This window comes from Rhineura floridana, chromosome 7 (assembly GCF_030035675.1).
Source record: "Rhineura floridana isolate rRhiFlo1 chromosome 7, rRhiFlo1.hap2, whole genome shotgun sequence".
NCBI lineage: Eukaryota > Metazoa > Chordata > Lepidosauria > Squamata > Rhineuridae > Rhineura > Rhineura floridana.
Window position 1 is genome coordinate 44,486,285 of NC_084486.1, and position 128,109 is coordinate 44,614,393.

The window sequence follows — 128,109 nt, forward strand, 5'->3', positions numbered from 1 at the left end:
ATGCCATTTATTTTCATGCAACAGGAAGAGCCAGTGCACAAAGTTAGTGTTTCATTTTGTTGGAAGATTCAGGAAAGACAAAAGGAAGTACTTCTTTACTCAGCACATAGTTAAACTATGGAATTTGCTCCCACAAGATGCAGTAATGGCCACCAGCTTGGATGGCTTCAAAAGATTAGACAAATTCATGGAGGACAGGGCTATCAATGGCTACTAGCCATGATGGCTGTGCTCTGCCACCCTAGTCAGAGGCAGCATGCTTCTGAAAACCAGTTGCCGGAAGCCTCAGGACGGGAGAGTGTTCTTGCACTCGGGTCCTGCTTGCGGGCTTCCCCCAGGCACCTGATTGGCCACTGTGAGAACAGGATGCTGGACTAGATGGGCCACTGGCCTGATCCACCAGGCTCTTCTTATGTTCTTATGCCACAGTAGCTCCCACTATTGAGGAGAAAGGTTCTGACTGATGCAGCTCCAGTTATCTATGTGGAGATGAAGTGGCATAAGAAGAGGAAGTGGTCAAACGAAAGACAAAGAAACCACATAAATACAGGAGCCAGACAGAAATGCCCAGTGAAGATTTCCTGATGCGTATGATAGAATGATCTACTCAATTTAGACCAATTTTAACATCCAGGACCCACTTTTAACAAGACAGGGGATTTAGCATGGTTTTTGTTTCCTTTTACCATGTACCCCCATTTTTCTTCCTCTTTCATCTTTCTCTTTTTCACACATTCTCATTATCCAGAGAGGGAGAATGAATTGGATTGGATTCCTGCATTGCGCGGGGGTGGTGGTGGACTTGATGGCCTTATAGGCCTCTTCCAACTCTACTATTCTATGATTCTATGAAGGAAGGAAGGAAGGAATGCAAAGGTGGTTGGGAGCATGACTCACCAGCAGAAGATATGCTGTGTAGAAGGGAATCTCAGGAAAAGCTAGAATTACACAGATGACATTTAACATTATGAAGAGACTATTTGTTTAAAAGCCTTTTATTTTCCTTCACCATTATTGTTTTACAATACAAATTTCACCTTGTTGAACACACAAAAAAACCCTACAGATAAACTCTGTTTCACGTAAAATACAGAATGAATATATATATTTATATAGATATATATATATATGCTTCTTCATTCTTAAAAAACTATTTTGTTCTGCACATTGGCAAGTATAGGATAGAATACTTCCCCCAAACACAATATGTATGGCAGGACTGAAATTTTAGAGTTACATGCAGTTTCTGCACAATTCTGTTTTAAAGAAATCAATTGTTTTTCCAACAATATTTTCATTCAGGGATGAGACATTGTTTATAGTTTGTCTTTTGATTTGCTGATCATTTGGAAAAAAAGTATAAAAAGGAATCCATGGCTGTTTTCTTGCTATAGTTAAAATCCATGTATGGAGTAGACAATAAAATAATTTAAGAAGCACATTTCAGTCTAACCTGCCCACAATGTGTGAAGACTTGGTCATCATATTTGATTTCTCCTCCAGTTCAGTCATTTGAACATTGCAAGCAGATTTCCAATTTAATTTAGATATAAAATCAAAATTTAGTAATGTGTACAATACATATATTTGTTTAATGGAATACTTTATTTTAAATTAAAACTTTTAAAGACTGCCTACTGACCATACTATCAAGACAAGAAAGGCACTAGAAACAGACAAATCTCTCTCCCAAGAAGTTTTTTTTTTAATTTTACCTCTTTTCTCTGACATGTAAAAATCTTTTTAGATTCTATTTTTTTACTCATATCATTTTGAAAAATAAAGTTAGGAAATACTTAGAAAATCACTTTACAACATAATAATTTTTTGCACTTTTTGACACTGTCACTGCAGATTTACAAAATCAAAGTTTACCAAACCTTTCTGTGTCTATCATTAGTAGCTTCAGTGAAACAGGTAGAAAGATTCCTGTATATTATCCCAGTCAGGTATTTAGAAACCTTCATATAGACATTTGCTAGAAAATGGCTTACAGCCCAATCTTTGGGGCAAGAGATATGAAAATTATGTTTTCCCAAGAAAATAATACGCTTTATTCCCAGACGAGACTGGAAAGACCAGAACTTATGATATAAAAGCCTTTTTTGTTTATGCTGCTGCATCATATACAAAGAAACATGGTGATGAACAATGCAAATCCAAAATCTATTAACAAGAAATGTGTACAGTGCATGATAATTTATGGTTTCTTTATTGTTGTCCATCGCAGATCCTTTGGAGAGAGAAAAAGATCACAGTGCTTACCAGGTAAGAGAGTAGATTATAGTCAAGGTAACAGTTAAAAGTTAGAGGAAAGGGAACCCAATTTTTATGGCATCTCTTATTGGGGAGTTCTTAGCACTTTGGACAGTTCTCTTGCTATCTCTTTTTTTTTGTAGCTGTTATGTGTCATTCACAAGTCTGCTGAATTTAGGTTGTCTAACCATATGCAGTGCTTGCCAGGAAAACGGCCAATGATAAGAGCGTGGAACAATGCCTCGAACATTCTTTTCAAAGTACTGGAAGGGTCTATACCACCATACCTGTGCAAGAAGGTTAGTGTGTGAAGCTTCTTTTAGCACCTGCAAAATATAATATTTACAAAGTCTCAAGAAAGGAAAACCTACACAGAGTTATGTATTTAGTTCAGACTGAAACTTATATAAACAGCCGCATTATAACTTTTTCTCAGGAAGAGAGAGAGAGCTGGCATGCTGAGATACAGAGCAAGTTAACAATGTTTAAGTCACACAGAAAGAGACTTTAAACCTATCTGATTACCTTTGCAGTCCCTATTAGGGCATCTAATCTCACACAGAACCTCTAAGGAAGGCGTATCAGTACTCTCCACACAAGCACAATTATTCAGAACAAATGTATTAACATCTGTACCATATGTTGCTGCCCTGGGCTCCTTCTGGGAGGAAGTGTGATACGTATGTACGTACATACATACGTACATACATACATACATTTAATCAATCAATCAATCAAGTTACCAGAATATGGTAACCTTATGGAATGGAACTATGTAATTTTTTTAGCTCATGTGATTTCTCCTAACAGGAATTACTGCCAGGGAATTAATAATGGACTAGTCATTTCTCCAAGTCATGTATGTTTCTGGTTAACAAAAACAAGTCCAAACTACACACTTCAAAGTAATTATGACATATATTTTAATGCCAGCTCTTAAAAAAATAGTATGAAAACCTTACACCTTTGAAAAAGTCTTCAATCTTTTTCACATTCCTTAAACAACAGATATAAGAAATGAATGCACAAGAGGTGGGGAGGGAGAGAGATCCATTTCTATAATTAACATTACAATGTGTTGGAATGGATCAGCCTAAGTTACTGGGGGCGGAGGCAACAGAGAAGACAAGAGACTCACTTGTTGATTGGCCATTGTGTGATACCACCAGAAAAGTCTTGTAGTGATGTAGTAAGCCACCACCACATCCACAGTGTAGTGGTCATGAGCCAAGAGAATACAGAACATCCCCACTATGCTAAGAGCCCAACATATCCAATGGTACCACCAGAGTCGCCGAGGTGAATCTGAAAAACACAAGACCTAATGCTTCAATGCCATACATATAGTACATTCTTCTTCACAGAAAGAATTGAACACAGTATCACAAGCTGAAAATCTTCAAATGGGAAAATCCCAGGATTATGTGAAATGGGGAGAGAATAATAATGATCTCAAAGATATCTACTGCCTTGAAACAACTTTCCTGGCTGTCACTGCCCCTGCAAAAACTCTAATCAATAAATATTTCAGGGAACAGTGCAGCCATTCAAGTGAGATCTCAACTTAAACATAAATTTCTTGTCTATAATTTATCTGATTTTTTTTAAAAAAAGCTTCAGGACTAGCAAAATGAAACACCAATCAGGATCACACTGCATATTAAACTGCAGGCATATGTAATGCATGTCTAACAATTCCTTCTCCGTAGCAAGGCATTCTCAGAGCAGCAGTAGTAGCAAAGGGGCAGAAGAGGAGAGTATTTAACATTTCTCATACTGCTTGCCTTTCCTGAAAAACTCTTCCTTCCCAAGCTGCTCCCCTCTGTAAATTGTTCCAGATGTATGATTCTGAGGTAAACAGTTTTGGAACAGTGGAAAGGTAAAAGCAGCTTGATGAAGTGAAGATTCAGGTGAAAAACAAGCGGCAGGAGAAAGATTAAGGACTCACTTCCCTGCCCCATTCTCCACTGCAAAGCATCCCGTATTAATGGGCTGCAATGTAATTTGCAATTAAAACATAAAAGCAAAAAAGTGAAAAAAATGAAATTAATTAGTATATTCTCACTCAAATTGGTGTATATGATAAATGAAAAAGGGGAATTTGTCAAGAATTGCCAAATTCATTATTGCTGATAACATTTAGTCTGCAATAGCCCACTTTCCAATGCAATAATGAACTAAATGAAATGCCAGCCGTGGCAGTTCATTATAACAAGCAAGTTAGGCACAGCAACAATTGGATTGTTAAATATCCCATCCCCCATTTGAACAGATTGATTTTTGTTATTGTATTGCTGAGATACATGTCGATCTCTAAATTCTGGCCTGGGACGTTGCTTTAGATATGTCCTCTCATTCAGTGGCTGCCTTCTCTCTGCGCATACACTCTAAAATGATTGAGCTATTATAATTAAAGATATATTGCTTATAACCATAGCTCATCCCAACATAAAACAGGCAAGATGGGCATTATATAACGAATGAAATGAAAAACAAAATAAAATCAATTAAGGATTAATCAATATCCTTAATTAAAACATGGCAGTAGAGTTGCTAGGTCCATCTCAACAAGTTACAGACCTAAAATTAAGATTCTATTATACCAGCTTCCAGTTTAATAAATAGCTGTTAACCACAACAAAGAAAACAAACCAAAAACATCAAAATAATTGAGATCATCAAGCTTCTCCAGAAATTACAAGTAATACAGGTATTTAATTGATGTTTCAACTCAGCAACTGGTTTACAACTGCCAATACTGAAGCTACGTAGAATAGAATTAATCATGACAAAAAGGAACCAAAGCCTTAGGCTGGAGTCTTACTCCAGTTTCTCCAATATTCTTCCAATTTCAGGTACTCCAGTATTAAATTGGTTTTCCTATTAATCTTGGATGCAGATCAGAAGTGATCGAGCCAGTCACACCAAGTCAGTATAATTATATTAGCATTCAAATGTGATGTTTAGTCAAACTTTTCTTCAGCAACAATTTTCCTTGGAAAATACATTAACATGAACTACATAAACACAGACTACAACCCCATCCCAGCAAACAAATATTATGAAGATGAAACGTGCCCTTTATTTTTCCCTATGAGTGGTACATGATAAAGTGTTCGTGTCACTAGTTTTGCTAAAAAAAATGGGTAAAAATGCAAGAGTGCAGGATGGGGGGATACAATGTATGGAGATCAGACAGAAGGGCTAAAATATATTTCATTCCCACTGTAATGTTCTTATTAAGATCAAAGAAAGCCTGTTATTCTTCATTAAAGGTTTCTCTGTTTACTTTAATTGTTGGATAATTATATCCCTTGAACCTTTTAGCAAAAATACCAAGGTACAAAGCACTAAGAGAATATTTTACATTGTGTTCTCATATTAACTTGCATACAGTTTTAGTCTGGTACTGAAAAGTCAAACTTACACTCTTTGATAAATAAGTATGTAAGTGTTAACATAACTGTGTGGCCGCTGTACAAGTAGTCACCGCACATATCATGTGCTCCTGTGATAGACAACCCGCCTCCAGCAAGCAGCTTCATTATCCTCCTCATGTGCAATTCCCAGTCTCCGAAAAGCTGGTGGAAAGGGGAGGGGGGGAAAGGAGCACATTATTTCATACTGAGATGCATACCATTTAGAAATCTTATAAAAGAAAAGTGAATTGATACTCAAAATATGACAACATAAAGCATAAATTTTATTAGGTATTAAGATTCCATACTACTTAAAGCATCATAGAAGTCAATTAATAAATACATTTTACTTAAAAAAAGAAGAAATTATCCTAAGTAAACCTCTACCATAGGAAGGTTTAATGCACTGTGCAATCACATGAGCTAAAGATAATTGACAGGAGCCTACAGGCTGTCAGCAGCTCACCTCTAATGCCCATGCCTGTGAAAATATTTAACATTAAAAGCCCTGTTTTCTCCACCCTTGCTGGTGGGTTGTATGGCTCATGACGTTCAGTTATATCCATTATTGTGGAGAAAATTTGTTCTAGTGCAAGCCTTGTAAATAGGCTGTCTGTTTTCTCTCAGTAACTATAAAGACATGATTGAGAATGGTTTACAAGCACTGGCAACACATTGTGGAATGGTCAGGAAAGATGTAGAACACCCCTAGAAGAACAGCTGCTCTATCTTCTATCTAGCACTTGCCTTCTATAATATACAAGTGTTGGAACTTGGACAAGAAGCCAATAGCAACCATGTGCGAGATGTTCCCTACAAGTACCATGATGTCATTGTTATTTCACCCAAGCAGTAATTAAACTTGTCAAAGTATAATATCCAGTTGAGCCCTGCGGGCATGAACACTCTATGTCGGGGGCCAAGTCAGTTAAACATGAAGCTCCCACTGCCTCTTACAACTTACTGCAAATGTGTGGATGGGGTGGCACCAAACATGAGCTTCAGATAAGGCAGCATCTTGGATTCCCCTCACTCCAACCTTAGTTCTACAAAGATGGTTCACCTTGGAAGATACATGGATCCAATGGGTTTCCAGAGCAGTCTGAAGGAAGTGTACATTGAAGACTATTTTGGCATCTAACAAACATCCACACAGCCACTGGAATAATAACATCCAATGGTATGGGATGCTTAAGAGGTCCTCTCTCTCTCCCCCAGGAGTTGGGAAACCCATGGTTCTCCAGCAGTTGTTGGACTCCAATTAGACCTAGCAGCATAATCAATTGTCAAGGATGATGGAAGTTGTAGTCCAACAGTAAGTGTAGGGTCACTTCTTATGTTGTTCAGAAAAAATGGAAATTTTACTCACCGTGAATTTCTATTTGTAGATAGTGCTGGAGGACATTCCTCAGTAGGGATGACTCCTCCTACTGGTCGTGACAGGCAGGGTCTCTAAGCTTCTTTGTAGCCTCTCCTGTGGGAGGAGTCGTCCCTCTCTCCAGACCGAACTGACAGAGCCAGGAACCCTCCTCAGGCCCCATATCCACATCTTCCCAGACGTCCCTAGAGTGGAAGCCTATACCAGGAGAAGCTGAAGAAAAGCGACAGACCAACACGGAACCAACGTGCTGGAAGACAAGTCACACATGAAGAGAAACACACAATACTAAACAACGTGTGCAAATGTAAGGCGCTGGCAGAAGCCCCAACTCCCCCACTCCCCCTCCCGCTCCAGAAGGTTGAAGCAGAGGAATGAGAGGTGGGTGGAATGTCCTCCAGCACTATCTACAAATAGAAATTCATGGTGAGTAAAATTTCCATTTTTGCTAGATAGTGCTGGAGGACATTCCTCAGTAGGGATATGACAGAGCAGTGTACTAGGACTCCGGGTGGGATTCCTCTAGCTAGGAGGCAACACCTTCTGGAGCACCTTCCTGCCAAATGCAGCATCAGCTGATGACAATGAGTCCATTTTATAGTGCCTGATAAAAGTGTGTGGAGAAGCCCATGTAGCCGCCCTACAGATATCCATTATGGGGAACCCCCCCTAAACGCTGCTGAAGCCGCTGCCCCCCTAATTGAGTGTGCTGTGGTACCCAATGGAGGTTCCCTACCCAGAGCTTCATATGCATGTGCTATAGCCGCTCTGAGCCAGCGTGAGATAGAGTAGGTTGTTACCTTACACCCCTTTGATTTCCCAGAGAAGGCCGCAAAGAGGGCCTCAGACCTCCTGAACTCTAAGGTACGATCCAGGTAGAAACGAAGAGCCCTCCTCACATCAAGTGAGTGCCACCTACGTTCCTGGGCACAGGAGGGAGCGGGGCAGAATGGAGAACCACTTTCTGCGACCTATGGAAAACAGAATTGATTTTAGGTAGGAATGCCGGGTCTGGTCGGAGGACCACCTTGTCCTGGTGGAACACGTACAGTTGAGGGTCCAAAGATAATGCCCCCAACTTGGAAACTCTGCGGGCCGATGTAATGGAAACCAGAAAAACTGTTTTGAATGTCAAGAGGTTCAGAGAGCAGGTAGCCATCGGTTCAAATGGCAGTCCTGTCAACGCCGTCAGCACCCAGGTAAGGTTCCAGTTTGGAAACCTGTGAATCATTGATGGGGAAACCAGCATCACCCCTCTTAAAAAAAAAAACATTTAAGGAATGGGTTGGAGGAAAGCGGGGGCCCCCCCAGGCATAACAAAATGCTACTAAGAGCTGCAGCTTGTCTCTTGATTGTGGTCGCGCTCAGACCCTTATCTAGGCCCGACTGGAGGAACCCTAGGGGACCCCTGATGTCTCGAGACCAAGGTTCCACTGTATTTGCAGAGCACCAGGACAAGAAAACCTTCCACGTGGACGAGTAATCCCGGTTCGTGAACTGTCTACGCGAGGCCAGTAGCGTGTCAAGCACTTTCCCCTTAAAGCCCTTACCGCTCAACCACAACCGCTCAGTCTCCAAGCTGTTAGCCGGAACAGCTCTGGTCGAGGATGGCAGACTGGTCCCTGAATCAGAAGATCTGTTTGAGAGGGTACCTGCCAGGGTGTCTTGACTGACATGTTCAGTAGGTCCTGAAACCAGGGACGTCAAGGCCAATGGGGTGTCACTATAATAAATTCCGCCTTCAAGGTCCAAACCCGCTGGATCGTGCGTTGTATCAGCCCAAACGGAGGAAAGGCGTACAGGAGGCCTTGTGGCCACGGTGTGACTAGTGCTTTTGTGCCCTGAGCCTGGTGACACTGATTTCTTGTGAAGAACCTGTCTAGCTGTGTGTTTGCGGGTGTGGCAAAGAGATCCACTACTGGTTCTCCCCACCTGCGCACCACCTGTTGGAAAACTTCTGGGTTCAGTTGCCATTCTGCCTCCTTGATGGCTGTCCTGCTGAGCCAGTCGGCTACAAAGTTGTTTGTGCCCGCCAGGTGTTCGGCCTTCAGAGAGGCAAGATGCCTCTACGTCCATTTGAACAGGCGCTCCGCCTCGAGCATTAGGCCCTTCAATCTCGTGCCCCCTTGTCTGTGGACATAAGATTTCGCCGATGAGTTGTCGGTGCGTATGAGATGCTTCCCCTTGATCTCTGGGGCGAAGACCTGTAGCCCCAGTCTGATGGCCCGTAACTCCAGTATATTTATATTGAGCTCCGCCTCCATTGCAGACCATGTCCCCAGGGCTACACTGTGGTCCAGGTGAGCCCCCCATCCATACAAGCTCGCATCTGAGCTCATGATTATGCGTGGAGGATCTTCCAGGCTGACTCCGTGGGCCAACCTCTGAGGTTCCAGCCACCACCGGAGCTCTGTCCGTACTGTTGGAGGCACGGAGACCGAGCGTCTGTGTCGTAGGAGAATTGCCTCCTGGTAGGGCAGAAGGATCTGTTGTAGAGCTCTTGAGTGAAACTGGGCCCACTGAACTAGGTCGTATGCTGACACCATGGACCCCAAAAGCCGAGTCAGGTCCAATGCTGGTGCAGCAACTGCTTCCTGAAGCAACAGCTGAAGTCTCAAAGCCCTATCTTCGGTGAGCCTCATGCGGAAAAGTTGCATGTCCAGGATCGCCCGCAAGAGCGGAATAGTTTGGGATGGGGTCAGCATGCTTTGCTCCAAGTTCACTATGAAGCCCAGCCCTTGGAGCCATGATACAGTGAGATGGGTACCTGTGTGTGACTGGTCCCAGGATGGTGCTCTCACCAAGATGTCATCCAGATAGGGATGCACGCATATCCCCATTGTTCTGAGATGTGCCACCAGAACCCCCAGTACCTTGGTGAAAACCCTTGGTGCTGAGGAAAGGCCGAACGGCAAGGCCCTGTACTGGAAGTGTCTGTTGTTGTCTGCAGATTGGAATGTGTAGATATGCCTCGGAGAGGTCCACAGAGGTCAGCCATTCCTTTTGTCGACTAAGAAAAAAAAACTGAATATACCCCTGAGTTCCTCTCTGAGGGAACTACTGGCTCTATTGCCCGGATGTTCAGCAGGTGCTGGATAGCTTCCAGGTAGCGCAGGTGCTTCTCCGGCCTTCGAGACCTTGGGGTGGGTCGAAACCGGTTGTGTGGAATGTGAAGAAACTCTATAGCATATCCCATGGACACCATGTCCAGCACCCATTTGTCTGAGGTGATGCCTCTCCAGCAGGGGGCAAACTCTAGAAGCCTTGCTCCCGCTCCGCGAGAGGCCTCTGGCAACCGCCAGTCAGGAGGAGGAGCCCTTTTGGACTCCCTTCTGGTTCCTCCCTGAGGAGAATGGGGTGCCTCCCAGTTTAGAGGAGGAAGCGTGTCCACCCCCTTTGTCTTGTCTGCCCCAGCGAAGCCTGTTGGAATGCTGACTGTGAAATCTAGAGAGCTGTTTTGAGGAACAAAAAAACTGGTTCTGCCTGCCCTTCCGTTCCTCTCTTCTGGCCATAGGGAGTGCTTTCTTCTTGTCCCTAGTTTCCACCAGGTGGGCCTCTAGAGGCTCCCCAAACAGCTTAGAACCTGAAAAAGGTAGGGCAGTGAGGCGGGTCTGTGACTCTGAGTCCACAGGCCACTGCCTGAGCCAAATGTTACGCCATGCCACAGTGGAGGCAGCCATAGAGCGTGCTGCAAACTGTAGGGCATCCATGGATGCGTCGGATGACAGGGCCAAGGCATACGCCATTTTCTTTAACCCATCCTTTACAAATTTTGGGACATCGTCCCATGCCCCAAACTCTTCAGCCCACATAAAAACCGCTCTGGAGAAAACTGAGGAAGTGGCTGCGGCTCTGAAGCCTACTGCATCTGCCTCAAAGCTCCTGCGAAGAGCCCCTTCGACTCGCTTGTCGCACTGGTCCTTAGGCCCCCCCCTCCCCTTCTGTTGGGATCACTGCAGAGCTAGCAAGAGCAGCAATAGGCGGGTCCACTGTGGGAAAATGCAGTCTTGCCATGATCCTGTCGGCAAAGACGTAATGTTTCTTTGCCCACTTGGCAGGTGGCTTTGGTTTGCATGGTGATGACCATTCAGCATCCCACACGTCATCAAACGCCTGGGGAAAGGGAACTGAAACCTGCTTAGTGTCCATGGAGGAGAAGGCCTTTTTTGCACCTGCCGAGGCTGACTGAGTGGGTGCATCGCCTCCCGCCTCAGCCTCTGGCAGTTGTAGCACTCTGCGGGCCTTGGAAAGGAGCGGCTGAAAAACCTCTGGAGCAAAGAGTCTGGGTTGCATCTGGGTGACTTCTATTTCCTCACCCGAAAGCTCCCCCTCTTCCCTGTCCTGCTCAAGTAGTTCTTCAGAATCTGATAGTACCACCTGTGGCACAGGAGCCTGCCTGGGCGACTGTGCCTGTGCCTGCCGATCCCGAACCATTGAGGATGAGGGACCTGCATGAGTCTGTGGGGAGGAACGCCTTGCTACCCCCCCAACGCGCTATGACTCAGGTGCTCCTTGTCACCCCTTTGTGCATCCTTAGCTGGCTCACTGTGTAAAATGTAGGAGGGTGGGGGCGAGCCCCCCTGCCTCATGTCTTGATTGGAAAGGGAAGAGGACCTGGAGTGGCTGTCTCTTAAAGATGAGCTGCCATGCCTGTCCTCCCTGCTGGAGCCTGTGGAGTAGGATAAGCGCCTCCGCTTTCCCCTGTGGGGATGCTTCCTCAAATGTTTGCGCTTCTTACTTTTACGTGCGTGTGTGAGAGAGCCACTGACTTCAGAAGCAATGAGCTCTTTAACCCAGGTCATAAATTTGGGAAACAGAGTGGGGGGGGAAAACATCCATACCTTCATCTAGGAGATTCATCCCCCCGCTGTCTACGCTCTGGGACGGAGAGAAGACTGATTGCTGTGAGTCCTCTAGGTCCCTTGCTTCCCCCACGTGGCAGGGCTCTTGGCGGGAAGGCGGAGAGGAAGTGGGTGAGGCCATAATATGGCGGCCTTGACTCCCTGACGCTGAGGGGAAAGCGCGGGAATCACTTTACAGGCGAGCCGCGTTAGCGGGCGCCGCTCAACCCCCTGCTGAGACATTCTCCCATGACGAGGCAAGCCTTTGGTGAAGGGGGGGGAGCCAGGAGCCGCGATCCCGCTGAAAGCGAGGGTTGCAGAAACGCGGCTCCGCGGAGCGAGGCGACAGACTCCTGTCTGGGAGGCTGCTGCTCTGCTGGTATGCTGCAGCTAGCCGCGCTCCGCCCTTCTTCGGCCTCCTTTCCGACGCCTGTGAACCCAGCCGGGTTCAGCCTAGCCTCACAAACCCCAGCCCCACGGAGTGAAGGTAGGGAAGGAGAAGGAAACAGGCAGGGAGGAATAAAACCAACGTAAGGAGAGGAGAAAATTAGCATAAGAAAAAACGCTAAGAGGAAGAATCAGAAAGCAAAAGAAAGAAGCTCTAATAGATAGGAGAGATTAACTCTAGACCTTCACTGACCGCAGGCAGGGCCGGTCTGGAGAGAGGGACGACTCCTCCCACAGGAGAGGCTACAAAGAAGCTTAGAGACCCTGCCTGTCACAACCAGTAGGAGGAGTCATCCCTACTGAGGAATGTCCTCCAGCACTATCTAGCAAATGCATTTTATTGGAAGTATAATGCATTTTATTGGAAGTTGTAATTGCTGCTTTTTGTAAATTGTATTGTTTTTATTGGTGTATTTTTATATTTGTGTTTTTTTGTAAGCCGCCTTGAGGGCCTTTTGGCCAAAAGGCGGGGTAGAAATAAACAACAACAACAACAACAATAATTTTAAAATGGGAACGTTGAGATTGCTAAGAAAACAAGTGGCAAAAGATTTACAAAAATCTGACTGCTCATGGCACATAGATTGTGTGAGAAAACATTATGTAGTGACAATGACAGTGAAGAATATTATTCTTCATTCTTATTGTGTCTACCCACAATCATGCCGTGAAGATTTTGGGTGATGAGTAGAACTGTTGAGGCTGCTCCTCAAACAGTAAAACAAGCTGCGACATGTTTGTGAGAAACTTTCCAGATGACATTGTTTGCAGCTGTAGAATCTTAGATGTCACTGTTAGAACAGAGTTTACCATGTGAGATGCCAATAACAACTTCCTATCATGTTTGCTTGTAAAACCAACTAACTTGGATCCTAAGTCGATATTCTACGAGAGCATCCTGTCAGTGCAAGTATTTCTGCATGTGCAATGTGACTTTCCCCCTCCTCTCCCTGTGCACACCTCCCCAAATCTACTCCAGAGGATTGGGAAACCCCTAGAACAGATTTAGGGATGCATGGGGGAGGAGAGGGAAGTTCCATTGTGCAAGCAGAAATTCTTGTGCTCATAGAACATGCTCCTTAGTGCTGCTACTTTGAATTCCACCCCTTGTCTGCCCTGCTTGTTGAAAATCGCAAGGTAGGTGTCCCCAGTGCTCTACTGCATGATATAAAAGTAACAACTCCTCCTGAAGATGGTAGTCACAAACAATCCTATCAAGTTCTAGCCAGTCTTTCACATTCACATTTTAGGGAAGGTGACTTAGAAGGTTGCAACAACTCAACTCCTGATCTTCCTGAATGACATAAGCATTTTTGAGCCTCTCTTATTTATTTTTGTTCCGGTTCATTGATATACTGCTTAATCATCAAAATGTCTAAGAAGTTTACATAAAATATACATTAAAATTACCTATAAACTCAGATGTTAACATAAGAGTTTTAAAAATATACACAATATAAATAATACTATGTATTAAAATACATGTCAAATTTGCATGTCTGGGTATGCTTGCTTAAACAAGGAAGAGCTTTTAACAAGCACCAAAAACAGTACAGCAAAGGTACTTGCCTAATATCAGTGGTTATCAAAGTTAGGTGCTGCTGCACTGAAGGATCAATTCCTTTCAAGTGCAGAACAAACATTATGTGGCCCTTCTAAAAGTGCCAGTTCTACATTTCTTGTCTAGATTCTGGCCTGAGCATGGGGTAGATACTATAGCAGATACTATAGCCCAACTATAGCAGCCCTTGCGTCTGTATATAAACAGAAGGAAAATAACCCCATTCAGCTTCTGTCAGCAGCCTTCCACGTGTATCTGGTAGACACCGATGGTATCACTGTAAGTTGGTTGTAGTAATTTCTAAAAGCCATGTTCAAAATGTGCCAATGGGGAACTTTCTAACTACATCTTAGAAACTGACATGCCATACAGCTCTGTAGTGATGAACCCATTAATACTCGTGGTCAAGTTTTGACAATAGTGCTAACCACCTATTAGGAAGGCTGGTGGGGATGTGGGACTGACTCCAGTACGATAATCATATGAATGCTTTCAAACTGAAAGCCAAGAGAACACCCTCCCTTTCAGATCATCCAAGAAAGGTAGTACACTAGAGATATTGAACTAAATTCTGACAGAACTTATCCATAAGCTAACACTAAAGTTTGAGCAACAAGTGATACTGATTAGATGGGAAAGAATTTTTGCCAATTCTTCTTGGCAAGCAGTTCGTAAGTCACTCTGATTAAAGTTTTCCAAATGCTGGATAATCTTTGGGAAAATAAGAGCAAGATGTCAAATAATGATATTGCAAAGAAAAAAGTTACCTTTGGAGAACAGTTGAAATGCATGCCAGGTACTGGGAGTGTAGTTACATACATTGTAATACACCGATACAGGTACAGTGTGCCAACTATACAAAAAAATCTTCTGATAATAATAGACCTGGAGGGGAAAAGTGGGTAAATTATGTGCCACTTGAAGTGTTTCAGGATTTTAAACATTTCAAGATAAAATGAGTGTGGTGCTTTAGATGTCATTTATATGCTCTAGGACAATACACAATCCATATTCATTTAAGTAATAAAATATTCATTTAAAACAAATAGAAGCTTTTATTCCCACTTAATGGAAGCAGAACAGACCCAGAAAAAACAAGATGACAATGTCAGCAGCAATCCAAGGAAGAGAATGCCAAGAATGTATATATTATAGGAGCAGGCTATTGAACATAGGCTGCAATCTGGGTAAAAGGTGGGTAATAAATCATATTACTATATTTCAAAATCTGCCTCTCACTCAAGACTGAGATCTCCAAGACACTCCAACAGGGTCCCTGAATAAATGCCTTTACTACCCTCTCCCCAAGAAATGAGTGGCTGTCATTTGTTCCTTTGGGGAGAGGTGAAGTGCACTGAAAGTCTAGTATGACAACAATCCTGCAGAGGGTGAGAGAGGCTTCTATTACACTGTGAAGGAGCTTCTCCAATACATAAATGGGAGCCATTTTTTTCTATGGGAGAAAGAGGCTGGGGAAAAATTCAGCAAGACTGATGACATGGGAACACCTATCATCTCAACTGTTCCCCATTTACAGAGCCTTGACTTCTTTTACATAAGTCAACAGAAGGCATTCATGGGAGAATGTATCTTGCCATATTAATGGACATCCCTCTTATTCTGTATAGGAAAATGTACCCTATTTTAAGTGCAGCCAGCCAATTAAGTGCTATACCTTCATTTTAGGCCTCTATGCTAAGCTAGTTTGAAAGTTCAAACATAAACAAATATGACCAATTAAATGCCATTTAATCCAGTTTTTTAACATTTGGACATAGTGACTACTTCACATAAGTTTTCTTTACAGCTGTATACAACAGAATTTTAGCTTAAGCACGTTTGCACTGATAGCCAAGTGTTGCTATAGGCAATGACCCTAAAATTCCTAACCATCAGTACATTAAAACCTGTGGAGAATGCTAAAATATTTTTATCTCTTGGGAACTGAAAATAATGATCCGAGAACATATATGCACATGCGTGCACACACAATATAATGCGTAAAAGCTATAATGTAGATAATAATTAACAAGACCCAAAAGGGCATGGGGTTTAGTTTAGGCTAGTTTTCCTTGAAGTGCAAACATACACTTCATCACCACTGCCATATCTCAAACCACTTTTGCAAGCCTTTCCCCTCCCCAAGTTTTAAAGGGTCCTGCCATGAGATATGGGGAGCTGCTGCCCAAAAAGCTTCATTAGATGCATGGAACTACACCCAGTTCTTTGGATCAATGCCATAATGTGAAATATAATGGGGATCTTTCCCTCATAAAACACTGACACATTTTGAAAACCAAACTAAAAATAACACTTCAGGTGTGAAGTTATATTAGGCTAAGAATGTGGCCTCTAGGACCATAAGTTGCTAATGTTTTCAGAAACAATTTATGATGCAGCAAGAAGTTAAAGATACTGAAACTCACTTTCTGTTACCTGAACTACCTAGGCCTTCTTTCAATGGTGCTGTGCCAGTGAAAGAGGCACTTTTCCAAGGTAAGGAAAAGTGCCCAATTTTGGCAGAGGACAGGCTGCCCATTATAAGCTGCTTCATGGGTCAGATATGGCCCATGGGCTGAGGATTTACCATTCCAACTTTAGGGGCTCCAGTGGATGAGGGCACAAATGATTTAGCTGCATTAGCAGCCCATGTTCTCTCCCCTGCTGTAGGCTGAAACATTTACTAAGGTCCCAGGACATGTTTTGAGGGCACATGCTGAAGCAAAGTAGGCCCAAGTCTGATCGTTATGGGATGATGGGATACTGCAAGTGAATTCCATGCATACTGCCTTGAATGCCATGGAAAGGATATAAATGAAATAAATAAAAAAGCCCCTAATGTAGAGGACAGCAATACAGCCAGTATGGAGAAGCTTCAGCATCCTGAGAAAGTAGTGGGCACTACCAGTGCAAGTGAGCAGCGTAGAGGTGGTAGGAAACCTCCTTTTAAATAACTATCTGGAAGCCAGGTTTCAATCTTGGTACAAAGATTCTGAAAAAAAATTCACACATATATTTCATATAAATTCTGTTATTGCCTTTGACCAGTAATTTACAAGTCCCTCCACTAAATTTTATTATTTATTTATTTAACAAAATTTATATACCCCTTGACTGTAAAAAAACAACTCCTCTAAAACCTTTAAGAAGCAGAATCATTTCAAAAAGAAATCAGCACACCAAAAATGAAATTATCCTATAAAAATGAAATTAATTTAGAATCCAGTACTGAATAAAACGTTATCAAGATATACATGTACTTACTTGTATTTTAAGAGCAACCACTGAATTAGCCAGAGTCCTACAAGGATCAACCCATTAATTTCACAGATAGAAAAGGCCCATTGCACTCGGCTAAAGTGATCCAAAAAAGCATCTGGTAGGGGTGGCTCCACCTCCTTGGGAGGCACTCGTTCATGGACAACTGAGATTGTCACTGTTGTACAGACTAAACAGCAAAGTACATAAAGGAAAGCCAGAAGTGTCTTCCCCCACTCCATGGGATACTGAGAACGCTCCGGCTCTGGCATGGGGATTTTAACCATTTCCTTCCTGTAACCATTTGGCATTCCATTTGGTTTGGTTTTGCTGCTGAAGCCGTTTTCATTGGTGGTGGCCTCTGTGCTGATGATCAAATAGCCATTGGCATGCCCATTTTTGTGTGCCTCAATGTGGTGCTCCATTTTTAAATTCTCTATCATGTCCAGTAGTCGCTGGCCATTGTCTGAAGAGACACGTGACAAAGGGGGCTTCGCAAAATCCTCCTTCGTTAGATTCACCAAGTCCTGCCCAGTGAAATTTTTCAAAGGCTCACAATATTCTGGCACAGCATCCAACAACCAATCTGCCACCTGTTTGCGTGACCAGAGCGCAACTTCTTTCATTTCCTCAGAACAGCTGCATGCAGTCTTAAAAATCACTTTTAAACAGGGCAGTTGTCACTCTTTTTGCGTAACAGGAAGCCCCTCAGGAAGCTTGCTCATCCTGTCTATAAGATTAGCTCATCCTGTCTATAAGATTAGCAGAAACCAGTCTTGTAGGTCAACGCAGAACAGCTTTACATCACCTTCAAATATCGACATGTGGCTTGTAAAACAAACGTTCACTTCATTTTGCATTTGCCTTTCTAAAGTTAAGGGAGAGAAAGAGAAATGCAGTTAGAACGTTATTATTTTATTGCCATAAAATACCAATTTCTACGAGCAGTGCCCCCAATTCTGACAATATTTGCTTTAATACAATCAGATGTATATTGTTTATTAATTATTTGTACTTATAGCCTGCCCTTCACCAAATAGTCCCAGGGCAGGTTCAAAAAGTATCATAATCAAAACAACTAAAACAAGTACAAATTACATTAAAGACTACAAAAATTAAAAAACAGCACAGAACAGCAATTCAGCAGGATAGAAAACACCCATTCAAAGAAAGGCCTGGGTAAAAGCATACACAGATACAAGAGGAGGTCATTCCACAATTTGGATCCTATCCTTACTTGTGCAAGCAAATAAATAATCACTGCTAATGATTATCTGGACTATTCCTAACACTCTGAATCAAGGTTGGCCCCAGAAAAAGATGACATCTCTCATTCAATGTACAGAAGCTGACCAGACTGGCAGCTGAATCTGACTTTGACACTGGCAGTGTCCCCCAATGCATCCCACAGCATCCCCCACTGCATTTGAGGGCAGCAGGCTAGTTTAGGGGATACAGGAAGGCCACACAGCAAAACAAAAAAGTGACTAAAGGAAAAATTACACCATGTGACCGAAGGTGAGGAAGTCTGCCCTAAGGCTTTTTCATTGGTGCAATCTCAATGCACCACAGCAAGTGCAGGAATTCCACCTGTGATGTGTTAAAAGTACATGAGCAGATAAAGCTGTCATTTGGATCAATTTATTTGGAGACTTGCAAAGTCAGAAAAGCATCACTCTGTTCTATTGCAAAGATGGGTTGAGCTCACAGAAATGCTAATAGTTGACAACCTGGAGAATTGAAATGGACTGTCTTCAAGTCGATTCCGACTTATGGCAACCCTATGAATAGGGTTTTCATGGTAAGTGGTTTTCAGAGGTGGTTTACCATTACCTCCCTCTGAGGCTGAGAGGCAGTGACTGGCCCAAGGTCACTCAGTGAGCTTCATGGCTGTGTGGAGATTCGAACCTTGGTCTCCCAGGCAGTAGTCCAACACTCTAACCACTAGAGAACATGTAACAGAATGCTGCCTTGGGCTGCAATTCCTAAGCATACTTTGCTTTATAGTGAATTCCACAAAGATCAAAAGGACACATTTTCCAGTAAAGGTGCTTAGGATTAAAATGCAAGGCACATTCACTCTCCTTTAAGTCAAAGAAGAGAACAAAACAAGTGACAAGTCTATAGTCATACTATCGGAGAAGAAAAACATCTGGAAGCACGTGGACAGTGCATGATGAAAGCTCAGATAGCCCACAGTTGCTGAACAGGGTCTTCCAATACCACTAACTATTAACAGACACAAAGACACTGGGACAGTGTACACACCATACATTTAAAGCACATGACTTCCCCCAAAGAATCCTGTGAACTGTAGTTTATCCCTCACAGAGCTACCATTTCCAGCACCCTTAACGGTTTCCCAGGATTCTTTGGAGCTATTCATGTGCTTTTAATGTTCCTAAAATGTATGGTGTGTATATAGCTACACACACAACTTTCTATCCTCTCCGTGGCCCCCATGCATAAGGCCACATAATCAGCTCTGTGTACGAAGTGAGGCTTCTAAGCATCAAGTTTCCCTAAACAGCTCCGAAAACTGCAAGAAAAAAAACCCTCAGGGGATCCTCAAATTCTGTGGCAGAATAAGGAGTTATAGCTGAGGGGGGAGTTGGAATACCCCAGTGTGTGCACATCTTAGTTCATTAATGGAGTCCTTTAGACTGTCGCTGTTTGAAAAAAAATCGGCTTCTTTATTTAGTCTTATGTTGGTTATTTTTTCTTTTAAAACATCTTGCTAAATGAAAAACAATGACATTTGGATAAACAATGTATTGCCAAAGTATTATCTAAAACATTGTCTTCAGAGGAGATCCAAGAAGAGAAAGGATTACTCAAGGCTGATTTGCTGGCAGAGGAATAGTTTGATAGTTTTCAAGTTTTCAGCAGAGATCTCTGCCTATTAATTGCCTGGGCAATCCAAGTAGGTGAAAGGTAGGGTTGACCAGTAAGACATCAGATGAGTGCTTTCCATTTCCTCCCCACCAATTTTTCAACCTATTGCAAAGCAGGAATGAACATTTTATTTAATTATTAAAACAGAGGCTGCAGAAGCAACACTGTCTCTCTAGTTTTCCAAAAAGTGTTTGGAGAAAAAATAAATAAGTCTTTTCAGAAACTGACTGGATGGAAATGAATGGAGTTCTATAAGAGCACAGTTATAGAGAATCAGGACAGAGTATTACTCAACTTATTGTTTAAAACTTAACAGAGATTCAGGTAATTTTCAATGCTACATAAAAACAAATGAAAATAGACGCAATGAGAAGTACACATGTCTAACCAAGGAGATGTACAAAATCGAAGGCAGCAGTACTTCATAAAATGTTTAAGTATACTCTCCGGTCCCACTGCGAACATTAAAGCGGTGTATGCCCATACAGTATGCTGAAGCAGCTTGAACACAGCCAAGAGCTAATAGCGGTGACTACATTTGTGAAAAAGGCATTTAAGTGTTTGCCTGGCTTGCCACACAGCCTTTGGCCTAATAAAACAATGTGGAGTTAATTCCTAGACAAATAAAGCTGATTTTGGATGTTGGGATGAGGAACAAAATCAGTACACAGTGTTCTTTTTCGCCCTGGAGGAAAAGCAGATGGTACATATAAAGAGATAATAACCGGAAGAAGTTTATGGAATGAACTCCCAAAAATGGTAATTGGTTCAACAGGATTCCAGGACATTTGATCAGATCAGAGCTAGCGGTAGCATTTCCAAGTTTGTTATTTTCTTGTGGGTCAACAAGGAGCACAAAAATCTTCAAAGATTTAGGCTGCAATCCAATACACACTTACCTGGGAGTAAATTCAACTGAAACCAACGGAGTTTACATCTGAGTAGACATGTATTGGATTGCACTGTTAGACTTTATGGTTTATTTATTTTATATATTATTTTATTTACATCCCGCGCTTCCTCCCAGGGCGGCAAACAAAAGCACTAAAAACACTTTATTTTATTACTGCTGTTTGCTAGTGGATCTACTAGGAAAAGCTCTTGTTTTTAGAGAGTTCATCTTTTGTTTGCTTTGGCTGTCCAATAATACTTTAGAATTGTTGGAAGAGTCCACAGTAACTGAAAGCATTGCAAGGCTGCCAGTGCCAAAATGGACAGCACAGAGGGCACACTGTTCAGAAGAACAAATTTTGTCATCCCAAATCAAAAATACTTCTCTAATGGGCCCTTCTTAAATGAAGCATTGTCCATACTTCCATGTTCACAGCAACATAATACTGCAAGAAAACTGAAGTTCTTGAACTTCAAATAGTTAACTCTCAACAAAGCTATGCAAAGAGATGCTGGAAAGTTAGTTTTCAAAACTCCTGAGTTGTCGTGAGGTATGTGTGAAGAAAGGTTCTTTGAATATTGAACCATCACATGAAAAGGGGGGAAGGTGTTGACAATAAGATGTTAAGAAGCATTCCCCCCACCTCTTCCTAAAAAAAAGTTTTATTTTTTATTCCTCACTTATCTTCCTTAAGATAAGCACCCACATAAATATTTAAATGAGAACTAACTGTCTGCATGGGTAGGTGGGATGCAGAAATGAAAGGGCATAAGCTGCCACTATTCTAAGCAGTGACTCATAAAACTTTGAAACCAGCACTGGTTATGGCAACAAGAAGCCCAGAAATGAAGGACACAGCATTAAAAGCGAAGACTGGGGACAGAAGGTCCAAAAAAGTATATAATGTATCATAAAAACATTACACAATTGCCAACAGTGCTTATTGTTTGCTAAATTCTTCTTCTAAGACACTTTGCTATTAGAATTCAATGATTGCCTCTTTCTTCCCCTTCACACTCAAGCGCACACAGTGCAACACTGAAGATTTAACAACCCTATTTTGTTTATCAACATGAGAGTTTTGAGATTTAGAACACGGAAATACTTACACATTCCAAAACAACAGTGTTAATAACTAGCATGGGCCACAAGATTTTTACTTGTATCTGTACCTTTTGGAATCAGCCTGATATGTTTCAGGGCCGTTCTCGGTCTTTCCAAGCCAACATGTTATTCAGGATCAAATTACATTTGTTAAAAATGGCAGCTCCCACCAACCCATCCACCTCAATTCACAATAAATGAGGAATTTAAAAATGGCTGTAATTTATTTTCCTTTTCACAGAAGTGGATGGACTTTGCAGGCACAGCAGCCCTCCAGGGTGGGTTAAGCTTGCCAAACTTTAGGTAGATGCATCAGGGGGCTTTCATGTAGGGCACCTTTAAGGTTTGATTGTTTTAAACAAAGAAAAGGCTATAGCTTTTTCATTTTCTGCCAGAATTGGATGCAGTTTTTAGGCACAGGCACCCCTTCTGAGAGGATGAAGATTGCCAAATTTCAGAATGATTTATTTGCAGTGATTATCATTTCAAAGACAGACTTTACCACTTTGGGGTGAGTACAAGAGTAATCATGGGTGGTGGGAAAGAGCATGAATCCTCAGGAAAGACTGGGGTGGGGGAAATGTCACACACACAGAGTAGGGACTCTGTTACCCCAAGGGTCATTGGTGTGGGGAGAGCAGAAGCTCCCCCCATTGATAATTGAGGATGCAGCGGAGATTCTACCACTGATTTGCATAGAGGAAGGCACAGATCCATGTGAAAAACATAGTTTTTCATTCCACTTCCCAACTATTGTGATTGGAGTGCCCTGGGGAAATGATTCACTGTGACTAAAAGCTAGACCTGTCAAAATAAAAGGCCATTCTACCTTTCCATCCCCTCTCTCCTCTCACTTTGACCCAGGGCCTGCAGGAAGAGAATATCGCCGCCCCGGGAAGGAGAGTCTGCTGCTGCTGTTGCTGTGGGATCACCATCTCCACCACCCTTCCCTGTGGGACTTCTGCCTGGCAGACCTGCATCCTGCAGGACCAGGCCCCAGGTACCCAGCCAGCTGGGACTGATTGCTACCACCTGTCCCTCTTTGGAGGGATACATAAGCCGGCTGGCTGGGGTGGCCTGGGAGACCCAGGGCCTGCAGGAAGAGAACATCGCCGCCCCGGGAAGGAGAGTCTGCTGCTGCTGTTGTGGGATCACCACCTCCACCACCCTTCCCTGTGGGACTTCTGCCTGGCAGACCTGCATCCTGCAGGACCAGGCCCCAGGTACCCAGCCAGCTGGGACTGATTGCTACCACCTGTCCCTCTTTGGAGGGATACATAAGCCGGCTGGCTGGGGTGGCCTGGGAGACCCAGGGCCTGCAGGAAGAGAATATCGCCACCCCGGGAAGGAGAGTCTGCTGCTGCTGTTGCTGTGGGATCACCATCTCCACCACCCTTCCCTGTGGGACTTCTGCCTGGCAGACCTGCATCCTGCAGGACCAGGCCCCAGGTACCCAGCCAGCTGGGACTGACTGCTACCACCTGTTCCTCTTTGGAGGGATACATAAGCCGGCTGGCTGGGGTGGCGTGGGAGACCCAGGGCCTGCAGGAAGAGAACATCGCCGCCCCGGGAAGGAGAGTCTGCTGCTGCTGCTGTGGGATCACCACCTCCACCACCCTTCCCTGTGGGACTTCTGCCTGGCAGACCTGCATCCTGCAGGACCAGGCCCCAGGTACCCAGCCAGCTGGGACTGATTGCTACCACCTGTCCCTCTTTGGAGGGATACATAAGCCGGCTGGCTGGGGTGGCCTGGGAGACCCAGGGCCTGCAGGAAGAGAATATCGCCGCCCCGGGAAGGAGAGTCTGCTGCTGCTGTTGCTGTGGGATCACCATCTCCACCACCCTTCCCTGTGGGACTTCTGCCTGGCAGACCTGCATCCTGCAGGACCAGGCCCCAGGTACCCAGCCAGCTGGGACTGATTGCTACCACCTGTCCCTCTTTGGAGGGATACATAAGCCGGCTGGCTGGGGTGGCCTGGGAGACCCAGGGCCTGCAGGAAGAGAATATCGCCGCCCCGGGAAGGAGAGTCTGCTGCTGCTGTTGCTGTGGGATCACCATCTCCACCACCCTTCCCTGTGGGACTTCTGCCTGGCAGACCTGCATCCTGCAGGACCAGGCCCCAGGTACCCAGCCAGCTGGGACTGATTGCTACCACCTGTCCCTCTTTGGAGGGATACATAAGCCGGCTGGCTGGGGTGGCCTGGGAGACCCAGGGCCTGCAGGAAGAGAATATCGCCACCCCGGGAAGGAGAGTCTGCTGCTGCTGTTGCTGTGGGATCACCATCTCCACCACCCTTCCCTGTGGGACTTCTGCCTGGCAGACCTGCATCCTGCAGGACCAGGCCCCAGGTACCCAGCCAGCTGGGACTGACTGCTACCACCTGTCCCTCTTTGGAGGGATACATAAGCCGGCTGGCTGGGGTGGCGTGGGAGACCCAGGGCCTGCAGGAAGAGAACATCGCCGCCCCGGGAAGGAGAGTCTGCTGCTGCTGCTGTGGGATCACCACCTCCACCACCCTTCCCTGTGGGACTTCTGCCTGGCAGACCTGCATCCTGCAGGACCAGGCCCCAGGTACCCAGCCAGCTGGGACTGATTGCTACCACCTGTCCCTCTTTGGAGGGATACATAAGCCGGCTGGCTGGGGTGGCCTGGGAGACCCAGGGCCTGCAGGAAGAGAATATCGCCGCCCCGGGAAGGAGAGTCTGCTGCTGCTGTTGCTGTGGGATCACCATCTCCACCACCCTTCCCTGTGGGACTTCTGCCTGGCAGACCTGCATCCTGCAGGACCAGGCCCCAGGTACCCAGCCAGCTGGGACTGATTGCTACCACCTGTCCCTCTTTGGAGGGATACATAAGCCGGCTGGCTGGGGTGGCCTGGGAGACCCAGGGCCTGCAGGAAGAGAATATCGCCGCCCCGGGAAGGAGAGTCTGCTGCTGCTGTTGCTGTGGGATCACCATCTCCACCACCCTTCCCTGTGGGACTTCTGCCTGGCAGACCTGCATCCTGCAGGACCAGGCCCCAGGTACCCAGCCAGCTGGGACTGATTGCTACCACCTGTCCCTCTTTGGAGGGATACATAAGCCGGCTGGCTGGGGTGGCCTGGGAGACCCAGGGCCTGCAGGAAGAGAATATCGCCACCCCGGGAAGGAGAGTCTGCTGCTGCTGTTGCTGTGGGATCACCATCTCCACCACCCTTCCCTGTGGGACTTCTGCCTGGCAGACCTGCATCCTGCAGGACCAGGCCCCAGGTACCCAGCCAGCTGGGACTGACTGCTACCACCTGTCCCTCTTTGGAGGGATACATAAGCCGGCTGGCTGGGGTGGCGTGGGAGACCCAGGGCCTGCAGGAAGAGAACATCGCCGCCCCGGGAAGGAGAGTCTGCTGCTGCTGCTGTGGGATCACCACCTCCACCACCCTTCCCTGTGGGACTTCTGCCTGGCAGACCTGCATCCTGCAGGACCAGGCCCCAGGTACCCAGCCAGCTGGGACTGATTGCTACCACCTGTCCCTCTTTGGAGGGATACATAAGCCGGCTGGCTGGGGTGGCGTGGGAGACCCAGGGCCTGCAGGAAGAGAACATCGCCGCCCCGGGAAGGAGAGTCTGCTGCTGCTGCTGTGGGATCACCACCTCCACCACCCTTCCCTGTGGGACTTCTGCCTGGCAGACCTGCATCCTGCAGGACCAGGCCCCAGGTACCCAGCCAGCTGGGACTGATTGCTACCACCTGTCCCTCTTTGGAGGGATACATAAGCCGGCTGGCTGGGGTGGCCTGGGAGACCCAGGGCCTGCAGGAAGAGAATATCGCCACCCCGGGAAGGAGAGTCTGCTGCTGCTGTTGCTGTGGGATCACCATCTCCACCACCCTTCCCTGTGGGACTTCTGCCTGGCAGACCTGCATCCTGCAGGACCAGGCCCCAGGTACCCAGCCAGCTGGGACTGACTGCTACCACCTGTCCCTCTTTGGAGGGATACATAAGCCGGCTGGCTGGGGTGGCGTGGGAGACCCAGGGCCTGCAGGAAGAGAACATCGCCGCCCCGGGAAGGAGAGTCTGCTGCTGCTGCTGTGGGATCACCACCTCCACCACCCTTCCCTGTGGGACTTCTGCCTGGCAGACCTGCATCCTGCAGGACCAGGCCCCAGGTACCCAGCCAGCTGGGACTGATTGCTACCACCTGTCCCTCTTTGGAGGGATACATAAGCCGGCTGGCTGGGGTGGCGTGGGAGACCCAGGGCCTGCAGGAAGAGAACATCGCCGCCCCGGGAAGGAGAGTCTGCTGCTGCTGCTGTGGGATCACCACCTCCACCACCCTTCCCTGTGGGACTTCTGCCTGGCAGACCTGCATCCTGCAGGACCAGGCCCCAGGTACCCAGCCAGCTGGGACTGATTGCTACCACCTGTCCCTCTTTGGAGGGATACATAAGCCGGCTGGCTGGGGTGGCCTGGGTGTTTGTTTGTTTTTTGTTTGTTTTTTGTGTGCTGCTTTTTTTTTTTTTTGTGGGATTAAGGAGGATTAATTTTATGATGTTTTAATTGGAAATTGGTTTTAAATTGTTTAGGACTGTGGTTTGTTTTTGTATATGTATATTATGTATAGCTTTTTGTTATTGTAAGTCGCCTAGAGTGTCCACTAACCTGGACAGATAGGCAACCAATAAATAAAATATTATTATTATTATTATTATTATTATTATTTCCCAGTCAACTTGGTTTCATTTCTCATGAGAGGGGGAAAACACATCTGCACATTTTTGGACAGCCAAACCACACAGCCACTCAAAAGCTTAGGGAATCCCTGATATACCTCAAGATGCCTTGTTAATGGTATGACCCAAATTAGAAATGTGAGAACTTTCCCTGATTCACCTCTTAATTTGGAGTACATATAGAGCAGATTCACACCCCTGGTGATAACTGGTGGTAGCAAAGCAACTAAAGCACTGGCTGATTATGGCTTGAACTTCCAAGCAGTCTACTTGTCAGATCTATTAAGTGAATTAAAAATATTTAATTACCCCAACCAAAGCAGGCAACTGACCAATTATCCGAACCGGGGAATCACCAACCCACAGTGCCTCCCCTGCTAGGATTCAGACTCAGTTTATTGGCCCTCATCCAGCCCACCACCATGTCCAGGCACTGGTCCAGGGCTTGCACGGCCTCTCCAGATTAAGATGTTACAGAGAAATAGAGCTGGGTATCATCAGTGTACTGTTGACACCTCACCCCAAATCTCCTGATGACCTCTCCCAAGGGCTTCATATAGGTGTTAAACACCATGGGGGACAAGATGGTACCCTGCAGCATCCCACAGCACAACTGCCAAGGGGCCAAAAGACAATCACACAGTACTATTCTCTGAAAACAACCTTGGAGATAGGATCGGAACCACTCTAAAACAGTGCCTCCAATACCCATCTCACCAAGTTGGCCCAGAAGGATACCATGGTTAATGGTATCAAAAGCCGCTGAGAGATCAAATAAGAATAACAGGGTCGCACTACCCCTGTCCTTCTCCAGATAAAGGCAACCAAGGCCTATTCAGTCCCATAACCAGGCCTGAACCCAGATTGGAATGTGTCAAGATAATCTGTTTCATCCAAGAGTACCTGCAATTGCTGTGCCACAACAAATTAACTGTATTTTGATTTCCAGACAGGTACTTATGTTAGTCTGTTGCAACAAAAACCGCAAATTGTGGAATCAAACAACAGACATTATTATTGTGGCACAGGATTTCATGGACTTGATCCCATTTGATAGGATTCAGCTGTTTTGGCATGTTAAGAGCTACTTTCCTTTTAGTGATCTCAATTACACTCTGAAGGGGCACAGGCAAAATACGACAAAGGACATTTTTTTTATAATGTGTAGAAGAGATAAGAAGCAAGTCTAGGAGGCAGAGAATGATGGCAGAAGAGCTATTCCTGGTGATTTGCAAGGACACGGATTCAGACTTGCACTGAACCATTCTTGGATTACAACAACATAGCAATCTGCTATTTCAGGAAAAAAATAACTCTAGAACCAGCATAAGCAGAGCCAACTGGAGACATTTAAGCAAGAAGGGCAGTGAGAATGGCCAGAAACAGTCTGACCCCATGGCTAACAAAAACACTAAGAAGCGGGACTGAAGGGCAGAGCAATCCAACTCAGGGGAAACCAATAGAAGGGGTGCCAGCAGAGGAGGAGCCGGTGGAAAGCTCCGCAGCATCCATTTGCCATTTGGGAGCCACCGGGCTGGCAGAACGTCGGCTCAGCCAGGAGTTGCACACATAAACACGAAAAAAAAGCTGGCTCTCATGAATAGCCCTACTGGTGAGTAAGCAACTCTTTAGACTTCCATCGTAATTATTTTCTTAGACTGACATTTTCCTTGGCGTAATTTTGGTCTAGATCAGGACCCACAAAAGCTCTCCAAACAGGAGTTGTGGTGTAATTCCTCCCCTCAACGCCTCCTCCAACACCCCCCCAGAACACCCCTTCCGCTGGGCTGGGCTTCCCTGGTGGACCCCTGGCTGAGTCGGCAGGGTCCCAGCTCTGCCATGGCTGAGCCAGGGCAAGGGACTTCTGTTGGCAGAGCCAAGACCTTGCCGGATCAGCTGGGGATCCGCCACATCCAATTCCCCTAAGCCACGTGTAAATACAAGTTGGATTGTACCCTTAAATACATTCTGGGCAAAAATTAGAACAGAAATGCTTCTCAATTTTAACCCTTATCCTAGGTAGGAAAGTGGGTCTTCGATGTTCCATAATATGCTCTTCTTCTTCTCTTCCCCGCCACCCCCGCAAAGCTTTGGTTTGAAGGGAGAAGCCACCATATACAGACTAAATAGCCAGGTGAAAATGTTAACAAATTATGAGCACTGAAACTAATTTCTCCAAAAATCAATAGACAAAACGTTCATATACCAAATAGACTGAAGTCATATTGATGAAAAGCTTGATCAACTCAGAGACCACTACCAGAAAATAAGGGCCCAAAATTAATGCATCCATGAATTTATTTAAAACACAGATAAACTATGTTACTAATACCCAATTTCTCAAGCTAAGGAAACTATTCACCCAATTATAACCAGCAACAACCACAATCCAGAGTGAAAACAGAAAGAAATGAATCTAGAAATAAGTCATGGAAGAAATAAGACTGCAAGGACAGTGACAAACCAAGACCAATGCAAATAGCAAAAACATTGAGAATTCGTTTTAGATACCTGTGAACAAGCACTCAGATCCAATCCATCTCTCCTAATAAACAACATAAGTTATCCAGATCTTTCAAATACACTGGGTAAGATCAAAACCAAACAAAGGCCACATTCACACTACATATTTATTCCACTATTATTCCACTTTAAACAGTCATGGCTTCCCCCAAAGAATCCTGGGAAGTGTAGTCTGTGAAGGATGTTGAGACCTGTTAGAAGATTCCTATTCTCCTCACAGAATTACAATTCTCATTGTGGTTTAACAGTCATTTCCTCATCCCAGAGGACTCTGGGAATTGTAGCTCTGTGAGGGGAATAAGGATCTCCTAACAATTCTCCAATGAAATAAGCATTCATTAATCAATAAGAAACCAATATTAATGTGCTTGCTTGATGCAACCAGCAATAACCGCACTATTGTTGCAATTGTGATATTTATATAAAATGGTTTAAATGTAATAACATGACAATATAAAATGATTCAGAAGCAACAAAATGGCTTTGCACCTTGAAATGCCACTGTAGAAATAATGCATTACACAGGCTAAGCTACTGTGTTGCCTGGTTTACATATTTTTTGCTGCCTCTATTGCGTCTGCAGAGTGCTGTCCCAGGAGGTTGTTCCAAGTGGTCCGAAGCCTGGTCGGTCCAGTTGCACAGGAACCTATGGAACATTCAAAAGCCTCCTGTGACACATTTGTAAAACACTTTGTCGATAAAATCGAGCGCCTGAAGGACAAGATTCTGTACGTCGTGGTTACAAGTAGTGGTCCAGAGGCAGCCAGCTGCAGTCCGGTCTGCTGGGATCGGTTTCACCCTCTTCTCTCTGATGACGTGGACCCTTGCCCGCCATGGCACGTTATGAGCTGTAAAGCGGAACTGGGCAAAGGAATTAAGGCAATGGTAAATGCGTCCTTGGAGGAGGGTGCAATGCCATTAGCCCTCAAGGAGGCAATAATAAGACCTATTCTGAAAAAGTCCTCCTTGGATCCCCAAGATTTAAACAACTTTCGCCCAGTTTCCAATTTACCGTTTTTGGGCAAGGTGATTGAGCGTGTGGTGGCTGCAAAGTTACAGACACACTTGGAGGAAGCAGATTATTTAGATCCTTTCCAGTTGGGCTTCAGGACTGGATACAGAACTGAAACAGCCTTGGTCGCTCTGGTGGATGATATGAGGAGGGCGTTGGATAGGGGAGAACACACTTTCCTCGTCCTCCTGGATCTCTCAGCGGCTTTCGATACCGTTGACCACAGTATCCTGTTAAGTCGGCTGGAGGGGTTGGGAATAGGAGGCACTGTTTTACGGTGGTTCCGTTCCTATCTCTCCAGCAGATACCAACGGGTAGCGTTGGGGGATGAGGTTTCAGACCCTTGGCCCCTCAACTGCAGCGTGCCACAGGGCTCTATCCTCTCCCCCATGCTATTCAACATTTATATGAAACTGCTGGGAGCCATCATCAGGAGTTTTGGGCTGCAGTGTCACCAATATGCGGATGACACGCAGCTCTATCTCTCATTTAAATCCTCACCAGAGTTGGCTGTGGATACCTTGTCCAATTGCCTGGAGTCTGTAAGTGGATGGATGGGAGAGAACAGGCTGAAGTTAAACCCCGACAAGACCGAGGTGTTACTAGTGGGGGATAAAAGAAGGCTGGGAAATTTTGACCTGGTACTTAATGGGGTGAAATTACCCCTGAAAGACCAGGTCCGCAGCCTAGGGGTCATTTTGGACTCCCAGCTGTCTATGGAGGCTCAGGTTTCTGCAGTGAGCCGGGCAGCTTGGTACCAACTTCATCTGGTACAAAGGCTGCGTCCCTAACTTCCTCTACACCTGCTCCCACGAGTGATACATGCCCTGGTCTCCTCTCGATTAGACTATTGTAATGCGCTCTACGTGGGGTTACCCCTGAAGACGGTCCGGAAATTACAACTGGTACAGAATGCGACGGCACGCTTAATAAAGCAGAGCCATCACCGGGACCACGTTACCCCAGTGTTGATGGAGTTACACTGGTTGTCAGTTGTGTACCGGGCCCAATTCAAGGTGTTGGTACTAACCTTTAAAACCCTATACGGTTCCGGCCCAGTCTATCTGAAGGAACGCCTCCAGTATCACCAAATATGCCGCCAAACAAGATCAGCCTCACAAGACCTTCTCTCGGTCCCACCGGTGAAAACAGCTAGACTGGTGCGGACCAGAGAGAGGGCCTTTTCGATTGTGGCCCCCACCCTCTGGAACTTGCTTCCTTTTGACCTTCGTCACGCCTCCTCCCTGATGGCTTTTCGCCAAGCTTTAAAGACCTGGCTGTTCAGGCAGGCCTATGGGATTTCTGGGGTGGGTTAGGTTTTTATATTGTATTACTGAAGGATGGTTAGATGAATTGCTGTTAATATTGTAATTTGCTGTATGTATATGTTTTTATATTGTTTTTATATTGTGTACGTCGCCCAGAGTGTCCATTTAGGCGGACAGATGGGCGACTAATTAAATAAAATTTTATTATTTATTATTATTATTACTGCTGCAGAGACTGAGAGGAAGGGACTAGAGATGAAGTTATCCAATACTGAATTAAGAGGTGGAGTCTTAAGAGACAGAGCTTTGCTATGAGAAAAGTGAAAGAACCAGAAAGGGGAGGCTAAATACAAAATAGTAGCTGTTCCCATCTCATGAGAGGCACAGGTGGATGAAATTGGGGGTGAGTAGACAGCAAGAATCCAAAAGATAGGAAGTTTGAAATTTGAGGCACCATATTTTTGTATCATAAGCAGCTTAATTTCTTCACCACAACTTAAGGATGCACCTCCATAGATAGGCAAAGGGGATTGTGGTGAAGTACAGTTGCAGAATTGCAGCTATACATCAGGATTACTTTGCCCACTCCTTTGGAAGTCCTTCTACTTTCCTCTCCCCAATAAAGATCAGGCAGTGATGGGGTAGCCAATAAGGCAAACATTGACTGAAGTCTCCAAACTGGTTTAAATTAGAAAAATCATCCCATTTTAGACAGACACTGATGAATGTCAGTTGACGAGTCCTACCTAGACCTGAAACAAAGCAACAAACATGTTTCACATGCAAGGAGACCATGGGACACCAGAGGCAGGAAAGGGGACTAGCTCAAGCTTAAGTAGAAGAAAGAAATCACCTCTCGTGGTCTGTCACAAGGGTAGAGCTTCTGAAAAAGAGTGGTATGGGAGCAACCTTCTGGAACCATCTCAAAAAGCTAAACAAATTGGGAATGCACTATGCACCCAGTTACAGGAAAAAACTCTTCCAGTACTTTGCCCTGAAAAGACAGGGCTTTTTCACAAAGGTCTAAGCTTGAACTGAAGAGTCCTTACATGATTCCAGTGACATCCTGAGTTGAGTTAAATGTCATGCCAGAGGATAAAAGGCAAGCTATAGGGGCAACGCTGCCCTTCCAATCTATTTTTTTAGTAAGATACTCTTGTTCTCAGAGTTCTCAAAAACGGAAAAAGAGGTACCGGATTTAGTTAACACAGGATGCGATTGTGTGTTGGGAACCATTTATTGACAATGGAAGATTACTGGCCAAATTGTAGGTGCATTAGATACACTTGCATTAGATATGGTACTCGATTTGGGAGTTAAGATAGGGTATAACATCCTGTGACTGGCAAGTGCTGGGGCCAGTGCTGATTCACACAATAAGGGCTTTTCCTTGGTGACCACATGATGCTCCCATTGCTCAGACCAACCAGATCACACACACAGTCTTGTAGCATGTACAGAGCTCCAGCTGAACTGTGCATTTGTGTAACAGAGGGCAGCTGGTGAATGTGTAGAAAGAATGAAAATAAATGTCCTCACTCAGAAATGAACCTATGCTAGGCCCACATCGTGCAAATCAAGTATGTGCATGCACAGAAAAGTTTGAACAGTTGAGAATGTGGACACTGGAGCAACACAAGCTTCATAGTGAGGGAGTACTGGTTGAGGCTCTCCTAGTGCAAAATTCACTCCCATTATTTTTGAAGCCCTTCCACTTCCAACATGAACTCACTAGATGGCATCAGCCTTGTCTTTTTGCTCCCCATCAAAAACTTGGGGATAAGTCAAGGCTGTCATAAGAATTACTGCGATGTTACATGTGAAGTGCTTAGAGCACTTCGGAAAAGTGCTTTATAAATGCATTTTCATAAAAAATATGTCTGCAATTCTATGAACATTAATGTTGAACTTTGTGACTTATTTCTGAACAAACTTGCACAGGATTGGGCTGCACAGCCACAATCCTATGTACACTTACTTGGGAGTAAACCCTGTTGATTTTAGTGAGATTTACCTTCAGATTAAAATGCAGAGGATCTGGCCATCAGTATTGGTCTGAACAATCTCATAAAATACTAATCTATTTCTTGCTTTGCCACCTTAATGCATATTATGGACCCTTGCAACTCTGCTCCTTTCCTTTTGCTAAACTCACTCTGAACATGAAAGGATAAAGTTGAACCATCTGACTGTTTTGTGGTTACTGAGATTTTCTTCAAACTCAGCTGCATCACCTTAATGAAGCAAACGATGGAGCCGCAAAAGTTATTTGCCATTTTACTATAACATTACCAATTTCCTTGACAGTCTATTACAATGCTAAAGCTCTAAGATTCTGAAGCATATCTCAAGAGTTTATAATACAAACAGTGAGTCACTGTAACACTAAACTGACAGCATAAACCAAAGAGGTGATTCAAGAAAACTGCAAGTATAACTAGCTTCCTACTTTTTACAACCCAATCAGAGAGCTTGGAAGTAATTCATTACAAGTAACGAATTACTTGTAATTCATTACTTTTTTGAAGAACGAGTGGGTAATTCCTTTACATTTTGATTGTAATAGAACCAGGAGTAGTTTTATTACTGTTGTGGAGTAATTGTAATGTTTCCAGCATTACTTTGGGGCATTACTTTGGGGAGGGAGCAGGGGAAGTCTTCTGCTCCTCTGATTTGTGGATGAAAATCATGTGCCTCAAACTAAGCTTCTGTGCAGCAGCGCTCTTCCCTCGAGCTCTGTGGGTAAGCAGAAAGCAACGAGGGAGGAGGTAGAGAGCAAGATGGGGGTGGGTGGAGTGGAAAAAACAATTGTTTAAAAAAATGGACAGTGGTGGAGAAGAATGAAGGGAGAAAGGAGCCGGAAGTGCGTGGGTGCGCACGTGTGTGTGTGTGTGTGTGTGTGTGTGTGTGTACGTACACACTTGGCACACAAAGTGTCCTCCACCACCCTCTCTGGCTACTGTGCTGCATTTGCACTATTTTAACTTTTTTGCATCTCAGGGGGAAATGTTTGCTTGGGTGAGTGTCCCTTAGTTGGTGGCAGGGCAGGGTCTGGGAGATGGTTAAGTGAGAGAGATTATGCTTGCTGGCTGAGGGGGTTGCACTTGATTTGACGTGCAAAGATCTGAGTAGTGGCCTCTGCCTCCCTCCCCACCTCCCTTACCAGTGGAGAGACCACCATTGCTATCTTATGGATAAAAAGAATTATTCTACAACCTCTGTATGTGCATGTTACCGGTACCCATACATTATGCTCAACATTGAAGGCCCTCCTCCAGGGAAGCTCGGAGGATGGCAACAAGGTAGAGGGCCTTCTCAGTTGTGGCCCCCAAATTATGGAATGATCTTCTTGATGAGGTGCGCCTGGCATTATCTTTTTGGCGCCAGGTCAAGACTTTCTTCTTCTCCCAGGCATTTTAGCATGTGTTTTTAAATAGTTTTTAAAAATGTGTTTTTAAATTTGTATATTTGTTTTTAATGTTTGTAATTGTTGTAAACCGCCCAAAGAGCTTCAGCTATGGCGCGGTATACAAATGCAATAAAAGAATAAATAAATAATGTTTTAGGCTATGGGTTTAATACCTGGAGTTGCATTGCAAGATCAAAACACAAAACCACAAACTCAACAAAGGGATTTAAGTAAAAACCGAAATGACATTGCCTTGATCTTCAAATACACATATGCATTACCTGATATATGTGTGTGGAGACAAAGAACAGATGAAGAATGCTGTTCTCTACTACAAACCTGAGGGCTACATGTGCTGGTAGTGTACACGTTTGTAGTAGAAGACAACATTTTCAGGGGTGGGGGCAACTTCTCAAACTGAGAAAGAAAAGTTCAATTATTCACCAACCAACAGTAGCAAAAATTATTCATATTTCATCTGTCGGCAGTCTTCCCCTATCCCCATGCCTTATCTATAAATTTCACCACAATTTTTCCCTCTCTTAACCTTTTATGTCAAATCCGTATATCAACAGCCAGACTCCATCATGTTATATAATATATGCACACACTCAATCTGTCAGCAAGTTATTATGCAGTCCTGCCCACAGTCCTTGGCATAACATTAGTGTCACTGAATGAACCCTTATGGTGAAAGAGAAGGTGGAGCCATACTGATGACACAGTGTAGCCCCCAGCAAAACAACATGCATGGGAAAAAACAGTTAAAGAATTCTGCCATGTCTTGATATTTGTGCAGTACAAGTAAATGAAACTGGCAATGTCAATTTCCCAAAAATTGTAGGGTACTATTAGCCTCCTCCCTAGTGTAGAAGTTTCTTTTTTAAAAAAATGGTAGAAGAAAATTAGCTATTCTAATTTTGTTTTCGGACAGAGAAGCTCTACAAAATTAAAGCTCTACAAAAGTAATAACCACTCTAATCACAGTTTGCAGTGCACTAGCAAGGTTTCCATTCATGCCACAGCAACAATCTAGAGATCACCAACGTCGACCACTACAGGACACTCTGAAAAGCCCCCCCCCCAAGAAAGCATTTTTTTCAATTTCCTCTTGAATTTCAAAAGCAGCTTACCACAGATTACAGAACTGGGGGCAGGGGAAGTGTTTCTGCTACAGTTGGTCACATGGTTCTCTGGACTGTGATCAGGACTTGAGCTTAGTTTTGAGAGCTTAGAATTGTTGAAATTATGTACTTTTACATAACTTGATCCTAGCCCTGAATAAATACTATCGTTATTCCCTACTCAATTGGCACTGTAGCGATTCAAAGAGTCACCATATATGTTGTGTGTTTTAAGAATAAGCTATGGGAACAGACACAAGCTGTTATTCATGAGGAAAGAGGGCGGGGGGAAATGCTGTTGGGAAAAATGAGACAAGACAAGAACTACTGCTGTTTCTAATTACATCACCATCAAAAAATTATCCTGAAGCTATTATCCTGCGGGTATCTGGGTGTGGCCTTTGAAATAGGAATGAATTCAATAAGAACACAGCACAGCCTATTTCCAACTTTAAAAAAAACAGACAAACTTTGAGACTTGGAGATTTGTCCTGGCTCTTTTCACCTTAGCATAACTTTTCATGTGAACTTGAATAGTTTTGCTCCTCACCCTCAGCCTCCATTTCCTCTAACACGTTGGTACCATAGGGCTAGAGGACAATCCTCTGTTTGAAGGGCTGTCCAATCAGGTTCAATAAAGAACCTTAGGGACCTTGAACAAGCCCATCAACAGCACCAGGAGAGCAGACTGAGCAGGCACGCCGGTCACCTGGTCTTTCTATTTATAGTAATTCTTTCTAAATTTGCATATCTATTAAAATTTGTGTATGAATTAGCACATGCACATTTTATACATATTTGTGTCCTCTTTTGATGGTGTATTCCTTCTTCTTATGGCAATGCATAAGGGACCAACCTAAAGCATCAGTTTCACTCATCACAGAGAAACAATAGCACACATGCACTCATATCTAAAAAACGTTAAATATTTTAAATCCATCTTACTGGGGTTTAGCTATAAAGACTACCTCACCTCATGAGCTAATGTTACCTAATGTTACAAAGCTCTTTAACATCACTTGAAAGAAGAAAAATTCTTGCAACGATTTACTTTTTTTTCCTGAAAGCACCTTCCATCAAGTTTATTTACCTGCTAAAGAAAAAAAATCCAGTGTTTGAGCCTTCTTCAAAACAAGAACATGATATTTAAAATGTTTTGAAAAAAGCAAATTCTATGGTTTTATCAAAACTTACATTCTAATGTTATTTTGTTTAGTGTGTTTTCTAGATGCAGCTTTTATGTGTACTGATAAAGCAGCCACCACTGAAAGTCATTTTTTACAATATTTTCAAGAAGAAATTGATAGACACAAGGCACTTGGGAGTACTAAAATTACATTTGCTAAAGTATTTGCTTTGCTAATAGAATATATGTAGCTACCATAAGTGGAGAATTCCCATCAAGAATTACTAATACTACCTAAATTATTTAGTGAATCATGGAGAAAATTAACCTCAAACAGTTGTCCACAGAGAGCAACTCATTGCTAAGGTGCTAGCCCTTTGTCTTTGAAGATGCTAAAAATACAATTGTGACATGCCATAATCCTATTATGTGGTGAATCATCAAATGACTATTGATAAGATGGTCCTAGGCAAGTATTAGGGAACTCTTGATTGGGATCCATTATACAGAGATTACAACTGACCCAGATAATGAAGACAGCTTTGTTATAGAAACTTTGATGAAAGGAGCAGTAAAAAAAAAAAGTCAATTAAACAGCCAGCACACTGAACCCTGAAACCTGCCCGCTTTTAAAATTACCTACCAGTGTAATGATATAAAAACTGCTCCAAAAAGAACAGTGGTAAGAATTGTTATTATAAAACATACAATGTGTAGAACTACAGAGACTGTTGTGTTTTAAACGTTTTTAAACTGCTTTTCATTTTAATTTTGCATACCTTCCACTGTACCTCTTGCTATTTCTAAGAATTCAAGGAACATCTGCATATATTAAAATTCAATACTGCAATCAAGATTTGTTCCTTTTGTTACTCTGTGCATGCAAAAGACACTTTGGCAGACTGACTTCAGAGTGTTAATATTTGAGAATGTTACTTCCATGCCTCTTTCACAGCCTTAATGAAAGCTTCTCCTCCCCAATACTCAGAAGAATCTACAATTTCATATAAACAGACAATATTGCATCGAAAGTCAAACAGAAAGCAGCAACACCACAAAACAAGCTCTTAAATAAAACGCTCAGCAAAAACTCACGGCTTTTCCTCTAGCTGCTTTTCTCCATATAAACTGTACAAAACTACATCAGCAGCTTTTCAGAAGAGGAGGAGGTGTGAGACCTTACTGGGAAATCCAGTTCATCTGGAGGAAGCCTGTGACTTATGTGGGAGGAACTATGTACCGTTAGAGAGAACTTTAAGCCTATCACTGTTATGAATGCTAGATTTATTTCACTCCAGCTTGCACAGATCAGAGAATGAGGATGGGCTTGCCAAGAGAATGTAGAGTTCATGGTATCTTGGGTGTGGTAGTATTCAGCTAGCTCTGTTTTCCAGAGTTTAAGAAAGACTGGCGTAATTTTAGGATTAGAACATATTGGAGGGGTTCCTCCTGAAAGTTAACACTCCCAAAAAAACGCCCCCCGAATATCTGCAGATTGGATAGTCATAACTGGAATTTTATAACTCAGCTTTAATGATCCTAAGTAAATTCATGTGGCAATGTATAATCCATTCAAATTCCTGCCTACATTTGTGTTTGCAGATGCTCAAATCGCAATTGGCCATACAGTATCATAATCAGTTACTATAAATTTTTTTTTGTTGTACAAACAATGCTAATACATTAAAAAGGCTACAAAATAACTTATCACAAAGAGTGCATTTTCAGTTGGAACTGAGATCCAACAGACTAGCTGTGAAGGAAGCAAAAAGTGCAAAGGTAAAAAGAAGTACATGTGATTTAAATAAGCAAAGCATCACCACACATGAGAATGAAAAAACTGCAGGTAAAACACATAACAAAGGTATAACTTATATCATAGAATCATAGAGTTGGAAGGGGCCTTGTAGGCCATCGAGTCCAACCCCCTGGCTCACAGCAGGAAATCCACAGCTAGAGCATCTCCTGCAGATAGCTGTCCAGCCTCTGCTTGAAGACATCCAGCGAAGGGGATCCCACCACCTCCCTAGGTAGTCGGTTCCATTGCCGAACTGCCCTTACTGTCAAGAAGTTCCTTCTAATGTCCAATCTGAATCTACGCTCCTGCAACTTAAAACCATTAGACCTAGTCCTACCCTCTAAGGCAGCAGAGAACAAATCTGTACCCTCCTCTATGTGACAGCCCTTCAGGTACTTAAAGAGTGCAATCATGTCACCCCTCAGCCTTCTCTTCACCAGACTGAACATGCCAAATTCCTTCAACCTTTCCTCATAAGACTTGTTCTCCATACTGGCTATCATCCTCGTCGCCCTCTTCTGAACCCGTTCTAACTTGTCTATATCTTTCTTAAAATGAGGCGCCCAGAACTGAACGCAGTATTCCAGATGAGGCCTGACCAATGCAGAATATAGTGGGACTATTACTTCCCTCGACCTGGAAACTATAGCTCTGTTTATGCAGCCCAAAACCGTGTTTGCCTTTTTTGCCGCAGCATCACACTGCTGGGTCATGTTCAACTTACGATCCACTACAATTCCAAGGTCCTTCTCACACGCACTACTGCTAAGCGGGTATTTCCCATCCTGTGCCCGTGCATTTTGTTTTTGTGGTCTAAATGCAGAATCCTGCATTTGTCTTTACTGAATGTCATTTTATTAATTTCAGCCCAATTTTCTAGTCTATCCAGGTCCCTTTGGATTTTATTCCTGTCTTCCATTGTGTTAGCTATCCCTCCCAGTTTCATATCATCTGCAAACTTCATAAGGCTTCCCTCCACCCCATCATCTAAGTCATTGATAAAAATGTTGAAGAGTATAGGCCCCAGGACCGAACCCTGTGGCACTCCACTCGAAACCTCCTTCCAGTCCGAAGCAGAGCCACCGACGACCACTCTTTGAGTACGGTTTTCCAACCAGTTGTGAATCCACCTGACAGTATTTCCATGTAGTCCGCATTTGACTAGTTTGTTAATCAAAAGGTCATGGGGGACTTTGTCAAACGCCTTGCTGAAATCTAGATAGATGACATCTACAGCATTTCCACCATCTACTAAGCTAGTGACCCGATCAAAAAAAGAGATGAGATTAGTTTGACAGGATTTTTTCTTGACAAACCCATGCTGACTCCTTCTAATCACAGCATTGTCATCTAGATAGTTGCCAATGGACTCTTTTATTATCTGTTCTAATATCTTTCCCGGTATTGAAGTCAGACTGACTGGCCTGTAATTCCCCGGATCTTCTTTTTTACCCTTTTTAAAGAGTGGGACGATGTTTGCCCGTCATGTGTAGTCGGAGAGAATATGGAAGCAACATCAGCTAGGCAGCAAGTAACAAACACTGGTAGAAGATCATTTAGGCTGCAATCCAGTACATGTCTACTCAGAAGTAAACTCCATTGGGTTCAATAAGAATTACTCCCAGGTAAGTGTGTACTGGATTGCAGCCTGAGTATGGTAGGAGGAGGAAGAACCCAAATTTGCAAGTCTTCAACTGCAATTCAGTGTATGTCTACTTGGAACTAAGCCGTAATGATTTAAATGAGACCCTCCCTCCGGACTGCAGTTTTACAGACCAATTATATACATTTACTCAACTGTAAATCTCATTGTGTTTAATGGAGCTTATGTCTAAGTATGCATAGGTGACTCCAGTCTTAACTGCTAAAATATAAAAATCCCATGTGTGATTTTTAAAATACTGAAAAGTTAGAGCACATATTGTAAAACACAGTGGCACAAGGACAAATGAAAGTGTAAAATTAATTCTCAAATCAACATAAGAAGCAGAAGACAAGGCGAGTATACTTGCTGAGTTTTAAGATTTCCCACACAATATTCAGTAAATGTCTGTGCATGACTAAACAGAAAGGACAGGTATTTTGTTCTAAGTGTATCTCCTGCTTCAGTGCAACTACCTTCCTATATGAACTGGTACCTACATGGCCAATGGGGAGTGTGTGTATGTGGACTGCGGACAGGACGAACGTCAAAATGATCAGCCACACTAAGAAGGGTCATGTTCTCTCCAAGAATTTATATTCCAAGAAGCGAAAGGCATTAGCTAATGCTACATGTTGTACAAACCCCTATGCACTCTCCAAACCTCGAAGCATGGAAGTACATACAAAAGCATGCCATATCTGATATAGATCTCAGTCCCAGTTATTTACAGTTCATTGGCCAGCCCAGGTGTAGCCTATGTGGTGCCCTCCAGATGTTGCTGAAATACAGCTCCCATTATCCCTGACCATTTGTCATGCTGGCTGGGGCTGATGGGAGTTGTAATCCAAAATATCTGATCATCACCATGTTGGCTTCCCAGTGGGCCAGCCAAATTCACCAAGTCTTTTGTCATTTTCATTAAGCCATGAGCTTGACATCCTTATAGTCATAATGTATTTTATTTTTTAAAATTACATCCTCCCTTCTTAGCAAAGCTTTCAGGGCTGCTAACAAGATTAAAATTTATTAGCAACTTTGCTTTAAATATCCTATTCATTCCATTCCCTTTCCATGAAAAAGGAAAAATCAGAAGCCATATCTAAACAGTCAAAAGATAATTCATTGAAGTAATCTGTATACGAGCAAACGTTTCAGCAAAATATGAAGAGTATCAGTAAATGTATGTACCCAGTGATGATATCTAAAATTCACTAATAGGCAAAAAAAACTTGCGGTTTAAGAACGTACCTATAGCCCACAGATATTTCTATCCAACTTTAAAAAGCAGGGAAATTGGGCAGCTATAGTGAATGCACCAGGGGAGCAGAAGACCTGACCTCCTCTCTGAGATATTGGACTGCCCTATAAATTTGGGGAGGAGGAAGGTAGAGGAGAGGGGAAGGAGGGAAAAAAGCAGGTCTAATCATTTGCATGCTTATTGAGTTCAATGGGATTTACTCCTATGCAATCATGGTTTTGACCTATAAAGCCTTACACGGTGTGGGACCACAGTACCTTGTGGAACGCCTCTCCCGCTATGAACCTACCCGTTCACTTCGTTCAGTATCTAAGGCCCTCCTCCAGGTACCATCTCACCAGGATGCACGGAGGATTGTTACCAGATCTAGGGCCTTTTCTGTAGTGGCCCCCGAATTGTGGAACAGCTTACCTGAAGAGATACGCCTGGCGCCTACGGTGCTTTCTTTTAGGCGCCAGGTTAAGACCTGGCTGTACTCCTAGGCTTTTTAATGTTTTTAATGTTAATGTTTATGTCTACGTTTTATTTTAATATTGTTGTTGATATATGTGATTGATTTTATTATAATATTGTATTTTTAATCTGTTTTGTACACCGCCCAGAGAGCTACTAGCTATGGGCGGTCTAAAAATGAAACAAATAAATAATAAAATAAATGGTTAGGATAGGAAAAACTGACCAAGGGGGAGGGGGGGGGGAGGGGGAAGGAATGTATTGCAGGGGGGCAAAGGAAGGGGGGGAGGGCAGGTTTGATCATTTGCATGCTTATAGAGTTCAATGGTATTTACTTCCATGCAATCATGCTTAAGATAGGTAAAACTGACCATGGGGAAGAGGATTGGGAGGAGGGAGAAGGAGGGGATTGGAAGGGGATGGGGAGGGAAGAGGCAAGAGGGAGGGGATAGGAGGGAGAAAGGAGGGTGGGTTTGATCGTTTGCATACTTTTTGAGTTCAATAGGATTTATTTCTGTGCAATCATGTTTGACTGCCTTCAATTTAATCCTGACTTATGTTGACCCTATGAATAGGGTTTTCATGGTAAACGATATTCAGAGGTGGTTTTACCAATGCCTTCTTCTGAGGCTGAGAGACAGTGACTGGCCCAAGGTCGCCCAGTGAGCTTCATGGCTGTGTGGGGATTTGAACCCTGGTGTCCCAGGTCGTAGTCCAACACTGACTTGGGTGAGGGGGAGGAGATTGGCTGTATAAATATTTTAATACACAAAGGTGGTCTCAAAAGATAGATTTTCCCTCAAAACCAGCTTTCTTCACCTACCCCACCCCACCAGAACTGGTCAGACTGGACTTTCCTTTTGGCCTACAGTCTGGTGGATCCTGGACTCAGCAGCAACAGGGGCGGGGACAGAACTTGAAGCCCTCTGCACACACATCAGGCTCTCTCCTTTTAGATCGAATACGTCTGTCCTCAGATCCCAAACCCACTGCATGTAGCAGCAACACAGCAGTATTGGGGGGGGAGTGTGCTACAACATTCACAATCTGAAGACTATATTAACTTCCTGGCACAAGGCAGGCAGCAACACATGCTGCTACAAGTTGCAACACACATACACGCCATCCAAAGTCCACCTTTTTTCCTCCTAATCTTCCTATCATTTACAGGACGGATTTCTGCTAGCATGTTGTGCAGTGTTTTAATTTCTAAAAAAAGTACTGGGGCTCAGGCTGGTGTGAAAGTAGCAACATATTTTCCTGTAAGCACTGATGCTTAATTCTGAGCATGGACAGTTTGACTGTAGTAAGAAGTGTACTCTTCACATGTTCAGAGAAACTTTGCTTCACAAATTCCAGGACATTTAACACAGATTCTAGGCAGGATACCATTGATCCATGGTTTGGGATTTGTTTATTTATTTTTGTGCCCAGGAAGCATGAATGTGTGCACGTGTGCACATAAATGCCTCAGTTCTTGAAAAACTAGAACCTGATAGGCACTGTCTGGAACAAAAGAAGAACATGGGCAATAAATTGATTGCTGGGGAGAAAGTGGGCTGAAGAGAAATAATCCACACAGCCTAGGAATAGGAAGATTGCTATGGTGTTCAACCACCCCCAACTGATGTCAACATAAAAGAGGAAAGTGGAACCTGGAGAGATGGGAACCCAAACCTGTAGGCATGAAGTGTATTTTACATATTGATTGGGAGTGAATCTTCAAAACCTTTAGCTGCAGGCAATGTACATCTTAAATCCTCCACACCTGTTCCTTGATAAACTGAGCTGGGAGAAGATGGACTCCAGATACAATGGTGAGCACAACTTTTCAAAGCTCAGGTTCATTCAAAGATATGTTTTATTGATGATGGCCAATGAGAAACTAACTTTACTTGCTCTTTTAACAACTGAAAATGCTATTGGCGAGCCTTTGTGTCTGACACTGTGCTCCAGCCTATAGGGCCAAGGCAAGAGAAGAGATCCTTTTTAACTAATGGATGAGGGTTAACATTCTAAGGTTGTCTATTGTAACATTAGTTATATTAATCATCCAGTGCTATATACAGTTCACTTTCTTGATGCGTGTAATTTTAAATGTTTAAATTTCTTAAAGTTGCTATAATCAGAGGAAGCTTGTTTTATTTTCCTGCATATAGCAGAAGTAACATTTACAGATCTGTGCATATAAAGTTATCATCTTATATGGAAAGGATAAGTCAGTCATCAAAGTTGTGAAATGGGCTAAAAATACAATTTTAAAATTAGGTATTAAAAAAATCAAATAAATGGAAGGGTGGACTATGAAGATGCTCTTTCTCTGGGATGCCCTTTGGTCTAGGATTGACCCAGCTTTTAAGAATTCTTGAAAATGCGACATGAAATGCAACATGAAAAGTAAAATGATACATATCATAATGGAATGGAGTATAATCATGATGAACTAATCATTAACCCCACTGGAAATTTTAGTTTTAAAAAGGTATCACACTAAAATTTGAAAGGAAATGCAAAGTACAAGGCAAGGAAGAGATTTAACTTCATGCACCATATCAGAAATTTGAAGTTGCCTAATAAAGATTTTACAAAGCATGATCCTTGAAAGACTACTAAATCCTTGTGCAGATAGTTTGTTAATTGAAGCCAGGCTAAAACAACAAAGCATGCGTTAAGGAGCACCAGTTTATTACTGTCATTTTTAAGCAAGGCAGAAATCTTTTTTTCTCGTTGCAGTACATTACAAATTTTCTTTTTAATTAAGAAATAGAAGTGCCTTACCCAACTGGCTCCTTGAAATCATAGTGTCACCCATCCTCTCAATTTGTTGCTGTCATGCCTTTGAATTCCCTCCAAGCAAGAAGAGCTTTTTCACTTACAGCAGGGCCCCACTCATATAGCGGGTTACGTTCCAGACCCCCGCTGTAAAGCGAAAACCACTGTAAAGTGGAACGCATTGAAGATAATGGTGCACTTCACACAAAAATGACGCAAAAATGGCATGCGACAAGCAAAAACCGCCGTAAAAGCTGAACAAGCGCCATAGGAGCAAGGCCTTTCTGCAATTGACAACCACTGTATTAGCGGGACGCTGTAAAGCGAAGAACTGTAAAGCGGGGCCCTACTGTAATTTGGTACTCTCTGACATTATTCCCATATTTCTTACATACATTTTACAATACTAGGAAATACAATTTTAATTTTGCAAACATGTGCCTCAACGCTTCTGGAAATCTCCCCCCCCCCCCCCACAATCTGAGGATATTTAAAGCATGTGAAAAGTAAAATCCTGTGTATATTTGATTGGTCACACTTTTATTCCTGGGTTCCACTTTGTCTTTCCCTATCCAAGACTTGCTTAGAATTCATAATCCAGCATTCCTGGGCCTCTGTGCTGGTTGCTGTGACAAAAAGAAGCAGGGGGGAGTAAAAACATCTGTGCCAAATTTCAACTACCTTAATAATTTGGCTTTAAAAGAGGATTAGACAAATTCATGGAGGATATTTTTCATGACCTGGATGAAGAGGTGCAAGGAATGCCTATCAAATTTGCAGAAGATACAAAATTGGCAGGGATAGCTAATACCTTTGAAGACAGAAACAAAATTCAAAGGGATCTTGATAGGCTGGAGCATTGGGCTGAAAACAAAAGAATGAAATTTAAATCACCTGGTTGGCCACTGTGAGAACAGGATGCTGGACTAGATGGGCCACTGGCCTGATCCAGCAGGCTCTTCTTATGTTCTTATGTTCTTAACAGGGATAAGTGCAAAGTTCTACAGCTAGGGAAAAGAAACAAATGCAGTTATAAGATGGGGGATACTTCACTCAGCAATACTACATGCGAGAAGGATCGTGGGATTGCTGTTGATACAAGCTGAATATGAGCCAAGAGTGTGATGTGGCTGCAAAAAAGGCAAATGCTATTTTAGGCTGAATGAACAGAAATATTGTTTCCAAATCGTGTGAAGTATTGGTTCCCCTCTATTCTGCACTGATTAGGCTTCATCTTGAGTACTGTGTCCAGTTCTGGACACCACACTTTAAGAAAGATGCAGACAAACTGGAACGAGTTCAGAAGAGGGCAACGAGGATGATCAGGGGACTGGAAACAAAGCCCTGTGAGGAGAGACTGAAAGAAATGGGCATGTTTAAACTTGAGAAGAGAAGACTGAAGGGAGATACGATAGCACTCTTCAAGTTCTTGAAAGGTTGTCACACAGAGGAGGACCAGTATCTCTTCTCAATCTTCCCAGACTGCAGGACACGCAATAACGAGCTCAAGTTATAGGAAGTCAGAGTTCAACTGAACATCAGGAAAAACTTCCTGTTAGAGCAGTAGGACAGTGGAACCAATTACCTATAGAAGTAGTGGGCTCTCCAACATTGGAGGCCTTTAAGAGGCAGCTGGACAGCTACCTGTGATGTATGCTTTAATTTGGATTTCTGCATTGAGCAGAAGGTTGGACTCAATGGCCTTATAGGCCCCTTCCAACTCTACGATTCTATGATAAGGTTATGGTGGCTATGCTCTGCCTCTACAGTTGGAGGCTATATGCTGCTGAATACCAGTTGCTAGAAACCCAGCCACAGGAGGAAAGAGTGCTTGCAGGCTTCCCATAGCCATCTGGTTGGCCATTGTGAGAACAGGATGCTGGATTAGATGGGCCATTGGCCTGATCCAGCAGGCTCTTCTTATGTTAACTGATACACCTTTTCAATGAATGAATGAGGATCAAGCTTCATTACACAGAGATCTTGAAAGGCATTGTTCAAGAACAAATCCAGCTACTTCACACGTATACAAATATAACTATATACAGTTGTTAAGAAAAATCCATTTAACTAATCAGAGCACAACATTATTTACTGAAATTATAATACTTCATTAATATATACACATACATACACACACACTTGTATCTACATACACAGAGGGGGGGGGGAGAGAGGGAGAGAGTGCACTTGTAACAGGCCACCACAAACCCTGATAAAATTCCTTGCTTGATTGCCCTGTCCCTGTTTATAAGCCAAACAAGTACATTATTTGATCCATTGAGATACAGGGCCCCAGAATGTAACAAGACCAACCTTGTACATTTTGAGAAGAATGTTGGAAGAATTTGACCTGCTTCCCAGAACAGAAACAGATGCTGTTTCATACTTAAAACAGCAGGAACAGACACACTTTTCTGCATAAGTGTGGAGTGGTGAATAGTGCACTAGATTTGGGTGTGAGAAATTCAGGTTCAGAGCTTTGCTCAGCTACATTATCTATGGAATAGCCAAGGGCAGATCACTATTCTCTCTGCCTTTTCCGTCTCATGTGAGGACAACAAGCAATCTGAGATCCTTATATCAGGTGGATATAAATGTAATAAATAATGGTTATATTTTTATTTTATTAGAGAAGCCTATGAATTTTCAGCATTGCATTCTCAATATCACACTCCGAAGCAGGCTGCAAAATACCCTTAACCTTTTCTAAAAATAAAGAAAAAGGATTTTTGTAAGCTAGATTGTGCCATGATGACCCTTTTATTCAGCCATCTTCAGTGCTTTGAAGTGAGATCAGATCAGTTCTTCTTGCATGATTGGCTACTGATAACTGTGTGGGTACACCCTGTATCTTATGGGTATGTTTTCTTTTCTACTCCCCATCCTCATGTTATTTGCACACCCTGGCTTATTTTCCTTGTTCGTCAACAGACACTAGTCCAGGGGTCCCTAGTTTGGATGCAACATGGAATTATGGCTTGATACAAGCTAGGGATCAGATGGAGGAACATTCAAACCAAACATTCTCAGCTTCATAAATCATGATTTATGATGCTAGTGATGATACCAGTTGGGTCATGGGGTTTGAAATAGTGGTACTTAGTACATAAATGTAAATAGCATTTGTAACACAAAGAACTATATCAGAAAGTTAACACAACGTCAAGACTGCAGCTAACTTGCACATTATTTTGTAAACTGCTTTGCTTAAGAAGACAAATGCTAAATTCTACTGGAGGGGACGCTGGAGGGGATTCTACTGCCTATTTTACAACAATCTCATGTAGAATTGTGAAAACTACAGAAAAGTTTTTGATTACATCCACAGTAACAAGAACAGGTGGGTCTCCTTTTTACTCTTTGATCATTTCAGCATTTTTGTGCTGTGCAGTAGTAAGAGTTAGAAGTATACATATCAGTTGGTATTCTCAGAGAAGTCTGGGGGGAAATGCCTCTGTGGCTGCATGTAGCTTCTTTCCTAAAATCAACTCTGCCTTAGCTTGCTTAGGCCAAAAGGGCGTTTCCAGAATGCTATGCTGTGTTAACAGCTCAAAACAAAAAGTCACATTTTGCAGTAATGAATCATTTGTAATACACAGAAACGGTTTCAGTTCTTCTCTGAAATGAGCAATTTCCTTTAATCATTAAAAAAAGTTTCAAGTTTGCAATTTCAGTTCCAGCATCAGTTGCCATAGTGGTAGATGAATGCCACCTTTATTATCTTACCCCAAATTTATAATGAGCACACTCTTTCAAATACACTTTCTAGAGTTGTACCGCACACACTGAGCAGGTCTCCATACAATAAATTCCAACAGATAGAGATTTCCTCTGCTCACTTTGGCAATAATAAAAGTTCTTTTTTTAAAAAATCCAGAAAGAGTTGTGAGGAGTTAAAAAATCCAGAAAGTTTCCCAAGCCAATCCAAGGCTCAGAAAAATGTACTCCTGCATCCCCGCCAGCTTTTGCCATTCCTATAACAAGCTTTCTGCCAGTTCCCCAGTTCCCCCAAAACATCTCCCCTCTTCCAATTGCTTACTTCCAAGCAGAAATGGTAGCACCCCTCTGTCACTCTGGTGTACTGCTATACAGTCCACAAATATCAACAGCCAGTGTGCCAGTGTGATGGAGATGGAGGAAGGGGACAAATGTCCTTCCTTCCCTGTATACAACAGGGGGGAGGAATGGTGAGGAGGAAATTTAATTTGAGCCTGAGAGAAATCTGAGAATTTATAAAGCTCACTTCTACTCTGAGGCCGTGTTTTTTTAGAATCCCTCAAGTTTCTTCTCCGAGACTGACTTGAAAGAACTTTGCCAGCATCTCCATCGCTTCCCTTGAACCTTGGTTGCTCAGGTGCCATCAAATCTTGCCGTTAATCAACAACCTTCCCAGCTTAACCTCCTGCAGATTTATTTATTAAATGTACATCCTGCTTTCCACTAGCATTCAAAGTCAGCTAAACAAAACTGTGTAACTGAGATATACAAATGAGTATCAAATTAATGTGATTAAAGATTTGTGCTGCTTCCAAAAGGAATGAACAACTGAGAGCTGTCCCTTTTCTACTAGCAGTTTATATGCCTATAACACCACCAGGAATTGAGGCCTTTATTGATTCGAGTGCTCCTGGAATTGAAAATGTGGTTTTCAACAGGGGCAAGGTGATAACAACACTTCGCCTAGTTCTAGGTAACAAAAGCAAATGGTTGTATTAAACCAAGTCCTACTCAAAGTAAGCCCACTGAAATTAATGAACCTTAAATTAGCCATGTTTAGTATTGCAGAACACTCTGCTAGACTGCTTGTTTTTTGTGGACCATCCCATTTCCAGTTCCAAATCAAAAACAAATTAAACGTTAACAGCATATGATCAAAGTGATCAGTGTGGGTCACAGATCTTTCAAGCTTTACCACAATGCTGAAATGAAAAACTAACTTCACTAATAGGCAGAAAACCTTGTGGTTTAAGAATGTACCTACAGTCCACAGATATTTCTATCAAAATTTAAAAAGCAGGGAAATTGGGCAGCTCTAGTGAATGCACCAGGGGAGCAGGAGACCTGACCTCCTCTCTGAGATATTGTACTGCCCGACAAATCTGTCAAAATGCAAACACAATTTGGGTTGGTCTTTCACAGTCCAATCCACTTCATGTGTAGCTTGGAAGAATTTGATAACATGTGCCTCTGAGCATATGGTGAGGGAGAGGGGCCAGGAACCTACTTTTATGGAAACTCCACTGGTAGGAGTGTGGAAGGCACTCCTGTCTCTCTCAGGGACAGACTTTGAAATACAATCATTTCTTCAATATAGCAAAAGAATGTTTCAATATGGCAAACAAAAAAATCAAATCCAAATCTTGTGGAAAAGCCCTAAACCTTTAGTCTGAGGAGCCCAACTGATAGCTGCTAAAACATGTTATGACTTATTTATATACCACTTTTTGGCCCAAAGGCCCCAAAGCAGTGAACATATTAATACAAAGGAAATATACCATAAAAGTACAATAAATCAATCAAAACCATATAAAATAGCAAAATATCCACCATCTCACTGGATATGAGTTTGTGAGTTACACTGAGGCTCTCACCACCGGTGCAACTCTCCTGCATTCTACCTTTCACTCGGAAGCCACATCCCCCCCATGCCCTGGCTGCCCTAACATCTCACTCAGTAGCAAGCCGATCTACAATCAAACACCCAAGGAGAGTACCCTCCCCATACAATGAAGGAGTGACCCAAAGGGGCAACTTCCATTTGGCATTTCCCCTTCAGAGCTGCCCCATCAAGCTGGCCTGCAGCAAAGGTACAGCAAAGTTCATGCTCTATGAGTGGGATTAGTTGGCAAAACCTTCTGGTTCCTTCAACAGGTTGCTGTTCTCCAGGTGCAGCAGAAAAAGTCTGGAGAGACTAAGGCTGTTGTCTACCTCCCAGCCAGCAATAGTCCTGTTACTACTACCTGCTTCCTCTCTGATCCAGTGGCAGCTGACTCAAGAGAGAATGAGCAATCTCTTCACCACCCAACAGATCTTTGGAAGAGGCCTGCTCCTGCTACTTGAGACACTGCTTACTGTGAAGTGATGACTGGTACAAGCAGAAATGAAGATACCATACAATTACCCTTCCTGACATAGCATATTCTACAAATCTGGATACACGGAGGTCCAACTCTTCAAATAGTTTCATATGGTATGCTGACCTCTATGAAGAAGTTACTGTTTTTCAAATATGTAAACACACTAAACTATCTCTGAGATAGTTCTCACAGCGGCCAACCAGATGCCCATGGGAAAGCAGGACATGAGCACAAGACCACTCTCACCTCCTGTGGTTTTGAGCAACTGGTATTCAGAAGCATACTGCCTCCGATTGTGGAGGCAGAGCATAGCCATCATGGTTAGTAGCCATTGATAGCCTTATCCTACATGAATTTGTCTAATCCTCTTTTAAAGCCATCCAGCTGGTAGCCATCACTGACTCCTGTGGGAGCAAAACCCGTATCTTAACTATGTGCTGCATTAAGAAGTACTTTCTTTTGTCTGTCTGGAATATACCAACATTCAGCTTTATTGGATGCACATGAGTTCTAGTATTATGAAAGGGACACAAACTTTTCTCTATCCACTTTTTACATGTCATGCAAATTTTATCAACTTCTACCATGTAACCTTTCACTCACCTTTTCTCTAAACTAAAAAGCTCCAGCTGCAACCTTTCCTCATAGGGGATTCACTCTATCCCCTTGATCATCTTGGTTGCCCTTTTCTGAACCTTTTCCAAGCTCTACAATATCCTTTTTGAGGTGAGGTGGCCAGAACGCTACACAGTATTCCAAATACGGTTGCACCATAAATTTGTATAATGGCATTATGATATGGCCAGTTTTGTTTTCAGTTTCTTTCCTTTCCTAGCATGGAATTTGCCTTTCATACACAGCTGACGCATACTGGGTCAACATCTTCACTGAGCTATTCATCACAACCCCAAGGTCCCATTCCTGGTCAGTCCACTGCCAGTTCAGACCCTATGAGTGTATAAAGTTAAGACTTTTCACCCTAACATATATAATTTTATACTTGTTTACACTGAGTTGCATTTGCCATTTTACTGCCCACTCACTCAGTTTGGAGAGGTCCTTTCGGAGATCTTCACAATCTCTTTTTTTTAACCACCATTAACAATTTAGTATCATCAGCAAACTTGGCCACTTCACTGCCTACCCCTAACTCTAGATAATTTATGAACAAGTTAAAAAAGCAGAGTTCTCAGTATTGATTCTTGGGGGCCTCCACTTTCTACATCCCTCCATTAGGAGAACTGCCCATTTATTCCTACTTTCTGCTTCTTGCAACTTAACCAATTCCTGATCCACAAGTGGACTTCTCCTCTTATTCCATGACAGCTAAGCTTACTCAGTCATCTTTGGTGAGGTACCTTGTCAAAAGCTTTTTGAAAGTCCATGTAAACTATGTCCACTGGATCACCTCTATCTATATACTTGATACTCTCAAAGAACTCTAATAGGTTAGGGAAACATTTGAGTTCTTTGAGATCTCTTATGTGGGTGCTATCCAGACCCAGCAATTTGTCAGTTTTTATTTTGTCAATAAGACCTAGAACTTCATCTCATGTTACCACTACCTGCTTAGTTCCTCAGACTACCTTCCTACAAAAGCTTGCACAGAGATCTGCCCTATGTCTTCTACTGTAAAGACAGATGCAAAGAATTCATTCAGCTTCTTTGCAATCTCCGTATCCTCCTTTAGCACACCTCTGACTCCCTTGTCATCCAAGGGTCCAGCTCCTACTACTAATGTACTTAAATAATTTTTTGTTGGTGGTCTTTATGTTTTTAGCAGTGTGTTCCTCAAATTCTTTTTTAGGATCCCTTATTGCCTGATTTCACTTCTTTTGCCCAAGTCTGTGTTCCTTTTTATTCTCCTCAGTCAGACAAGACTTCCATTTTTTGAAGGAAGCATTCTTGCCTCTAATAGCATCTTTGACTCTGCTTGTTAAACTACTCTGGCATCCTCTTGGCCTTAGTGATACCTTTCCTGATCTGTGGTATACACTCAGTTGAGCTACTAATATTGTATGTTTAAACAATTCCCAAGCATTTTGGAGTGACCTGACCCTCTTTGACTTTGGCTTTCAACTTCCTTTTTACCAGTTCCCTCATTTTGGAGAAGTTTCTGCTTTTGAAGTCAAATGAATGGCCATTTACATGTATGTTCAATTTAATAGCACTATGGTTATTGCTCCCAAATGGTTCGACAACACTTACATCTTGCACCAGGTCCTGGGTGCCACTTAAGATTAAGTCCAGGGTTGCTGTCCCTTTGATTGGTTCCATGACCAACTGTTCTAGAGAACAATAATTTAGGATATCCAGAAATGTTACATCTTTGTTATGACTGGAACGCATATGAAACCAGTCTATGTGAGGGCAGTTGAAGTAACCCATTACTATAACATTTCCTCATGTGGATGGCTCCTTGATTTTGTTCTTCATCTCAAGATCTCCCTGAGCATTTTGATCAGGGGGACGACTGCATGTCTCCAGTACTAAATTACTCTTGGGGCCTGGTATCACCACTCACAATGGTTCTGTGGAGGAGTCATCCCCTTTTGTGATTTCTAGCTTGCTGGACTCAGTGCGCTCTTTGACTTACAGAGCGACATCACTATGGCCTTCCCTGTCCTTCCTATAGAGTTTATATCCAGAGATAACAGTGTCCTACTAGTTCTCTCCATTCCATCAGGTTTCTGTTACAGACACTATATCAATGCTGTCCTCCAAGACCAAGCACTCCACCCATGTTGGCTCATAGGTTTCTAGCATTAGCATATGAACACTTGTATATAGCGTCTCATTTTAAGCTACAAATGACTAGTACAGGCTTAGGTACACAAGTCAGTCAAGTACCAACAGTTCACTTGTTTTATGAATATTCTATTTTTCTTTAAACTATCTTCAAACTTTATAATTAAAAAACTGCAGATGACATATACTATCTTAGAAGAGGTATTCCTCATTCTCTGTCACAAGAAAGGAATGTCTCTTCTAATAAGAGTGCCTGCTGCAACTCATCCATAGAAACACTGTAAATAAAGTATGCTTCCCCCACCACCACACAAATCAATTATTTTATTTATGGGCAATTTTAATCAATTAATCTATGAAGATTTCTTTAATCAGCCAAGAGCCCTACTATTTTCTTCAAAATACTATTTGAGAAGAAAGGTTTTTTAATATTAACATATAACAATTATATGATAAAAACAAACCACTGTTCTCTCTTCCTATTCACTGCTCAAAACCAAAATTATACTCCTCAATAATAAAACTTTTCATATACAGAAAATACCTTCACATTCCTTAGAACTGTGTGCTCTAGTAGCATTTTCTAAATTTAGAAGTGGTATAGAAGGTTTACAAATGCATTTTGTTTCTTTTAAGCCACAAATGACTAGCGTGGGCTTAGGTATGCAAGTCAGTCAAACAGAAATTTTGAGGACTAGTAACTTTTGTAGATTTGCAAGAGTCACATATATTAAGAACTACAAATGGGTCCTATTTTATAGAAGAGATCATTTCAGTGCGATAGCTGGAATCACAAACTCATTTTACCTGAACTGTTTCATTATTTAACATGGACTGTATACAACAAAGTAGACTCAGTGAAATCAAAGGACTTGTTCACTGATTTCAATGGGTCTACTCAAAGTATGACTTTCCAACCCCATGAGGAGTATCCAACTAACTCATTCCATCAGCATAAGGATTTTCCCTGCTGCTACAGAACTCCCCCTGCTCCCAACCCTCAGAAGCAGATTTGGGGAGAGTGCGGGGCACACATGGGGAGAAGAGGGAGGGAAGTTCCTTTGCACAAGCAGAAATCCTTGTGCTGACAGAACAAGTTAGTTGGATATTGCCCTATATATTAAATATATATTTACTATAACAATGGTGTGGATCCAAAGTGCCTTATGCTTTGAAGAGGATGGGACATGTTTCGTCCACTTCCCTCCCCCCAGGCTACATCATAAACCATTTTGGAAAGTAGCTTCTGAGAGCACAAAGGGTTGCAGCAGAAAAGCCCCAATGCACACATGGAACACCATATGGAAATATTTAGATCCAGCCTTGCTTACTGAAGCACGTCGCTGAAATAGGTTAACATTATAATGAGAATGCTGCTACCTCCACTGTTGCTGTCCACAAAAAGCAATTATATATCTGATCTTTTAGATGCTGAGTAAAATTTAGATGTATTAATTTTAAAGGAGTCTGAGTGTGCATGGTTCAATGTGCCTGCATCTATTTTGAGATTCCTATATTCTGTATCGGAGTAGCCAGCATGATGATCTCCAGATGCTGTTGATGAACACCAATTCCCATCATCCCTGACCATTAGCAATGCTGGCTCGGGGCTGATGGGAGCTGGTGTCCAACAACATCTGGAGATAATCATATTGGCTACCCTGCTTATTAACATTTCATATCTTACCTTTATACAAATAAAATGCCCGTTATTCTAATAGGTGGAACATGCCTATCTGTGTGCTCTGCTTCAATGGAAGTGCTCTCCAATGGAAGTGCTGATCATGGAATCTGGACCACCCAGTGACATTGCCCCCAAGTGCCACACTCTACATTTTCCTATAGGATCTGCAGATCAAATTCTTTGTACCTCAGAACTTTAATAGGATCCACTGAGAACTGAGTCAATCACTATCTGCATAAAGTTCAGTGGATCCGAGGAACTGAGGTGAATGGATGCATATGCCTCCAGCAGCCATACCTGGAAAAAAAAACTGACAACAGCTAAGCACAAATCCTTCTTCAGCCATAAAGCACACTGGGTGACCTGGGGTTAATCACTAATTCTCAACCTAATCTGCCTCACAGAACTGTTTTGAGGATAAAATGGAGGGAAGAGGAACTATGGATGCAGCATTGAATTTCCCAGAGGAAAAACGTGGTATAAATGTGGTAATTTTTTTTTAAAAAGGCTATGCAAATTAACAGTAACCATATATTTGATAAGCACCTTAACAAACCACTCATTATATAAATATGTCTTTTGAACATGCTATTGCTTTCATATGCAGTACACAGACAATTTTGAAACTCTGTGGCTATACAGCAAGTTTGTCAGAATAACAAGTAAATTGTTCCAATTAACATGGCTTACAATAAGTACATTCTCTTTTTTAAACAGAACAAAGGGGGAATTTATTTATTAGATTTATATCCCACCCTTTCTCCCTGTAGGACCCTAGGGCGGCAAACAAAAACACTAAAAACAGTGTAAAACATCATAAAAAGAGACTTTAAAATATATTAAAACAATTTTAGCAATTTTCCTTCTGAGATTAATCTTCTTAGCTTCAAATGTCTCTTTCTAAAAAAGAGGAGAAGTAGTAAGTCTTTAGTCCTCTGTTTAATATATCAGATAAATTGTGATTATATCTTTGGGTAAAAACCTTTAAAAATCATCGAAACCACAACAAAAATGCAATTTAGTTCCTAATTCTTGAACATGGGGTGCACAAAGGGATTATCATCATTAACCATCTCAAGCACCTAACATTTCCATGTTGTAGCTTGGCCTCCCAACCTATGTACCTGTGCAAATAAACACTCAAAAGGTGTATGCATGTTTCCTTACAGAGAGATAATCTCTCTTTAATAAGTATTTTTATTTAATTTTGTTTTCTAGATAAAAGAACAACATTACAGAGACAGTAATTATATCCCCAGTGTTTTCCCCTCTACTCTAGAGTCCCAAATATACAAGTTAACAAAGAACATTTTGCCAGAGATTGTCATGTGTGGTCGGGGGATGCAAACTTTGATTCTGATTCACATAAGAAATAAGGGCATAGGAAATTTCAATAAACTCATTATCTTCTTGTTGACTGTTTAGGGCCCCGTATTTTGTTTCTCCATTAGTGCAACACACCAGATTTGTTGTTGCCAACAATCAATACATAACTTCTCCAGTTTCTTCCAGTTACGGACAACTAACTGCTTCGCTGACTCCAGAAGAAATGTAACAAATTCCAATAGAGCTTGCTTCTGAGTAGACATGTTTTGGATTGCAACCTAAGGCTGCAATCCAATACATGTCTACTCAGAAGTAAGCTCTATTGGGTTCAATGGGTCATACTCCCAAGTAAATGTGTATTGGGTTGCAACCTAAGCATTCTTGTTCTTTATGACCAACAATTTTCCTTGCCCATTTATTCTGATGCTGAAGTACCAGATATAATTCCTCTTTAACTAGGAATAATTTACAAATTTTACTTAAGATGCATATGACACTGATTAAATAATTTGGGCTCGGTGTACCTTTGGACTTGGATGGGAAACCGCCTGGGAACCATATGTAAGCCGCCTTGGGTTTCTATCATGAAAAGAAAGGCAGAGTATAAATGTAATAAACAAACAAATAAATAAATATTACTGTGGATAATGTCTTGGAAAGTCTGCTGATAATTTCTAAAACAAACTAGCTTCCACTTTAGCCCTCTGCCATGAAAAGTGGCAAAGAAGATTCCACACACACCAATGTGCGCTAGGAAATGGTAATCGATACTGATATTATGGGAATGTTATTTTTGGTATCAGAGTACAACTGATTGCTATGTTAGGGATCAGGGAGGATTTTCCATGTTTTTCTGATCTAGTGGCTGACTCAGGCAAGAAAGGAAATGCTGACCTTTCTATGCAGCATGAAGGATTGTTACATCCATGCCTGAGTCATAGGAGAACCTGTGCATACTTATCATCCTAGCATCCAAATAAGTCACTGCTTAGTGCTAATATGACAAGCCTAATTAAGGGAAAACAAATAGTAAGATACAACTATTTTTCTGCTCAACAGCATGGGGCACCAAACAGTTATTTGACTCATCAGTACATAAAGAAGCTCCTGTCCTTGCTCATACACTGGCACCATTACAAGTCCACACCAAGGTCCACACAAAGATTCAAAAGGAATTATTGGAAAATACAGCAGAGAAAGTTTATCCACGTCTCATATTTCATGGATGCAGACAAAAGCCTGAAACTGCACATGTATTTCTCTGAGAATGTATACTGCTAACTTCTGTATTTTGGAGCAGTAGTATACCACAGCCTTTGAATGTGTAGATCATGAAAAACTATGGAATGCTTTAAAAGAAATGGGGGTGCCACAGCATCTGATTGTCTTGATGCCCAACCTATACTCTGGACAAGAGGCTACTGTAAGGACATGTATTGCCCCGGCCGTGGGCTGCTTCAAATTTAGGTTCAGTACCAAGGAATCAATGAGACAGATTCAAAGTTTACTCACAAAGGAGGCGTTTATTGAGTAATTTAGCGAGCACACAGGCATACTCAATAACATGGAACGGACTGCAAGTCCCTGCATAGACACTTGCAGTCTGAACCCCGAACTGAGCTACATGGGTGCCTTTTACAGCAAAAATCTTGGCAAGGCACAATGGTGACAGAACACATCAATAGCCACTATCTTACATCAGATCATCACATCTTGACAGGATACATGATTAATTATGCTATATCAGACTAGGCATCAAAGCTTCCCTATGCCTAATAGGCTATGGTTACCATCTCACTATCTTTGAAGTATCACAGTCTCTTGATCTAGGGTGTCAAGGCACTTGATGGATTATCCTATCTACATGACAGGACACTGTTCTTGTGTAAACAGGTCATCTTGACCTCTCTATGCCATCCTCCCTCAGCACATGAGCTACTGTTCCTTGACATGTGCAGCTCATTAGAGCTATCTAGATCAGCTTCAAGGCTACCATCCTTGAGAGTACATCAAACGGTCCTTTCCCAGCCCATTAGATAAGACACAGCTGGGTGTACTCATTGACCATTACTTGACCCAATCTCTAACAAGCTGAACTTCTTGCAGGTGCTCAAAGTTGAGAAAACATCATTATAAGCTTCCATTTGCAAATCTTAACCTCTTAAAGGCAAGTATACATATAAAAGTAGCCATACATATTCATTGCAATGATTACATGAATGCCCCATGGACTACAGGACACAATATGGAGAAACCAATTGGTTCCCCATTGGAAAGGGTGTGAGACGGGTGTATTTTATCACCCTACCTGTTTAATCTATACGCAGAACATATCATACGGAAAGTGGGATTGAACCAAGATGAAGGAGATGTGAAAATTGAAGGGAGGAATATCAATAATTTAAGATATGCAGACGATACCATACTACTAGCAGAAACCAGTAATGATTTGAAATGAATGCTGAAGAAAGTTAAAGAGGAAAGCACAAAAGCAGGACTATAGCTGAACATCAAAAAGACTAAAGTAATGACAACAGAAGATTTATGTAACTTTAAAGTTGACAATGAGGATATTGAACTTGTCAATGATTATCAATACCTCAGCACAGTCATTAACTAAAATGGAGACAATAGTCAAGAAATCAGAAGAAGGCTAGGGCTGGGGAGGGCAGCTATGAGAGAACTAGAAAAGGTCCTCAAATGCAAAGATGTATCACTGAACACTAAAGTTAGGATCATTCAGACCATGGTATTCCCAATCTCTATGTATGGATGTGAAAGTTGGACAGTGAAAAAAGCAGGTAAGAGAAAAATCAACTCATTTGAAATGTGGTGTTTGAGGAGAGCTTTGCACATACCATGGACTGCGAAAAAGACAAATAATTGTGTTTCAGAACAAATTAAACCAGAACTATCACTAGAAGCTAAAATGATGAAACTGAGGTTATCATACTTTGGATACATCATGAGAAGAAACGCTTCACTAGAAAAGACAATACTGCTGGGAAACACAGAAGGGAGTAGAAAAAGAGGAAGACCAAAAAAGAGATGGATTGATTCCATAAAGGAAGTCACAGACCTGAATTTACAAGTTCTGAACAGGTTGGCTCATGACAGATGCTTTTGGAGGTCACGTATTCATAGGGTCATCTTAAGTCGTAATCGACTTGTAGGCACATAACAACAAAGTATACCTCATACCACATGACCTCTTAGTAGCACAGGCATTAGCACTCTCCTTTTCGGTTTGAATTACACTAATAGTAATACACTAATAACCATGCCTACTCAGAACTAAATCCTATTGAATTCAATGGGACTTATTCCCAGGTAAGAAGGGTTAGTACTGCAGCCTAATTATCTGGAGCAAGGGCTCTCATATCACAAACTCAACCAACACTGAGAAGTTGTGAAGTGTTAAGACACAAACCTAATCTCTTTCAACATTCAGTATAGCAAATTCTGAAGTTTGTTATCTAGGTTTTTGAACTACTTTTGAATGTACTGTATCTTTCCCCAGTCCATTATATCATTTCCACAATCATCCTAACCCTCACTAGCTTGTTACATTTTCCAGGGTGTCTCAGCTCATATGTTCATATACCCTTCACCTTTCCAGGTAATGGGCTGCAGTCCGATACACACTTACTTAGAAGCAAATCCTACTGAATCCAGTGGAGCTTACTTCTGATTAGACATGTATTGGATTGCACTGTAAGACTGTTATCTATAATAGCCAATACCACACACACAAAAATCAGTATAGAACATGGAGCAGTATTCTGGCTATTTGTTGTGAATAAGATGGCTGAAGATCTCAGATTAGCTGACAATAATGCCATCTTTATTCTAGAATCAATGGTAATATTTTCCACTACTCCTTCCCAGCTTAGGGATTGTACAAAGAAAACTATTCTTCCTCTTTTATGCTGATCTCTGCAGCCTTAGTGCTCTGCCTAACCAGTTTAGAGATCTACCAAATCCTATTTAAAAAAGGAATCTTTGCCTCTACAGGTTTATGAAGTCTCACGTGGTCTCATACACAAGGAGCATGGGCTTCTTTTTAATACATAGTCTTTTATTATGTTATTAAGTTGCACTACTTTTTCTTCATGTGAACAAAGCAAGTTATCAGTTCACATAGCCCAGTACTGTCTCCAACACTAGGACTTGGCCAGCAATCTTTTATCTTTGACATCCTTTTAACTAGATATGTCCAGAATTACACCTGGAACCTTCTATGTCCATAAGCATATGCTCTGCCACTGAGCCATGGAAGCCTTCTTCCCTCTCTACAAGCAAAAGAAACCCTAGTGCTCTAGTAAGCGCTACTTATGGTTAAGATATTACATCCATAGGGACTCCAAAGCTATTTTGCTGCAGGTTTAAAAATGTTACATTTCACAATTCTTTGGCCTAAAAAGTAAGAACATGACTTAATAAACTCTCCTTGTCAGAGTTTGTCAACGGATTTGCTTGTTTTGCTCAGAACAGTACAAAGTGAACTTTTCATCACTGTTACAATTAGTACACTGTTTCTGTCTAATCATGCATCATTTCTGCTTTATAAGACAAGAACACTGAGCTCACATTAACAGGATATCCTCTGTATAAGAAAAAATTCAAAATATAAAGCAATTCCATGCCATTTCATAAAGTGCTGCGAGTTTCCTTTTGCTGTGATAAAACCCTATTTTAAAAATATTTACCATTTCCCCGTAATCAATAAGATGTTGCACTAGCCATGTAGTGTATTTAAATCTGTATATCAGCCAAATATATTAATTATTTGATTGCTATGTTAAATGTTACAAAGCCACCCAAAGATCAAGTCATAAAGGCCAGTAAATAGAAAAAAAGTAACGACATTTCTCTGGCACACAATTATGTCCAAATTCAAAAAAATCATCAGAGCAATGTTCACACAAAAGAATTAAAATAAATATTATGAGTGTTGGCCTGTGCTAACAGTTTTACTTCACATTATCAATTTAGGTGCCCTTGCAATACACATCTCATCTGTAATATCAACAGCTGGGAATCTTTGTAAGTGTGGTGTTGTCACATAGGGAAAGTGATCTGGTTCAAACAAAGTCAACATTTCACTGCTTAAAACATAGTCCTTCACAAAGAAATGGAAATATAGTTATACATGAAAGAATTCTCCATAGAAGATACCAGAAACAGGATTCTAAATCAAGTACAAAAGGATTGGCTGACTACATTACAGGAAGTAACAAAAACTGTCAAGTTAACAAGTGAATTGACAAGCGAATATAAAGGGATGCACAAAAGAAATTTTAAAAAAATCCATAAACCTGGGCTTTACTTGTCAAGAACAAGTCTTCATTTGGAATTCAAGACAAATATTATTTTAAAAACATAGTTTAATTACACTATTCTAACAACAGTCCTCCTCTAGGATGCACACCTTAATGTGGTGAGGGGGTTTGAGAGTGTTGAAGAAGCTGAGAACAATGCCGTCAGGAGTCTAGACCAAGAGGCTAGACTCCTAGCAGGGGCACCAAGCTGGGACACCAGACTAAGATGTATCCAAACTCAGAGGAAGGCAATGGTAAGCCACCTCTGAATACCTCTTACCATGAAAACCCTATGAACAGAGTATCCAAAATGAAACACGAGATAGTGCTGGAAGATGAGACCCCCCAGGTCAGAAGGCACTCACAGAGCTACTGGGGAAGAACAAAGGACTAGTATGAGTACTGCTGTGACTAATGATGCAGCTGGGTCAAAGCCGAAAGGAAGCCCAGAGGCTGATGTGCACAGAACTTACAAGATCTGAACGGGGTGGTTCATGACAGATGCTGTTGTAGGTCGCCGATTCATAGGGTCACCATAAGCTGTAGTCGACTTGAAGGCACATAACAACAACAAAACAACAGTAGTCAGTTAGTAGGGATTATTTTGTAATTTGTGAAACATTAAATAGCAAATGCAAATTAGATGGTTTCATTTTCAAAGACTGCCAGGGAAGTCCAACACATTCACATTTTACTTCTTAAGAGTAAACTTCTAAAAAATGATGGGACTAAGAAAAAAGGAAGTTGAGAGGGGAAAGCAAAGTGAACCCAGTCTTTCAAAAACACCTGGGGGTTATTCAAAAACACATTAATAGAATGTATACTAGAGATCAGGAAAGGCACCAAGTCCAAGAGGATTCTACAGTGGCTAACAACCAAAATCAAGAAAAGCCAAAAGGCTTCCTTTAAAAAATGCAAGTTGGTACAAATGAGAAAAAAATGGAACCTTTCATTGTTTTAGCAATGAAGTCGAATTCTTCTCACTAACCTTTGAAAATTCTAAGGGAGTGATTTTCACTGGAATTAGGGTAGGGAAAGCCTTCCTGTGCACAATGGTCCCAATTAAAATAATTCCTCCAGTACCTGGTATTAAAATTTTTAAATCCCATTACATGGTTGCTAATCACATGATTAACATGTTTGCTTGGCTTCCAATGCATGAAGTCCCAACTTTACAGATACATGATTGGATCTGAGCTTGCAGTGATTAACCAGGAAAGACACCTTTGGATTGTAGTAAGTAACTCAATGAAAATGTCAGCAACTACAAAAAAGTGAATTCCATGCTAGGGATCAAAAATAAAACTGGCAGTATCATAATGCCTTTATACCAATTTATAATGAAATCAAACTTGAAGACTGTACAGTTCTAGTTGCAACAATTCAAGAAGTATACTAGTAGAACTGGGAAAAGCTGAGAAAAGAACAAACATGATAAAGTTGTTGGAGCACCTTTTCTACAGGAAAAGGGTTTTTCATTTAGAAAAGGCGAGTTATAGTGGGACATGATCAAAATTTATAAAATTATGCATGGGTACATCTAGACAAAGTTCCCCCCCCCATCCCTCCCTCATTATACTGAGCCTATGGGCATTCAATTAATCTGAAAAGTGAGAGATTCAGATCAGAAAAAAGGACTTCGTCACACAGCACGCAAACTACAGAATTTGCTACCACAAGATGTGGTGATTGGCACTACCCTTGAGTGCTTTAAAAGGGGATTAGACACATTCGTATTTATCGATGGCTACTAGCCATAATGGCTATTTGCTACCTCCAGGATCAGAGGCAGTGTGCCTCTGGATACCACCTGCTGGGAAACAACAGCCAACCCTAGAGGGATCTAGTTGACCATCATGAGAAACAGAATACTGGACTTGATAGGCCTTTAGTTTGACCAAGCAGAGCTCTTCTTATGTTCTTAAAGTTATTATTGTTCTGTGTTAATATAAGTTTACAAGGAGGTTACCTACCATATTAAGCAAGATGGCAAATCTATGGATTCAATGTATCCGTTACATATGAAATATGATATTTCAATGCATGCATTTGTAATTGATTCCAGAGTTCTTGTTTCATACCAGTCTTTACCTTTCTTCACAAACGGTTAAAATTGTACCAATTTAACACATTTGCTACTTGCAGAATACTAACATCAGCAGTTATGCATTTGTCACTAATTATCACAGGTTATTCTTCACTCTTAGAAAATAGTACTCAAGTCTGTAAAAAACAATGTGTTAAATCCGATGTTAAATGTGTTGTTTAAATATATCCCCTGCCCATAAAAATAGCCACCTTGCCTATAGTTGCAGTCTTGTCTCCCACTTTCTGATCTTCCTTTCCTACACCATAAGATTATGTGTGTGCTTTTTGGCAACTGTGCAAGCTCACTACAATTCTTTGCAATTGATAGAAACCATCTACAATTGCTGCTTCAAGATAAGCAGCTGTGGGGGATTGCTTCTTCTCAGGAACTTGCATTTTTCATCTGAAACATTGAAGAACTCTGCATCAAACAACTACTCAAAGAAGCAGTGCACTTTTCAGTCTTCAGGTCAGCAGCTACAGGGGCTTTCACATCATTTCCTCTCCAGGGCCATCAGAACCAGCCAGTCTCTGGTCAGGCAGCAGTAACTTCTAATTGGCATCAATGCTGATCCCAGAGAACATTGTTCCATTCATTCGCAGCCACCAATCTCCACAGCAACACATAGCTATCCTGAACTCTAATTTGTGAACAATTTGATGCTCCCAGCCCTTGCTTAGGAATGCCCACAACCAAGGTTCAATACATGGATTTAGCAATTCCAAATTCCACAACACACACGCAATAGATCAGGAGTTCCCAAACTATGGTCCACAGCATGTCTGTGAAGAACAGCAGGAGCTGCTCCATCATTCTAAGACTTTGCATGTTGTTGTGAAGTGGAACTCATTTGCAGTCTTCTGCTCCCCCCCCCCCAGCAGAGCCATCCACATTCCCCTTGTCTCACTCTCTCTTCCTACTCCATTTTGGAGGTATAGATTACTGGATGTGGGAAGTCTTTATATGAAGATGGTATGGTAGCAAAGTCTTAACCCATTCCTCCAACCCTAACTGCAGTAGCCACAGAAAGCAGATAACCTGTCTCTCCCTCCTCACAACTGACATCTGTTTTAGTGGCCCTTTCTGTCTTCCAGTGTTTATGCATGCGTACCAAGCATCTGGCAGTCAGAGTCAGTCAGACAAGTGAGGGCTTGACAAACCAACACTCTTCATTTCCTAACACAATTGCTATGTTCCCCTCTTATGCCCTCCACACCTCCTTTCCTCCCCCCCATTTTGTAGCCCTCTTTAATGTACCATGGTGCATGCACACACACACACACCCCTTTGAAGAAGTTTCCTTTCCTCCTCACAGCCTGGCTCTTATTAATATGAATGGTATCATCTGCACTGAGAGACACCAGGCAATGAGAAGTAAAACCAAGGTATTTCAAGGCTGTGGACCATGGTACTTACTTGTAAGGAAGTGCCACAGAACATAGTTGGGCTTCCTTTTGGGTAAAAGTGCATTGATTAAACTTCTAAGGCTGCACTCCTATGCATATCTACCATTGATCTTGGTGGGGCTTACTTCTGAGTAAATATGTATGGGATTGGCCGCATGATTAGGACTGGAGAAAAAAAGAGACAAAACTGCAATTATGTTTGGAAGAGCAAGGGGAAATACTGACAGGTTTTAAGGGAGTTTTGAGAACAACTGAGATCACATCTGTGGAGTTCTTCGAGTATAAATCTTTTTCAACCCTTACCACCCCTTACCAAGATGATTTGCCTTTTGCAACCAATCCCACCTACACACCCAAATCCCTCAGTAAATTCCTCCCAATTCTGTTCCATATGTGCCCATCGTATTAAATAGTCGTATTGATTTTTAACAATATTTTTGTTTGTTTTATTTCTTATATATTGTATTACAGAGGTTGGAAGATTACTTTTTAAAGGAATAAATACTGTTGCATGCCCCCAAAAAGGAATAAATTACAATTACAATTCCTGAAAGGAATTGATTACTTTACTGTTACTCAAAAGTAATCACTACAATTACAGTTAAGTTACTTTTTAAAAAACTAGAGTGCCTACAAGGTGCTGGCCTTGGCTGCTGTACAACTAAGTAGCCTAAAACAACACTAAAAATAGTCACACAGAGAGAGGTAGTAGAATAATTCTTTTTATCCATAAGATACCAGTGGTGGTCTCTCTGCTGGTAAGGGAGGCAGAGAGGGAGGTAGAGACCACTACCCAGATCTTTACTCGTTAAACCATGTGCAACTCCACACATGCACACAGCTGGCCAGCATAATCTCTCTTACTCAACCACCTCCCAGACCCTGCCCTGCCACCAACTAAGGCACACCCACCCAAGCAAACATTTCCCCCTGGGGTGCAAAAAAGTTAAAACACTGCAAATTCAGCAAAGTAGCCAGGGAGCCTGGGGGAGGCCATTTTGCATGCCAAATGCCAACACACTATTAACACACACATACACATCGTTGTCTCTCACCTCCACAGTTCTTTATCTCTATTCCGCTGCTGCCTCCTTCTCTTTTATCAATGTCCTTACCCTCTGGCTCCTTTCTCCCTCCACTCCATTCTTCTCCACCACCATTTTTTTAACAATTGTTTTCTCCATTCCACCTCCTCGCCTCCTAAACACCCACACAGCACAAGGGAAGAACAAGGCTACGCAGAAGCCCAGTTTGAGGAACATGACCTTCATTTCATCCACGAATCACAGGGAGAAAAGACTTCTCCTCTCCCCCCCCCCAGTAATGCCCAAAAGTAACGCTGGAAACATTACAATTACTCCTCAAAAGTAATAAAATTACTCCTCATTCTATTACAATCAAAATTCCTCAAACAAGTAATAAATTACAAGTAATTCATTTTTTGTAACTAATTACTTCCAAGCTCTGGTATTACAATATAAATAAAAGAAGCAATTAAAACATTTAAAATACTGCATCTAGCATAGTACATTACAATTACTACAACAGGTAGAAAAATCACTGTGATCCACCAAGACTCTCAGCAGTTTTGAAGTGGCCCATGGGGGAAAAGGTTTGGGAACCACTGTAATAGATCATGCAGATACCCATTGTTTACTTGGACCAATCAACGAGGTCATTTGCAGTCTCAACCAGTACAGAATGCAACATGCTTATTGTCATAGCATATGTGTAAGTATTTGTCTATGCCCAACTGAAGTAATCCACCCACTCACTGCCTACTTTTGTTGCATGCTTAGGAAGGCTCTCTAGAGATTTAGGGTTCTCACATGTAAACTGTCAGGGCCCTTAAGTAGTCAACCATATTAACAGGTATTACATAACTGGGACAGCAGCTGGTCTAGTCAGGAAAAATTTGAACCTGTCCTATTCCATTTACCATATTACAAATATATAGCAGCTCTTATTTCAGTGGCAAGACAAGACAGCATTGCTATTCAATGCATTTCCTTTAAAACACACAGGTTTTTTTTAGCATAATTAGTTTTCATTTTTTTAAATAAAAACGCAATACTATATTACATTTTATGTGGATAATAGTTTCCTTGTTTTGAACAAAGGTGTTATGATATATCCTGGCACTAAACTATTAGGCATAACAAATGCTTTAATAAAAGAGAAAGGATTATTCTACCTATAAGGTGGTCAAGACAGGGCTGGAGGGAGAGACTGGGAACTGACAAATGGGTAGTGGAAGAGGGGGAAATCGGACAGCAAAAGAGAAACAGATAATTAGGAAAGCTAGGGAGGTTCAGGTAAGCTGATGTAATATCCAATTTTGAAATACAGTTATATAATTGGACCTCAGTGCTAGATACATCTAAAATTCAATGTGGGCAAAAGGCCAGTTTTTGTTTCTCTGGCCTCTTTTCAGCACCATCAGTGGACGTGGAAAGCTGTCAGCAGATGAGAGCATGTTTTTACTAGCCAATTTTAATTAGCATCTGCCTAAGCCTGTTTCTAACATATTTCAAAACTAAAGAGCCTTTAAGGGCATCTTTATGAATCCCCAAAGGTTATAAGAAATGTTTCAAAAAAATTTTTTTCCTTTTTGTTTTTGAGGGAAGGGCATTTTGCATTAGAAAGATTGCATGACATGTTAGCATACAGTAGGGCCCCACTTATACGGCAGGTTAGGCTCCAGACCTCCGCTGAAAAGCGGATCAGCTGTAGTGTGTGGGTCTGGAACCTAAACCGCTGATCGCGCCAGAGGAGGAGAAGATCAGCTGTAGCATGCTACAGCTGATCTTCTCCTCCTCCGGCGGGATCAGCTGTAGTGCGGGGATCTAATCGCCCCTGAGGAGGAGAAGAAGATCAGCTGGGGAGTCTGATGGCGCCAGAAGAGGAGAAGATCAGCTGGGGGGTCTGATGGCGCCAGAAGAGGAGAAGATCAGCTGTAGCTTCCCCTCCTCTGGCGAGATGAGCTGGAGCACATGTACTCAGCTTATGGCACAACAAGAGGCATGGAGGGAACCAATGAGGAGGGTGAGACTATGAGCACACTAGTCACCTATAGCAAAGCATTTCCATTGGCCACACCTGGAGGGGGAACAGGTTACTCTGCTGATCTGTTGTGAAATGTCTTAGAAGCAAATTATTTAAAAACACACTCAACCTGCTCCCACCAGGTTTAGAGTATTTTTTTTAATTTGTCATTTGTCATTAAATTTATATCCCAACCTTCCTCCCAAAAGGTGCCTCAGGCAGCAAACAACTAATGGAATACTAAAAACATCCTAAAAACAAAACATCTTTAAAAAGATCTTAAAAACAATTCCAACGTAGATGCAGACTGGGGTAAGCTCTCTACTTAAAAGTCTTGTTGAAAGAGGACGGTCTTCAGTAGGCACCAAAATTAAAACAAAGACAGCACTTGACTGCTGGAATACGACCTGGGAGACCAGGGTTCGAATACCCACACAGCCACGAAGCTCACTGGGTGACCTTGGGCCAGTCACTGCCTCTCAGCCTCAGAGGAAGGCAATGGTAAACCCCCTCTGAATATCGCTTACCATGAAAACCCTATTCATAGGGTCACCCATAAGTCAGAATCAACTTGAAGGCAGTCCATTTCCATTTTTTCAAATTCCAAAGGGTAGGTGCCACAACACTAAAGGTCGTCTTCCTATGTTGTGCAGAACAGATTTCCTGATATTATCTGCAGGAGGCCCTCACCTTCACAGTGCAGTAATCAAATTGTACGTAAGGGGTAAGACAATCTTTCAGGTATCCTGGTCCCAAGCTGTATAGAGCTTTATACACCAAAACCAGCACCTTGAACTTAGCCTTGTAGCTAATTTATCATGGCCTTTTCAGTCTGCATTGCTTAAATGTTCTCAAAAACTAGTAGACTGCACTTAGTAATTATACAGTACTTTTCCCCAGGTGTTGAAAGTACTTAACATGCATTATCTCAGTAATTCTTACAGGAGAACATGTCTTGAGATTATTGTTACCTGGTCAGTCAGATCAAAGCTACATTATTTTACTAATATATCATATCTAACATACTGGATGGTAGAAAGCCAGCCTTCATACTATATGGTACAATTTTAGACACATACATTTCTAGGCCTGTTAACTATAAATTAGAACCATGGTAAAATAAATAGGATGCTGATCTTGTACTGTGGAGCCCGAGCTCAGACAGATTCACTAAATAGTACTCAATAGCACTGTTGTGAAGATTAATGTTACATAACCCAATAATAGTTTTAAGGCAAGAAAACTCTTTAAACAAATTAACTTGAATCCATACATTTATAGCAACAAGAGCAGAGTAGGGATATAGATTTGTATATGTGTATGCACTCTAAGTGTTTACTAAAGTCTTTCTTTACTTCTTTGTCTGCATGCTCCAAAAACACAGACATTTCAAATTTGATTTTTTTTAAAAAAGGGAATCCTAATGCAAATGGGTTCCAATAATCAATTCTGTATTTGAGAAAAGAAAGAAGACAAAAATATGTGTTCACATTCTCAAGAGCAATATAAACATCCATGCAGCCACTACTAAAGTTATTAGTATTATTACACATAATTATGTTCCTGAATGGAAAGAACACTGCTAACTGCCTGCTGTCTGAAGCTAGAATTTAATAAATAGCTTAAATTATTTTACCTTGTAAATCCTTAATGACACCTTGTCTGGCACAGGAGATTTATTCTTACTGAAGGTTTGCAAGACATATCAGGTGCTATTAGGTTTCTTCCGCCTAGGCAATGGATTGTGAAAGCTGGAAGAATATTTATTTGTACTATGTCCTATCTTTAAGGTCCAAGGTAAGTTAGAACAATTTAAAAGTTAAGTTATTGGCTTCTTGTTTTCGTATTCTTAAAAGCCAGTCATTGAAAGAACTCTATTATAAAATACTGTTCCAACAGAAACTGTTTTACTTACAGAAGACACTCTCTAGTCTATTAGTAGTGACTAAACATCTTGGCTTAGATGCAAGATCCCACATTCAAATCTCCAACTCAGCCAGTGTGGTGCCTTCCAGATGTTGGACTACAACTCCCATCACTGCTGCCTACTGGCCATTCTTGTTACAGCTAACAGGAGGTGATGTCCAACAACATCTGGAAAGCACCATGTTGGCTATACCTGATCTAAACATACTACAGATTTACTTCTGAGTAGACATTAATAGGATTTCTGTAAGTCCCAATTAGTTCAATGGAACTCGCAAGTCTAGGATTACAGCCATGGGCTGGTTTTGTTTTTACTTGACTAAATAAACTGCTGTAGCTTTTATACTTAGTGAAAGCTGCCTCAGAAGTCCTTGCAAGTTTGTCAAAACTTGTCAAAAGGATGGAGAAATAGAAGGTATGGGACAGGATGGGATTGAGGCTTTGCTTATAAGCTACAATGAGTGCAAGAAGCTTAATTCATTCATTTCCCTCTGGAGTCTAGCATAAGTAAATATGTGAGCAAGTGACATTACAAAATGCTGCCTATGTTTACATTTAATGGATGTAAAACACAAACGGCATATATTAAAGTATCAGGTTCCATTGAGAAAGATCAAGGCCCTCTGCCTAATTTCATGCAGGTGGGAGAAGAAGAGACAAAGGGTGGGAAAGAGAAAACTAAAATGGACAGAGCAACTGAAAGAGACGGGAGCAAACAATCTTTAATCAATCATTTCAGACCTCTAACAAAATGATCCTCTTACTCCCAAAGTAGTCCAATAATTGGGGAGGAAGAGAAAGTGAGACAGACACCAAATGGGTGGTACCACCTACTTTTTGCAGCAGCCCCACCTACTGCTGTTTTCAGTCCTCCCCCTTACCAGACACATTACCTCCACAAGGGAACACCGCCTTCAACACATACAAAAAAGTTCCCACCCCTGGGATAAAGCATCAGTAACTACCCCACAAAGACAGACTGTGTACATAGGCTATATACTTGTTTCCAAATCATTTTTATTTTGGTATTGTAGTGTAAGAATTTTACTGTCAGTCATTCATATGGCAAAACCATATTAGGAAGTTATTAGGAGTACTAGAAAAAATAGAAAATAAATTTAAGAATAATTTTAAGAAAGTACAATTAAAGGCCTTTTAAAAAATATAAATACAGACAGGGATGTGCATGTGGCAAATCAGGGAATGTTCCTATATTGATTTACAGATGAAAGAAAACCCCATGCAATTAGCACATCTATAACTGTGCAAGTCCATTTTGAATGAACAAGAATTGCATTCAAATATCCCTTTACATATTTAATTCTGGTCACTAAAATCCAGCTCGTATATCACTGATGAACATCCAGGGGAGGCTGTAAAACAGTAATTTGTTCTACAATTATGATGCTGCCTTCAAAAAGTCTCTGCGTGTACCAGCATTGTAGAATAGCTCTCATGGTGTCAGCATGAGACCATCCTAGCCCGGCCACAGGTTACAATGAACTTTTGTAGTCCATTCTGCAACATTTGAAATATGCAGGATCCATGCAGCTTACAAGCTTTGAGTCAATCCTTCTCCATTTCAGCAAAACAATTTCTCTGTAAGAATACATAGAGAGCAATCAAAAGCACAAAGAGCTGCCAACACTTTCCATCTACTAAGACAGAAATGTGTCAGTTACAGTATCTGTTATATGTATAACAGGCTGAAAAGACAATCATTAATGTCTGACTAAATTATTCATAGCATCTTATCACAGAAAAAAAAGAAGAGCAAAGTTTGAATTCACAGGGTGCTAATCACTGCTGTTTCCAGGAGAAGAGAATGTGTTCCATTGTTAGTCTTTACGTAAGTGAAAAACTTGGCAGGAATGTTAAAGTCTCTGATGGAGAAGAGATCCAGGTCTCACAAAGATTTCTGCAGAACTATGAAGCTAACATTATTTTTTAAATGTGTATGAGGCAGAAAGCTTCTTTCCCATCTGAACAGTGTTTGGACATGTGTACTGCAAAATATTAGCATCAAGACCTGAGTATCTTTAATGACTACATTAAATTTTGTATAGACTTCTTTAACTCATAAAAGGTTAGCATCAACCCCACAAGGCAGATTGTACTGCTTGGAAGGAAGCAGATGCACTTCCTAATATCAGCCTTTACTGAACTGACTTTTTACATCTTTTGCTGTGACTGGGGATCCACACCTCCAGAGAGGACTACCAGTTGTTACAGGTGTCTGGATCAAAACATGCCAACTTTTAATATATCATTACCAACTCATTGCACAATTATTCATGCTTTGCATTATTTGCCTTTTGCTTCATCACTTCACAAGCACTATGTTACTAAGCATTAGCAATTTTATGGAGATAAGCTAAGGATCATACCAGTAATGCACATTTCCCAATGGAATCCAGTAACAAAAATCACCAGTAAATGGAAATTCTGGGCACCATAAATCTCAAAAGGCCCAGAAGTACCTACTTTGCATGCTTGAGTGTGTACTTAGCAGTACAAATTCAGTAACAAGTTGAAAGCATTGGCTGTTTTTAAAAAGCATCAAAATAATCTGACACAAAATGCAAGTGTTATGTTGTTCCCCAATTAACTTAAGTTTGGTTAAACTACATATCACTTACTTCATAATTCATAATACAGGCCTTAAGTTCCATATCTTACAGTTTTATTTCTTTAGCTTTGCAGCTTAATTACTGTTTACAAACTCCACCTGATCCCTCCCTCCCTCCCTCCCTCCCTCCCACCCACCCACCCACCCACCCACACCCACCCACCCACCCACACCCACCCACACCTTTAGTCTACCTTTCCCTGAAGCCAGGGAACATGTGTGTATGTGTATATACACAGACACACACTATTGTGTTCCAAATGTTCAGCAGCATCATGTCCAATTCATTAATAGAAAATATCACCATTTTGTATTTTGTTATTATTACACACACACACCTGAAGGGAACAATTCACATGAAATTGGCATTTTTCAAAGTGGCCATTATATATCAGCCCACATGGAGTATAGAAAGTAGCTATATTTGTTTCAGAAGACAGTGAAAGAATATCAACCATACTCAAAACTGAACTGTGAATTTGTATTTTCTCTTACAACAATTTCCCCCTCACAGAGGGAAAGTCTATATTCTACTTAGGGTCTTAGTTCAAAGCAGGAATACGGCAGGAAACATAAAGTTGATTCTTTTCAGGTGTGCGAAGTGTCATAAGAAAATATGCTGTGGCAAAGACAGAGCAGATACAGTATTCCTCAGCATCCACAAGCTACACTAATACATGAAGAAAGAACCAAGCTCTAACTTCTATAATTTAATATCTTTAGGGATTCTTGGTGTTTTTATTTTTAAACACATTATAAACAGGTAAAAGTGGGTTTCAGCTTGAACACTTTGGTGGCAGTCCAGCAACTCCAACGCATATGCATAACTCCATGTGTACAAAGGCTTCCCTGCATGCAATACTTCCTTTCAAAGAAGAAATTAGGAAATGTTGTGTATGTATGTATGCTTTTGGTTTATTTCCTTAATGTATAAAAAGGGGTTGTGCGGGGGGATTCCCCATTTAGAAAGAAGAACCTATTTAAACATTTAATATATGTTCCCAACCTGGGGGCCGAGACCCCCCAGGGGGCCGCAAAGTAATCCAGAGGGGGCCGTGAACAGTAAAGAAATGAATTATTTATTACTTTTTTTAAAAAAGTCTTCACTCTCTCTACACTGTCTGCTTTCCACTGCCACTGCAGATGACACCTCCCCCTTGCTCCAAACGAGAGGGGAGGCCTTTTGCTGAAGCGCCAGTCTTTCAGGCGCACTAAGGGCAGGCATCTGCCTATAAAATATATGGCAGATGCCAAAGGAGGCTGAGGGTGGAGCTACCAGGAAGAGGAGGGGATTACTATCACTGATTCCCGTCTCCTTGCACTGCCGCTACTGGCAAAGCCCTTACTTAGAATGAGAGGAGAGGGCTTTTTGTGAAGCAAAAAGAAGCACACCTGCAAAGAAAGGCTGCTTTCCCCCTTCCTTCTTGGCAGCCAGCCTGCCTGCCTCCCTGGGGGGAGGGGGTCACAATTTTTTTCCAGCTTATAATGGGGGTCCCGTGCTCATAAAGGTTGGGAACCACTGTATTAGATAGTCAACTAACTTATTTACATTCACTCACCCAATCAATGAACATTGTTTCTTGATTAGATTTAAATATGCTATTAAATATGCTAACTAATTATAGATGTGTCTTGCTTGAAGTTCAAAATCAGTGTTAGGTGGAAAACATGTTTATATGAAAAGGAGAAAGTGCTCTATTATCTCAGTAACAAAAAAATGTTCATGAATGGCCCAAAACATTGCTAGCAGAGATTAAGCATCCAGCACACAACAGACATTTCCTTCAGGACTTAACGGACTTACTGTGAGCAGAGAGGGAGAAGCAGAGGAGATTACTCACCACACAGGACAACTGAAGTCCCAAATGAATAGCCCCACATTATGGATCTATCCCCTGCATTGTCTAAAACAATCAAACAACAATATTGGCTATCTGTTTTGTTTTCTGGAAGCCCACATCTGCCATCTCACAATGGACTCAATGCTAAAGCAAGGTTGTAACAGTACTTAATATACTAAGCTTCTATTTTGCTATACTTTTGCACAACAAATTCTCATCTAATACATCAAATGGGGGAGGAGTAAAATTATCTTCCCCAACAAGGCAAGATCAGGAATATTATACTTGTAACATTATAAGATGAGAGCCAGTGTGTCACAGCGGTTAAGGTGTTGGACTACGACCTGGGAGACCAGGGTTTGAATCCCCACACAACCGTGAAGCTCACTGGGTGACCTTGGGCCAGTCACTGCCTCTCAGCCTCATGAACACCCTGTTCATAGGGTCGCCATAAGTCGGAATCAACTTGAAGGCAGTACATTTACATGTTAACATTATAATATACATTCTTGATATTACTGTGCCTACCATTGTTCTCGTGGAGTACACACAGCAGTCTAGATGCCTGAATGTGGTCAATGTACATTTGCCATGTCTTTTCAAGAGGACATTAACACTCCTGGCTGTTCAACAACCTCACAAGCACATGGAAACATAGAAATAAAGTTTCCAACGTTTTATAAAGCAGATAAAATTTCATTCATTCAGAAAATTCCAGGTAACAGCCACAATCTTATTGGTCATTTTAGTAAAATATGTTCCAGTATGATTATGTAACAAAACTTAGCTATCAATCCTTCTAACCTTTGTTTTGATCAGAGAAAACCCTACCATATACATGTTCATCTACTGGTTTTTCTGTGAGCATTCAACATCTTGTCCATAAGAAAAGGAAGGTTTTGCTATGTCATCGGTTCTTATCTTAAGCCAATCCTATCCTTTTTAAAAACAAGCTACAGTCTTGTTATGCCTTGGCATAGTTGCAAAACTATATAATTAGCAATATTTGCTTTTTAACAAGCATGAGGAGGCAGCAATTCAGTATGGTTTTATATTCAAGTCATACTGAGCACCATAACCAAACAGCTGATCAACAAGATCATGGGTGGAGACTGGGGAACACAGATACCACAGTGAATGCACTGCAATTGACATGAACACTCCTAAGCACCCTCTCTGGGTGCAAGGAGTCCAGAAAGCTCCTTGGTCTTCCTACAAATTCTAAGCAATGAAATGGGCTGGACAGAGACAGCAGATGGTGAATGTCTTAGATGAATATGACTGAATGCAGGCGAAAGCACATAATGGTGGCTACCATGTGGCAGTGGCGGTAGAGAGGGAAGCCGATTTCTCTGCTTCTGTTGCACCCTTGGTAAACCACTCAGCACAGTTCTGGGTGAACAGGCTGGTTAAATCCAGTCTGGGGGAAACCACGCAGAAGTGTGCTGTGATGGATTTGCACAGCACTTGGAGGACTAAGTCACTCACATTCATATTGAACTAGACACCACAAGAGGCAGGTCCTGTGGAGGTGTTTATAGCACCTTTTGATCATAGTTCACAGGATTAGTTTCAGTTATTGTAGCCTGAGAACATGGACAGGATACTTGCAGGGGTTAGGCTCTGGATAGGCTTTCATATCATATTTTAGAGGAGAAAACCTCTTCTCTCTTTCTCTTCAGGACTGTGGCACTCTAAACCAGCCTTCCCTAACCTGCTGCCCCTTCAAATGTTGTTAGCCTCCATCAGTCTTAGCCGGCCTGGGCAATGATCAGGGATGATGGGAGTTGTAGTCCAAAAACATCTAGAGGGCATCAGGTTGGGAGAAACTGTCCTAAAGTAAACCTTCAAAACATGTTTTCACACAATGTTGTAGTCTTCAGCTTCAGTGAGTTTTATTTTTGAATGAGAAGAAGCCCATGAATTGCTATTCTACTTCTGCTGTTCAAATTATTGAAGTTGTGCTTAATGTTCTCAAGCTAGCAGTCTCAAGTTGCTGTAAGTATTAAACAAAGAACCATAGTATAAAAATAGGGGTGTAATATCTGTTAATAAGCTAATTATCAGACTTCCAGAACTTGTAAATTACCTTCTGTTGGAAATGACCTAAGAAGCATATACTAACTGTGCGTAAGTGGAACAGCCATGCAAAGATATAGTTAATTAACTTTTTAGTTCAACTTGCTATGTTATGTGTGTGTGTATTATATATCTTTTCAGTCATAATAATCCTCAAACAAATGAAATATAAACTACAAATAGTTCCAGCCGATGGCTCCCATGCTGCTAGTGTTCAGAGCCTGTTCAAAGCTCCAGCCACCTAACCCTTCCATGCGCTTACCATTTCTTTTAAGAGTAGCCTCACAGGCTATAGACCATAAATGTGCTCACATACACATACCTCTCAGTATTCACTTATGCATAAATGTTCAATGTACTGCAGGCAAGAATTGCTTGGAAAACTTAACTAATTATACACGAGTGAATCCACACAGAGCAATAATCATATCAATCCCCAATCTGTTTGAAAATTTAAAATTAAAGATTCACTTCTGCAATATACAAAGGCACCCCAAACAGCATGCGGTCCTAAAACTGCACCGGCAATCAGTTTGTCTCTCTTCCCCATAGGGTTATGTCTCTTCCCTTACAAGTGTAAAAGCAGCTTGGGAGGACAATATTCAACAGGAAAACAGCCAAGGGGAAGTGGTTAACAATCTATATCATTGCCAGTTCTCAGACTACTGGCAAAAGGGCTACTATTCCATTTCTTTTCCCCCGCCCTGGTTTTTGTCACCTTTAAGACTGTCAAAACGGCAAGAGTGTCAGCTTCAGCTGGAAGAGTTAACTTGTATCATGTTCTTGTTATTTGATACCACTTATTGTTTTTTTGACAGCTAGAAGAGTTAAGTTGTATGCATGTTCTTGTTATTTGATACCACTGCTTATTATTTTTTGACTGGAATTCGCCTTGGGCTTTTAAGGAAAAGCATGATATACTTGTTTTAAATAATACATTTCTAGTGCCCATAGCCGAGAGCAAAAAAGTGTATGATTGATATTCAAGAACCAGAAGGTTAAAAGATATGTCAAGTATGCTTTGTTTCTCAGTCTCAACCAAACATTTTGGAATTAAATTAACAATTAAAAGATTCCTGGGCATCGTACCTAAATGTAAGTATCAGCTGGTAAAGGAGACTTGCCAAAATGAAAGATCTCATAAGAAACTGTTGAAGACCTGCGGCTCATGAGATGGAAAATGCAAACACATGGATACATGTTTCCTCTGAATGAAAACAACTGATGTCCTCCTCCTTCCTGTTCCTCATTACTTGAAGCTGTTGACTACAATGCAGAGCACAAATTGCTCAAATAGTTTTGGGTAATAGGGTTCTCGTTCACACCCATCTGATTTTTCCAACACTGCCAGAGTCTCTGCTGAAATGCATATGGAAGACAACGTTGTTGTATGACTAACTGTCCTACTTTTCCATTTTGCCCTTAATATCTTGGGGGAGGGAAGGGGAAATTTCTCTGTCCTGCAGAGACATTTCTGCATGTTAGCCAACTATTGCCTGGCTGTTACATTTATTTAAGTTACACAACCATATTGCACTACACAAGTCCGTTATAACTGGCAATGTTATTGCTTCAACCATTACAAACTGCTACTAGTGATGCGTGTTTTTTTTAAGAAAAGTTCTTTTTTAGACTTTCATCTACAAAAAGTATATAATTCATTATTCTGACAAATACTTCCAAAGGGCTCAAATTAAAAATCCAATTCCTGTCTCAACCTTTGCTTAACAATTTCTTTTTTTAGCTACGTAACTGGTATTCCTATTATTAACAATATAGTTCTTCTTCACCATATAACTACTGTGAATTGTATTTCTCACTGCATTTTAATGACAGAGCAATTCCGCAGCAACTAATAACTAGACTTATAATACATATTTCTCAGCATAGGCAACAATCCAATCCATGTCTTCTCAGAAATAAGCTTCATTGGGTTCAATGGGACTTACTCCTTACTCCAAGTGCTTTTACAGTGTTTTTGTTTTCCACCATGGGCAACTTCTGGGAGGATGGGTGGGACATAAATGCAATAAATAAATAAGTGTGTATCAGATTCCAGTTGCTACCAGCAAGACTAGCAAGGGGCCTTCTCTTGCCAGTAACAAGAGCCTTATAAATTTCCTTAATTTTTTCCAAATGAGTAGCCACGTTAGTCTGGTATATCCCCAAAATAATAGCTCTTGCTCTCTTTTTGCTGCACTCAGTAAAATGACTTTTCCTCATCATTCCTACCAACTTTCAAAAACTATTTAGTTAATCCCACCAGTGGGGTCTGGTACATGAAAACTAATGCTACAATTGTTAAATTTTAAGACTTAAAATTGTTAAGTTTTTTAAGTATCACAGGATTCTCTTCCTTTTCCTTCACCAAACATCTTGCCATCTTCCTATACATTTTAAGATGGTAGTTGTCTTCAGTTGTCACCTGGTTGGCCACTGTGAGAACAGGACGCTGGACTAGATGGGCCACTGGCCTGATCCAGCAGGCTCTTCTTATGTTCTTAGGAATATAATTTAAGGTATGAGAATTCCACTAAACCTGTAATTGCATTATGTTGTTCGTATTATCATCAACTAATTTCCAAAAAGCTCCTAACTCTGTTATGTTTTTGTTCTTTCTAAATAGAAAGCATGCCTGGTGTCTGCAAGAGATCTACACATTTGTTTTGTTATTTATTACATAGCATACAAGCATGGTTCTCCTCTCCCAATTTTATCCTCATAACAATCCTGTAAAATAGATTACACTGAGAGATTGTGATTGGCCCAAGGTCACCCAGCGAGCTTCATGGCTGAGTGGGAATTTGAACTCTAGTCTCCTAGGTCCTAGTCCAACACTCTAACCACTATACCACAGTGGCTCTCACAGGCTAGATATCAGTGCCAACTGTCACTGATGACACTGACAAACAAGGAATCACACACAACTTCCTGTACATCACTCTTAATTTTACCAAGTACTAAAATCCATTTGTCATTGCATAACCTGGACATTTTGCCTTGAGAAATAGTAGTGTCTCATTTCCCATTTATGTGTTCATCTGCTGAACTACCAGTAAATAAAAACAAGCAACAGATAATTTTCCGTAGCAGAGTTTTGGCTTTGAATCAAATTCCTTTCTTTTTTAGATAGTTATGACTTGATGACAGATATGGAAATCAAGGAAGTACCCATAATGAAGTGGATGCAACTAGAGTTTACTTTGTCATACATACTAAAGCAGGTGTGAGGAACCTTTGGCCCTCCAGATGTTGCTGAACTACAACTCCCATCAACCCCAGCAATCACGGCCAATGGCCAGGGATGATGGGAGCTGTAGTCCAGCAACATCTGGAGGGTCAAAGGTTCCTCATGCCTGTCTTAAAGATTGCTTTTTGTTAAGACAAGAAAGTATATTCTCCAGACACATAAAGCAATACTGTTTTATAAGCACTTGTTCTGCTACATTTTGCAATTAAGTTTCAAAGTCTTATATTGCCTCTGTTAGGAAGAAAAGTCTCTATTCAACTTATGTTATAGAGTCCAGACACTGAAAAGTGTTGACACACCTTTGAAAAGATCTGGTTTATTGTTCTGAGTTCCATGGGCTAGAGTCCAAGCATGTATCTTTGCAATTCCTTTCAGTACACAGGTGGTAGTACTGCAGAACATTTCACAACAGTTATATTCTAATCTGTATATAAATAAAATATGGCTCTTCTTTGGCAGAGCAGAAGAACCTTCAATAGTGTGGTGGGTTATTACTTGAAAGCAAAGGAAAGACTGTGCCAGAACTTTGCACAGCATGCCAAGTCAGCGGTAGGAGGTCAAAGTGCATTACAGAAAGATTGCGAGGACAAATTTACAGATCAGTCTTGAACAGAAAGTGAGATATTCTGTCTAGAAAGGCACAATACTACTGAAGCAGAAGTCTGTTGCAGATGGTTCTCAAAACTAAAAACTTGAGTTTAATACTTGAACACCTTAAAATTCAGTTTGGTTACATAGCTATCGTAACCCTTTCTAATGGCCCAATCCTAGAGACTATCATTTCAGTCTTTCCAAGACTAGATTTATTTATTTATTTTATATCCTGCCCTTTCTCCCAGTAGGAGCCGGGTAGTCATGCCAGCACACCACCACAATTGATAGCACTGAATTAGTGACAAGAGTAACCCCCCAAAACTGATGAAACAGAAGTGGGCTGTGAAGACGTGGAGCACTATGTGAACAGGCCACTGTAGAGAACTTTGCATAGCGGACACAGCCTATCTATTTTGTCAGAAACCCAAGACACATTGTGTCACATGACTGTATCATGTCACTAAGCTTGTTACCTATATTGGTAGAGATTGATCAGACAATACAACTGCACATACTTGGACAGTAAGCTCTCCCTCACATTATTTGATGAGAGCACATCATTAATCATTGCAAGAGAAAGGAATTATAGTTAAATCAGTTGGTCCATAGCTGCCTTAATACAAAATCCTCAGGCAAGAAACAAAACTGAAATTCAGTAGGGTGTTCCTGTAAACTCAAGACACTGTTCAATATCTTGCACAATCATCAGCTAACACAAGACCTTGTACAACACAGCAAGATGCATGCTTGTGCTACATCCACATTTTGCCTTCTCCTAGCTCTTGTTGCAACAGTTTTCAAAACAGCATCACTGACAGAATTTATTCCATTGGTACATCTCTGGATCCAACCCATTGTTTATAAATGGACAGAGCTTTTCCCAACTCTCTCACAATGGCTTATATCACTTCCAAGATTGCTCCTGTAATATTGGAGTTATACACTCAAGATCCAATTTTATATGGTTGCATTCTAACAGAGGTTCTTAAACATTGTGGGCAACATATCACCTGTTACATGAGACAGAAAAGTGTCAGACCACAGTAAACGAAGAAGAAGACGAAGAAGAAGACGACGAAGACGACGACGAAGACGACGAAGAAGAAGACGACGAAGACGACGACGAAGACGACGACGAAAAAGACGACGAAAAAGACGACGAAAAAGACGACGAAAAAGAAGAAGAAACTTTATTTCTACCCCGCCCTTTTTCCAATAGGACTCAGAGCAGCTTACAACTAAAAACAACACCATTAAAACATACAGAAATATACAATTAAAATAGAATTAAACTATGAGAAAAATTAAAAACCATAAAACATACGTTAAAAACAGCGGACAATTTAAAATAATAAAATCATATACTGTAGTCACCAATCCTATGACATTTAATCTTGGTCGTTCTCTATCCCAAATGCCAGTTGAAATAAAAGTCTTTACTTGTCACCGGAAAGACGGCAAGGAGGGAGCTAATCGCACCTCACTCGGAAGGGAGTTCCATAGCCTAGGGGCGGCCACCGAAAAGGCCCTATCTCGTGTCCGCGTCATATGTACTTGTGAAGGTGTGGGGAGCACAAGAAGGGCCTCACCTGAAGATCTCAAATCCTGGACAGGTTCATGTAGGGAGATACGATCTGTCAAATAGCCTGGACCTGAGCCGTATAGGGCTTTGTAGGTCAAAACCAGCACTTTGAATTGTGACCGGAAACAAATTGGCAGCCAGTGGAGCTGTTGTAACAGGGGAGTTGTATGGTCCCTGTAACCAGCCCCGGTTAACACTCTGGCTGCAGCTCTTTGTACCAATTTAAGTTTCTGAACAGTCTTCAAAGGCAGCCCCACGTAGCGCGGATTACAGTAGTCTAAGTGGGATGTAACCAAGGCATGCATCACCCTAGTCAGATCAGGCAGCTCCAGGAACGGGCGCAGCTGGCGCACTAATTTTAATTGGGCAAAGGCGCTCCTGGATACAGCAGTAATCTGGGCCTCCAAATTCAAAGCTGAGTCCAACAGTACACCCAAACTGCGAACCTGAGACTTCAGGGGGAGTGCAACCCCATCCAGCACCAGTTGAATCCCTATTCCCTGATCTGCCCTCCGACTGACCAGGAGTACCTCTGTTTTATCAGGATTTAATCTCAACTTGTTTGCCCTCATCCAGTCCATCACTGATGCCAGACACTGATTTAGGAAGGAAAATAATAAAGTGACAACCAGGAAGTAAAATTAATTTTAAAAGCCCAAGTGCACAAAAACTATAAACAGAAGAATTTCTGCAACTTTTTAATGATATAATTGCAATAGCCTCTTGTTTTGATACATATAGATGAATACTATTGCTATCTACTGAAAATAACCACAAAAGAGATGAGATATAAATGGCAACAAAAATGAGCAATTTGCAGAAAAAGTATGCAGTAATAAAAAAATAAAGCCTTTATAGTGCTGCAATATATGCAATACTTCTTGAAACTTGAAAATATAGTTCTTTTCCAAAGAGGGCTATGCCAAGACTTTCCACAGTCTACATATCATGCCTATTTTTCAGAAAATTGATTAAGGAAATATTCAGTATACAATCGATTTTAACAACTATCTAAATATACTCCTTGCCAGACTTGCTGATGTATTTTGCAGCCCAACCATATGTTTACTTAGAAGTAACTCCTGATTGCTGGACTTATTTCCAAGTATGTGTGATTAGTATTAAAACCTTAGCTGCAAGTTACCTGCATTTGCAAGTTCAACAAGATGAGTTAAATCCAACAATAAATTAAAACAAATTAACCCATGCATTAAGAATCTGCAGATCCTGGTACAGAAAGTGGCAGAGAAGGTACTAGAAGCATCACTGAGAAGACTATATATCTGAAGCACTACTGTAGGTGAACACTGCTGTGTGCTATTCCCAATTCTTAACCTTCAGAGTGATCCTATGTATACTTATACAAAAGTAAGCCATCCTATGTTCAGTGGAGATTACTTAGAAGTATATGATTGCTGCCTTAGTAATAAAATGTACAGACCTGACTACCTTCTATTAATAAAACATCATTTCAATTAAAAAAAATCTTCCTCTCACCCAACTACTATAGTGTCATAGGGTACAGAATGCGGTTTCCAGATGCTCTACTGCTGACAACATATATCATACATTCAGTTATTGTTTCATTCCTTTGGTTTTGGAGGTTCCAAGTTTGTGGGTGCACTTCTTGCCTGAAGAGACACAAAACAGGCATAGAAAAAAATATGAATGGGTGCCCTATACGAGTGGCTCTCCAGATGTTGCTGGATTCCAGTTCGCATCAACCCCAGCCTATATGGTCAATGGTCAGGAATGATGAAGTTGTACTCCAACAATATCTGAGAGGGTCACAAGTTCCCTCCTCCTTTATTATTTATTATTTATTAAGGTAACAGATTTATATCCAGTCTTTCCACTATCTAGGTCTTTAAGACTGCTTACAAACACATTTTAATAAAATTTTCAGTCTGAGCTGAGTCATATCTTAATCTTCCATCCTAGAACAGACTATCACCCTACACCTAAGGTCTACTGAAGTTCTGCCTATCTTGGGATTGCTAGTGGAAGAAAAGAGGAAGTCCTCCATAGAAGCATCTGCCCTTCCAAAACCTAATCTGGGAGCAGAGCAGATAGCAATACTGAGATGAGAGCTGCTCTTGCCACACAGTTCTTTCTACAGACTATATGGCAGTCATAATCAACACAGAATGCAGCTTAACAGAGTTGCTTCTTCCAATAGTAATTCTACTATGAACTTAATTGACACATATAACTTATGGGGAAAATGGAACCACCTAGGAATCATCAATTTGCTAGGGTCCGCTTAGGCTGTCCCTGCTCCCCACACCAACATTTTTTGGAGGGGAGGAAAGAGTGGTAGCTATTTAGGGACACTGTTTTCACTCTGTCATGTATATGTATTGGAAATATGCCTTCTATTTTCAAGATTATATGTGAGCCCTGAATCAGACCAAGGAATCAAACTTAAATAAAAGAAAGGAAGAAGAATCAAAGCCACTGAAGAGCTACAACACACAGGTCCAAGTTTTCAATTTATTTTCATGGACACTAAGCTGACACAAACCTATTTTTAGATGTTAAATGATTAACAAAATAAAGTTAGCAGATATATTAACCATCTTGCATGGCAATAGTTAAAACAGCAACCTATGTACAGCAGAGCACTGGATTAAGATATAAGCTCCAGTCCATAGCACACTTGCAAGTACGGTTCACTGAAATTGCCGGGAGTCTCTTTCGGGTTACCTCATTATAGTCAAGTTATAAGAATCTTGATTATGGTCGAATTCCCTACTGTGAAAAGTTAACTGTGTGTGGACTCCTATGTCAGCGTGTCACATCATGTTCTGTAACTAAAGATCGCAGTATCTCACTTAGCTGTCATTAAAGGTTATTAATATTTTACATAAAAGCACCGCCAGAACACAGTAACCTTAAGAGTAACCTTTGCTACAAAAAATAATTTAAAAAAGGAAACCAACACCCAACATTCTTCGAGTGTTAGAAGTAGTTTTTCAAAGCAAGCATTGCACCCCTCCAAACGCATTGTTTCAAGACCATATTTATTGTTTCCATAATCAAAGCCAACAACATTTGAGCAGAGCTTCATGCAAGACACAGAAGCAGCAACAGCAGATGCATAAGAGACTTGAACATCTCATCTGCAATTCCTGTGTAACATTTGGAACAGACGGACTGATTTTATGGTACAATGGCATGTAAGCCAAGCAGTAATTTCTAAGTTTCTATTCAATTCATGCATAAACTTTCTTCTATGAGCAATCAAGTTTCATAAGTGAAGGGCAGACAAATATTAGTAACAGCAACAACAATGTTGAACATAATTATCTAGTTTTCATTGCAAAACATCACATGGCCTCCTGTCAACACACAGTTAACTATACGCCGGAATGTGCTTAACCAGAATCACCACCCCCACCTCACCACCACTTTCTGCCTTGGATTGACCTCAAGCTGTAGTCCTAATGCACACTTGGGTGTAAACCCATTTAAGCCAATGGGCCTTCATAGGTCCAGCCTACCAGTGTCCTGCTTAGCACTACAGTGCTGCTGTCCCACCTCACACATATAATCCTGGCCCTGCAACTGCCGCTGCTCCTTCCAACAATAGCATTAAGAACATAAGAGCCGCTCTGCAGGATCAGACCAAAGGCCTACCAAGTTAAGTCCAGCACTTCCCACAGTGGCCAGCCAGATACCTACGGGGAAGCCCACCAGCAGGACATAAGCAGAACAGCACTCTCTACCGTTCACGTTCCCCAGCAACTGGTACTGTATTCAGAAGCGTTTTACCTGATCGCTTCAGTTGTTCAATGTATGTACACAACACCTCACAGCAACCGGTTCCTTACTTGGCCGCCTCCGGCGTGCCACGACAACGCGGCTCCTCAGACTCAAGTTCCTCCTACCCCCCCCATATCATAGCAACTCACCTGGCCAACAACAGCCCTGTCCTACGTAACACACCAACTACACCTCGACCTTTCCCGCAGCTGCATGACTTACTCTTCTTCCTTCATCTCCAGTCCCCCCCCTTTCCGTATCTCCTCGCTTTAGCAAAATTCCCACTTCCCTTAACCCCAACCTTATACTACCAGACCAAACACTTAAAGGAGGGGAAAGAAAACGAAACATATTACCACTACTACCTGGAGTGCCATTCCTCAAGTGTCGACCCCTACCCGGCCCAAGAACCCGTCCAACACTCTCACAAATAAGAGAGAAGGCCCTTTCGCCCCACCCCCCCGCTCAGTCTCTGCTCAGTCTCCGTTCCTATTTCCTTCCAAAACTGGCCGAATGCCCGCACTCTCATTCCCCCGACGCTTTGGAAGCTATATTGGGAAAGAGGTGAGAAGAAGCGTCTAGTTCCTCCTGTCGGTGCTGGTGGTAACCAGACGGGAGGATGAGGGCACTAGGCACCCTAGCGGTCATTGGGCACCCATCCTCTCCTTCCTGGGCCGCTTACCTTCCCGACTCCTGGTTGCTACAGTTGGATACGGAGCCTGGGGTGCAGGAGCAGCTGGCGCTGCAGCAGGAGCTTTCTTGCACAGGGCTAGCTGGAGGTTTAGGCTGGGCGGGTTTCCTTAGACAGACTGCCGTGCCTCTCCGTTCGCCTACAGCAAGAGAAACGTGTGGCGGCGGTGGCCCGTGAGGTCTTGGACGGCGATGGAGAAGGGGACAGTCGGCCGGGCGAGCGGGCGGGCAGGAAGGGAGATAAACGACGGCTTCCCCACGTGACGGGCCTCGTCATTCTGCGCAGCCATCTTACGTCCCGGAGGCCACGCCTGCTGGAAGAAAAGAGGAGGCTGCTGTGACGACAGCTACTACCAGTAGATCCGCCTTTCTACGCGTGACCTTGCCGGGGCCGGTTGGGCCTGTCTTCCCCTCTCTGTTCAGCCCGTTTCGTAAGGGAGGCGACGAGCCCGAGGCGGACTGGGAAAAGGGAATAAATGGGCCGGAGTATCTTTTTAGGGAATAGGGCGGCCGACCCGGCACGCATGGACACCGCCAGCCAGCACAGCTCTTTGACGAAAGTTGAAAGCCAGCGGAGTGGTTATGGTGTTGGTTACTAAAACTCGGGGACACTCGAATTCACGTCTCCATTTAGCCATGAAAATCACTGGGTGACTTTGGGTAAATCGTTCGCTGTCAACGTAACCCACCTCGCCGGGCTGTTGTGAGATAAAACTGAGTTGAGCTCCTTGGAGAACAAATGGGGTATAAATGTCAATAAGAATTAATAAAGCAGGAGGAGGAGACCACGGACTGGGAAAACCAAAGTAGGAGGTGTGTGTTTGTTTAGATGGGTTCAATAAGGTCCTAAGCTTGGAAGGATATTTAGAGAATCTAATTGTTACATACCCTGAAGCTTTACTGATAGTTGCTGGTGATTTCAATGCCAGACTAGGTGTGTCTGATGCCGCTTTGTACAACAAATATCAAATGATTCCTCCCATAATAGAAGGCTTCTTTAACATACCTGCAAGACAATCAAGAGATAGTGGAATAAATCATACTGGCATCTATTTGATGCAAAAATTAATTTAAATTTGGTTCTTCTAAATGGTCGTACCTTAGGGGATCTTGAAGGGGAATTTACTTATTTATCCCCAAGAGGAGTATCCCTAATTGATTTAATCTTTGTATCGCATGAACTTTTTCAATTAGTGGATAATTTCAAAGTGGAAGATCGCCCAGAGAGTGACCACCGACCCTTAAACACTGTTCTTAATTGTTGCTCAACATCTTTATTATTGAACCACCAGACTTTTACTAAAAAGGAGGTAGACATTCGTCCGGGAAGGCTGAGATGGATACCCAAATTAGAGAATGAATTAAATGTATGGTTAAATTCTCCAGCTATTTTAATGATAAGAGAATCCATCACTACAATATCTTATCCTGACGACCCATCACCCTACTTTCAAGAACTAATAGCTTCCTTCCAAAAATCCTTTTTAACAACTTCTAACTGTAATAGGAAAAATCTTCAAAAAAAATCAAAATCATGGTTCGACCAAGAATGTCATGACAATAAAAAACAATTAGTGTTAACTTATAAAACTTATAAAGTAAATAGATCACCTGAACATTTATTAACCTACTGTATGGCAAGGAAACAATATAAGAATTTGCTTAAAAATAAAAAGAAAACAGAATTGAATAAATCTTGGCTACGCCTACTACATGCCTCCAAGTTAAAAAATTCTACCTTATTCTGGAGACTTGTCTCGTATAACTGGCCAAAACCCTTATCCAACTTAGATTGCCATATCCCCCCAGCTGTCTGGGAGAATTATTTTACCAGATTATACCAAAAGAACACTGATAGTGGTGCTGTAATACATTTCTCGGAAGATGAAATTCCTGAATGGGCCCCTGTTACTATACCGGAGGTCCTCGAATTAATCGCCAAACTTAAGCTGAGGAAAGCTCCCAGTAGTGATAATATCCCAGCGGAAGTGTTCAAATTAAACCCAGAATGGTGGGCCCCTTTATTAGCTGCCCTGTTTTCTTATATTAACCGCTCAATGAAAATCCCTAAAGAGTGGGGCCTTGCAATAATTATCCCAATATATAAAAAAGGTACTCATACCGATCCAGCCAATTACAGACCGATAAGTCTTTTGAATATAATTAGCAAACTTTATGCGACCCTTTTTTATGGAAAATTGAATGCATGGGTAGAGCAAAAGAACCTATTGGCCCAGGAACAAGCAGGCTTTAGGCCTGGACGTTCAACCATTGATCAGGCCTTAATTCTTCACCATTTAATATCTAAATATTCGACTAAGCTTGATACTATGATGTACACAGCTTTTATTGACCTTAGATCAGCGTTTGATTCCATCTCTCGTGAAAGACTCTGGGAGAAATTAAGTGCCCTGGACATTGATAAAAGACTGCTTCTATTGATTCGAGGACTATACTTGGACACATCCCTACGGGTTAGATGCAATAACAAGGGCCATTTATCTAACCCTATCCCTACGTTTAAAGGGGTTAAGCAGGGATGTGTTTTAGCCCCTTTACTATTTAACCTATATATTAATAGTATAGTAGATTCCTTGGCCACTATCTCTGCTCATGCACCGATACTGGCTGGCAGTCCCAGGTCCATACTTTTATACGCTGACGATATAGTTCTGTTGGCAAGATCTGTGGTTGGCCTTAGAAGACTCTTAACAGCTTTGACTACATTTTGCTCAAACGAATTGCTGACAATTAAGTACGAGAAAACTAAGGTTTTAATATTTACCAAAAAAAGACTGAAACATTGTTGGCAAATTAAGGGTCACTCAATTGAACAAATAAATACTGTCATGTAACATTCCAATCTACTGGATCATGGCAAATGCAGATCAAGGCAACGATCTCGAATGCTAAAAAAACGCTGAAAGCCCTGTTATCATATTTTTTCAATAAAGGGGGACAGCTTATTATTCCAGCAATTAAAGTATTCACTGCTAAAGTAATTTCTCAACTACTCTATGGAATACAAGTCACCACCCATGAGAACTTTTCTGCTTTGGAATCGTTACAAAATTCTTTTTTGAGGACTATATTTGTGGTCCCTAAGTGTATTCCTAGCTTTATTCTTAGACTCGGGGCTGGATTACCAACTATAGAATCTAAGATCTGGACTTTGAGAATTTGCACTTGGCTGAAATTGAAATTTGATCCCACTGGGCTTTCTCCCCAAATTCTTCAAGATAATTTTCAATCTCCTTGGGAGAAGTTGATAATAGATAAAATTCAGAATCTGGGCTTTTCTATCCCTGCGATCCAAGAAATGGGCTATTTAAAAGCCAAGATGAATATCTCACAAAGAATTAAAGATATTGATTACCAACACCACCTAATGCAAGTCAGGAAACATAGACATAACCCAAGTTTTTTATCCCCAATGCCATATTTGTCCAATCTCACCATTCCCAGTCACCGCAGAGCATTTTCCCTCGCAAGAATGAATATACTGCCATCAATGCTCCTTGATGGCAGATATAATAAAATCCCATATTGTGACAGGAAATGTCCCTGCGGTGAGGACGAGGTAGAAACTATTGCCCATGTCCTACTACGTTGCTCTTACTACCATGATTCCAGAAATCAAATAATTAAACCTATCCTAGACCTTATACCTGGTAGAAGTGAGGATAAGCGTTTGGAATATCTACTTGGAGATCATCAACAATTTATTACAGAGAAAGTTGCTAAATTTTGTGTAATTGCAATTTTATCTAGGAGGATCCGGGTAAATGACTCTTGAAATTAAGTTCTCTTTGGCTCTCCTTGTTTACTTTTAAATTCTCGGGATGAGTTTTAGCAATTTTAATTAATATGCTTTATTCTATATTAATATTATGATTTGTATTCTTATAATATTTAGCCTTATATTATAACAAATAATAATGAATAATGAATGAATAATGAATATTTTGTTTAGATCTGGAAACTAATTTCTGATTAGTGTTTTAAATTTGAATGTCCCTATCTTAATAATTGTTTTATGATGTTTGTTTTACTTTTATATTGGTCTTTGGCCGTAATAAAACTTGATTCTGATTCTGTTTAGATGGGTTTACTCAAATAAGCCCAGTTATGCCTAGTTGCTTGCTCTGGAGGAAATGTGCACAGGATTGTGGCTTGAGCCTAAGCATTTACTCAGAAGTAAATCCCACTGAGTTCAGTGCAGCTAATTCCTATAGTGTCAAGAACTGCAGCCCCAAATCCTGGCACTGAACAGATGAAACTTTTCCTTTAATAAAGATGGGGGGGGTGTTTCGGTGGCTTATATTTATGCATGGTAGTTTGTTGTTAAAGATCTCTAGAGCAAATTAAACTAACTTACAGAGGTGGAAGGTACCCCCAAATGGAGCTGAGAGCCCCCAGCAAGTGAGTAGTCATCTCAGTTCTAAACACATTTATTTAAAGTAGTTTTCTTTATTTCTGTAGTACCAGTTTCCAAGCAAGCATGTTTATAGTGTCACAGAATGGAAATATCTGGCATTCTGCATATGTGAGAAGGCATATGCACAATAGGATTTAATGCTGATTAGTATACCCCCTAAAAGTTCACTACTGTAAATACTTACTCAGAAGTAACTGAATTCATTGGGGAGTAAGTATGCACAGAATGTGTGCTAAGGGGTTGTGAAAGGTAATACTTTGCTTGCACTTTCAATGCATGTGTAAAGTTATGACTCAAATCTCCCTTAGCTTTTTGTGTGAAACATTGTGATTAATACAGAGTGTGCTCTTGGTGTGATCTATGCCAAGGAATATTACTTAAGAACAGCATACTGGATCAGGCCAGTGGCCCATCTAGTCCAGCATCCTGTTATCACAGTGGCCAATCAGATGCCTATGCAAGCGGGCAAGCAGGACATGAGCGGAAGAGCACTCTCCTCTGCTGCGGTTTCCAGCAACTGGTATTCACAAGCATCCTGCCTCTGACAGTGGTCGAACATACGCTTCAGGGTTAGTAGCTGTTGACAGCCTTATCCTCCATGAATTTGTCTAATCCTCTTTTAAATTCATCCAAGTTGGTGGCCATCACTGCCTCTTGTGGGAGCAAATTCCACATTTTAATTATATGCTGTATGAAGAAGTATTTTCTTTTGTCTAAATTATGTAAAGCAAGCTTATATAATGGAGTGCTGTACAGCTGCTACATGCCTGTATTGGAGCTTATAATTTACATTCCATCATTCAATGTTTGAGAAATGTGTTGACTATAGTCATCCTCCAAAACTTTTTGACTTTCATCAGGGCTGCAATTCAGCTATCATTTGTCTCACAACAGAGTGTACAGAGAGCTTTGCATGCAGTTGTGTGCACTAATCCCAACACTTACTTCTATGCTCTATTTTTGTCTTACAAGTTAATTGTTGGGTTTTATTGATATTGTAAGCTGGCCATATATCTTTGATATTTAATGGTATATACATATTATAAATTTAGAAAAGAAATTGAGCAGGAGCTCTCTTACCCCTCCTAAAACCATAAGTCAGAGAAACAAAAGAAGAAAGCAGCAGTCCCTTCTAAACTGCCTTCTTACCATATCACTTTAGGGGTCAATTAGCTCCACAGATCCAATGTTGATGACTGAGTGAAGTTCCTCTGCCAAAGGGCATTCAACCCAGCTGGATGTTGGCTAAAAGGAGAATGGCCTGGCTGGGATACATGTTCCGCCCTGGAACTTTGTGCCCCACTTCACCCAAGGGGAAACCTGCCCAGCAGTTTGAGAACCAGTGCATTAATTCACAATCTTTTGATTGCCACAGACAACCTCCTTGATTTTGAGAGTTTGATCTGGAGAAATTCTGATGCAAACTAGCAGTCGTGGCATGTATTGGAGAAGAAGAACTAGACTATGTTTGCTGTTGCTTCATTGACATCAATGATAACCATAAACAATGTCTGAGATTTCTAAAGATGTGTTGTTCTGCAGTGTTCAAACCATTTCACATACACTCTCTTTGTAATCCTTAAAATAATGCTAATCTGAAAGGTAGACTTGTATTGTCCCTATATTATAGAGTAGATGGACAGAGGCTGAGAGAATAGTGACTTGTCTGTGGCCACCTAAAGAGTTGATGGCTGAAATTACAGTTGACCTGAGAATATTTCTGTTTGCATTCTTAGCCACTGCACTATAACAGCTTCCTAATAACAGTATGTAATTTGGAGGGGTTACATGTTACTGAGTGACCTTGGGTCAGTCACTGCCTCTCAGCCTCAGAGGAAGGCAATGGTAACCCACCTCTGAATACCACTTACAATGAAAACCCTATTCACAGGGTTGCCATAAGTCGGAATCAACTTGAAGGCAATCCATTTCCACATATAAAACATGTAAATGACACTCTTTGTATTTACATATGCTTTTTATACAGAAGTACTGTCCTGCCTGATGTTGAGGAAATTTATTTATTATTTGATTTATATCCCGCCTTTCCTCCCAGTAGGAGCCCAGGGCATCACATCAGGCTCAGACTCGGCTGTGACTTTTTATCTTTTTATTAAAGTAATAGATATATCCAAAGCAGTTCGCCTCATTAACCTAACTACTCTTTCTAGAAACTTTGCACTGCTCTAACTGATTAAGCATGACCTCGTGACTCTTAAGACATTGACTCAGCAACTGGGTTCCTCCCCCCCCCCGAGTCCCTTTAAGTAGGCTTGGATCGCGCACACAAACGAAGACTCTGCCTCAACTGAGTCTGTTGAACTTCCCGCCTCAAGCGCCTCTGAGCACAGGAGAAGGTGGTTTGATCTCAGCCTCCCCCTCCGACAGGGGGCTGCTAGCTGTCAGTTCGGGTGTGGGAAGCTGAACAGCGCTCAGCTGGGAAATGTCTGACATGCAAGGTTGAATCTCTGGTGGTGGTGGCATGTCCAATTGGACATGTGCCAGGTGGCACTTCCACAGGGGGGGTCTGGAGCTAAGGGTGCTGAGCTATCAAAGATGGGGCTGGGGCACCCTGTGATTACACTCTTCTGTCTGCCCCCTCCCCGGGATCCCAGTCCTCGTCCCGTTTCACCTTAATCTATTCACCACCTCCCTGCATGACTCATGACAAGTACATTCCCATTTTTTTCCGTAAGGAAAAGCATGCTGAAATCAAGTAAATCTGTCCCAGAACCTTCTGCTTATCTGCTGTCTAGGAAGGAAATATTTTTCTATGGTGGGCGAACCAGAGCCCCTTGGAAAGGATTGCATTATGCCCCCCCAACCCAACTTTCAATATGTGAACAAGCATCTCTTAAGTGTCTAAAAGGGTAGGGTGGGGTATATAAGATGTTACAGGTAGTGATTGGCATAAGAGAAGTAACAGGAGCCTTGAATAACTGTTCTTAGATAACAACCATAACAGATACAAATGTTATACAAATGCTTACACTCCAAAGTCCAAGAATATTCATAAACCTTTAGACACTGCTCTGTAATAAATAGTTCAGTGATTTAAGGAAGAAAAAAAGTTCATGAGAAAGGAGTTAAAAAACAAAAGGAACAATAGACTTTGAAGAGAACTGGAATGAAGGTGTACAAAAAGGATATGATAAATTAGAGACAAGGAAAACCCCACTCCAGATAATGTCAAGCTTTGACTTGGAATTTTTGCAGTTCATCTCCCTACATAAATTCAACAACTGATGCGGTGTAAAATTGACTATATGGCTGTGAGCACATTAGTCACCTATAGCAGAGCGTTTCCATTGGCCACAACTGGAGGGGGAACGAGTTGATCTGCCAATCAGTTGCAAAATGTCTTTGAAGCTAATTTTAAAAAATGCACCCAAGCTTCTCCCACCAGGTTTTACTGTAAAAAGGGCTGGGGTTTGACTAGCATCATGTGCCCGGCTTTCAGAAATGAGAGGTGGAGATGCACTGGAACTGGCAGAATAGTGTGTGTGTTTCTATCCTATAATATAAGCAGTGTTCAGTGCTGGACATAATTCAGCCAAAGAGGAGTCCTCTGGTGGCAACCAAAAGATTTGGGTAGAAACAGGGAAGAACTTTTCTCCTTTCAATTGCTTGTGCCTTCTTATTAAAGAAGGACACTGCCCACCCGGAGAATCTTGGTTCTAGATGGAGAAGAATATCCGCTAAATCAGACCTAAATCAGCGAACTCCATCCCTCGTCTATACCATCATTCCTTGTCATATTTTAGCTGTAGAGACACACACTTTCTTCTTTAGGGATTTTGGGATCAGATTTTTATATCTTCCCCTCTTCCCAATTATAATGATACATGGGTCCAACCTGGAATACTTTTCACACTGTAAAGCATTTTACATGAAATAAATGTTTATATATGAATGCACGTGAAACTGCATTACAGTGAATAGAAATGCGTTACAGACACTTGGTCTGTGTATGCTAGCACTGACTACTCTGCCTCTTGGAATCAGGTGAGTGTTTTTTTAGATCTGAAATCCTGTTAGCAGGTGATGCCAGGGACTGAAGCTTGAACATTTTGCATGCACAGCATGTGTTCTTACCAAAGGCAAGTGCAGAGCAGGGGCTCACGCAGAACGGCAACAGACAGACTCCCCTGAGGGTAGATAGTACTGTAGAAACCTAGTAGCATTAGGCCTAGTCTACCCACACAGAATGAGGTAGTTTAGGTAACTTTCCCCCCTGATGTCTAGCCTTCTAGAGGAAAGGGGCCGTAGCTCATTGGTAGAGCATACCTGCTTTTCATGCAGAAGGCTCAGGTTCAATCATTGGCAATTCCAGGAATATCTTCTTTTGCTATCCCTTGAGAGCCGCCACAGGTCAGTGTAGACAGCATTAATCTATATGGACCAATGGTCTGATTTGGTATAAGATAGCTTCCTATATGCCTATGTTCCTACAAGTCTATGCCAGCAAAGGGAGGTATGATTTGAATCATAGCCCACCACAGAGCAACTAAGGGAAATTGCCAACACTAAATCAGTATGCAAATTGTTTATTTTGTTTTACTTTGGGTATGTTTTCTGTTATCTACAATCACACTTTGGAGAAGTGGGCAAATATTATTTTGCAAATGATACATGTGCTTCTTTTATTGCATAGATTGGATCATTTGTGATACTCTCAAAGGAACTTTATAGCTTCTGTTTATAGTTCTGATTAGAAATATCAGCCTCCTACAAACCAACAACAAAGCAAGTCCTTTTTCACTTCCGTTGCTTTAGCTCTGTTCAAGCAAATAAGAAAATGAAATTTCAGTCTTGATGGAATTCTCAGTGACAAACAGGAGTACAAACTGCTCTTCATTCCTACCCTTGTCTTTTTTTGTCATTTTTTTTAAATAAAAGTAGTTTTTATTTTCAGAGCTGTTTGTTTATTTATTGTATTTATAACCCAGCCTTCAACACATGGTTTCCCCAGGCAGTTCACAACATTTCTATAAAATTCAACATAATCCAACATTTTCTTAAAATGCCTCAAATAAAACATAGAACCCCATAAAACCAATGCCATTCTTCATAGAAGCTAAGAGCCAAACTAGAAAAAAGCCTAAAAGAGAATGACTGATGTGCGTTGAGGTGATGAAGACAGAAGATACCAGGAATCAAATGGTCCTACATCTGTAAAATGTGGTTTTAGTATTGTATTCAAAGTTCTAGAAAAGAATCCAGCTGTCTTGGTCAACTCCATTGATTCAGACTCGGACTCACTGGTGTGTTTTTCTCTTTTATGTTTAATGTGAACTCTCAGCTTAGAGCATTTCATAGATCAGCTTATAAATGACACAGAACTGTGCATCTCTACACAGCATAACTAGGCATGACTGCTCAAGCTAAGATGTTGCAGCAATTAGATATGTCCCGTGAAACCCTTTAAATAGGTTCAAGGCAGGCATTCTATTTTCGGGGAGAAGGTTTCTCTGAATGGGATTGGGCTAGCAATCTGGCACTCCAATGAACAGGTTGAGAAGCTGGCACCATCTGTGAGTGCCTGCATATCTGCCTGTGTGGCCTTGGCAACAATGATGTCATTTCATCAAGATCCTCCTCAGACACTGTCTCTGGTTGCGCCTCTGATATCTCCTCCTCAAGAGGAGGCATGAGTGGTGGCAGCTTGGGCAACAAGGGAGGGCTGCAGGGAGGGAAAGGGGCTGGCTTATTGTCAGTGTTTCTTCAGTAGTAACTGGAACTTTTAGGGGCAAAGCTGTCACTGTCAAAAGTGCTCAAGCCTTCTATTTCAGTTCCTTCCTGCTGCAACCCACTGGGCCTCTCCTCAGGATCCCAACTACCTCCTCCTCCTTGTGATCATTTCAGGAAAGTTCCATGGGGCCCATGGAATATGAAAAGTGGGTAAAGAGGGTTTCAAAAGACCATTACACTTGGCAATCAGAATCCATGGAAGCCTGATGTGTGCTTCTAACCTCAAGCTGTTGCCACAGCCACTGGCTATTCTTAAGGTTCATTATTCTTCCTAGAAGGTTGCAGCTGGTATATTTCCTCTTCCCCTATGTGAACTTGAAGGAAACCCATCAAACATTATTTTATATGTGCTATATTCAATTAAAATACTTTTGTAGGAGCCTTTAGGACAACAGGCATAGTGCTGTGGTAGGTTTTAAACTAGCATCCCTGAGGTTTTAAATACATTCATGCAAAAGTTCTGTGGTAGCAGCATCCTTGGGAGCACACCTCTACCCAGTTGCACATATGCTAATGGATTGATTTTAAATGTTTCTTGTCAATCATTTCTGAAGGACAGACTGTAAAGACTACAGTATGTCTGAGCTCTTGGCTTATTCCATTTTGTGTTTATTTCACTAAAACAATACATTTGGCTCATTTATGACATAACCCTCTCTGGTTTCGTTTTGGTTTGGTTTGGTTTGGTTTAAAATGACTGGCTTCACTTTGGTTTCAGGCTGGATTCTGGCAGTGTTTCCAAATGATGGTTCATGATCAAAGGGTCAGTTGCTACCAGGTTGATGGCAATGACTGCTGAAGATAATATTACACAATGTTTTAATAAGGGAGATGAGTTTAGCATGGAGAAAATTTTCTTGTGATTGTTTTGTCTGTTTCATAAAATGTTATGATTGCAACAATATAGTACCTATTCACAGTCAAGCAGTCATTCCAGATTTCATTCATGTGGGTAGAGTCTCAGATGGCCTCGATGGTTAGGAGAGATTTTTCCAGCTCTGGCTGGTTCACCAACTATGGCTTTTTTTGGACAGAGATGACTTGGCCACAGTATCCCATGCTCTGGTAACTTCCAAATTGGATTATTGTAATGCGCTGTATGTGGGGCTGCTCTTGAAGATGACTCGGAAACTTCAACTGGTCCAAAACACAGTGGCCAGATTACTTGGTGGGGTTCCATCAGATGTTATATAAACCCCATTTTAAAGCAGCTGCATTGGTTGCCAGTTAATTTCTGGGCCAAATTCAAGATGCTCACACTAGTGTTTAAATCCCTAAATGATTTAAATGCCCAGGTATCTGAAAGACCATCTCCTTCCCTATAGACCCTATTTGGTGTTAAGATCAGCAGTAGAGGCCTGAGGGTAGTTCCTCTGCCCTCAGAAGCTCAGGGGGATGGTTCTGGGGAGGGCATTTTCTGTGGCAATTCCTAAGTTGTGGATCTTCATTATACACCTTTTGTCATATGCTGAAGACACATCTCTTCACCCTGGCCTTTAATCCTTGGGATATTTATTTTTAGGACCCACTCTAGCTGTGATTGTAATTTATTTATTTATTTTAGTGTTGTAGATTGCTTCAGTATGCATGTATTGAATAATTTATTTAATCATTTATTAAATTTATATCTGCCCTTCCTCTCAGAAGAAGCCCAGGGTGGCAAACAAAACAGTAAAAACACTAAAACATCTTAAAATGGACTTTAAAATTTATTAAAACAAAACATCTTTAAAAACATCTTTTTAAAAAAGCTTTAAAAGCATCTTAAACAGCCATTCCAACACAGACACAGAGTGGGGAAAGGTCTCTACTTAAAAGGCTTGTTGACAGAGGAAGGTCTTCAGTAGGCACCAAAAAGATAACAGAGATGGTGCCTGTCTAATATTTAAGGGAAGGAATTCCAAAGGGCCAGTGCCACAGTACTAAAGGACTTCTCTCTATGTTGTGTGGAATGGACCTCCTGATAACACGGTGTCTGCAGGAGGCCCTCACCTGCAGAGCGCAGTGAACAACTGGGTATATATTATAAGGGGTAAGACAATTTTTTTAGGTATCCTGGTCCCAATCTATATAAGGGTTTGGACACCAAACTGAGAACCTTGAAAGCTAATGGGTATCCAGTGCAATTTTTTCAGCAGCAGGGTGACAAGTTGTTGATGCCCTGCCCCAGTGAGTATTCACGCCGCCAGTTTGCACCAACTGCAGCTTCCGGACCAACCTCAAGGGCAACCCCACAACAAAGTGTCCTGCCTGAACATACTGAAGTCAGACACAAACAAGGAAGTGTGCTTTTCTTTAGCAGGTTTAATAGTAGGTTTCAGTTCAGAGCATGAATCATCTTACAAGTTCACAGAATTCAGCATCATTACCAGGAGAGACTAGACACAACTACTCTGCGCTAAGACATTGTTGCAGCAACTAGACCCTTCACTCAGCTTAAGTAAGGTTGGGAGGCCACCCTCCTTGTGCGAACTGAGCATCACTGTAGACAACTCACATGCACCTGAGTCTGCCTCCTCAGAGGAGCTGTTGGGGCACATGGAACTTTCCGCCCCAACTGCCTCTGTATGCAAGGAGAGGGTGGCTGCTCTGCATCAGCAGGACCCTTTCCATCAGAGGGAGGGGGCAGCGCTGGGGGGGGCAAAGCAGACATGGGAAGAGGAGGATCGTTGGATGGGTTGGCAACTGCCTGACTGGGTTGGGCCTTTTCGTGAATAACTGGAGTTATAGGGGGGAAGCTGTCACTGTCCATGACAAGAGAGTTCTCAGAGCCCTGCACTCCAGTCTGCCCAACACTAGAACTATCATCCCATTCAAATTCCTCCTCTTCTGCAGTCTCACTGCTCCACCCCATAATGCTGGGCTCACGAAGTTACCATGCATGGACAACAGTGGTCAGGCTATCCTGGTCCAGAAATGGCTGCAGCTGTCTTACCAGCCAAAACTGGTAAAAGGCACTCCTAGCCACTGAGGTCACCTGGGCCTCTAGCAACAAGGATGGATCTAGGAGCAACCCCAGATTATGAACCTGCTCTTTCAGAGGGAGTACAACCCCATCCAAAGCAGGCAACTGACCAATTATCCGAACCTGGGAATCACCAACCCGCAATGCCTCTGTCTTGCTAGATTCAGACTCAGTTTATTGGCCCTCATCCAGCCCACCACCGAGTCCAGGCACCAATCCAAGGCTTGCATGGCCTCTCCCAATTCAGATGTTACAGAGAAATAGAGCTGGGTATTGTAAGCATACTGCTGACACCTTGCCCCAAAGCTCCTGATGACTGCTCCCAAGGGCTTCATATAGATGTTAAACAGCATGAGGGACAAGATGGTACCCTGCAGCACCCCATAGCACAACTGCCAGGGGACCAAAAGACAATCACCCAGTACTATTCTCTGAAATGACCCTGGAGGTAGGATCAGAACCACTGTAAAACAGTGCCTCCAATACCCATCTCACCAAGTCAGCTCAGAAGCATACAGTAGGGCCCTGCTTTGCGGTGCTTCGCTAATGCGGCTGTCTCCATTAGATGCAACTAGGCTAAAGCCCTACTCATACAGTGCTTGTTCCGCTTTTATGGCGGTTTTCGGGCGTTGCGTGCCATTCTATTCAATGAGTTCCACTTTTCAGTGGTTTTTGCTTTTCAGAGGGGGTTGGGAATGTAACCTGCCGTATGAGTGGGGCCCTACTGTACAATGGTCAATAGTATCAGAAGCTACTGAGAGATCAAGTAAGAATAACAGAGTTGCACTCCCCCTGTCCTTTTCCCAGGGCGACTAAGGCCAATTCAGTCCCATAACCAGGCCTAAACCCAGATTGGAATGGGTCCAGCTAATCTGATTCATCCAAGAGTACTTGCAATTGCTGCGCCACAGCCCTCTCAATCACCTTCCCTAAAAAGGGGGTATTTGCAACCAGGTGATAGTTGTCACAAACCAATGGCTCCAGGGTGGGCTTTTTCAGGAGCAGTCGGATCACCACCTCCTTCATGGTGGCTGGGATCACTCCCTCCCGCAATGACATGTTGACCACCTGGATCCACTCAGTCATACCCCCTCGGGCTCGGCAACCTTTAGCAAGCCAAGAAGGACAAGAATCAAGAAGACACATTGCTGGTCGCATTGTCACAAGCACATTGTCCATGGCATATATCTTGTTTGTTTCCCTACCTCCTGACATAAAATACATCTCTTCATACTACATACTAAAACTATGGACTGTCCAGTGCAATTGAATATTTTAATTATTTTTTTAATGTGTGATGTTAGTAACAGGATTTTGATTATTTGTTTTATTGTAATTTTTTTGTCTATAATCATTTGATTGTGATTTGGGAGGACCTTTAGTTCTGAATAGCAGCCAGTGTGGTGTAGTGGTTAAGGTGTTGGACTACAACCTGGGAGACCAGGGTTTGAAGTCCCACACAGTCATGAAGCTCACTGGGTGACCTTAGGCCAGTTACTACCTCTCAGCCTCAGAGGAAGGTAATGTAAACCCCCTCTGAATACCGCTTACCATGAAAACCCTATTCATAGGGTTGCCATAAGTCGGGATTGAATTGAAGGCAGTCCATTTCCATTTTTAGTTTTGAATAGTGGCATACAGGTTGCAAAACAGAAGAAGAGCATTGAGCAGGGGCTTGGACTTGATGGTGTTATAGGCCTTTTCCAAATCTATAACTGTTGAAGAAGATGAAGATGAAGACGAAGACGAAGACGAAGAAGAAGAAGAAACCTTGACTCTTGCATTTCCCAAGATGGTTTGACCAAGGTCTGGTGATTGTTGAGTTCCTGTGTAGTAAATCTGTATAAACTAGTGCAATCCTTCTACAGAACGATTTATGTTGTAGAGGTCCAGGATTTCTTTCTGGGCTGATTGCTATTTCATCTGTTGTAACTGAGGGAACAGAGCAAGGCTGTATCCTGTAGAAGATTCTGTCAGGTTTTAGCACTTGATAGCTTTATTTTGCCTAAATGCAAAAATTATGTGAAATTGTGGCTTGTGCATTTTTACTTTAAAAAAGAACATTAGCAGGTATGTCCCAAACTTCCACTGCTTTCTTGGTAACAAGGATAACTCAGTCTTATTTCGCAAAATTAACTAGGTTACTTAGCAAAGCTGGTAGACCCTGTCAGCATATAATACCTCTGCTCAAGAATCTCTACTGGTTGTCCATTTGTAGCAAAGGCCAAGTTCAAGGTGTTACTATTGGTATAGACAGCCCTTAACAGGATACGTATCAGGGAGGGCTTGGTCTCTAAAATATACTCAGTATTACTTAATACGTCTTTAAAGTCTACTCTTTCTTTAAAAGACCAATGGAAATCAGATTTAGGGTCTGAAATACAAACTAGAGATTGGAATAAGTTGTGGGAGGAACATCCATTTAAATCTGTTTCTAGCATTCATTAAAACTGGTACATTGTTGGTATTGTCCAAATTTCACATATGTTCTCAACAGTCTCCCCGCTTTGTTGGAGAGGTTGTGGGAAGAACGGAACCTACTTTCATTTGTGGTGGGAATGTGAACATGCACAAAACATTTGGTTGTTGACTTATAAAGAAATGTTAATAATGTCTCAGGAACATTTTGCATTTTCCCCAAAACTGTTACTACTAAACATTTTTGATGATACACATGCAAAATTGCTCTCTAAAGAACTTATAATCTATATGTCCTTGGCAACCAATTGTGTCACAATGGAAAACAGCAACAAGTCTCTCAACTGGACACTGGTATAATTCCCTTTGGAATATTGCCATAATGGAAAAACTTAGACATGAACTGAAACTAAGACCAGGAAAAGAAACACTGGACTCTTTTTATAGTGTTTGACATTCATAGCTTCGGCTATGGGGTGGTATACAAATGCAATAAATAAATAAATTTACTGAATATACTTTTGAAGATTCATTTGCCCATCACCCATCCATAGAAGCCTGGCAGATTTGGAAATATGTTTAATTATAGTGGTTATTCCTTGGTCAGGTGAAGTGAACCATTTTCTTGCCAGCTAGACAACACATTGAATTTGTTCCCGGATATGTATCTTGAGAAAGTTTGTTCCCTTGTTTATTTTTGTTAAATTTTGTTTATATTTGGTTGTATTGGTATCGGATTGTCATGTATAAGAAACTTTAGTATAACATGAGGTATTGATACCTGTAGAGAAAACAAATAAAGTTTATACAAAAGAAGAAGAAGCCCTTAACAGCTTATGAGCAGTTTACTTGTGGGACTGCCTTACCCCATAGGTGCCCACTTGAGCACTTCAGTCTGTGGAACAGGCCCTGTTACAGGCAGGGCCGGCTCCAGGAATGCCGGGGCCTTGGGCATCAGCCTGCCCCGGGCCCCTCCGCTCCCCTTCCGTGATCCGTGGCACAAGCTGCGCCGCGGATCGCAAGAGAAGAGCTTCTGAGCCACCCGCTGCTGCCGCTGCCCACCACCACCACCACCTTGCTACCATCCCCCCCGCTTCACCTACCTTTCTCTGCTGTTCTTTGTGGCTGCGCGCACTGCGCACGCAGGGTTGCCATCAATCAAGAGGGCGGCTGAGGTTTCCGTAAGGGACTGAAGCCTCTGCCACCATCTTGGTTGATGGCATGCAGCGCGCGCATTTCTGCCATCAACCAAGATGGCAGCAGAGGCTTCAGTGCCTTACGGAAACCTCAGCTGCCATCTTAATTGATGGCAACCCTGCGCGCACAGTGGATGCAGATGCAAAGAACAGCAGGGAAAGGTAGGTGAAGCAGGGGGGATGGTGGCTGGTGGTGGGCGGCGGTGGCAGCTGCGGCAGCGGGTGGCTCGGAAGCTCTTGTCTTGCTATCTGCGGCACGGCTCGTGCCACAGATTGTGGAAGGGGAGCAGAGGGTCCCTCAGGGGTCCCCCAAGGGCTCCTGTAGCTGTGGGGCCCTCTGGCCAGTGCCCAACCTGGCCACCCTTTGGAACCAGCCCTAGTTACAGGTACTACATAATATCCATTCTGCATGAGGGGGTGTGGCCAGTGGAGCTACAAAATGGCTGCATAACTTCACTGCTCTGTTCCCTCAGGATGGAAATCCTCCCTACTATTAAATTGGGACATTGGCTTAGTCACAAATAAAAGCTATTTCGAGGAGGGAATGCTCCCCGGCATATTTAAAGGAAAAGAAGGCAATTTGGAAGACTATTTTAAATGGCAAGACACAGAAGGCCCAAGTGCAGCAAAGCGACAACTACTAGAAAATATGGTTCCCGGATCTCAGAAAATCTCTAAAACAGCACCTGCGGATGTTAATTTCATGACTGCTTCATGGAAGGAAGAGCTGGCTAAGCAATTTCAGTCTTTTAAACTGGACATAGCAAGTACCTGGGATGCCTCTTTTCAGAGCTTGGAGGTTAAACTAATGGACCTTGCTGTATGTTTGGATGATGTTGTGCAATCATCATCAGAAGCACTGGATCTGAGCGTAACTAATTCAGATGAACTACTGCTACCCCAACATGAGAATAAGATTCAGTGGCGTCACCAGGGTTGGTGTCACCCAGTGCGATAACTCATGGTGTCACCCAGGGCCGGCTCCAGGCATGTGGGGGCCTTTGGGCATCAGCTTGCCCTGGCCCCCCGGTGGGTGGGTGCATGCGTGTGCGCTTAAGCGCACGTGCCCCCCCGCTCCCCCTACCTCTCTACAGTAGTATTTACCATTGCCCTTAATTAAGATGGCGGCCGCAGTTTCCCTAAGGGGAATGAAGCCTCCGCCACCATCTTTGTTGATGGCACACGTGCGTGCTACACATGCACATCTCTGCCATCAACTAAGATGGCGGCAGCGGCTTCAGTACCTTAGGGAAACTGTGGCAGCCATCTTAATTAAGGGCAATGATAAAGACTACTGTAGACAGGTAGGGGGGCTGTGCGGTGGTGCGGGGGGTGTGCGGATCACGGAAGGGGAGCGGAGGGCCCTTCAGGGGCTCCCGTAGCTCCGGGGCCCTCAGGCCAGTGCCCAACCTGGCTGTCCTTTAAAACCGGCCTTGGTGGTGGGCACCACCAGCAAAAGGAGAGCTAGGGGCGGCTCTGGGTGTCACCCCCCTCTTGGTGTCACCCAGGTGCGGTCCACACACCCCGCACCTGCGTAGTGACGCCCCTGATAAGATTATAAAAAATAAGCTGGAGGACTTCGGGAATCAGGTATGTAGATTGCATATTTGTTTTCATGGGTTTAAAGAAGGGGCTGAAGAACACTCGCATTAATGGCTAAGTTTTTGACAGCATGGTTAAATTCTGTACTCCCGGGCCTAGAAATATCAATAAACAACTTCGAACAAGCTTACCGGTGCAAAACCCAAAGATAAAGCACCCCCATGGGATATTATTGCTTGCTTCACAAGGTTCACAAAGAAATAAGAATTAATACGAGTCCTGAGGAAGATGAAATATTTGCAGTTTGTTGGCAAGCCTGTTATGGCATTACAAGATTTATGCCCTGATACGCGGCAAAAGTGAAGAAATTTTAAACCAGTCACCACCATCTTGCAGAAGGCGGGAATCAGGTACTGCTGGGGATTCCCATTTTGATTTATTAACCCCAAGAACGGAGGGCTGCTGACAGCGAGCACCATTAAGGAGGCTCTATCCCTCCTGATGGCATGCAACACAGAACACCCTGAAGGGATCTGAAAGGAAGACCTAGAAGCTGATGAAAATGACACGCAACACAGACACAACAGGCGCTGGGAAAGCAGCAAGAAAAATCTTCACCCTTGCAAAGCACTCCTACAGAATCAACAGCTAATATCCACGCAGAAGCCCGATCTCTCACACCAAGTCCCTCTAGTGCAAGATGAAGAGACTGCACATCAGTACTCACATACTCCTGACAAATTCTCCAGTGTTTAAACCTCCAAAACAATGTTGTTTGAGAAATAGCACGCAAGTCACCCATATATTAATCTTGGTTGCTTCTAACATTAAGGGGTGGGGGGTGCATGGGGAGGGAATAAGGGTGGAATTATAGTTCTTTCTTCTCCCCTCCTTCCTTATTCCTTCCCATAAGTCCCCAAGACTTTTTCTTCTTTCTTATTTACCTCATGTTCCACGGGATGGGCGCAAAACAAAGAGATGGCGTCTCTTTGCAGCAGTCTTTTCCTTTCCATATTCTTTTTTACCTTTTGGCCTTTTCCCCAAAAACAATTGTGTTTATCACAAGGGCCTAAGCCCTGGATCTATGCACTTTTGCATAGATGTGGACTCAGTGTTTTCAACCGAGTCCACAAGGTCAGGCCTCTAATGGCGCCGCTCAAAGACTTTAAGTTTTTTCTTGTTTATAAATTTTTTACAGCTATTTTAACCAAACAAATGAATTTAATTATCACAAAATTAATCCATCCCGACCAATCAGGCTTCATTCCAATGAAACAAATTGCTGACCCTATTAGACGCATTTTAAATTTGATTAAACATTGTAAAGATAATAAATTACCCGTTGCTTTTTTATCTCTTGACATTTTTAAAGCTTTTGATTGCGTAAATTGGACTTTTTAAAAAAGAAACTGCACGTAGAATGAATTTTGACCCCACAATATTGTAGACAAAATATATAATACCTCCTTGATGTCTGTCAGAGTAAACGGAATTGATTCAGATTTAATTTCTATTTGTAAGGGTACAAAGCAAGGGTGCCTCCTCCCTCCTCTCCTGTTTTTAATAGCCATAGAATCTTTGGCACACCGTCTCAGGAACAACAATGCCATCTCTGGGATCACCATAAGAGGTGATGCACACTAAACCTTTACGCCAATGACATGGCATTGCTGATCACCAATCCGGCAAAAGCGGCCTCTCACATTAAAAAAGAACTTGCTCAGGTATTGGGATTGACAGTCACTTTTTATACTGCTTTATTGTTTGGTACTGTATTTTGTATTTTTATATTTTATTGTCAGGTGGAGTTGGGTTTTATTTGAGATTGTAAGCTGCTTTGTGGAGAAAGTTCCTCAAAAAGCAGGGTATAAATGTTTAACCAATAAAAATACCACTTTGATAAGTCACTCTATCCATTTATCTGAAGTGCCTTTATCCTCTCTAGGATGCTGTAATCTGGTTCTTTTCCATATTATTTCTTCTTTGCATATTATGGAGGATCCAGACAGCATTTTCAAAGTAGTTGTTCAGTTGTGAGAAAATCACTTTTTAAAAAGATAAAAGTGGAGGGGGAGCATTATATTACTGCTGAAAAAAAGAAACTTTCCCCATAGCTTTCATATCCCTTTCCCTTCAGACAGTGGAGGCTGGCTCATTAGGGCAAATGCGGTACTGCTCCACCCCATAGTCTGCCCTCCTACCTGCCTACTTAGAAGCAGCCCAAGGGGGTGGACTTGTCTATCAGCTTCCTCCTCCTCCTCAGTCTTAGTGTTCCTTGTAGAACTCAGCAGGGAGGAGGATGGGGACAAAGCTAGGCTTGTTTGGCTCTGCTTGTCATTGGTCCTGGCAATGCTTGTCATTGGCTCTGACTCTACCAACTGTTGGTCTCCCTGCATTCTGCCCTGCCAGTCCCAATGGGCACCAGCCACTACTGCCTTCTGAGTGCTGTATGTTCTTGTTTTGGGATCTGTGTTTGGCTGCCCCATGTGGTGAATGACTGGCAGCAGCTTTTCAGTAAAAAACCTTCCAGGCCTGGACTGACTCCACCTACCTGGTCTGGTCATTGGATTATTCCGGTCAGGAAGGAGAATAAAAGGGTTCCTATTGCACCTGAGCCTTGCTAATTCAACAAGGTCTTCCTGAACTGTGTCCTTGGAACCTTGTCTTGCTCTGAGTTGAACCTGTCTCCTGGTTAGCCTTATGGAACGGTGTTGATCTTTGGTCCTAAATTGATTCGTTCCTCAACTCTTTCTCCTGGTTTGTCGTTCAGTCTTGACTTGATCTTTGGGCCTGACTTTTGGCTTGTCCCACAGCATCTGATTTCTAGCTTGTCCCAGACTGTTTCCCCAGCTTCACCTTGACAATGCTGTGTTTTTGTACCTGAGTTGTTACAGTTAACAATAAACACACACTTGACAGTTAACAATAAAAGGCACACTTTTCTTCCTGCCATCTTTAAATTTTATTTCAAAGTATTTAAATGACATTTTTATTTACTACTTAGGATGAGCACTTCCCCACTCCAGCAAGATGTGTTAAAGTTACCTGTGGAAGCTTAAAAAGGAAGGGAGATCACGAGAGCCACTTTTGTTTGTATTTTTTTTAATAGTGTGATTTAGGAACAATAGAAGCAGACTTTTACTGAATCAGACCCCCTAGCTCGCACTGAGGACATTCCCAGCAGGGATTGAACCTAGGACCTTCTGGATGCAAGACAGATTCTCTACTACTGTGCTATGGCCCATATGGGTTCCATGTGCTACTTTAAACCTATGGCTATCCATTCAGTGGATGTCCTTGAGTTTTTGCATTGAGTGTGTACAAAACCCACATTCCTATCCAATCTCTTTAGAATGCTCATAAATTTTATATAAATCTTTATCATATCTCCAGTGCATGTTGGGAAAAGGTTAACCTATTGGTGTTTTCTACAGGAGTTGGGAAAACCCGATCAAAAGATGTCATAAATCAATGAAGTTTTGGTAGCACAAAGATAAGAAAGGTAAATAGAACAATTAACACTGGGAAACCGAGATCTGCAAGGAGAATGTTGGGAGGAGAGAGAAAAAAGAGCTTTAATACTTATATGTCCCTGCTAGGAAGTTTATTGCCTTCAAGCTGATTACGACTTATGGCAACCCTATGAGTCAGTGACCTCCAATAGCATCTGTCATGAACCATCCTGTTCAGATCTTATAAGTTCAGATCTGTGGCTTCCTATTGTGTGCGTCAGACTCTTCTTTCACATCTGTGTGCATCAGCCTCTGGGCTTCTTTTGACTTTGAACCAGCTGTGTCATTAGTTACAGTGCTACTCGTACTTGTCCTTTGTTCTTCCTCAGTAGCTCGGTTAGTGCCTTCTGACCTGGGGGTCTCATCTTCCAGCACTATCTCGTGTTGCATTTTGGATACTCTGTTCATAGGGTTTTTCGTGGTAAGAGGTATTCAGAGGTGGTTTACCATTGCCTTCCTCTGAGTTTGGATGCATCTTGGTCTGATGTCTCAGCTTTGACCATTCCACCTTGGGTGCTCCTGCCAGCAGTCTAGCCTCTTGATCTAGCATTGCTCTCAACTTCTTCGACACTCTCAAACCCCCTCACCATGTTAAGGTGTGCATCCTAGAGGGGGCTGCTAGGAAGTACATTGCCATTAATCTTGATTAATTCTGGCATGTTGCCCAATATAATGCAAACAACAGGGACAGAAAATAGCTAGTACCCTTGAGGGAGAAAATGTAAATTGAGTTAGGTTTAGAAACTTAGCTAAACTACAGGGAATCTGCCAGTGGATGCCTTTTTAAATTATTTTGGTTAAACCACCTTCAAATATGTCTGTATGAAGTACAAAAAAGGCTGAAGATCAGTTCAGTGCAGACGAAACAAAAATGGATAATAAGTACAAAGGTTTTTCAAATGAGATTCTGGGTTAAATCTACCTTAGGCTTTTTTACAGGGCCATGCACTAGATCCAGCTGAATCCCAAATCCCAAACTGAATTAGGCTGATTTGGGTTGACCTGGCATTCAACCAGGTTGGGTTGAGGCAGTTCCGAATTGCCCCAGTTCAGATTAGGTCCACATGGAGGGATCCAGGGTTTTCAAAAGGGGGCAGCACTGCAGTCTGTTCTTAATGACTAGTACAGCAGGGGTAGGGCAAGTTTCCACACTCCACATGTATTTGGAAGTCCAGACTGAAGCTTTTTGAGGGAAGGGGTAAATAAAAGAGTGACTAAGTGTTCTACCTTTTTTCCTGGACTGAAGCTTTCTGCCTTTAACATAGGCATCATAGGCAAGGCTTTCCCTCGCCGTTATAGAAGCACTGCACTTGTGGCATTTTGGACTGCCAAACAACTGTTAAAAGCTCAGAGCCTTTAGGAGGAGGAGGAGTCCAGAACAGTACCAAGTTTTGAAGGGTTGGCCTGGGCATGATAGTGGGGAGATTTAAAAGTCTGCCGCCAGCCTGTAGTATTTTCTTGCCTGGAAGGTGGAGCCCATTAATCCATCTCTGGCTGGTTCACCTGCTGGGTAAGGAAGGGAACATTCACCTGCCTCCACATGCCTCCACCTGCCTCAATCAATGCTTCAGCTTTGGCAGCAGAACTAATGCCCACAGACTCCACCCACCACCACACCTGTGCACAGGTTGAAGTCTAGATGAAAACACACTCACCTAAGACACTTTCAAAATGACTAATACAGCAGGGGTTTTAATTACGGTTTTGATCCCTAATTAAAGATGTGTTTCCTTCTTCCCCCTTTGAATGCATATTTATTAAGGGTTTAAAACCCTGATTAAACATACCAAAGGACGGGGAGAGAGAAGGAGAGGCACATCTCCTCTCCCTTCCTGACTGCATAACTATGCAAAGCCCCTAAATCAGGTCAAGGCCTAGATCTGGGTTAGGTCAGCCCCTGATAGTCCTGGGGACCACTGGGGCCACTCTGAAGTGCTAGATCAGGCCCAAATCTGACTGGGAGACCCATGCACAGCCCTGTTTAAAACTAAATTAATTACCTGCTCCAAGGCATATTTATTTGCAAGGATAAATATGAATTTCTTCCATTTTAGCTTGGCAGTGCTACACAAGGCTGAAATCCCATTCACATTTATTTTTATTCATTCATTTATATAAAAGATATATTTTTCAATCATGTCCTTTCCTAGAGAGTTCAAGACAACTAGCAAAATCAGATTCTTTAAAACATCAAAACATCTTACCAAAACTAACAACTCACAGCAACAGAATAAAACATCATCCATAAATATAGACACACCATAAAAGCACACCAAACAAAACCAATGAATAATTAACTAGCATTGCTGAAAATAAATAAACAAATCATGAGAACAAACCTGTCAGCATTACCATTAGAGCAGAGTTGGCTAAAATCCCCTTTGATTCAGTGTAAAATGCTTAGGAGCATGTGTGTACTTTGCATGGCAAAGTTGTCCCTGCATCAGTCCAGCATGGAGCTGTGCGTAGAGTCCACATAACAAAAATGTGATTGAGATCTAAATAATTTTTAGGGGACTTTGTGGACTCATTTTACTTTCTAGTATCATCAAAGACCATGTAATTAAGGCTGCAGTTCAATACACAATGACCTGGGAGTAAGTCCCATTGAATCTAATGGACCTTACTTCTGTGTAGACATGTATTGAATTGCAGCCTGAGTTTCTTCATCATTATATTTACTGGGGACCTTTTGTGGATTAACCCTTGTAAAGAACAACGTTCCTGTCTTGCAGAAGGGGGTTAGACTAGGTGGCCATTTTGTCAGCTCTGCACTGAGTCAGCAGTACCGGTGGGGGCTGGAAATTCCTGGGTCGTTAGCAGGGAAGGGAAGTCCTTAGCCGGCAGTCTGGTTGTAAATCTGCCAGGCCAACGAGGAGGGAACCTGATAAGGGCCAGGCCGGTCTGAAGCTTACTTGCCAAGTCAGAAATCCAGAAGCGAGGTCAGTAGAGGTCCGGGATCAATTGCCAAAGGGTCAGTCCAAGAGATGCTGCAGGGAAACTAGGTATACACGAAGCCACGCCTGACATTGTAGTCAGCAACAAGCTGAAGCCAGGGTGTGCCTTATAAGGAGCAGGTTTGACAGCAGGTGTGAGCCCTCAGCGTTTTGGCCTTAAGGGGACAGACCTGCCTCTCTTCTGCCTGACCTTCTGCTGTCTACGTTCTGCAGGTGAGGGGGGAGTATCCTGTTCACTGCCTGCGTCTGGCTGCAGGGCCTCTGCTGTATCTGGGGTGCTCTGCAGCTGAGGGGGAGAAGGAGCTGGATTCTTAGGAGTCTCCTCCGTGTCTCCTTCTGGGTCTGCTGCTCCTGGGTCTGCTGCTCCTGGGTCTGCTGCTCCTGGGTCTGCTGCTCCTGGGTCTGCTGCTCCTGGGTCTGCTGCTCCTGGGTCTGCTGCTGTTACTCCCGAGTCGTCCTCATCTGAGGAGTCCTCTGACGGGACCATGACACTATCAGACGAGGGGCATGCACCTGCGTCGCCTCTTCCCACGAGCATTCCTCAGGGCCGTACCCCTGCCAGTCTATGAGGTACTGGAGGCGGCCACGATGCCTCCGGGAGTCCAGGATGTGTGCCACTTCGAATTCCTCTTCCCCGTTGACTTGTATTGGTGGCGGGGCAGCGGTTTACTACCCAAGGGGTGAGGCGGGAGAGCAGGAGTCAGCAGTGATCTGTGGAAGACAGGGTGAATGCGGAAGGAGGCAGGGAGTTGGAGCCGGAACGCCACTGGGTTAATTTGCTGGGTGATCTGGAAGGGACCTACGTTCCGAGCCTCCAGCTTGTGCGACGGACGTTGCGAACGTAGGAATTTGGTCGAGAGCCATACCTGGTCCCCTACCTTCAGCGGCGGGCCGAGTTGGCGGTGGCGATCCGCAAAGCGCTTATACGCGTCCTTTGCCTGCTCCAGCTGCTCCTTCAGGACTGCCTGCAGGGCCTGCAACTCCTGCAGCATGACATCTGCTGCGGGGACCGGCGACAGGGGTCGCACTGAGGGGAAGAATCGGGGGTGGTAGCCATAGGAGGCAAAGAACGGGGTCTGGCGTGTGGAGGCATGCACGGAGTTATTATACGCAAACTCCGCCAGAGGTAACAGATCCACCCAATCGTCCTGTTGGAAGCAGGTGTAACACCACAGGTATTGTTCGACGGTGGCGTTGGTACGTTCTGTTTGTCCATCTGATTGAGAGTGGTGGGCGGAGGACAAGTGGATCTGGACGTTCAGGGCCCGAAACAGGGCCTGCCAGAACCGGGCTGTGAACTGGGCTCCTTGGTCAGATATCAGGTGGTCGGGAAGGCTGTGCAAATGGAAAACCTGGGTCAAAAACAGTTGCGCAGTTTCCGGGGCAGAGGGTAGTCCGGCACAGGGGAGGAAATGGGCCATCTTAGTGAATAGGTCGATGACTACGAGGATGGTGGTCATTCCTCGGGAGGCCGGTAAGTCCGTGATAAAATCCAGGGAGACCGAGCGCCAGGGCCCTGGGGGGTAGGCAGTGGGAGCAGGAGCCCCGGGGGCTTGCCGGGGTGGCTCTTGGATCGCTGGCAGGTATCACAGGCTGCTACATAGTCCTTGATGTCCGCTTGGACCCGGGGCCACCAGAAATCCCGTAGGACCAGGTGGAGGGTTTTATATGTTCCAAAATGCCCTGCAGGCTGGCTGTCATGGCGGAGGTGGAGCACCTCTCCCCGCAGAGCTCCCGAGGGAATGTACAACCGGTTCCAGTGGTACAAGAGGCCCTGTTGCAAGGAAAAGCGGCTGTCCCGGGCAGGCGTCCCTGACTGGAGCTCTCGCTGCTGGGCCAGGGTGTAGGGGTCCTTTTGCTGCTGTTCCTGCACCCGGTCCAGTAGGGGTTGTGGCTGGTGGGTCGCGGCGAAGTTCTCTGGGCGGAGGATTGGGCGAAGGGGGCGATCGACCTGCTCGGCTCTGTATTCCGGCTTGTGAGAGAGCGCGTCCGCTTGTGTGTTTCGGCGGCCAGGGAGGTAGGTGACCGTGAACTGGAACCGGGAGGAAAACAGGGACCACCGGATCTGGCGTTGGTTCAGCCATCGGGCGTTTTGCAGGTGCTCCAGGTTTTGATGGTCCGTTCGTACCTGTACCGGATGGCGTGCCCCTTCCAAGAGATGACGCCAGGTCTCGAAGGCTACTTTGATGGCCAGTAACTCCTTCTCCCAAATGGTGTAGTTCTGTTCCGAAGCGTTGAGTTTCCGGGAGTGGAACGCACAGGGGAGCAGGGACTGCTTGCTCCCCACTGGCTGTAGTAGGACCACTGCCACTGCCTTATCGGATGTGTCGGCCTCTACTATGTAAGGTCGGGTGGGGTCGGGTTGCTGGAGGATGGGTTCAGACGTAAAGGCGTGTTGGAGGCGCCGGAAGGCCTGTTGAGCGGCCTCCGTCCAAACAAACTTCTCTTTGCCTCGAAGCAGGTCTGATATGGGAGTGGTGAGTTTGGAGAAGTGGGAGATGAACCGGCGGTAATAGTTGGCAAAGCCCAAGAAGCGCTGCACATCTTTGGGGCTTCAAGGAGCTGCCCAGTGGAGGATGGTCTCAATTTTGGCGGGGTCCATCTGGATACCCGAGGGAGAGATCCGATGGCCTAGGAAATCCACGGTAGTGAGGTCAAAGGTGCATTTTTCTAGCTTGGCGAAGAGGCGGTTCTCCCGCAGGCGCTGCAGCACCGCCCGAACGTGCTCCTTATGTTCCAAGGGGTTCCACGAGTAGATCAGGATGTCATCCAAGTAGATCACCAGGAAGCGGTCTAGGAGGTCCCGGAGGATGTTGTTCATGAAGTGCTGGAAGATGGCAGAGGCGTTGCACAAGCCAAAAGGCATCACAGTGTACTCAAAGTGCCCATAACGGGTGCGGAAGGCCGTCTTCCACTCATCGCCCTCCCACATACGCACCAGGTTGTAGGCCCTCTCAGGTCCAGTTTGGTGAACATGCAAGCACCTCGCAGCCACTCTAATAGTTCTGGGATCAGGGGCAAAGGGTATCGATTCTGAACTGTAATCTGGTTGAGGGCTCGGTAGTCATTGCACAGCTGGAGTTCCCCAGATTTCTTTTTTTACAAAGAGGACAGGGGCGGCTGCAGGGGACGTGGAAGGGCAAATGAACCCTCGGCACAGGTTCTGGTCTAGGAACTCTCTGAGGGCTGCCAGTTCGGGTTCCGACAGGGAGTAAAGCCGGCCCACGGGAATCTTGGCTCCGGGAAGCAGGTCAATGGGGCAGTCGTAAGAACGATGGGGTGGCAACTGGTCTGCCTCTTGCTTCCCAAAAACATCCTCGAACTCCCAGTACTGTTCTGGTAAGGCCTCTAGCGCGGAGCTTGCCTCCCGGGTCATCAGGCTCCTTCGGCCTCCAGCAGTTGGCTTGGCAATAGGGGGATCTGAGGGTCAGTCGGCCCGTGGACCACTGGATGATGGGGTCATGCCGCTGGAGCCATGCCAGGCCCAGCACGACCGGGAAGTGGGGCGCAGCAGCCAGGTAGAACTGGAGGCTCTCCTGGTGCTCCCCCAGGGCCATGTCAAGCGGCACTGTCTCCTGTACTACAGGGCCCAAGGCGAGAAGCCGGCCATCAATAGTCTCCACCAGGAGGGGGCGGCGAATGGGTTGACTAAGAACCCGGTGGAGATTGGCAAAGGACACGTCCATAAAATTGCTGGTGGATCCCAAGTCCAGCATGGCTGGTACTTGTAGGGTACCCCTTCCGGGGACTGTCAGCGAGAGCAACACAGTCAGATGCTTGGGCGGTGAGGAACTGAGGTGGCAGGCCCCTTGAACCACGAGGTTGCCCTGGCTCAAGGGCCTGTGAAGGCCGGGGCATGGGCGTTTCCCAAGGCCGGGGCTGTGGGTCGTTTCATGGAACACTGGGCTGCAAAATGTCCCGGGGTCCCGCAATACAGGCAGAGGCCCTGTTGCTGGCGCCGCAGCTTTTCGGCCGCAGAGAGACGTGGCCGAGCCCCTCCCAGCTGCATAGGTTTGGCCGAGGGTGTAGGGTCCTTGCCGGTGGGCTCCGAGGGCCCAGCCACTGGGGCTGACGCTCTGTAGACTGGCCGGGGTCGGTTGGCAGCACGCCTGCTTTCCAGCCTCCCGTCAATCTGGAGACACAGGCGTATGAGGGCTTGCAGGGTTCCAGGGCGCTCCACCCTAGCTAGCTCATCCAGAAGCTCATCCGACAGCCCCTCCTGAAATTGGTCCATGAGAGCTGCTTTGTTCCAGCCCAGGTTTTGTTGTAATAAATGAAAGTCTGTTACATATTTCCCCAAGGGGCGTCGGCCTTGCCGCAGCCTGCATATGTGGCGGTTGGCTGTGGCTGATTGGACTGGGTCCTCAAACATAGCCTTCAGTTCTCTGGTGAAGGCGGCTAGGTCGTTGAGCACGGGGCTCCGCTCGAGGAGCAGGGGCGTGGCCCATCTAGCTGCGGCCCCGGTGCACAGGCTAATCAAGAATCCCACCTGGGTCTTATCTGGGAAGGCCTCCGGTCATAACTCCATGAAGAGCTGGGCCTGGGCCAAGAAGGCTGAGAGCTGTTCAGAAGCCCCAGTAAATTTCTCTGGGAGGGTCACAGGGCACTTGGCTCTCCCTGTAGGGAGAGGGGGTGGGGCGGCTGCTAGCTGGGTTTGCAAGCCTTGGATGGCCAACAGCAGCTGGTCTACTTGTGAGCGCAGGAGCAAGTTTTCCTGCTGGAGTTGCTCCATGGTCGGCACTTCCCCCACTCCCTCGTTGCTTGCTTTGTTTGGGGCTGACTACAAACTGTCAGCTCTGCACTGAGTCAGCAGTGCCGGTGGGGGCTGGAAATTCCTGGGTCGTTAGCAGGGAAGGGAAGTCCTTAGCCGGCAGTCTGGTTGTAAATCTGCCAGGCCAACGAGGAGGGAACCTGATAAGGGCCAGGCCGGTCTGAAGCTTACTTGCCAAGTCAGAAGTCCAGAAGCGAGGTCAGTAGAGGTCCGGGATCAATTGCCAAAGGGTCAGTCCAAGAGATGCTGCAGGGAAACTAGGTATACACGAAGCCACGCCTGACATTGTAGTCAGCAACAAGCTGAAGCCAGGGTGTGCCTTATAAGGAGCAGGTTTGACAGCAGGTGTGAGCCCTCAGCGTTTTGGCCTTAAGGGGACAGACCTGCCTCTCTTCTGCCTGACCTTCTGCTGTCTACGTTCTGCAGGTGAGGGGGGAGTATCCTGCTCACTGCCTGCGTCTGGCTGCAGGGCCTCCGCTGTATCTGGGGTGCTCTGCAGCTGAGGGGGAGAAGGAGCTGGATTCTCAGGAGTCTCCTCCGTGTCTCCTTCTGGGTCTGCTGCTCCTGGGTCTGCTGCTGTTACTCCTGAGTCGTCCTCATCTGAGGAGTCCTCTGACGGGACCATGACACATTTGCTCAGTTCCAACCATGGTTGTATCATTAAACAATTTAAAACTATGCCGCCCTGGGCTCCTGCTGGGAGGAAGGGCGGGATACAAATTAAATAATAAATAAATAAATAAAACTATGGCATTTTATACCTAAAAACTATCAGTCTATTGTATTTGAGGGACAATATCAGAAAGAAAATATGTGAAGATATGTACTTCTTGATTTATATTATTGAATTGGAAACATACTTCAAATTTTCCATTGTTTCTTAATTAGTCAATAGAAAAGAAATTACGCATAATTAGGGATGCTTCAGTAATTTGATTTCTGTGAATTCTGATATGAACTGACCTGATCCGCAACATCCCGACTAACATGCAGATCAGAATGTAATTATCCTTGAGATTTCATACTTCTCTGAATTTCACAATACAGTTCTTGGCTCAAAAAATATACCACAATGCAATTAAAAATGCATTGTTTAGGATAAAATATGTTTTTTAGAAATTCATCCATCAATTCATCAATTGAGATGAAAAAAATTAAATAATATTTTGTTATTAAATCCAAAAGTAAATACAAATTTCTTATGTATTTTTTCTTTAAAAAATTACAGATTAATGCATATTCAGGGTGGGACAGGTTTATGAATGAACACATGCAAAATTAGCACAGACTGGAACCTTCAAGTCGATTGTGACTTATGGCGACCCTATGAATCAGTGACCTCCAAGTGCATCTGTCATGAACCACCCTGTTCAGATGTTGTAAGTTCAGGTCTGTGGCTTCCTTTATGGAATCAATCCATCTCTTGTTTGGTCTTCTGTGATGTTCCTGTATTAATGTATACAATGGTAAGTGCTGTTTGTATAGAAGATACATGGTAAGTGGAATGAAAGAGGAGGGGGGAGTAAATGAGCAGTAGAATGCTGGATGATTGGCTGAGTGTTAGGATGGCTGAGAGTATAAATGGAAGGATGACAGTTGAATCTGGGTGGACGTTGGTGGGTTGTTTGAGAGGTGTTTGGTGGGGTTTTTGAGAGGAGATTGTGTGGAGAGTTGGTGGATGTGAGGAAAATGTGGAGTTCGGATTAATACTAAGACAAGTACCACAGGAATAGATGAAACCATATGCTTATGTGCCTTTATAAAGTAATCTTGTTATTTCTAATATTTAATAAACACTATTTTGGTTTACCGGAGGCCTGATCCTTGGCTGGGGAATATACAGACCAGAAGGGAGGGCAAGGTGCTTACCAAGGCTGAAGGGAAACTGTAACAATTGGTGGCAGCAGTGAAGGGAAGAATATAACACCACAAGTATCCAGAGCAACACACAGTTGTATGCTTTTTATATAAAGATCAAAGGGATTGGGGACAGCTTAAGCACACAGTCACAGAGGTAACCTGATAGAGAGACTCAGGCAGAGTCTCTGGGAATACTGGTTATAGGACGTGACTGGTGGTGCTGCCTAGCAGGGGGATCTGGTGAGGTCTGTGCTAGAGCGGAGAGAGAAACCATAAAAAAGGACAGTCCAGACTGGTGGAGTCCCTGGTGGTGCCTAGTGACAGGCAGTAGCCACGAGCAGGTAGGAACCTGACAGGGAGAGCCAGGGAAGGGCGTCACAGGTGTTGGCTGTAGCGGTGGGATACGAACAAAAGAGAGTGTGGCGGCTCGCTTGATTACGCTTAGCCGTCGCTGGGATCATATCACCCCAGTGTTATTAGATCTTCACTGGCTACCAGTTGTCTACCAGGCCCAATTCAAGGTGTTGGTGTTGACCTTTAAAACCCTATACGGTTTCGGCCCAGTGTATCTGAAGGAATGCCTCCAGAATCACCGATTGTGCCGCCTGACGAGATCAGCCTCGCAAGACCTTATCTTGGTCCCACCGGTGAGAACAGCCAGGCTGGTACGGACCAGAGAGAGGGCTTTTTCTGTTGTGGCCCCCACCCTCTGGAACTCCCTCCCTCTCGATCTCAGACATGCTCCCTCCTTGTCAAGCTTTCGCCGAGCCTTAAAGACCTGGCTCTTCAGGCAGGCCTACAAGATTGGAACAGATTAACTCTATGTTATAATGAACTGAAGGATGGTTTTTAGCTTAAATTTGTTTGTGTGATATATATATATGTATTGTTTTTTAATCTTGTTGTAAGTCGCCTAGAATGTCCCTAACCCGGACAGATAGGCGACTGAAAAATAAAATTTATTATTATTATTATTAGAGTCCCTAAACAGTGGTGTGGCAAACAGAAATAACAAAACAAGATTACTTGTGAGAGTGACTGGCAAAGAGTGAGTGAACTCAAACACCATGGCTGAATATATAAAGATGAAAAGAGAGGAGCTGGTGGAGAAGTGCATAACATTCAATTTACCTCATGAGGGTAAAGGAGTAGATGAACTGAGGGTAGCACTTATAGGATTTGCAACTGCCCAGCAAAAACAACCTGTCAGGGAAGAGACCCCAGAAGGATACTCAAGCAATCCCGCTTATATAGAGTATTTGAGAGAGAAGTTAAAGTTGGAAACTGAGAGAGTGAGGATGGAAGGTGCAGAGAAGGAAAAACAGCGGGAGTTGGAAATTGAGAGATTGAGGAGGGAGGCTGAGGAAAAAGACAAGCAGAGGGTCTTTGCAACGGAAGAGAAGGAAAAACAGCGGGAGTTGGAAATTGAGAGATTGAGGAGGGAGGCTGAGGAAAAAGACAAGCAGAGGGAGTTGGAAACTGAGAGATTGAGGAGGGAGGCGGATGAGAAAGAAAAGCAGAGGGAGTTGGAATTTGAGAGAATGAGAGTGGATGCTGAATTACAGGGGGAAAAGTTAAAATTTGAAAGAGAGAAGTTTCATTCTGATGAAACAAGAAAGGACAGAAATGAAACAAAGATAAAGGTTACACCAAAAGACTTTGCAGTGTTTGAGCCTGGACAAGATCCACAGATTTACCTCAGCACTTTTGAAAAGGCAGCTCAATTGTGGGGGCTACCAGAGGATAAATATATGCAATATTTATCAAACCTGATAAAAGGGGAATTGGCTGAGGTATACCAATATTTCCCCTCATACAAGCCCGTCACATATGCCGAGTTTAAAGAGGCAGTATACAAAAGGTTCAGACTGGGACCTGACTATTTTAGAAAGTTATTCCGAAACTGTCAGATCCAAGCAGGGAGGTCTTTTGTTGAACTGGGAGCGAAGTTGATGGATATATTTGGAAAGTGGATGAGTAGTGCCAAAGCTCAGTCAGTGGAAGAGGTGAAAAGCCTCATGATACTGGATCAATTATTCCATCAGTTACCACCAGAAATAAGGCTCCTGGTCAAAGACCGTTCCCCTACATCGATGCAGAAGGCCGCAGAGATGGCGGATCACTTTGCCTCCAATAGAACTGGCTGGGTGGGGAAAACATCAAGAGAGTTTAAACCCAGACCATATAATGGCGGCAAAAAGGATGTGGTGCCACAGCGAGTGAGTCCTCCAGTAAAATCTGAAGGGCACAGGACACCCCAGAGTGGATCTGTGTACCCTAAAATGGAGGAGAAATTATGCTATAAATGTGGTAGACCGGGGCACCTACGTTTTCAATGTGAGGTTGCCAACCCCATTAGTAATCCTGCTCAGGGAAGGGCAGTAAAAACAGAACCAAAAGATCTAACAACGAAAAAGGTTCAGTTCTGCCAGATAAACTGGACAGAAGTAAAAGACTTGGATTCGAGTCTAAGAGAAGAAGTGTGTGTTCAAGGGGCAAATTATTGGGCATTGCTTGATACTGGTGCCGCTCAGACGTTACTGAGGCCAGATTTAATAAAATCTGAGGAAATATTACCTCAGGAAATGGTGACTATCCAAGGAGTGAGGGGTCAACCAGAAAGCTTACCCATGGCCCTAATGAAAATGCAGTGGAGAGGCCAAGAGGGAAAATATAAAGTAGGTATTAATGCCCAACAACAAGAACCAGTGATACTGGGAAGAGATGTAATGGGGGCACAAGGAAAAATATATGTGGTAACCAGACAACAACTTGGCAGAGAAACAGAAGCCATGTTAAAAGGGGCTGAAGGAAACAGGGTGGAACCTGTTTTCGAGCCTGCAGTCACCATAGCAACCCCTGGAAGGCCAGCTGAAAGAAACAACTGTTGGCATGAGGCCTAGTAGTTTTCCATCAAGTCTGAAAGTTTTGAAAGTTAAGAGGAGTTATGTCTTTGCTCAGTCTGGGAACGGACAGTGAAGGCCGTTGTTATGGTAACCATCAAGATATAGACTGGGAAAGTTCTAACAGAGTCTGTGAGTTGTTGTTCTTCTGCATCATGCCTCTGACCTGAGAGGCTGTCTTACTTTTGCTTTTGAAGAGAAATGTGCTGTAGAGCTAGAGGGGGGGGAAACTGCTGGAAAAGCCTTAATGTCTTAATAAAGACTCTTAACATGCTCTAATGCTCTGAAGAAGTTTCTTGCTCAACTTAACTCCATCGTAATGTATGCTGTTTCACGCAACAACGCACACACTTCTATCTATGATCTGATTTATTTTACTTTCCTGACTCAATGTTATGCTTCCGTCTTCTGCACGCACAATATCCGTGCCTAAATAGTGTGTGACAGGCCCCAAATTCTTTGTGTCCACCTGCCTGCCCAGTTGCTCATTAAATTCTTGTTCCTCTTGCTGCTCATGATAAAAATACATGATGTCATCAACATAAACTGCACAGAACGTGGTTTTCATCCCCTGTCTCTTTATATACACACATGGATCTGCCTTGCATCTTTGGAATCCCATTCCATGCAACACTCTGTCCAATTTCTCATTCCAGCAGTGTGCACTTTGCCACAGTCCATATATTGATTTATGCAGTTTACACACGAACCCTTCCTTTGACACAGAACCCGGAGGCAGTTCCATATATATCTCCTCTCTTAAATCACCATGTAGGAATGCCGTCCCTATATCGTAGTGATTTACACTCATGTTCTGCATCGCTGCCAGCTTCAGCAGCACACAAATGGACTCATGTTTCACAACCGGGGCGAAAACAGCATCATAATCTGTCCCATGCTGCTGGGTGAATCCCTTGGCAACCAAACGTGCCCTGTACCTCTGTACTTCCCCGGAACTTGCTTTCTTCTTCTTAAACACCCATCTGCAACCTATGGCCTTTTTACCCATGGGTAACTTTACTAATGTCCACGTGCCATTCTTTTGCATGGCTTGTAATTCTTCCTGCATGGCCTGCTGCCATTTGTGCTGCTCTGCCTCAGGCATCAGCCTGATTGCTTGAAATGATGCTGGCTCTTCTAGTTCTCTGTGAACTTCCTCCATCTGGGCAGTGAATACCGACGGCATGCCTTTTACGGCTGTCTGTTTACAGCCCTGACCGTCATTCCCTTTACGCCCCATTGAACTCAAGGCATCAGCACACTTCACACCCATGGACATTTTAAACTGTGAATCGTTCAGGCTTCCCTGCATGCACACTTGATCTCCCCTCATTACAAAACATTGGTCTTTGTGAAACAAAATTGAATAATTACAACTCACCAGTTTTCTAACTGATAAAATATTATGAGCCAATTCCGGAACAAACAAACAATTGTATCAAATGGTCTCTAGTCAAGAAGCAGAGCAGTTCAGGGAAGAACTGAATAGGGATACAAGTTTGAAGCAAATAAAGGAGCAAGCCCTGACACAAAAGATTCCCTTTACTGACAAGCTGAGGAATCAAATTGTGTGTGAGAATGGGATTTTATATAGACTGTGGATGCCTGCTGAGAGAAAGGATGAATGTGAACCAGTGAAGCAATTGATAGTGCCTAGCAAATACAGAACCAGATTCAATGGGGTTCTGAAGGGCATGATACGAAGCTATGTTCAAGATCACCCACAAGACTGGGATGAACGTTTGGGGTGCTTCTTATTCGCGTACAGAGAAGTCCCTCAGGAGTCAACAGGCTTCTCACCCTTTGAACTGATGTTCACTAGAAAAGTGAGGGAACCTTTGGAACTGTTAAAAAATTCATGGGAAGAAACCCTGGGAGAGTACAAAACATCTGTAGTTGATTTTGTATTAGACTTCCGCAGCAAATTGACATCGATGATGGAAGGTGTACAAAAGAATTTGAATCAAGCTCAGGAGAAGCAAAGTTACTGGTATGACAGAACAGCCAGGGAACGTGTGTATGATGTGGGAGATATGGTTATGGCATTCATACCCAGGAAACATGATAAATTACAGGCTAACTGGGAGGGACCATATACCATAAGAGAAAAGCTTGACACAGTGACGTATGTAATTACCACAGACCAATTAAACAAAAACAAAGTGGTTCATGTAAATATGTTAAAGCCTTACCATACCAGGGATGCAAAGGTGTTACAAGTTACCTTATTCCTTGAGGGAAGTGGGCCTGAACTTCCGGATTTGGTACAGGAAAGCAAAGACAAAGGAGAGGTAGATCAATTGGAATGGTCAGAGGACGTGAAGGAGGAAGTAAAAGAAGAGATTCTGAGAGTTTTGAAAAACTATGGGAATCTCTTTAGCAATAAACCTGGCCAAACCAGTATAGCCAAACATTCCACTGATACTGGAAATCATGCCCCAATCAGATCTGTGCCGTACCATGTGAATGGGAAAGTTGTGAGTGAAGTAATCTATTTAGGACATAAGGTGGGGAGTGGGAAAATAACCCCCTTATGGAGCAAAGTTGAGGTAATACAATCATGGCCTATCCCCTTAACAAAGAAACAAGTTAGGGCATTTCTAGGTGTGGCTGGTTTTTATAGAAAGTTTGTGAAAGATTTTGGGGAAATAGCAACCCCCTTGCATGAGTTGACAAAGAAAAAGTGTTCTGAGCGTGTGGTATGGACGGATGAATGTCAGAAGGCTTTTGATCTGCTGAAGCAAGCCTTGTGCCAAGGACCCATATTAATAGCACCAGACTATGAGCAACCATTCATTGTGGCTACGGATGCATCGGACCTCGCGCTGGGAGTCGTCTTGCTGCAGGAGAGAGAAGGCACCAGACATCCAGTGGCGTATCTGAGTCGCAAGCTGACGTTGAGGGAGAAAAACTATTCGTCGGTCCAAAAGGAGTGCCTAGCGGTCGTGTGGGGACTGAACAAGTTGCGCCCATACGTGTGGGGACGAAGATTTATGGTGACGACGGATCATCGGGCCTTGTTATGTTTACAGACTATGAAAAACCATAACATTATGCTGCAGAGGTGGTCCTGGGCCCTACAAGACTATCATGTGGACTTCCAGTTCATAAAAGGCAAGGACAATGTATTGGCCGATGGACTGTCAAGGCAGGTGGCTGGGACTGCAGTGACGTGACGCAGACGTAGGAACAAAAAAGACATTTTCCCCATAAAGACTTGGTTTTATTGTTAACGCGGCGTATGAATCCTAGAGCAGGAATAATACTCTGCCGTTATTTTTAAGGGGGGGAAAATGTGATGTTCCTGTATTAATATATATATGGTAAGTGCTGTTTGTATAGAAGATACATGGTAAGTGGAATGAAAGAGGAGGGGGGAGTAAATGAGCAGTAGAATGCTGGATGATTGGCTGAGTGTTAGGATGGCTGAGAGTATAAATGGAAGGATGACAGTTGAATCTGGGTGGACGTTGGTGGGTTGTTTGAGAGGTGTTTGGTGGGGTTTTTGAGAGGAGATTGTGTGGAGAGTTGGTGGATGTGAGGGAAGTGTGGAGTTCGGATTAATACTAAGGCAAGTACCACAGGAATAGATGAAACCATATGCTTATGTGCCTTTATAAAGTAATCTTGTTATTTCTAATATTTAATAAACACTATTTTGGTTTACCGGAGGCCTGATCCTTGGCTGGGGAATATACAGACCAGAAGGGAGGGCAAGGTGCTTACCAAGGCTGAAGGGAAACTGTAACAATTGGTAGCAGCGGTGAAGGGAAGAATATAACACCACAAGTATCCAGAGCAAGCCAGAGTTGTATGCTTTTTATATAAAGATCAAAGGGATTGGGGACAGCTTAAGCACACAGTCACAGAGGTAACCTGATAGAGAGACTCAGGCAGAGTCTCTGGGAATACTGGTTATAGGACGTGACTGGTGGTGCTGCCTAGCAGGGGGATCTGGTGAGGTCTGTGCTAGAGCGGAGAGAGAAACCATAAAAAAGGACAGTCCGGACTGGTGGAGTCCCTGGTGGTGCCTAGTGACAGGCAGTAGCCACGAGCAGGTAGGAACCTGACAGGGAGAGCCAGGGAAGGGCGTCACATCTTCCTCTAACACTTAACATATGCCTCTCTGACCATGTTTGGTAGTACAGTAGGGCTTCGCTTTACAGAGATTCGCTAATACAGCGGTCAAAATTAGACGCAATTAGACTAAAGCCTCAGTCATATGGCGCTTGTTCCACTTTTATGGCGGTTTTTGGGCATCGCGCGCCATTCTATTCAAGGGGTTCCACAGAAGTATGTTGCCCCCAAGTGGAATATACCAGCACAGCATTTTAAAGAAGCATGAAGAAGAACAGGGCCTTTTCCTAAGTTCACAAAGCTTTAATCTTCTATATTCTGAATAGCTCATTTCTTTTAAAAATGAATGTGAATGTTATGGGGGGGAAATATACTGTATAAATTATGCCAATGACTTCCTGGAAACTGATTTGTCATTCCAGCAGCAAATAAAGTGAAATCTAGAAAATGAAATTTTTCTCAAAGCATCACTTGTGTGTGCTTGACAGCAAAATGTTTCCCCTTCTTTAAAATATAACATAGAGTAGGATAATTTCTCAGTCGTACTTGAAAGATGCCAATGCTTTCTTTCATGAGTCATAAGATTAGATTTGGTTCAAACAAGTCCTCATTTGGTTCAAATATGTTGTCTTTAGATACACTGTTTAATGAGACATTCCATAAAGGAAAACAACACACAGAATCTGCCACACAGTTCAGATGTCCCAACAGTTCGTTTATGATAAGACGTTTAAATTATAAAACTGAAAACTTGTCAGAGATATATATGGATGCTTTCCTTCGGCACCTCTGACAGATTCAAGAGAGTATCAAAATTTTTTGGGTACTTTCCCAGCAGACAGTCAACTGATGTTTACTCCTCATAGATTCCAAGATATAATAATAATAATAATAATAATAATAATAATAATAATAATAATAATAATAATAATAATAATAATAATAATAATAATAATAGAAGAAGAAGAAGAAGAAGTCATTCTGGGACCTGAACCTGAACTATGAAGGTTACCTCAATACAATGGTCTGCTCATATGCATAACAGATTGTCGGAATGTGCAAGTTTCTTTAAGAACATCACATTGGTTGAAGATAAAATTGTAGCAACAACCAGAAATGTAAATCTGAATATGGGACAAACCTCATTCCATCATACGTGTAGAACTTCTTCCCTTTACATTATTTAATAGAGGCAAGGGGAAGAGGATTTCCACTAGCAAAGCAACCAGAGGCATCTGTACTTTCAGAATACAAGCTGATTGCATATATGACATCCTTTCCATGGACTGGGTTTGAAACTGAGGGTAGGAACACATTAATGGCTTAAAATGCAATCACCTCTGTTCTTTGAATCTGGGTACAAATGACATTACCCACAATCACCAACAACCCACTGGTTTCTTCTGAAAGACTGTGTTTTGATGCGGTATAAACAAAACCATCTTCACTCCAACTTTAAAACTGTTTGAGTGGCAAATCCAAGGTGTATACAATGGAAACAATTCCTGGGGGTGGTCCTTCATGCCTGACATCAGTAGTGTATATGTGTGTGTATCACTGAGGGGCACCCCATTTTTCACCTATCCACTCACAGCCTGCCCACTGCATTGAATTCAGTGGGGCTTACTTCCTGGTAAGTGGGTTAGGATTGCAAGTCTTGTTCATTTTAAAACAAAAGGCGGGGGGGGGAGCCATGCTCATCCCTGCCCACGTAAACAAGGGGGGATCTCACTTACTCTGATTATTTAAAATGCCAACACCTGAAGAAACAACAAGAAGATGATTTCCAGGGGGGTGGAGTTGGAGGGATGAAATAGAAGTTGGGGTGGGTGGAGGAATGGGTAAACCGGGTACAGACAGTGGGAGACACTGGGATTTGAAAAATGGAATTGAAACACAGCAAGAAAAAGCAGCCTGACTGTGAAGATCTTGTAGGAAACAGTACCCTATAAATACCCTCTTTGAGCATAAGAGACAGAGATGCTGTTTTCCTGTATCAGAAGGATGGTATTGTTAAAACACATATCTCTTGAACCAATTTGCTTGAGTTCCAGAATGGGAAATACCATCCCAGGAATTTTCATTTTCTTTGGTCACCTCTTTCCTCAGTAGGATTCATAGGAGATGGCCATGGTCTGTAAAGGACTGCTCTGTTATCAGTGGGAGGGTAGCGATTTATGGGGGAGAGTCACAGCTCATGGGGAGGGGAGGTGCAACATCCACATGCCCTCACTGCAAGGTAATTAGGTTTGAAAAATGCTTCCCATTGGCTACAATAGTAGGGTATTTTCAAACCTGATTGGTGCACAGAGGGGTGGGGGAATGAGGAGGCAAGACAATGCCCATGGGCTAGAGGTTCCCCACCCCTGCTATAACTCTTTTCTGAATAGGCTAACTAGGTCCTGCTTTACTTCTTGAAAAGCAGGTCAGAGGTGTTTCCAGGACTACTTTCTTTCATCTGGCTAATCAATAAGCTTTGCCCTTTTCTGTACCGGGCAAGACCTTGCCATGCTGA

The 128,109-nt window shown here is 42.8% G+C and overlaps 1 protein-coding gene across 5 annotated transcripts; it reads right to left on the bottom strand.

The window, feature by feature from the left end:
- Window positions 1-979: 979 nt before the first annotated feature.
- Window positions 980-87,512, bottom strand: SGMS1 (sphingomyelin synthase 1). 5 transcript variants are annotated; one of them, XM_061635379.1, is made up of 8 exons: window positions 87,197-87,512; window positions 62,782-62,858; window positions 57,512-57,566; window positions 17,167-18,028; window positions 14,670-14,787; window positions 5,684-5,837; window positions 3,395-3,561; window positions 980-2,582 (listed from the first exon to the last, which is right to left on the bottom strand). In XM_061635379.1, the coding sequence occupies exons 4-8, from the start codon at window positions 17,784-17,786 to the stop codon at window positions 2,403-2,405; spliced, it is 1,239 nt and encodes a 412-aa protein (XP_061491363.1). In that variant the 5' UTR covers window positions 17,787-18,028; window positions 57,512-57,566; window positions 62,782-62,858; window positions 87,197-87,512; the 3' UTR covers window positions 980-2,402. The 5 variants fall into 5 exon arrangements, with proteins under 5 accessions (XP_061491363.1, XP_061491365.1, XP_061491364.1 ...); XM_061635381.1 differs by lacking the exon at window positions 62,782-62,858; XM_061635380.1 differs by lacking the exon at window positions 57,512-57,566.
- Between the last annotated feature and the right edge of the window lie 40,597 nt (window positions 87,513-128,109).

What these genes read in the sequence shown, in the direction of transcription:
- SGMS1 (XM_061635378.1), bottom strand. Translation starts at nt 17,786, where the DNA reads ATGAAAGAAGTTGCGCTCTGGTCACGCAAACAGGTGGCAGATTGGTTG. An exon ending in ATACTTATTTATCAAAGAGT is followed by an intron (nt 3,562 to 5,683) that starts GTAAGTTTGACT and finishes TGTGTTTTTCAG; the next exon opens with ATTCACCTCGGCGACTCTGG. An exon ending in ACACAATGGCCAATCAACAA is followed by an intron (nt 2,583 to 3,394) that starts GTGAGTCTCTTG and finishes TATATTTTGCAG; the next exon opens with GTGCTAAAAGAAGCTTCACA.